Source organism: Budorcas taxicolor, chromosome 9, assembly GCF_023091745.1.
Source record: "Budorcas taxicolor isolate Tak-1 chromosome 9, Takin1.1, whole genome shotgun sequence".
NCBI classification, from domain to species: Eukaryota; Metazoa; Chordata; class Mammalia; order Artiodactyla; family Bovidae; genus Budorcas; species Budorcas taxicolor.
The window spans coordinates 66,136,339-66,280,517 of NC_068918.1; the positions used below are offsets into that span (position 1 = coordinate 66,136,339).

General features: G+C 40.1%; 2 protein-coding genes across 2 annotated transcripts; both read left to right on the top strand.

The window, feature by feature from the left end:
- The first annotated feature begins 604 nt into the window (after window positions 1–604).
- Window positions 605–76,206, top strand: PEX7 (peroxisomal biogenesis factor 7). Its single transcript, XM_052645790.1, has 10 exons — window positions 605–804; window positions 2,557–2,614; window positions 3,620–3,770; window positions 15,770–15,847; window positions 16,226–16,334; window positions 27,222–27,328; window positions 29,219–29,332; window positions 33,581–33,636; window positions 57,623–57,722; window positions 75,847–76,206. The coding sequence occupies exons 1-10, from the start codon at window positions 675–677 to the stop codon at window positions 75,913–75,915; spliced, it is 972 nt and encodes a 323-aa protein (XP_052501750.1). The 5' UTR covers window positions 605–674; the 3' UTR covers window positions 75,916–76,206.
- Window positions 76,207–83,592: 7,386 nt separating this feature from the next.
- Window positions 83,593–85,864, top strand: SLC35D3 (solute carrier family 35 member D3). Its single transcript, XM_052646103.1, has 2 exons — window positions 83,593–84,034; window positions 85,035–85,864. The coding sequence occupies exons 1-2, from the start codon at window positions 83,593–83,595 to the stop codon at window positions 85,862–85,864; spliced, it is 1,272 nt and encodes a 423-aa protein (XP_052502063.1).
- The last annotated feature ends 58,315 nt before the right edge of the window (window positions 85,865–144,179 follow it).

Here is a 144,179-nt window from a genome sequence, read left to right on the forward strand (position 1 = left end):
TTGCTAATGATGTCTCTTTCCTGAGCCTCACGTCCATGAATTTAACTACGCCTTGTTTCCCTGAGCAACAAATCATTCAGTAGCCTTTCGGACTTGTGGCATGGTTTCAGACTTTGCTGTAACTTTTCTCATTTTGTGGACTTCCCTGGTGGCTCAGACGGTAAAGCATCTGCCTACAATGCGGGAGACCCACGTTCAATCCCTGTGTCGGGAAGATCTCCTAGAGAAGGACATGGCAACCCATTCCAATACTCTTGCCTGGAAAATCCCATGGACGGAGGAACCTGGTAGGCTACAGTCCATGGGGTCATTCCCTGATGCCAGTTTTTCAAAAGATAAAGGAATTAATAAGAACCAGATAGCCCGCGGTGGAGGCTGAGATGTAAAAACAAAAGGTGTCAGAATCACCACTTAATCCTTGAAAAACGACCTTCAGGTTTAATTCGTTACAGCCGGGGCCAAGCGTTTGTTTTGCCCAAAACAAGTATGGCTTCCATCAGAGTCAATTCCCTTTCCCTTGCGAACCAATCGAAATCTAGCATTCAGGGCAACCGGTGTCCTCACTTCCGCCTTGGCTGCTAGAGTCTAGCTCTTTTAGCGAGTCCGGACGGTCCGCCTCCTATTCGGAACGGCTCCGGCGGCCAAAGCGGCGAGGGCCGGAGGCAGCGGGCGGGATGACCGCGACGCCCGGAGGAGGGGTACGGACGCTGCGGGTGCCCGGCCGCCACGGCTACGCTGCCGAGTTCTCCCCATACCTGCCGGGCCGACTAGCCTGCGCCGCCTCGCAGCACTACGGCATCGCGGGTGAGGCCGGGTCGCGCCGAGCCTCCCGGGCGGGGGCGGGTTCCAGCCAAGGTCCAGCTCCTCCCCGTGGTCGGAAATCACTTCCGACAGTAGACGGCGCGGCAAAAGAAGGCCAGGGGTAGCCAAGGAGTTGGCTGGCTTCCTGACCGCTTTTGTCCAGTGTGGGGAGTTGGTCTAGAGTAGAGTGCCTCACCTTTCCACTTACTGTGCGGAAACAGGATGTGGAAGGTGCCTAGTGCCCGTAATCCTTACTCTTAAAGAGCGCACCAACTCCTTCGCCGGCAAGACACATACCCCGCCTGGTACGAGTGGCTCTGCGGAGAGCTGGCTGAACCCGTGTGGCCCCTCCTACCGGTCCGACCGGACCCACAGCACTTGGAAGACGGTCTGCAGGATCACCCCAGTACCGGTTAATTGGACCACATTCACCACAGGCTGTGCGTCGTAAGGATGCACCCTGTTCAGTTCAGTTCAGTCACTCAGTCGTATCCGACTCTTTGCGACCCCATGGACTGCAGCACGCCAGGCCTCCCTCTCCATGACCAGCTCCAGGAGCTTGCACAAACTCATATCCATCCAGTCGGTGATGCCATCCAACCATCTCATCCTCTGTCGTCCCCTTCTCCTCCTGCCTTCAATCTTTCCCAGCATCAGGGTCTTTTCCAAGGAGTCAGTTCTTGGCATCAGCTGGCCAAAGTATTGGAGCTTCAGCATCAGTCCTTCCAATGAACAGACGCTAGGCGTTTCCCCGCAAGAACCAGCAAGAAATTCATGAAGCTCTGAGTCCTTTGTTGTCTTGGGAGGAATACAGACATATACAGGCAGTTAGAGGCTCAAGTTAATTGTCTCTGGTTGAAAGGCAGGATTCCCTTCTTGATTTTGGACTTTCTGTTAATTAATTTCCTAGCTCTCGTTTACACACTGAAATTCTATGAAACAATTCATTGCATAATATCAGATCGCGATAGTGTTTTTTTTTTTTTTGTAGAATCATACAGTTGAAAAAAAAGTGATTTCTACAGCTCAGAAGGAGAGAAATATTTGCTTTTTATGTTTTCACTATTAGCTTTTAGTGGTTGCAAATTCAGATTTGCAATACTTGCCCACCTTTAAGGTTGAAGACTCGTGAGTTTGTAATGTTTTAAATTAAATCCTTAAAAATCTCTCTAGAATGTGTTTTTTTTTAAGTCAATCATGTATAAATACAGTTTTTTTTTCTTCCAACCGTGTAACAAATCTAACTTTCTGAAATACACTGATCTTCAGTGAAATAACTCCTCTTTGATGGGTAATGGTATATTGTGTTCAGCACTTTACTGCCAAGTATGTGGTAAAATCCACCAGGTATGTGTTTTTAAATCACACACAATGTATTTTAGGTTTCTTGTGGAGGCAGTGTGATGTATTATAGTAGAAGGTGTAGTCCCTGGTGTCTATAAGCCTGAGTTTCCTCTCCTGTGAATAGGAATGATCACACATGTTTGGGAGGTTTGTGTACATGTCATCCTGGCCCTAGAGGATGCACTTAAATATCTCTCCCCTGTTCAGCTGTGTCTGGAATCCAAGTGTAGGTGAGATAGTAAATTTAGTATGTAATTACTGAAGTACAATGTAGAGAGAGAGATGGAGAGCGCAGTCCTGATCATTTTGTTTATGTGGTCTCAAGGAACTTTAGAGAGAAATTTGTGACTGTAGTATTGTTCTCAGTTCTTGATACCCCTTTGCCTTGACCTCAACTTTTTTTTCCTTTAGGCAGTGGAACTCTGCTAATATTGGATCAAAATGAATCTGGGCTTAGGCTTTTTAGAAGGTAAGATGGTTCTATTAAAATTATATGTATTCTCTGTTGCTTTTGGTTTTAAATCTTTGTAGTCAGTAAGATGTTTTAATTTGTAATATAAAAAAGCCTTCAGGATTTGCATATTGTGGAACTGATTTTTGCCATTAACTTGTGATTGTCACTTTTCTTCTAAATCTCTTGTTCAATATTCACTTATAAATGATAAAACTTAAACATACAAAAATGTAAGCTAGTTGGTATCTTGTTTGACATTCCTATCTTTGCTGTCTTCTTTTTTAAATTTATTTATTTGGCTGCATCGAGTCTTAGTTGTGGCACACAGGATATTTGTTGTGTCACATGGAATCTTTAGTTGTGGTGTGTGGCCTTAGTTGCCCAGGGCGTCTGGGATCTTAGTTCCCAGACCTGCATCCTCTGAATTGCAAGGTGGATTCTTAACCACTGGACCACTAGGAAAGTCACCTTTGTGTCTTTAGCTTTACTCATTCAGGAACTAATTATTACCTTTTTCCCTTTCTTCACTCTGTACTTTTCTTATCTATGTGACTGTTAGATTCATTAACACCTCCATCAGGGTTAGTCAAGGGTGGAGAAAGGAAAGGAAATTGCCTCAGAAAATAACTACCTGCTGATACCTCAGGTGAAAGATTTATGGGAAACACTGAAATTATTGATCTAAATTGATATTTTCAAGTGCTTGCTGATCCCTCCTTTGAACCACAGAAGACAGCGAGCACCCAAGTGTGGCAGCGTGTTCTCATGTAAACAGTGTCCTATTTCTAGTTGGAAGCCCTGTGCAGTTCTCTGGCTTCGTAACTGGGCTGTTCTTTTAAGGTTCTCTGCACTTGTTTCTGCATCTATCAAGTGCCTACTGTATGAAATCTCCCATATTTGTGAAGACATTGTGAGATACTGTGTTAAAAATATGTGATAAACTGAAAAAAAAAAAGATTGTTATTATATGTTCAGCTGCCTGTGTAACTAGATTTTTTGGTTTTAATTTTCCTGGTGTAGCTTTGACTGGAACGATGGTTTGTTTGATGTGACCTGGAGTGAGAACAATGAGCATGTGCTGGTCACCTGTAGTGGCGATGGCTCCTTACAGCTCTGGGATACCGCCAGGGCCACAGGGCCACTGCAGGTCTTCAAGGAGCACACTCAGGAGGTAGGAAGGAGGTCTTTCTGGGTTGATTATTTTTCTTTGGTTGAAATCCATTTGGGGGTGGACACATGGGGACACGAAGTTTTAGTGTTTCTTGTACATGTTAGATGTCACTGGTTATTTGATTATCCAAACATCAAGTACCTCTTGGCCTAAGGAGCTGGGAAAGAAGGAAAGGTCAGGCTTCTCATTAGTCAGTAAAAACGCCTCTGGTAGGAAGTATACTGTGGCACTGTTTCCTCCAGAGGCCCATTACTTTCTTTAGGCTTTAGAAAGGCTATGCCTCCATACACTGCCTTAAGATAGAGGTAGGCGGACTTTTCACCCAGACATTGTAAGATTGCCTTTAGGGCTTCACCAAGGATTTTCAGAATGTATTTAAGCATGAGCATGAAATCCTGAATATAAAGCAGAGCTTACCGAATAAGTTTAAAAACTAAATCTCGTTCATGTACTAGATGTTGTCTGTGTGTATGGGTAGCATAGAAAATAGTTTGGCCTTCAGTCATATTAAAATACATATATACTTTTACTGAACATGATAGTAAAAATTTTCTCCTTGGGTGTGTTTTAAAATTCTTCTCAGTAGATCCTTCAAATGAATACTTGCAAATTTACTTGCAAATTTGTGTCCAGCACAGTTCCTGGCTTCAGTAAATGCTTATTAGATGCAAGAGTGTTAGTTTTTTGTAATAACAGAGTAGTTATGTGAAGATTCTAAACATCATTTTTATAGCTCTAGCTATTAAAAATCATAATTTCTGAGATTGTGATGAAAATAATAGAAAATTTCAGTTATTCCATTTTATTGTGAAGGAGGATCTTTGAGTAGATGTAGTTGTGAATGATTGTATTTTGATAGAACCACTGAACACTAAGATAGCTTTGATAAGGGAGGAACTTTAGCTTTAGGATGTTCAGTGCAAGAATCCTCACAAAGCAGCATGTCCAGAATTCAGTCATTTTTACCATTTCCATGTATTACTTATAGTTAACTGAATGTTTTTTCTTTCTTTTTTAAAATTATTTTTCCTCTCAAAAATTTTTTCTTAAATCTTTGGGCCTTGTATTGCTTATCTGTATAAATTCTAGGGTTGTAACTAACAAATCATAAAGTAATATATCCAGTTATGTTAAATCTGAGAAACTGGTTTAATGTTTTCCTTTAAATGAACTTTACATTGTTATTTCGCATATCCTAAAATAGCATATATTCGTGAACCATGGAACTGATGGCTAACTTAGTGTGTACATTATATGTATGGTAAAATAAATACATAAGATTAAATGTAGGTACCAGTTAAAATCATGTCTTGTACAACCAGTGATGTGTGTATACTGCTACAATTCTGAAAAATACTGTTCTAGAATGTTCTTTGTGATTGCAGCTCCGTCTTTACTTCATCTCAGTGAAAGTGAATTTCACTCTCTTATATGATAACTTATTTGGCTTTGTTTTTTTTTTTTTTTTTCTTTCTTTCTTTTTTTTTCTTCCTTTATTTTAATTTACAATACTGTATTGGTTTTGCCATACATTGACATGAATCCACCACGGGTGTACATGCGTTCCCAAACATGAACCCCCCACCCACTTCCCTCCCCATAACGTCTCTCTGGGTCATCACCGTGCACCAGCCCCAAGCATGCTGTATCCTGCGTCGGACATAGACTGGCGATTCAATTCTTACATGATAGTATACATGTTACAATGCCATTCTCCCAAATCATCCCACCCTCTCCCTCTCCCTCTGAGTCCAAAAGTCCGTTATACACATTTGTGTCTTTTTTGCTGTCTTACATACAGGGTCGTCATTGCCATCTTTCTAAATTCCATATATATGTGTTAGTATACTGTATTGGTGTTTTTCTTTCTGGCTTACTTCACTCTGTATAATCGGCTCCAGTTTCATCCATCTCATCAGAACTGATTCAAATGTATTCTTTTTAACGGCTGAGTAATACTCCAGTGTATATGTACCACAGCTTTCTTATCCATTCATCTGCTGATGGACATCTAGGTTGTTTCCATGTCCTGGCTATTATAAACAGTGCTGCGATGAACATTGGGGTACATGTGTCTCTTTCAATTCTTGGCTTTGTGTTTTAAGATTTGCCTGTTTGTTTTTTGGCTGTGGCGGCTGCACACAGGCTTTCTCTAGTTGAAGCAGGCAGGGTTTGCTCTTTGCGATGTGCAAGCTTCTCATTGCAGTGACTTCTCCAGAGCATGGGCTCTCAGCCGTGGACTCCAGGAGCTGCAGTGCATGGACTCAGTAGTTGCGGCAGATGGGCTTAGTTGCTCTGTGGCATGAGGGATCTTCCCCAACCAGGTATCAAACTCATATTGCCTGCGTGGCAAATTGGAGTCTTAACCACTGAACCACTGGGGAAGCCCCTATTTGGCTTTTTGATTGCTCTATTGGTTAGACAGTTGCTTTCTTAAAACCAAATCTATCTTCAGTATCAACCCACTGTTGCTTCTAATGCCTTTCTCTGACATGATGAAACCAAGTCCTGTCCCCACTTCCAAGGAGAACCCTTGGAAGTAGCCATCATGCCCTCTCTAAGTCTTCTTTCTTCCAGACTGTGCGTTTGTATTAATAATTCCATTGGCCTGTCCTCAGGTTATACAGTCTCTTCATCTTTCACCCTCCTGGTAAACTCCTTTGGGTAATCTCCTGTTGTACAGTGTTGCTTTAAACATTGTAAACCTAATTTATTCCAGAAATATGATTATTTGTGTTGAGCTTTTTATGACTTTGCCACCATGATCTTAAGCCTCTAGTTGTAATACGTCTCCCTGGTGGCTCATACTATAAAGCGTCTGCCTTCAATGTGGGAGACCTGGGTTCTATCCCGGGTGGGGAAGATCCCCTGGAGAAGGAAATAAATGGCAACCCACTTCAGTACTCTTGCCTGGAAAATTCCATGGACAGAGGAGGCTTGTAGGCTACAGTCCATGGGGTCGCAAAGAGTCGGACATGACTGAGCGACTTCACTTCTTGACTTCTAATAATATTATTTAACATGGTTGTAATATTTTCCTGAGCCAAGTTGTAGTGCTGGGTTACTTTTAGTCAACTTGTAAAAAGTACCTCAATCTTTGTTATTTGAGTTACTGTTAAACTAGTAGTTTATAAGTTTTTTCTATAGTTATATAACTAATTTTTTTAACTGAAGACATGTTATTGCTTGTTTTTTCAGACTTTTATTCTAGGTTGTCCTTCTTCATTTTTGTTTCAAATGCAATTTTTGATAAACATTTGTATCAGATGCCTAGGCCATTAGAATAAGAGAAAACCTGAGTAAAAGTGCATTCAACAATCAGAGTGTGTTATTTCACATAACCAGGCATATGAAGGTGGGATGGGTCCAGGTTTGGTTAATTTAGGCTTGACAGTATCATCCAATACCCAGGTTTCTCCCACCTTTCCACTCTGCTCTCCTCAGTGGATTTCTTTATTCTTACACTCCCTATGGTTCCGGTTATTAGCTTGCTGCAAACGTAATTGTGGTTTTGGACCATGAATCTTAAGTCATTATAACTAGGCTCTAAAAGAAAACTTTATTATCAAAATAAGAAGCATTATAATCAACGCATTTTTGCCATGAGAAATAACTTTATTCCCGTAACATAAAAATCCATGCTTTGGTGGGATGTAATGAACTCTTGGAAAGCATTTTCTGCTCCTGCTGTTTGTGGAAGTGTTTTCCATGCAAAAAGTTAGGATGCTTGAAGAAGTGGTAGTTGGTGAGTCAGAGGTCTGGTGAATATGGTGGGTGAGGTAAAACTTCGTAGTCCGATTTGTTCAACTTTTGAAGCGCTGGTTGTGCAATGTGCAGTTGGGCATTGTCATAGAGAAGAATTGGGCTCTTGCTGTTGACCAACAGCAGCGGCAGGTCTTGCAGTTTTTGGCAGGTCTCACCCATTTGCTGAGCATACTTCTCAGCTGTAATGGAATTCAGGAATCTGTACTGCATCAGACCAACAGCAGACCACTAAGCAGAGACCATGACCTTTTTTGGGTGCAAGTTTGGCTTTGGAAAGTGCTTTGGAGCTTCTCAGTCCAGCCACTGAGCTGGTCAAGGCTCGTTGTCCTATAGAATCCACTTTTTGTTGCACATCACAATCCGATCAAGAAATGGTTTATTGTTGTTGCATAGAACAAGAGAAGGTGAAACTTCAAAAGACAGTTTCTTTTGATTTGTGGTCAGCTCATGAGGCACCCACTTACTGAGTTTGTTCACTTTTCCAGTTTGCTTCAAATGCTGAACAACCATTGTCGACATTGAGCTCTTTGGCAGCTTCTTGTGTAGTTGTAAGAGGATCAGCTTCAGTGATCGCTCTCAGTTGGTGGTTGTCAACTTCTGATGGCTGGCCAATGTGCTCCTCATCTTCAAAGCTCTTGTCTCCTTTGCAAAACTTCCTGAACCACCACTGCACTGTCCGTTTGGTAGCAGTTCCTGGGCCAAATGCATTGTTGATATTGCAAGTTGTCTCCGCTGCTTTATGACCCATTTTGAACTTGAATAAGAAAATTGCTTGACTTTGCTTTTTGTCTAACATCATTTCCATGGTCTAAAATACATATGAACAGCAAGTAATAAGTCATTAGCAAAAAAACATAGAGCAAGAAACGTGCATTTAAATGATGTGTAACATAACCACATTTATTTAAGAATGGATTTCAATGTCAAATGGCACATTTCAACAGTGCAAAAAGCTCAATTACTTTTGCACCAGCCTAGTATCATCTCCGGAGAAGGCAATGGCACCCCACTCCAGTACTCTTGCCTGGAAAATCCCATGGGCGGAGGAGCCTGGTAGGCTGCAGTCCATGGGGTTGCAAAGAGTCGGACACGACTGAGCAACTTCCCTTTCACTTTTCACTTTCATGCATTAGAGAAGGAAATGGCAACCCACTCCAGTGTTCTTGCCTGGAGAATCCCAGGGACAGGGGAGCCTGGTGGGCTGCCGCCTGTGGGGTCGCACAGGGTTGGCCACGACTGAAGCGACTTAGCAGCAGCAGCAGTATCATCTCACTATATGCCCAGTCTCAACTCTGTCACTTGTGAGGGAAACAAGCCACCACCCGTGTGCTTTCACCTGAGTAAGTTCACCCCTGGGATGAGCGAGGAAGGGACAGAGCTTTCCCTAAAGGACAGAGCTGTGATTCAGGTGAGCAAGGAGAAAGGGAGATTGGTGGTTGGGAAGGTACCCGTCAGCGCGTGCTGCAATATTACTTCTTGTCTTTCTCATGATGGTTAGTAAAAGTCAAACCACACCAAGCAGGATGATGAGTGGAGGACTGTCAGGCCCTCAGAAAGGTCATCCTCCATGAGATTAAGAGAATTTCTGGTAATCGGCCTAAAAGCTCAGTATTAAGATACCAAGTATCTGGCATTTTTCATTAGAGAGAAATACAGCATTTATTTAAAGTTTGTCTCTTACACCAAGTATGCAGAAACAAAAGGGCTGATTTAAAATCAAACAGTTTTGAGGGGCTACTAAATATTCGTTGAATATTCAGCAAACAGTGTTGAATAAATTAAGTTCAGCCATTAGTTTTCTGATTGTCAGATGAATAGTCACTGAAGCAAAAAGGAGACATCCAAGACCTAGATGTATTTTAGGCCCAAAGGAATGAAAGTGACATGAAAAGAAAAAAACGCATGGACATTTTCCCTTTGCATGGCTTCTAAACTTAGCATCAAAGCAGAAGTTGATTTTTCTCTGTATTGTTTAACTGTAGAGGCCATTATGTCTTTTGAGCCCCATAGAATGCCTTTAGCTTAGCCTGCTGTTGAATATATAATGGGAATGAAGAATGAGAAAACTTTAAAAGATTCAGCAAGGAGAAAAAAGAGTGAATTGAGACTTCTGTTTCTGACTTCATGGCTTATAGCATAGTGCTGTTGAGAGTGAGTTAAAAGTGACTTTAAAGATGACAGATTCAGTTTAATACTTCGACATCTGATGCTCAGTGTGCTTATTACAGTTTTTAGAAATAGTTAAAGTTTGTCTTCATTGTGAAATAGTGAGGCGTATCAGTTTGCTGAAAAACTTTAAGAGATATTTGATCCACTTAAAGTCTTTGATCATGAATTGATAAATAAAGAATCAAGGCATTTATCCTGCTTTTCCTGTATGAATTTCATTGTGGGGTAATCAAATAGTTGGTATGGAAAATTTCTTGTATTAGAATCTTCCTAATACAATAGGAAGCTTAAAAAAAAAAAGACTGAACTGAATGGAATCAAGCCTCTAGATCTAAATTCCAATTTAAATAAAATAAGAAGGGTAGAGGAAAAAGTTGATCACTACCATGAGGAAACAAGTCAAATTCAGAATGTAGAACATTCCGTAGGACCAATAATTTTGTTTCTTCAGCAAATAAATGTCATTGGTGGGGTAAGGCGGCAGGAAAACCAAGGTGGGGAGCGAATTTTCTTAGATTAGAAAAGATTTAAGAGGCATAACAGCTGAGTATAAAATGGGAACTTTGGATCCTTGTTTAGATCTGCATGTGCATGCTCCATTGTGACCGACTCATTGCGACCCCATGGACTGTAGCCCACCAGGCTCCTCCTCCATCCATGGAATTTTCTAGGCAAGAATACTGGAGTGGGTTGCCGTTTCCTCCTCCAGGGGATATTTGTGACCCAGGGATCTAACCCACATCTGTTGCATCTCCTGCATTGGAGGTGGGCTTTTTTTTTTTTTTAACCAACTGTGCCTCCTGGTAAACCAACTAGAAAAGATGTTTTTGATGCAGTTAGGGAAATAGGAATATGGACTAAGTATTAGGTGATGTTAAGGAGCTGTTGTTAATCTAAGGTGCGAAAATGGCCTTGTGCTCATGTAAAAGGTGAAAACATTCTTACTTCTGAAGTATTTGTGAATGAAATAGTCCAATGGATTAAAATACTCCAACAGTCGTTCAGTCAGTAACGGAACAAATGAAATAGGATGGGTAAAATGTAGATAATTACGGAAGGTGTGTGATGGGTACCTTATTTGTTATGCTGTTTTCTCTACTCTTATGTGCATTTTAAAATATCTATAATGGAAAATACTTTTAAATTTGTTTCATATTAAAAAAATGTAGCCCTTTCTAATCACTCAGTAATTAAAATTCAGTGTCCCTTTCCTTTGTATTGATATAGATAAGTATGAACATTCTGGATACAGTTTTTATTTGATGATTTTTAATTAAATAGACCAACTTGAAAAAGGGCAATACTGTGCGGTCGATTAAAACTGAGCTCTATGGGAATTGGATTCGGTAATAGCATTTGTCCTCCTCAAACTGTGGTTTTGATGAGATTCAGGTTTCATAAAGCCCCACAAAGTATTGTTCAGTGGTTTTTTTTTTTGTTTCTTTCTGCAATTTCCCAATTAATTTTCTTCACCACTACCAAGAGTAATTTCATAAGATAGGCCTTCGGAGGACCCTGTTTTTAAAGTATAGCTGCATATCACTCTTCTTTTTATATTTAACTTAACCATTTGCCATGTCTGCTCTTTGAATGGGAGTGGAGCCGGGAATTGGGACTGGGGAAAAGATAGAAGGGTAGACTAATGTGAGATGTGCTTTCCACCCAGATTGTCTCTCTGTTCCTCATTCAGTCCAGAAACTTTGATTAACTCTCTGTCTGCAAGGAACTGTATAAGGCCTAACAGGGAAGATGAACAAGTCAGGCAAGGTCCTTTCCCTCTCGGGGAAAGAAAGGCTTAAGCTGCTGGGTTAGTTAATTTGGAATGTAATACATGCTGTGAATGTACAGAGTGCTATGAGAGGGGAGGATCTGGCCTGGGGGAAGGGACGGGGGTGGGTGTGTGTGGGGGGGACATCCTTGAGTCTGAGGAGACAGTTGGAATGAACTATTCAGGTGGAGATGTCAGAGGACAGGGTTCAAGGCAAAAGAAACTGCTTGCTTGCAAGGGAAGGGCTGAGTCTGTGTGCCTGGAGCAGTTAGCATTTTGGCTGTTATGCGAAGATCAGTAGAAGAATACTGCAGATTTAAAAATTTTCCTATGATACACTTCGTGCATATAAAATATATGTGAGTTGTAAAAATATATAGTGAGCACTTACATATTCATCATTTAGGTTAAGAAAGAAAACATTACCTGTACCATTGGAGCCCCTGGTTGCTGCTTCTGTCCTTCCTGTAGCTTCTTTTTTCTGAGTCAGTCCTTCATCCTCCTTTTTTCCCAAGAACAACCATTATCCTGAATTTTCTATTTATATCTTCTTTATTTTTCCTTTTAGTTTTATGCGTACACATGCACAGTTTTGCATGATTTTGACCTTTGGCTGAAAAGCAACAGCATGAGTGAATCTCAGTGTTGAGTGAAGATGGTAAGCTGTAGGAGCCATGTAGTAACCATGTGGAAACCAAGTAGGCAGCAGAGGATGAGACGGTTAGATAGCATCACCAACTCAATGGATGTGGATTTCAGCAAACGCTGGGAGATAGTGGAGGTCAGAGGAGCCTGGCATGCTGCAGCCCATGGGGTCCCAGAGTGAGATCCCACTTCCCAGCTGACCAACAGCAAATGGGTAATGGATTGGAGGTGAACAAGAATGGAGGAGGGAGCAGTTAGAAGCGTCCTGTGAGGTAGGCGGTCGCTTATGGTTGATGGTTGTAGCCTCTTCAGAGAAACTATATACAAACTCATGGCCCTTTGGAGTCTTATCGCTCTGAGCCGTTTGACCTTGCTGGTCTTAAGGTGTGATGAGCTTGTTTCCTTCTAGGCTTGCTCTTTGCTTTGGAAACCTTTCCTCTCAAATCTGCAGGGTTCTGTCTCACTGCACTCAGGTCTCTGTTCAGAGACATCTTCACTGACCGCTTTGCTGAGCAGTGACCTGCCCCCTCCCCACCCTTGTTGTTATTTTCTAGTCTTCTTACTCTGCATTATTTTTCTGAATAGTTCTTTTTGATCGCAACCTGAAATTATATACTTATAGCACATCTTCCGTTGCTAAAGTATAAGATCCACGAAGGCTGGTACTTTATCTGTTTTGCCTAACACTATACTCTTCGTCCCTTGTTCGCAGTAAACATTTATTGAATAGATTTGACTTGAGATTGGGATAATGGAATCCAGTCATTCCTTTTTGGCTGTCTCCCAAACATCTCTCATGCTGTAAATTTTTTTCAGGGCTTGAGGTTAATGCCCAAACCCTGTCCTTCCTAGACATTTCCACTTGACTATCAGGCTGTCACCTCAAACTCACCATGTCTAAAATTACACATTATCACTCTTCCTCCAGTCTTCCAGTGTTGTTAATGCCACCATTGCTGACAGTCCCCAGGCACAAAACCTTGGTGTTATCTTGCGGCGTTCACTAGTTCCCATCCCTAGGGAGCTTATGTCCCCATTTGTGTCTTTGAGGGAGTTTCTGGTCGCTGTTTTCACCTCTGCCTTCTGCTGTTGACATTTTAGCCAGCCTGCAGGGCTTTGCGAAGATTCTTTTCTTCTGGGCATCAAGCTGAATTTTTCCGTCCTACCAGCTTTTGTATTCATGGTCTACAGTTTTTGTGTTTTAAACACAATATCCTGGCTTACACTGTTATGTTTCCATGTCCTAGTATTTTTAAACACAGTAAGGCAAACAAAAAGTATTTGTTGATTGAATCACCTTTATCTCCTTCTTTTTTATCCCATTTTAAACCTCACCACGTGTGTTCTATGCTCGGTCTTGTTGTCCTAGACCTTGATGCTTGCCACTTTGTCCTGTGTCACATGGCAGAGCTGGCAGCAGCATAGTTTTCATACCTCCTGTCTTTTGTTATCTTTGGGGCTGGGTTTTCTCTGAGCCCGTGGAGGCTCTTGAAGTTTTAAAAATGAGAAGTCATAAGGTTTCAAGTCCTGTGTCACACTGGAACTGTGTAGAGGCAGAGGAGTCTGAGCTAATGATGTTAGCAGTAGGTCTTTATAATTACTTAGCAACGATGCAGGTTGTGGAGATAAATTTGGTTTTTTAAATCATTATATTGCAGTGAGCACAGACTCTTTAGGTCTCAAGATCTTCTCTGATTGCCTCCAGGCTTATCTTTTTCCATCCGTAACTGACAGATGACTGCAGCACCTCTTTGGATCTTGCTGACTCTACTGTGTACTTTATGAGCTATTCTGTTGCTGGGTTGCGATTTCTTTAGTGTTCCGACTGCTCTTCTCTCTTTTGTAAGAATACAGGCTGCAGCTGGGCCAGAACTAGAGTGGTGAAGTGCTTACTTTGGATATATAATTTAAGTGAAGTGAAAGTGAAGTTGCTCAGTCGTGTCTGACTCTTTGCGACCCCATGGAATGTAGCCCACCAGGTTCCTTCGTCCATGGGATTTTCCAGGCAGGAGTACTGGAGTGGGTTGCCATTTCCTTCTCGGGAGATCTTCCCAACCTAGGGGTTGAACCTGGGTCTCCCGCATTGCAGGCAGATGCTTTACTGTCTGAGCCACCCCAAAAAACCTCCCAGGTGGCACTGGTGCGAAAGAACTCGTCTGCCAAAGTGGGAGACACGAGACACGGGTTTGATCCCTGGTCAGGAAGATCCCCTGGAGGAGAAAATGGCAACCCACTCCAGTATTTCTGCCTGGAAAATTCCACGGAGAGAGGAACCTGGCAGGCTACAGTCCATAGGGTTGCAAAGAGTCCGACAGGTCTGAGTGACTGTACACAAAAAGCTCAGTAGTCAGGATAAATAATCTCTTGTGTTCATGCTAAGTCGCTTCAGTTGTGTGTCCGACTCTTTGTGACGCTGTGGACTATAGCCAGTCAGGCTGCTCTGTCCATGGGATTCTCCAGGCAAGAGTATTGGAGTGGGTGCCTCCTCCAGTGGATCTTTCTGACCCAGGGCTTGAACGTGTGTGCCTTGAGTCTCTTACATCTCCTGGATGGGCAGGCGTGTTCTTTACCACTAGCGCCACCTGGGAAGCCCTAAACAATCTCTTAATGCAGTATTTTTGAAATCAAAATTAATGTAAATCTACAATGAGCCAGATATCAAAGTTTTAAGTAAAGGCAGAATCAGTGTTACTAATTTTTTTGGTTTTAAACTCAGGTTCCAATATGGCTAGGCATAGCATTAGGCAGCAGAGAACAGGGAACCCATACTTTAGCTGCCACAAACCCCAGACAGTCATACTTCCTACGTAAATACGGTAGAGTTTTTAGATTCAAAATAAACCTGCTGGCTGTTCACACTTAATGGCATATTCTTGGGTCTGGGGCAGAACTGCTTTTGTGAAGTTTCATTATGCACATAATTTAGTTGAACTTAGCTTCCAGTAGTGATCTGTATATGACCTATTTTATCTGATAACAGGATTAAAACTGTTTCCATAAGTTTTCAAATAATTCACTTAAAGTGATTTACTGAGAGCAGCATTAGATAACTGAAGCTGTTTACCAATAGATCTGAAAGGAAAACCTGGTTCCTGTATGCTTTTATCAAGAAAGACTAAAAAAGGGATATTAATTGAATTTTACTACTTTCTGATAAACATTGGCCTGGCAAGTGTTTTTAGATGACTAACTTTCTAATCTTCTCTGATGTTTCTTCAGGGTGCTGCAGACAGTGATTTATTGGGAGGTTTAAACATATGTATAATTTGTTTTAGTGGAGAAGATCTTAGAAATACTCTGTAGGATTCTCAACTCTGTAGAGTGGAGTCTTACCTGTTAGGGGTAAGTCTAGGGGCATAGACACAATGACCTTTGTCTGACACTATGGGGAGGTTTATAGAGCTTTGATGTTTTAACCAAGTGAATTAGTTGTTCTAACTGACTGTTCGGTTATAAACAGATAAGATGTAATGTTGAACTTGATGCTCTTTCCTTTTTTTAAAATTAAATTAATTTATTTATTTTAATTGGAGGATAATTACAATATTGTGATGGTTTCTGCTGTACATCAACATGAATCGGTCATAGGTATACATGTGTCTACCCTGCCCCAGCTCTTTCACTTTATAAATGACACTTTTAAATGTTTCAGGTGTACAGTGTTGACTGGAGCCAAACCAGAGGTGAACAGCTTGTGGTGTCTGGCTCATGGGATCAAACTGTCAGACTGGTATGTCAGCATTACTGTATGTAAAACCAGATATTCCCTTCCCCAGAGTGTCCACTCAAGTTTTTTATTTTCTAGAACATACTTCTCTTGCTTTTCAGTTAGACAGCTAATTTTCTTTTCAAAAAACATTATATTAAAGCATTTATTAGAATTTAAAATTTTCTAATCTTTGAGCTATAAAATAATAATTAGCTCAGCATTGATGATTTTGGCCTCTTAAATACTATACTGCTTTATATAAAAATATACTTTGCATAAATCCTTGAGATATATGTGTATATTGTGTGTGTATATATATGATGTGTCATATATAGTATATATAAAGCATAAATTTTAATTTACTCCTGTTAAGTGATTGATCTGTTCCTTTATTTGTAGTGGGATCCAACTGTTGGAAAGTCTCTGTGCACTTTTAGAGGCCATGAAAGTGTCATTTATAGCACGATCTGGTCTCCCCACATTCCTGGCTGCTTTGCTTCATCCTCAGGTAAATAATAAATTTACCAAAAACCTTATTTGTGGTGAATGGCGACCTCACTTTCCCCAGAAGGTGGCGCTGTGTACCTTAGGTTTGGAGAAGTAAGCATTCCTGCTTGAACTCTTGAGACTATTTCATTCTTTCTTAGTCTCTAGACAAGAATTAGCCAACGTGCTTCTAACCTTTTGCCTTAACATGTATTCTTTTGGTGAGATGAGAGGTCAGGGACAAAGTGAGGACTCTGACATTGAACTTGATTGAATTTGGAAACTCCTTTCAGTGGTCAGTTATGGGACCTCAGGGTGATGTGATGACTTTTCTCATCAGTAAAATGGGGCTTGTGGAGTTGTTCACAGGATGAAATAAGGAAACACAAAATGTCTCACACATAGTTAACCTCCTTTGCTTGGTATTTACCCCTCTGTTAGGGATTAAGTCATTGCCACTAAGCCATAGCAAGACTGTATTTGGTATGATCATTTTTCCTGTTTGCTTTTAATGTATATCTTCAATTCTAAGATTAAGTAGATACATACATTTATATATCTCTATATTTTTTAATGGACAGAAGTCATTTTATAAACGTTTAAAAATTAGATTTTGTACTGTTTGCATGAGGGTTTACAAATTTGGTTCTTTAGGCCGATTCATAAATCATATATAATCTGAACAATATACATAATTTGTAGAGAAACATCGCACAGCTTGTCTGCAGTCCATTTAAAACAACATGGGCCACCTGCCAAATGGTCGTTGAAATAGCGGCCCGCACCGTCACTCACCCCTGACTGCTCTAGAGCACCTCTCCCCTGGCTGTTTGCCTTTCTCTCACACGCTGCAGCCCTGCCCTCACAGCTCTTGTACTTTCATTCTTTTACCTTTTTCCCCACCAGCCTAGCCTGTCATACTTCTGTGGTCCTGGCTTTACATGAACAAGTTCAGTGGCAGGGTCCTCCCAGAGGATGATGGGGAGAACAGGCTGAGACAGCAAGAACAATTTTCCTTTCTGTCCCTGGTTAGAAGGTAGAGTCATTCCCAGTGGGGAAACAGTACATTGGAAGTCAGAGTTATATTCATGTGGTTTAGAATGGAATATTAATTTTTAGTAATATCATAATATCTGTCACACCATGACTTTTTGTAATGTAAATTTGTCAAGCACAACTATTAATGAACAAATATGGTTTAAATAATGATTAATTCATGATTAACGGTCTGTCTTAGGTAGATCCTAACCAGTTATGAATCTTCCCAAGTTGGAAACCAGTCTAGCTCCTTTTATTAGCTACTGAGCTGCTTTGGCTTAGATGGCTTTATCTTTGGTTTGTTGATCAGAGTAAGGTTGCTAAGTCTGAGTAACAGTTACAATAATGTATAACGTGTTAATTAATCATAAATGTTTGTGGTGATTGACAAGATAATATCAGCACTCTTTATTTCTTGTTTCTTGTATAACTATCAAAAAGTAAATTTATGAAGAGAAAACAGAAATGGTAACCCTGAAAATTTCTATTTGAGCATATACATAGTAAAGAAATTCAGACACCACAGAGACATGCCAAATAAAAAGTAACTGCTCATTCCCCCTCTCCTATAGAACTGCTGTTAGTAACATTTTCCTGTATTCCTCCATAAAAAGTCTATGTCCATTCCAAATATATTAAAGTTTTTTATCTTCTAGAACATACTTCTCTTTCTTTTCAGTTAGACAGCTAATTTTCTTTTCAAAAAACATTATACTAAAGCGTTTATTAGAATTTAAAATTTTCTAATCTTTAAAATAAATTAGTAATTAGCTCAAAAGGAGGGTTTGTGGCATATAAAAGTTGGGGTAAGCTCTAAAACTCTCACTGTGCCTTTGCCATTTCAAGAGAGACAAGAAAATTTGCTTCCCAAGTTGTGTACTTGCAGTGCACTTCTTTGTGTGTTTTCTTTGCTTGAATTGTTTTCATGTATTTCCAATAGGGCATGTGTCATCTTCAACATAGCTGAGTGCCTTATACAAGCAAACACTACAGTTTTTTGATTACTATTATATAAGCTATGGAAATAACTGTATTATCAAAATTTTTAAAACATATTTAAGGTTAATTTTGATTGTCAAAAGGGATATTATTGGTGAATCATTCAGGTCTTTAGTGAATGTCTGCTGTTGTCTGGGCACTGAAGATACACTGAGCATGTAGTCCAGTGGGAAAGAGAGATGCTAAGAAAAAAAACCTAGGGACAGCAATGATGAGGAGCGTGAGGTTCTTTGAGAAAGAGGTCACAGCACAGTGGTTATGGACACAGACTCTGGAGCTGGACTTGCTGTGATCAGATTCTCCTTTCACTGCTCTTACATGGCTTCCGTCATGCTGCTTAACCTCTGTCTCTTCATTCCTCATTTAAAAAATAAGAGTGATAATAATAACCTGTGTTGTGGAGTTTTGATGAGGATTAAGTGAATTAATTAAGATACAAGCTTGAAGGCTTAGGTCCGTGCCTGGCACAGAGTAAGGGCGCTCTGAGTGGTGCCTCGTGTCATTAACATGTGTGCTCAGGATTCGTGGGAACACAGCAAAGGATTCTTGAGCTTGTCAAAACTGGCTGGTCAGAGCAACTTACCTAAGGAAATAGTGCTTCAGCTGCTACCTTATGAACAGGCCGATGAGGAGGTGAGAAGTGGGAAGTAAAGGACGAATGTGGAGAGTATAGGGCATGTTGGAGGAAGATTTGCATGGTCTTTGCATGCGTTATGTGCGGTAAGGATTGAGAGTCAGTGCTTACCTGGGAACTAAAACTCTGGGAACCGAGTTTCAGGTAACTTGCTCCAGGTGGAATCTGAAATGTCTGCTTGTATAATAACATACTTGTCCAGTGATCCTGAAACCTGGCCCACCATCGCAGTCCATTGCTGTTGTTTAGTCGCTAAATCGAGTTTGGCTTTTTTTGCGACCCCATGGACTGTAGCCCACCAGACTTCTCTGTCCATGGGGTTTTCCTGACAAGAATACTGGAGTGGATTGCCCTTTCCTTCTGCAGGGGGTCTTCCTGACCCAGGGATCAAACCCGCGTCTCCTGCACTGGCAGGTGGATTCTTTACCCCGAGCTACCAAGGAAGAAAGTGAAAGTGAAAGTGAAGTCGCTCAGTCGTAAAAAACAACAGAATTCTAGCCTTCATCTTAGTCCTACTGAATCAGATGCCTCTGAGAGGTGTATTTTTTAATCACCCAAGCTGAGTCTAGTGATGAGCCTGATTTGGGAAACACTGTACTAGTCTGTGATGTTGCTCTGTTTGAGATGTCTAATGAATAGCTTATTTCTGTTGATGTAATGGAAATTTCATGTTTATTTTTAACAGAAATATACTTATCTTTTAAAAACTCTATAGAATGGTTTCAGTGCTGAATTCAAAGAAGTGGTTTCCTAAGATTGAGAACTTAGTTTTTTTCCTGAGTTTTGCCAGTTATAGTTTGAGTTATATTATAGTCTTTTATCCATTAATTCTCTTTGTTTTCTTGCTTATGGACAAGAGTTTGCTATGAAACATACTATAATATTTGCATAAAAATCATCTCAGCTGTAAAATTCATGGTTGAGGAACAAAAAGTTGTAAAATATTTGTCTTCACAAATATTAAAAATGATAAGCAGCTTATATAATTGGCAGTCAAGACATAGTTTTATGTCTAATCCTGTGGCACACATATAGCTAATTATATCATTCAACTCCTTATAACAGTTTATATTTTAAGATAGTGTGTAATAATATGGCTTCCCTGGTGGCTCAGATGGTAAAGAATCCACCTGCAGTGCAGGAGATCCGAATTCATTCCCTGGGTTGGAAAGATCCCCCGGAGAAAGGAATGGCTACCCACTCCAGTATTCTTGCCTGGCGGGCTACAGTCCATGGGGTTGCAAGGTGTCGGACACGACTGAGCAGCTAACACTTTCACTTTCATGAGAATATAATATTTAAGTTTTTCCAAGAATTTGATCCCCTTCAAAGTTGTAGTACTAAATTTATCATTAGCTAAGTTAAGACAAACCAAAAGGAAATAGGATTTAGACATTTAGATCTTCCTTAGCAGAGTTCTCTAAGGGCTCTGTTGGTTTTGTTTCATTCGTTAAAGTTTTATTCTTACCTAATTCACATTTCCAAATTGTATGAGATGGAAGGGAAGAATATTTAAGCTTATTACATGAGGAGGATTAATATGAAGTAAACTTTCTTTTGAACCAAGAAAACTAAATTACTGCTATTACTGACTCCATATAATTGCATAAATCATAGCCATGCCTCAATGTGTGGAGTCCAGCAGTTTGAAAAAAACATCATTCTACTCAAAGAAAAAAGTCATCTGATAGACATCTGGCATTTCAAATAAATTAAATTATTTGGGCCCAATATGCATCTTTTGCTGTTCATTTCACTTCCTGGTTTCAGATTCACCGTTTACACTCATTCTCCTTACCCAGCTTCTTCTTAATGCCGCAACTTGAATTAGACATGGTAGTAGCCAGCGCTTCCTGTACCATATCGTGCACTTAAATTCACTGGTTTTGTTGCCAGTGGCAAGTCTGCAACTGATAAGAGAAGCTGGTAATTCAGGTGGGTCTGTGGCACTGCCGCAGGGCCCTGGTAAACGTCTGGCTGACAGTGAAAGGCCAGTTGTCTGGAAAATGCAATTAAACAAGCAATATAAATATAGATGTCCTGGTGGCTAAACGAGTTGAATGAGTCATGGTACCAGTTGGCCAGAAGGTCTCTCTCCTACCTGGCAAATGAAATGAGGAGGAGGAAGTGCCGAATGTGCGGAAGTGGGATTCTCAGCTCCTTCAGAGCGCTTCTCACTCTTTCTGTGCTCTTTAAGTTAACTGCCAGAGGGGACAACCTAAACTGTAGTCTTTAAAAAAAAAAAAAAACTTTGCCTGACTATGCTGGTGAAGAACCAGAATATTGTTCCAGAGAAATTTGATAGAGGCATCCACCCAGCCTTTGTGGTTGTTATTTGTTTAATCTATTGTTGAAGTATATAATACACACACAGAACAGTGCCTATTTATAGCACGATGGATTTTCACAATGAACACACCTGTGTACTGGGGCTTCCCAGGTGGCACTAGTGGTAAAGAATCTGCCTGCCCATGCAGGAGACTCTGGAGACCTGGGCTCTTGGGACCCGGGTCAAGAAACAGGATGTTCTCAGAGGCCCCTCTTACATTCTTCCAGTCATTACCCACCCCTGTCCATTCGAGGGTGACCTCTGAACTGCCTCCTAATAGCATCGATTGATGTTACCTGTTTTTATGTTGTGCTGTCTTGGTTTCTTTTGCTCAGCATTATGTTTTGTGAGATTCATCCATATTGTTGCTAAAATTACTAGTTACTTCTTAACTCCTAGTCCACGTTTATTGTAATGTTTTGACACTGTAAAGCATTCGCATACACCCATAGAATGTAATTATTAGGATGAACATGAGCTCACTGAACTTTAAACAATGCTTTGAAGTGAAGTGAAGTCGCTCAGTCGTGTCTGACTCTTTGCGACCTATGGACTGTAGCCTGCCAGGCTCCTCTTCCCATGGAATTTTCCAGGCAAGAATACTGGAGTGGGTTGCCATGTCCTACTCCAGGGGATCTTTCTGACGTAGGAATCGAACCCATGTCTCCTACATCTTCTGCGTTGCAGGTGGATTCTTTACCATCTGAGCCACCAAGGGAGCCTTTCAGACCTGATTGGTTCGGTTCAGTTCAGTCGCTCAGTCGCGTCCGACTCTGTGACCCTATGGACTGCAGCACGCCAGGCCTCCCTGTCCATCACCAACTCCTGAAGTTTACTGAGACTCATGTCCATTTGAGTCACTGATGCCATCCAACCATCTTATCCTCTGTTGTCCCCTTCTCCTCTCGCCTTCAATCTTTCCAGCATCAGGCTCTTTTCAAATGAGTCAGCTCTTTGCATCAGGTAGCCAAAGTATTGGAGTTTCAGCTGCAACATCCGTCCTTCCAATGAACATTCAGGACTGATTTCCTTTAGGATGGACTGGTTGGATCTCCTTGCAGTCCAAGGGACTCTCAAGAGTCTTCTCCAACAGTACGGTTCAAAAGCATCAGTTCTTTGGCTCTCAGCTTTCTTTATAGTCCAACTCTCACATCCATACAGTATGACTACTGGAGAAACCATAGCCTTGACTAGATGGACCTTTGTTGGCAAAGAAATGTCTCTGCTTTTTAATATACTGTCTAGGTTGGTCATAACTTTTCTTCCAAGGAGTAAGCATCCTTTTATTTCATGGGTGCAGTCACCATCTTTAGTGATTTTGGAGCCCAGAAAAATAAAGTCTGACACCGTTTCCATTGTTTCTCCATCTATTTGCCATGAAGTGATGGGACTGGATGCCATGATCTTAGTTTTCTGAATGTTGAGCTTTAAGCCAACTTTTTCACTCTACTTTTTCACTTTCCTCAACAGGCTCTTTGGTTCTTCTTCACTTTCTGCCATAAGGGTAGTGTCATCTGCATATCTGAGGTTATCTTCTGATATTTCTCCCAGCAATCTTGATTCCAACATGCGCTTCATCCAGTCCAGTGTTTCTCATGATGTACTTTGCATAGAAGTTAAATAAACAGGGTGACAATATATAGCCTTAACGTAGTCCTTTTCCTATTTGGAAACAGTCTGTTGTTCCATGTCCAGTTCTAACAGTTGCTTCCTGACCTGCATACAGATTTCTCAAGAGGCAGGTCAGGTGGTCTGGTATTCCCTCTCTTGAAGAATTTTCCACAGTTTATTGTGATCCACACAGTCAAAGGCTTTGGCATAGTCAATAAAAAAGAAATAGATGTTTTTTTCTGGAACTCTCTTGCTTTTTCAGTGATCCAGCAGATGTTGGCAATTTGATTTGTGGTTCCTCTGCCTTTTCTAAAACCAGCTTGAATATCTGGAAGCTCATAGTTCACGTGTTGCTGAAGCCTGGCTTGGAGAATTTTGAGTATTACTTTGCTAGCCTGTGAGATGAGTGCAATTGTGCGGTAGTTTGAGCATTCTTTGACATTGCCTTCCTTTGGGATTGGAATTAAAACTGACCTTTTCCAGTCCTGTGGCCGTTGCCGAGTTTTCTAAATTTGCTGACATATTGAGTGCAGCACTTTCACAGCATCATCTTTTAGGATTTGAAGTAGCACAATTGGAATTTCATCACCTCCACTAGGTTTGTTCGTAGTGAGGCTTTCTAAGACCCACTTTGACTTCACATTCCAGGATATCTGGCTCTAGGTGAGTGATCACACCATCGTGATTATCTGGGTCGTGAAGATCTTTTTTGTATAGTTCTTCTGTGTATTCTTGCCACCTCTTCTTAATTATCTTGTGCTTCTATTAAGTCCATACCATTTCTGTCCTGTATTGTGCCCATCTTTGCATGAATTGTTCCTTTGGTATCTCTAATTTTCTTGAAGAGATCTCTAGTCTTTCCCATTCTGTTGTTTTTCTCTGTTTCTTTGCACTGATCACTGAGGAAGGCTTTCTTATCTCTCCATGCTGTTCTTTGGAACTCTGCATTCAAATGGGTACATCTTTCCTTTTCTCCTTTGCTTTTCACTTTTCTTCTTTTCAGAGCTATTTGTAAGGCCTCCTCAGACAACCATTTTGCTTTTTTGCATTTCTTTTTCTTGGAGATGGTTTTGCTGCCGTCTCCTGTACAATGTCTCAAACCTCAGTCCATAGTTCATCAGGCACTCTATCTATCAGATCTAGTCCCTTAAATCTATTTCTCACTTCCACTGTATAGTCATAAGGGATTTGATTTAGGTCATACCTGAATGGTCTAGTGGTTTTCCCTACTTTCTTCAATTTAAGTCTGAATTTGGCAGTAAGTTCATGATCTGAGCCACAGTCAGCTCCTGGTCTTGTTTTTGCTGACTGTATAGAGCCTCTCCATCTTTGACTTCAAAGAATATAATCAGTCTGATTTTGGTGTTGACCATCTGGTGATGTCCATGTGTAGAGTCTTCTCTTGTGTTGTTGGAAGAGGGTGTTTGCTATGACCAGTGTATTTTCTTGGCAGAACTCTATTAACATTTACCCTGCTTCATTCTGTACTCCAAGGCCAAATTTGCCTGTTATTCCAGGTGTTTCTTGACTTCCTACTTTTGCATTCCAGTCCCCTATAATGAAAAGGACATCTTTTTTGGGTATTAATTCTAGAAGGTCTTGTAGGTCTTCATAGAACCATTCAGCTTCAGCTTCTTTAGCATTACTGGACAGGGCATAGACTTGGATTACTGTGATATTGAATGGTTTGCCTTGGAAACCAACAGAGATCATTCTGTTGTTTTTGAGATTGCATCTAAGCACTGCATTTTGGACCCTTTTGTTGACTGTGATGGCTACTCCCTTGCCCTCAGTAGTAGATATAATGGTCATCTGAGTTAAATTCACCCATTCCAGTCCATCTTAGTTCGCTGATTCCTAGAATGTCAATGTTAATTCTTGCCATCTCCTGTTTGATCACTTCCAATTTGCCTTGATTCATGGACCTGACATACCAGGTTCCTATGCAATATTGCTCTTTACAGCATCTGACCTTGCTTCCATCACCAGTCACATCCACAACTGGGTATTGTTTTTACTTTGGCTGCTTTTCTTCATTCTTTCTGGAGTTATTTCTCCACTGATCTCCAGTAGCATATTGGGCGCCCACTGACCTGCAAAGTTCATCTTTCAGGGTCCTATCTTTTTGCCTTTTCATACTGTTCATGGGATTCTCAAGGCAGGAATACTGAAGTGGTTTGCCATTCCCTTCTCCAGTGGACCACTTTTTGTCAGAACTCTCCACCATGACCCGTGTTATATGTTATATCAGGCTTAATATAACATATAAACTTTTGAAATCTCGTGTACATCATTTAAACATTTCCTATGTTTTTACTGGAAGCCCTGTGCTGAGTTTAATCTTTTTCTCTGGAGCTAGGCTTTGAGAGTCTGAAGCTTCAGGTGAATTCCATTCACAGCTGCCACAATGATAAGGAATCTCCTCTGCCTGCAGGTGGTAATAGGAGAGCTTGAGCAACTGTAGGTCTTTGTAGAATTGATTGGAAAGCAACCCCCGAAGGGGAAGGGATGCTTAAACAACCTCAGGACACATTCTCTGTCTCTAATCTGGGCTTTTCTCTGCTGGCTGACTTGACTGTGCAGGTCAACTTTCTCCATACAGTGAAACACATGGCCAACCAACAATTCCTCAGTTTTGTAACCTGTAAATTCTCCTGTGTGAGGGGGACTGGCATTATTTTTTCAATCACAGCTCAGAGAAATCCCAAATATCTCCTTTAGGCCAGCCTAGCTGTGCCAGGGGCAGCTTTGTAAGGCAGATATGTTTTTGTGTCTTTTGAAGTATAGTTGGTTTACAAAGTTATGTAAGTTGCAGTTATACAAAATAGTGATTCACAATTTTTAAAGGTTATACACCATTTATAGCTATTATAAAATATTAGCTATATTCCGTTTGTTGTTCAATATATCTTTGTATCTTATTTTATACATGATAGTTTGTACTTCTTAGTCTCCTACCCCTGTATTTTCCTCCTGTCCTTCTCTCACCAAGCTGGTGACCACTGATTTGTTCCCTGTGTCTGTGGGTCTGTATGAGGCAGATATTTTATCGTAGGTAAGGAAAATGACAATTCAAGATGTTAAGTAACTTGGCTGAATGTCAACAACTACAAAATGTTTGAGCTGGACTAGAGCTAAGCTCTGAAGCTCCAAAGCCCCTATTCTTAAACTCTACATTTCATTACCACAAGCAGTTTAATTCTTATCTTTCTTAACTTGCAAAGAAATCAGAAAAAAAATTGTCTGAAATTATTGGACTTAGCTAAATGACAAATAATTTAGAATTGGGATGATAGGAAATTATATGTAGGTAACTAAAGGAAACGTTTAAAAGTTAATGTTTTTATATACCACTTATTAGCGTATCCGCTATATGCTAGAGACCATGCTAACACTTTACAGAAACTTTATTATACTAAATGTTTTTGTGCCATCCTCCATCCAGGCATTCTGAGGAACTAGTCTCAGAAATATTATACAGCTTGTGCAGGTCACACAACTACTAAATGGAATCAAGACCATTACTGCCATCACAGCATTATTTTTTTTTTTTACATTAACCTGAACTGGCTTTCTCAGAGGATCAGTTATTGTGTGTAATTTACTTTTAATGGAGATGTACATATATTCAGAATTTTTCATCTGGTCATTTTGTTGTTTCCTCATATTCTACAAAATTGAAGGCGAACAGCATCTAAAACAGCTAATCAGGGTTGACTCTGTGCAGCTAGGTGGTATAAGTCATTTTTGTAGTAATTCAGAGTATAATCCTTACATTTTCTCCACTTGTTTCTTTCAAGGTGAAATCCATACCTTTGGATGGCCCTTTAAAATGTAATAAATGTAAAAGCTAAGATTTGAAATTATCCATTCTGACTTGGTAGACTTTGCACACATTTTACAGTAAAACTGTGAACCATTTTGCTTCCTGTAGAATATACTGGTATAGGGTGCTAACTTTACTTACAAGAAACGAGGATTTTCAGAGCCTTTTCCTTTCCTGAAGAAAAATGCACTGGGCGTGTGCTTAGTCACTGCTCTGCTTGTGTCCGTGTGAGACTCAGATTTTCCTGCTTTGAGTAGATCTAAAAACTTAATATGGTGCCTTGTTTTTTGTAGCTGTCACTTTTAGTAGTTCTTATATGTTATTATAGTGTAAAACAATGTATATGTGTGTATGACATACAGATGGCAGTGTCCTGATAATGGAAGTGGTGTGTTTTCCCCGACTTGTCATCATGGGTACCAAGCATCCAAGTGGTGTGCTAAAGAGTGATCGAGTCTTCCTCTTTCACCAGGCGATCAGACTTTGAGAATCTGGGACGTGAAGACAACAGGAGTCAGAATTGTGGTTCCCGCACATCAGGCGGAAATTTTGAGCTGTGACTGGTGTAAATACAATGAGGTACCCTATCTGGTTCTATCCTTAGCTACTGAGCCCTTCCTAAGGTTGAAATGTTCTAGATTTTATCTTTGTTTATGTGGACTTGGATAGTGTTTATGGGCCATTAAGTTAGATTCAGTCCCTTTCCTTTCTAATTGATGATTGTGAGTGACCTGCATTAGCATTAATTGGATTTAAGTGCACATAAAACAGGCTGAATAAGAAACAGAAATTCTCAAAAGTTCAATAGTGCAGCCTTACTTGTTTGTTTGGGGAACTGCTTTACAATTTATGTAATTTTTTACTTTATTGCTCTTAACCCTGCCAATTTGTATCATCTTTTGCCTTCATTTCTTTTGCACTTTGCTAGTAAGGCTGCTGAACTATTTGTAACTTGATTTTTAATTTGACAGTCCATCGGTTTTAGGAATTTTCTGTTTCATTTTCCCTTACAAGCCTAACTAAGCTTCATGTTTCTGGAAGATAGCAGTGTCCATTTACAACCTTTTGCAACCTTCAGCTAACCATATGGGCATATGAATTAGAAATAGAAATGGATTAAATATGTGTTGATATGCCATTTAATTATATTTATGTACCTGAAGTGATCTGTTGACTGTGACAGTTAAGTATAAGATAACTTTGTTTTTTTCCCAGTTTTAGTCAATTAAAACTAAGGGAACATTGTATTGGCTGAGTTCTTTAATTAGAAAGAAATAAAAGACAATATAGAACATATTTAAAATAATACTTGATTTTAATAAAATTTTCAGTGCTGATGACTACAGTTCAAATCTCACTCATGAATTTTCCAAATAAGAAAATGAAATTGTGGACTATATGTTATACTTTCGGGAATTCTAAAAAAGATGCTGATATGCACTTGCTGCTCCTGCTGCTGCTGCTAAGTCGCTTCAGTCGTGTCCAACTCTGTGCGACCCCATAGATGGCAGCCCACCAGGCTCCCCCGTCCCTGGGATTCTCCAGGCAGGAACACTGGAGTGGGTTGCCATTTCCTTCTCCAGTGCATGAAACTGAAAAGTGAAAGTGCAGTCGCTCAGTCGTATCCGACTCTTAGCAACCCCATGGACTGCAGCCTACCAGGCTCCTCCATCCATGGGATTTTCCAGGCAAGAGTACTGGAGTGGGATGCCATTGCCTTCTTGCCTTCTCCAGATATACACTTGAGAGTACTTTAAAAATTTTTTAAAAACAATCGCTGAAGCTTTTTAAAAATGAGCTTCTATTGACGTTCAGACAATGGATTACTGCCCTGGTCGATGTGGAATGGGGCTGAGTGTGGACCGAGCTCTTGGCCTATTCAGCCGTGAACTCTGGGTTCACCTAGCGTTCTAGATAGGAGACTACCCACTATTTGCAAAAATTCTCAGATACAGTTAGCTGTTACATTATGACATGGTCCATGAGAGTTAGGAGCAATGATTGATTTAGAATTAGGAAAACAACATTTAATTTATACCTTTGCCCTTTCAAATATTTGTGAATTAGCAGTCTCTTGCCTTTTAACACCTGGTAGAAACCTCCGAGGACACTGAAGAGACAGGTGGGCTCTTCTGTCAGGTGTAATTTTTAGTAATTTGTGTTCTTATTAGTATCCCTAAAAGTAAGTGGGAGAAGCTACAAGGTTGTGTGAGACTATGCCTTTTTCTCTTGTGTGCTGTGTTCCTTCATATACCCAAGGCATATTGAGTTCCTTTTCTTGCAAGTCATACTAAGTTTTGCTTTTGATGTATATTTTAACTCCTTTCTATAATGTTATGTAACTTTTTAAGAATGACTTCTGGGTTCAGATTAAATAAGTACCAGAAAATAGATACTATTTCCAGTAGGAAAGCTTGGCTACTGCGTACTTGTAAAGAGTCACACTTAACCTTGCTTTATTGTTTTCAGAATTTGGTGGTGACAGGGGCGGTTGATTGTAGTTTGAGAGGCTGGGACTTGAGGAATGTACGACAACCTGTGTTTGAACTTCTCGGTCACACTTATGCTATTAGGAGAGTGAAAGTAAGTTTTTATCTTTTCTTTTTCTACACAGAACAAAAAGATAAATACAGTCAATGAAGTACATTTAAAAGGTGTTTAAGGGATGGGGTTATTGATTCATTTTTTTTTTTCATGTTTTGTTACCCAGTGAATGGTAATAAACATTGAAAGCTAAAATTAGGTAAAATACTGGAATGATTATTGAGTGACTTATAACAATATAGTCAGGTGGTACTCAGGAGTGAATAAAAATGTTTTTCTCATTCTATCATCCCCATGCTGCTATTTCTTTTAAAACTTTATTTATTTATTTATTTTATAATTAGTATATCTTTATTTTTTTGTTGTTGATTATTCTTTTTTTTTTTTTTAATTTTAAAATCTTTAATTCTTACATGTGTTCCCAAACATGAACCCCCCTCCCACCTCCCTCCCCATAACATCTCTGTGGGTCATCCCCATGCACCAGCCCCAAGCATGCTGTGTCCTGCGTCAGACATAGACTGGCGATTCAATTCTTACATGATAGTATACATGATAGAATGCCATTCTCCCAAATCATCCCACCCTCTCCCTCTCCCTCTGAGTCCAAAAGTCCATTATACACAGCTGTGTCTTTTTTCCTGTCTTGCATACACGGTCGTCATTGCCATCTTTCTAAATTCCATATATATGTGTTAGTATACTGTATTGGTGTTTTTCTTTCTGGCTTACTTCACTCTGTATAATCGGCTCCAGTTTCATCCATCTCATCAGAACTGATTCAAATGTATTCTTTTTAATAGCTGAGTAATACTCCAGTGTATATGTACCACAGCTTTCTTATCCATTCATCTGCTGATGGACATCTAGGTTGTTTCCATGTCCTGGCTATTATAAACAGTGCTGCGATGAACATTGGGGTACATGTGTCTCTTTCAATTCTGGTTTCCTCGGTGTGTATGCCCAGCAGTGGGATTGCTGGGTCATAAGGTAGTTCTATTTGCAATTTTTTAAGGAATCTCCACACTGTTCTCCATAGTGGCTGTACTAGTTTGCATTCCCACCAACAGTGTAGGAAGGTTCCCTTTTCTCCACACCCTCTCCAGCATTTATTGCTTGCAGATTTTTGGATCGCAGCCATTCTGACTGGTGTGAAGTGGTACCTCATTGTGGTTTTGATTTGCATTTCTCTGATAATGAGTGATGTTGAGCATCTTTTCATGTGTTTGTTAGCCATCCGTATGTCTTCTTTGGAGAAATGTCTATTTAGTTCTTTGGCCCATTTTTTGATTGGGTCGTTTATTTTTCTGGAATTGAACTGCAAAAGTTGCTTGTATATTTTTGAGATTAGTTGTTTGTCAGTTGCTTCATTTGCTATTATTTTCTCCCATTCAGAAGGCTGTCTTTTCACCTTGCTGATATTTTCCTTTGTTGTGCAGAAGCTTTTAATTTTAATTAGATCCCATTTGTTTATTTTTGCTTTTATTTCTAGAATTCTGGGAGGTGGATCATAGAGGATCCTGCTGTGATTTATGTCTGAGAGTGTTTTGCCTATGTTCTCCTCTAGGAGTTTTATAGTTTCTGGTCTTACATTTAGATCTTTCATCCATTTTGAGTTTATTTTTGTGTGGGGTGTTAGAAAGTGATCTAGTTTCATTCTTTTACAAGTGGTTGACCAGTTTTCCCAGCACCACTTGTTAAAGAGATTGTCTTTACTCCATTGTATATTCTTGCCTCCTTTGTCAAAGATAAGGTGTCCATATGTGTGTGGATTTATCTCTGGGCTTTCTGTTTTGTTCCATTGATCTATATGTCTGTCTTTGTGCCAGTACCATACTGTTTTGATGACTGTGGCTTTGTAGTAGAGCCTGAAGTCAGGCAAGTTGATTCCTCCAGTTCCATTCTTCTTTCTCAAGATTGCTTTGGCAATTCGAGGTTTTTTGTATTTCCATACAAATCTTGAAATTATTTGTTCTAGTTCTGCGAAAAATATGGCTGGTAGCTTGATAGGGATTGCATTGGGTCAAGCGGGGCTGAGACACTTCTTTTAAAACTTTATAGTAATTTAGTTTTAGTGTTAGAGTCTTTATAATTTTTCATTCAGTAGAAAAGTTTATTTTGTTGAAACTTGTACAGAGAGGTGGTTAATTCTTTCTTTTCCCTAACATGATTATATATATGAATGTTCACAAAAGTTATAGAGTATAGAAAAATTCCCACTTTGTAAATAGTAGAGATAACTTTTTTCTTCTGCCTCTCCTGAATTTGTCAGGTTATAAAGTGACTAACGTTAGTTTTCCAGCTTTTTTTTTGGTGTGTAGGGTCTTTGTTACTCCACGGGGGCCTTCTCTAGTTATGGCAGGCGGGGATGTCCAGCTGGGGTGTGTGTGTGTGGGTGTGTGTCTGTCTGTGTGTAGGGTCTTTGTTACCCCACGGGGGCCTTCTCTAGTTATGGCAGGCGGGGATGTCCAGCTGGGTGTGTGTCTGTGTGTCTGTGTGTGTGTGTGTCTGTGTGTGTGTGTGTCTGTGTGTCTGTGTCTGTGTGTCTGTGTGTGTGTAGGGTCTTTGTTACCCCACGGGGGCCTTCTCTAGTTACGGCAGGCGGGGATATCCAGCTGGGTGTGTGTGTGTGTGTGTGTGTGTGTGTGTGTGTGTATGTGTAGGGTCTTTGTTACCGCACGGGGGCCTTCTCTAGTTACGGCAGGCGGGGATGTCCAGCTGGGGGGGTGTGTGTGTGTGTGTGTGTCTGTGTCTGTGTCTGTGTGTGTCTGTGTTTCTGTGTGTGTGTGTCTGTGTGTGTGTGTGTGTAGGGTCTTTGTTACCCCACGGTGTGTGTGTGTGTGTGTAGGATCTTTGTTACCCCACAGGGGCCTTCTCTAGTTACGGCAGGCGGGGATGTCTTGTTGTGGTGGCTCCTCTTCTTAAGGACCAATGTGCTCTAGAGTACAGGCTCGGTAGTTGTGTGTGGGCTTCGTTGCCTGTGGGTAGCCTCCTGGACCAGGGTTCAAACATGTTTCCTGGGTTGGCAAGTGGATTCTTAACCACTGAACCACCAGGGAAGTCCTTCCCAGCTTTTATTTAGGTAAATTTTGCTAAAAATTTACAAACATCTTATTTGTGGAAAACATCTTATTAAGGGACATCTCCCAATTTCATTTTTGTTTTTTTACATTACAGATAAGTACCTTTTTGATCTTTTAATTAAGATAGTTCTGTTATCCCTATTTTAAAAATTTTAAGTTGCAGTTAATATTTAAAATTTTTCTGGTTATAACTCAAAATATGAGACCCAGTGCCCAGATTTTTTTTTAAATGGCACACAAGTTTTGGTAGTTAAAAAATGTTTTCTATATATACTTCATAGTTCTTCTGAGAATGAAATAGGGTGAAATAGTGAAAGTGTTTTGCAAACTGTGAAGAACATTCAAATGTAAGTATATATGTGTATATAAACATTTAAAGTACTGGTAAGAAAAACACTGAGGAAATAAAATTACAGTGGACAGCCAGTTAAAAGATGCATATTAATACTTGTATATTACCTGTCCTTAAAATTTGCAGTTTTTGACCTTGATGTCATTTTCATTAGATGCGATATACAAATAGCATAAAAATTGTTTTAAAACTTTTAACATTTAAATGTTTGATGCTTGTGCCCAATAGCAGTCATAAAATATATTTACAAGATTGGTTCATTATATAATTGTATGTGTGAATCATCATACACTTATGTCCTTTAGATTTGTAGAAGTTAATTTTGGATAGCCAATATGAAATTGTGCTTAATTTTTCCAGAATAGCAACATTTAGGGAATATTTAATTTTAAATAAGATTTAAAAAGCTTGAGAAATGACTTTCTTTGAAGAATGTAAAAACAACCATTTTTCCTGTAGGTGGATACTTAGAAGACTAAAAGATTATTGCCTTGAATTAAACCATAAAAAGGTTTGGAAAAACATACTTTAAAAATTTTTTTTATTGGAATATAGTTGAGTTACAGTGTTGTGTTAGTTTCACGTGTACAACAAAGTGAATCAGTTATACATATACATATATCCATTCTTTTTTTAGATTCTCTTCCCATATATGCCATTACAGAGTATTGAGTAGAGTTCTCTGTGCTATATAGTAGGTCCTTATTAGTTATCTATTTGACATATAATAGTGTCTGTATTTCTGACAGTCCTGTCTAGACATTGTAATAAAGTTCATGGGAATGATCTTATGAAGTACCATGTTACAATTACAGTTAACCTCAAAATTGACTTTTTTGTTTTCTTTTGTAGTTTTCACCATTTCATGCTTCTGTGCTGGCCTCTTGTTCCTATGATTTTACTGTAAGGTACAGTGGTTTTTGATATGTTTCATTGTAAAATACCAAGTACCATTTGCATCTTTATAACTTTTATTAAGGACATGTTTATTTTGCTAATGTAAAAATAATCTGAGCTGGAGACATGAGGATATTTTCTACTGAAATTAATATTATATTTTCCTGTTTTTATGATCTAGTCACATGGATGAATGAATTCTTTATTATTTAAAGATTTGCTTGATCTTTCTATTTAAGTCTTTTTTCCTGACTGTTCTTCCTAAAGTAATATCTTCCTGTGCCATAGACTGACTAGCTAGTACCTTTTTAAATTTAGAATTCAAAAGTTGTGAAATCTTATTTGCTTAAGTCTAATTATATAAATCTTACGGCTAAAATTGATATAAAAAACCAACATGACTGTATGTATGTTTGTGGATGACTGTATGTATGTGTGTATACATGTGTATCTATGTATGAATATGTATATATGTATCTCTAATCATAGCCCCAGTTCTGATCCCACACCACACAGGGTTCATTCTACTTTTTTTCCTTTTCCAGATTTATAACTCCTGATTTTTATTATTTACAACATTTTTACTTACTTGCTATTCTAGAATTCTAGGAAAGTAGTTTGGAAATCACTTTGTATCAGTTCATAAAGATCTTTTTCATTCTGCATAATAACTCCTTTATGTACATATACTATATTTTATTCAGTTATTCTCCTATATATGGATATTTAACTTGTTTCAAGTATTTTATAAATAATAGTGCCACAATGAATAATAACCTTGTATGTGAGTATGTTCACATCACTAGAGAATTAGCTTCAGAATATATTCCCAGAAGTGGGATTGCTAAATTAAAAGGTAATGATATAAATATGTATCTTCTGTTTTGTTATATATTTGTTATATATTCCTACCCATGAGGAATATTCCAGTTTCCATTCCAAGCAATAGTGTTTGAGAGTGCCTGTTTCTCTACCATCTAAGGATCATTGATTCTTTAGAAGTTTCCAAGTTCATGATCATAACATCTATAAATATAGTTTTACATCCTTGACAGATGCCTCTATTACAGTGTTAAATAGTGTTATAGTGAAGTGAAATTCAGACATAAATTGAAGAAAATAGGGAAAACCACTAGACCATTCAGGTCGGACCTAAATTAAATCCCTTATGATTATACAGTGGAAGTGACAAAAGGATTCAAGGGAGTAGATCTGATAGAGTGCCTGATGAACTATGGACGGAGGTTCATGACATTGTATAGGAGGCAGGGATCAAGACCATCCCCAAGGAAAAGAAATACAAAAAGGCAAAATGGTTGTCTGAGGTGGGCTTAGAAATAGCTGTGAATAGAAGAGAAGCGAAAAGCAAAGGAGAAAAGGAAAGATATACCTTAAATGCAGAGTTCCAACAAATAGCAAGGAGAGATAAGAAAGCCTTCCTCACTGATCAGTGCCAAGAAATAGGGGAAAACAAAAAATGGGAAAGACTAGAGATCTCTTCAAGAAAATTAAAGATACCAAAGGAACAATTCATGCAAAGATGGGCACAATAAAGGACAGAAATGGTATGGACTTAACAGAAGCAGAAGATACTAAGAAGAGGTGGCAAGAATACATAGAAGAACTATATAAAAAAGATCTTCATGACTCAGATAATCACGATGGTGTGATCACTCACCTAGAGCCAGACATCCTGGAATGTGAAGTCAAGTGGGCCTTAGAAAGCATCACTATGAACAAAGCTGGTGGAGGTGATGGAATTCCAGTTGTGCTGCTTCAAATCCTAAAGGATGATGCTGTGAAAGTGCTGCACTCAATATGCCAGCAAATTTGGAAAACTCAGCAATGGTCACAGGACTAGAAAGGGTCAGTTTTCATTCCAATCCCAAAGAAAGGCAATGAAAAAGAATGTTCAAACTACTGCACAATTGCACTCATCTCACACGCTAGCAAAGTAATGCTCAAAATTTTCCAAGCCAGGCTTCAGCAATATGTGAACCGTGAACTTCCAGATGTTCAAGCTGGTTTTAGAAGAGGCAGAGGAACCACAGATCAAATTGCCAACATTTGTTGGATCATCGAAAAAGCAAGAGAGTTCCAGAGAAACATCTACTTATGCTTTATTGACTATGCCAAAGCCTTTGAGTGTGTGGATCACAACAAACTGTGGAAAATTCTTCAAGAGATGGGAATACCAGACCACTTGACCTGCCTCTTGAGAAATCTGTATGCAGGTCAGGAAGCAACAGTTAGAACTGGACATGGAACAACAGACTGGTTCCAAATAGGAAAAGGAGTATGTCAAGGCTATATATTGTCACTGTGCCTATTTAACTTAAGTGCAGAGTACATCATGAAAAACGCTCATGATGAAGCATTTGGATGGATGAAGCACATGCTGGAATCAAGATTGCTGGGAGAAATATCAGTAACCTCAGATATGCAGATGACACCACCCTTATGGCAGAAAGTGAAGAACTAAAGAGCCTCTTGATGAAAGTGAAAGAGTAGAGTGAAGAAGTTGGTTTAAAGCTCAACATTCAGAAAACTAAGATCATGACATCCAGTCCCATCACTTAATGGCAAATAGATGGGGAAATAGTGGAAACAGTGTCAGACTATTTTTTTTGGGCTCCAAAATCACTGCAGATGGTGACTGCAGCCATGAAACTGAAAGACGCTTATTCCTTGGAAGAAAAGTTACGACCAACCTAGACAGTATATTAAAAAGCAGAGACATTACTTTGCCAACAAAGGTCCATCTAGTCAAAGCTCTGGTTTTTCCAGTAATCATGTATGGACGTGAGAATTGGACTGTAAAGAAAGCTGAGCACTGAAGAATTGATGCTTTTGAATTGTGGTGTTGGAGAAGACTCTTTGAGAGTCCCTTGGACTGCAGTGAGGTACAACCAGTCCATCCTAAAGGAAATCAGGTCCTGAATATTCATTGGAAGGACTGATGTTGAAGCTGAAACTCCAATACTTGAGCCACCTGATGAGAAGAACTGACTCATTAGAAAAGACTCTGATGCTGGGAAAGATTGAATGCGGGAGGAGAAGGGGACGACAGAAAATGAGATGGTTGGGTGGCATCACCAACTCAATGGACATGAGTTTGGGTAAACTCCAGGAGTTAGTGATGGACAGAGAGGCCTGGCGTGCTGCAGTTCATGGAGTCACAAAGAGTCGGACCCGACTGAGCGACTGAAGTGAAGTGAAAGTGAAAGTTGCTCAGTCGTGTCTGACTCTTTGCAATCCATGGACTATACCATGAAATTCTCCAAGCTGGAATACTGGAGTGGGTAGCTGTTCCCTTCTCCAGGATATCTTCCCAACCCAGGGATCGAACCCAGGTCTCCCACATTGCAGGTGGATTCTTTACTAGCTGAGCCACAAAGGAAGCCCAAGAATACTGGAGTGGGTAGCCTATCCCTTCTCCAGCGGATCTTCCCCACCCAGGAATTGAATCTGGGTCTCCTGCATTGCAGGCAGATTCTTTACCAACTGAGCTATCAGGGAGGACAAATGTTACAGAGAATGTCTTAATTCATGTGTTTAGTAAAAATGCCTCTAATGTTTCCCTGTTTAAAGAAGGATGCTGACTTTAAAACAAAGTGTATATCATGCTAAGAAAGTATTTATCGATGCTTGTTTTGTTGAGTGTTTTTTTTTTAGAATCAGGAATGGGTCTTAAGATTTCTTGAAGGCTTTTTCAGCATCTATGGAGATGATCATGATTTTTCTTTTTTGAGCTATTCATATGATTTGTTTTATTAACGGATCAAATCAGTCTTGCATTCTTAGACTAAATCGCTCCTATTCTTTGTATATCATTATCTTACACATAGAACAAGATATTTTGTTGGATTTTGTCTGCTAATACTTTATTTAGAGCTTTTACATCAATATTTAGAGGTGATTTTGGCCTATATGTGTCTCTAACATATGGATATCTCTCATCATAACCCTAATTCTGGACCCACACCACCCAGGGTTTATGTAGGGATTTATGTTTTTCTACATCTTCTGAACAATTTTTGCAATATAGAGGATATTTGGTTTTTGCAGCTTTGATAGACTTTCTTTGTGAAACCATCTGGGCATGGGTCTTTTTGTGGAATACTTCTTGATAACTTTATTTCTTCTATGGGAATTTTTCTCTTTAAACTTTCTGCCTCTAATGTGATTGATCAGTTTAGGAAATTATCCTCTGCTTATGGGTTTTCACATTTATTTATACAGATGTCTATAGTGTCATGACTTTTTAATTATTCTGATTCAGTGGTATTTCTCTCTTATTATTTTTGATTTTGTATATATTTGTGATTTCTACTTTAACTTATCTAATGGTATGTTTATTTTGTTAGTTTTTTCTTAAGCATACTAAATTTTGATTTGTTAATGAGAACTAATGTTTTTCTATTCAGTACCTCATTAATTATTGCCTTTATTTCCTTCTTGGTACTTTCTTTTGGCTTATTTTGTCCTTTTTCCACATTTTGAACTGGGAATTTACTTATTTTTATTCTTTCATCTTGTTAATAAAGTGTTTAAGACTATGAATTTTCTTCTAGTTTTTATTTCATTTGTAACCCATGAATTCTGATACATAATATTTTCATTATTGTTAAAAAATATGTCACTTCTATTTGTGTTTGATGTTTCTTCCAAGAGTTGTTTAGAAGGAAGTTATGTAATTTCCATATGAGAATACCTTTTAACTTTTGAAAATTTATGAGTAATTTCTAGTTTTATTGCATTGTGATCAGAGAATACTGTTTTTTAGTCATTCTGTTTTATGGGGGAGAACCTAATAAAAGGTCAAATTTTTGAATGTTACATATGCATTTGAGAAGGTTTAATCTCTGCTTCCACTTTGTAAAGTTAAATATATAACTATGCATATGGGCGTGCTAAGTTGCTTCAGTTGTGTCCGACTCTTTGTGACCTTAACGACTGTGGCCCGCCAGGCTCCTCTGTCCATGGGATTTTCTGGGCAAGAATACTGGAGTGGGTTGCCATGCCCTCCTCCAGGGCATCTTCCTGACCCAGGGATTGATACCAGGTCTCTTATATCTCCTGCATTGGCAAGCGGGTTCTTTACCACTAGTGCCACCTTATAACCATAAGCTCTACTAAGTAATTATGTTATTTGGATCATCTGTATCCTTTCTTATTCTTAGTTCACTTAATCTGTTTTGTACCAAGAGTGGAATATTAAAAAATCCTATTATCAGTGGGCCTCTATCTATGTCTCCCTGAATCTATTCTAGTTTTGATTTCATAAAGGCATATGCTGTATATTTGGTGCATAAATCTTTATAATATACATTTAGTGAACTGAAACTTTTAACATAAAAGAGAGTCTAACTTTGACACAGTTAATTGCTTTTAGTTTTAATTACACTTTATCTCTTATTGATATCATTGCTCCTGCTTTCATGTTGTTTCCATCTTCCAGATACCTTTTTCTATACTTTTAATTTTTTTTTGATCCATGTTGTTTTTGGTATGGCTCTCGTATAGAGCATATATTTGGGTTTTGCTCAGTGAAGTAAATAAAAAATCTTTTTATTGTAATATGCAAGTTTAGTTTTTTGCTTACTCATGTCCAGCTCTTTGTGACCCCATGGACTCTAGCCTGCCAGGCTCCTCTGTCCATGGTATTTTCCAGGCAAGAATACTGGAGTTGGTTGCCATTTCCTTCCTTCTCCAGGAGATCTTCCCCACCCAGGAATCAAATGTGTCTCCTGCACTGCAGGCAGATTCTTTACCAACTGATCCACCAGGGAAGCTTTAACTTATTCTTATTTCTTGATAAAAATACATTTGGTAGCAAGTCTGTTGTATTTTATGATGATTATTATGTCTTATGTTCTGTTTATTGTTCCTATATGTGATATATTTTATGTTGTATTTTGATTTTTTGCTCTTTTATTTAAAAATTATATTTAGATAAGTTTTTTTTGCTTTGTTTTAGTGGTTGCCTTTGGTTTTATAAGTTTTGTAGTGCTTTTATTCCCTTTATTTTATTTACATTTGAAGGGAAAAAAAAACAAAACTGTTCATTCAATTCTCATATCTCCTGCCTCTGGCAACCACTAATCTCTATTCTCTGTGTCTGTAAGCTTGTTTTGTTTTTGTTTATCTATATGGTTGCAGTTGGCATAATTTCATTCTTCTCTTATGGCTGAATAATATTCCATTGTATTCATATGTCACAATTTCTTTATCCTTTCATCTGTTGATGGACACTTTGGTTGTTTCCATATTTTGACTATTGTAAATAACGCTGAGAGGAACATGGGGATACATATATCTTTTCATGTTAATGTTTTTGTTTCCTTCAGATAAAAATCCAGAACTGAAATTGTTCGATCATATGGTATTCTATTTTAAAATTTTTGAGGAATCTCTCTACTGTTTTCCATAGTGGCTACACCAATTTGCATTCCCATCAGTGATGCACTGTGGTTCCCATCCTTGCCAATACTTTTAACAGTAAGCTCATCAAAGCTTGTTCAATAGATTTATAGAACTTTATTTCCAGCCCTTCCTCTTCTCTGGCTATTCAGTGGATGCGGCTGAAAATCCCATCCCTTTAGTCACATGAGACTATGTAAGGACTCCATCTTAAGTCACCTTATTAGCATAATCTCAGGTGTACTCCAGAGGGAGTCCTTAAAAATAACAAATACATTCCTTTGTTTGAGCTTCCCTGGTGGCTCAGAGGTTAAAGCATCTGCCCGCAATGCGGAAGACCTGGGTTCCATCCCTGGGTTAGGAAGATCCGCTGGAGAAGGAAATGGCAGCCCATTCCAGTACTTTTACCTGGAAAATGCCATGGATGGAGGAGCCTGGTAGGCTACAGTCAATGGGATCGCAGAGTTGTACACTACTGAGCAACTTCACTTCACTTCCTTTATTCAGGAATTTCCAGGGGTTTTAGGAGCTCTGTGCCAGGAACTACAGGTAAAGATCAAATATAACTCTTATTGTGATATACTGATCTAGGTCAAGTTTTTCTTTGTGTCTCCAAATGCTTGTTTGGAGATATTAATTCATTTAGAATGTTATGTTAGTTTTCTTACACTTTGCTATTTATTTTTTTGAGGTGATCTTTTCTCAGGTGAATTGTTTGAGTTTATGACATCAATTAAAAATTTTTTTTTTTTTACAATAGAGTAAGACTTTGTATGTTCCTGCATATCTGTGTACAGGATTGATGCTTTAGGACTGGTAGCTTTCTTTCCTTTTAGTCTTCTTTTCCCTTTAAACTATTACCTTGTGTCCTGTGCTCTTTAAAATCTGTACTGTGTTCTATGCTAAGCTTTGTCTCATAGAATGGGCTTTCTCTTTGTGGTAGTAGCTTTAAATCAGTTTTTGACCTGATCCTAGCTCTTCTCTGTTCTCTTCAGTTTTTCCTAAATTCCCCTTGCTGTTCAATAAAGCTTAGTTAGATCTAGAACATGGGAGAATGCACACTAAGATTCTGTTTTTATTTTTTTTACATGTAATTACAAGTTGGGATTTGTTAAAGACCTGAGTTTTATTTGTTCTTTTTGCTGTTCTGTGTTGGTTTTTGTGAGGATACACTAAGAGGTTTGGATTTACATGGCCTCATTACTTCAACTACCCAGTATTCCTTTCTCCTTTACTTCTAAGTCAGTATTTGATATGGCAGAAGCTATGTAACTTTGTTTGTGTGGAATGTAATTCTAATAGAATAAATTACAACAATGCCTGGGGAGGAATTACATGGCCTAACTCAGTTTTTTTGGACTGATCCAATACAAGCAGGCAGACACACTGGGAAGTATAATCACACTAAATCTTCCATCTCTCAATTAAAAGGGTACTATGACCAATTTTTTAATGTAATATTCTGTATAAAATAGTATGGAGTGATTTTAGAATTTTTAGCATGGGAGCCAAAAAATGGCAACATGGCAGACAGGAGGAAAACCTATCAGTTGTTCACCACCCGCCCCAAGCTCTTCCAGACTGTATCTGTGGAGCTAGGTCATTGACTAGAGGTGAGGGCTGTAAGTATGGATTTGAAGGCCATTAACTTAGATAGTTTAGTCCAGAAGAATGCATCAATCAAAGGGAGATAAGTTTAGAGAAAGAAGGACAAACCAAACAATCTCTAGGAGGGAATTAATGTTGGAAGGAAGAACGGAATAGGTTACCCAAAACAAGAAGAGACCTCAGAGCATGTAGTATGTCAGAGAAACTGCAGGCGAGGATGTCAACCACACGTGGATGGCCTACGTAATGTGAGATCTTCCAGGTAGGCTAAACAAGACAAAGAGTGAGCTTGGAATCTTCTCTCTTACATAGTGTCACTTGTAGGCTCAGAAGAGATTTCTAAATATAGAATCCAGTTCTTGGATTTCAGAATCTCTTCTGGAGTTTGAAGCTGATTGCCAAAGCCTTGAAAACTGAAGTGGGGGCATTAATCTTTGGACATCTTAAATCCATTTCACTGACCTTTTCTAATTAAAGGGGAAAATCTAGTGACTACCTGTTCTTGCTTTTCAGAATTGTCATTAGGATCTTAATTTTACTGACCACTCCCTGTTTTATGTATATGCTTAAGTATCCCTAAACACACAGTTGGGAGATGCCTCACTTTTGTTGATGTAGGTTTATCTCAGGAATATTTGTCCAGACTGGGCTTTTGAGTGCAAACTGCAGTACTCCAAAATCTTGTAGGTACCTAACTATGCTCAGAAATCATTGCAGTTTTGTGGCACAGAGTCTTCCCTCCACTTTTTAATTGAAGTATAGTTGATTTATAATATTGTATTAGCTTCAGGTGTATTTCATAGTGCTTCACTATTTTTATAGATTCTTTTTTCTCTCCACTTTTAAGAATTAGGCTTTGCTTTTTTTCTGAATCCTGAGCAGGACTAGAGATTGGGGAATAGATGTTCAGTGCTTCTGGGGAGAGAGGGATGGCTAGGTCTTGGTTCTGTGACATACTGCAAGATCAAAAACATCACTGGTAAACATTTGGCAAGATTGTGATCATAATTAGGTAATGTGAGATCTTTAACATAGTTGAAAAAGACTTAAAATAGGCAATTTTGTCTATATAACTAGAGTTTAGGTTTCTTTACTGTGAAAATGGAATGTCCTCACAAGCTTGCAAAGTTATTGAAGAATTGCATAGAAGGACATACTTGAAAATACTGTGCTAATTCTTTATCTGGGTTTCCAATCTTTACTTCTGTTCTTAAGTTACCTCCTCTGCCCTATTCCCTGCACTTTCAGCAAACCACCTTATCTCTTTCTTTAAAAAAAAAAAACTAATTGTAGGGCTCAAACACAAATTATCTGAATTTTTTCTGTGCTGTGCTCAGTCATTCAGTCGACTGTTTGTGACCCCATGTGTCCGACTCTTTGTGACCCCATGGACTGTAGCCCGCCAGGCTCTTCTGTCCGTGGGGATTCTTCAGGCAAGAATTCTGGAGTGGGTTGCCATGCCCTCCTCCAGGGGATCTTCCCAACCCAGGGATCGAACCCATGTCTCTCATGTCTCCTGTATTGGCAGGCGGGTTCTTTGCCATCTGAGTCACCAGGGAAGCCCTAATTTTCACTGCAAACCTGTAAATTTATCTAAATCTGTACCTATCCATTTCTTCTGTGCTAATCAGAACCTGTGCACATGAGCGGTTTTAATCCCATGCACTTCTATGTCCTTCAGCACTTTTTTCCATTAAATGCCTTCTTTGTGTTGTATCATCAGTCTGCAACTCTCTACTGACTTTCTCCTCAGCCTGTAACTTCTTCCAGTATCCTGTATTTTCCTTTAAGTTCTCTTTCCTTCTTAGCCAAGCTTTGTTGTTGTTTATAGTTGCTAAAGTTGTGTCCAACTTTTTGCAACTCCATGGACTGTAGCCCTGCCGACTCCTTTGTCTCTGGGATTTCCCAGGCAAAAATACTAGCGTTGCCATTTCTTTCTCCAGGGGATCTTCCCAAATCAGGGATTGAACCCGTGTCTCCTGTGTTGGCAGGCAGATTTTTTTTTTTTTTTTTTTTTACCACTGAGCCACCTGGGAAGCCCTAGCCAAGCTTTAGAGTCCCCTGAGGCTCCAGTCACCAAGGCCACAAAAGCTCTGCAGTCCTAGGGTGCTCTGCTTGGAGGTCTTACTTACCCTATCTCATTTGAATCTATAAAATGGATCCACATCACTGATTCAACAGGGCTAATTATCTTGAAAGATTTTTATGCTTTGGCTTTTGAAGTCATCTTGCAATAAGTAGCTTACTTGTGATGGATTATGATTTCTTGGCCATCATTATGCTTACTTAGGAACTTTTGTGAAATAAAAAAAATCCAACATAAAAATTGTTTTTAAATGGAATGAAATGTTTAAATACAACACTTAACAATTAATAATGTTAAATTTATATGTACTTAATTAAAAATTGATTTTAATTGTCAGCTCTCAGACATTCTTGTAGATCCTTGAAAGCTTATAGTCCTACGCAGTTAGGGCAATGAGTCCGTTTACTCCTAAGCCTAAAGCTGGCTTAGCCCCACTTCTTTACTGAAATTGCTCTGGCAGAAGCATCAGTGACCTCAATAATACCATATCCAGTCCACTCGTCAGCACTTGTCGTACTGGACCTTGTTGCTGTATTTCAAATTGTAGATCAGGCTTTCCTTCTTAAAACTCCTTACCTTAGGGATTCCATGTTCTTTTTTGTTTTTATTTTCTCATCCTCCCCAGCCCTTCCTTTCTGTACTTCGTCATGGAGTCTCTTTCTCTCCCCCTTTAAACTTGGTGAACTCTGGCTCAGTATACTTTTGCATATGCATTCTAGCTGATACTGCCCACCCGCCTTGCCCAGCTCTGACCTCTTGCCCGGCTCAGGCCCGCTTCTTCAGCACCCTGCTGGATGCAGGCACCGGAGTGTCCACGCAGGCATCTCGTTCTTTATTTCTTCACTTCCTTCACTCTGCAAGGTGTGCATATTCCTCTACGTTGTTTGTCTCAGTTATTGAGAACAGTAGCCCTAGTCAGGTCTAAACCCTGGAGTTCTCCTTTTTTTCTGTAAAATTGAGAAACACTTTCCCAGTCTGAAGTGGAGTAAAGAAAAACATTTAAACCCAGTTTCTTCACTGGCAGTATATAGAGACAAAATCACTTTTCTTCCAGAAATAGGATTTTCATTTTAACATATAATTTTAGAAGATCTGGCATCCCATCCCAATATTCTTGCCTGGACAGAGGCACCTGGCAGTCCATAGGATCGCAGAGTCAGACCATGACTGAAGCAACTTAGCCTGCTTGCATAGCTACTACCATTCCATCTTCATACAAGATGTAACTGGAGGCTACTAATCATATATTCCAATATAGGGTTATCAAAGACTTTCTTCTGCAAAGGAAAATGAATAGAAAAAAAATAAAATCATTTGAAAAACTTTTCATTTTTGAATGTATGTATATATGTATGCACATTTGTAACTCTCAACACATGTTGAAAATATGACTTTTAATTGTACTAATTCATTGTTTGACTTTTGTCTCTCATTACTTGTGAGTGGTGACCACTCATTGGAAAGGTCAGGAAGGTGCATTTTGGGTAGATTTTTACTCCATGTGCTATAGGTTAAATTTATCCTCTGAAGAATTTTAAATCTCATTGGATTGATAATATTTTTAGTGACAGAAAAATTATTTTAAAACAACAACAAAAAAAGATATAAGATGAGCAGTCACCTGTTTAGTTTTCAGCACTGGCAATTTTACAGAGAGCACTGTAGATTCTGTGTGGCTAGTTTCTCTAACATAGACTTTTCAAATATATATTTTCATTTACTTGTAAATTTATATTTTGTTCAGTTTTTAAGCTTTTAAAACAGTTTATATGGTGGGCATTATATCAAAACCGATGCTATGGCAGATATTTTAGTTTTATAAAATTCAAGTTCTATATTTTTTATGTGGGTAGATTATCATATCTAACTGGGAAAAGTTTTAAGTCCTTTCTTTACCTGTAGAGTAGCTCATTATGTTTCATCAATTATCTAATAAAGATCTAAAAAAGTAATGTATAACATAGATTTGAAATTATTTAACATAGTTTAGGTTAAATAAAAGCTCCAATCTTTTGGAAAAAATATCAGAACTCCCTTCAGCTGATAGGCAATATATGCTATAGAAATGCACATTGGTTCTTTCTAAACTTCACTCAGAATAGTACTTAATTTTAAAATATATTTAATAGTGAATTATTTACATTCTTTTATGAATGTTATCATCATCGATGTTAGTCTGTTATCTTTCTTCTGATATACTCTCCATTAGGTGACTGCTTTTTCTGCCCAGACATGTTTGCTGTACCAGCCACACATAAGTATGGTTTGAGTTCTAAATGCTAGTATTTGGTTTTATACCTATAGATCATTTCATAAACACAGGCAGAAATCAACAAAGTAGATACGTATTAATCCAAGCAAAAGTAAAAGCTGCTATAATTATGTTTCTTCATTAGGAAGGACGTTTTGTCTCTTGCATGTATATAACAGATACTTCTCAGATAAAGATATAACTTTCATAAATTGATGAAACTAAAATTGTTAGTCTCAAACAGAGTAACACTTTTCTGTTTCAGGATAGTTTTATAAATATTCTAACTTTTAAAACATTGTAAAATCAGTGCACTTTGATAACAATAAAACAAACAGCAGGGGGGGTGTCTTAGACTTTTTTGGATTTAGATTCTTTTTGCAAGAAAAATTTGAAGTGAATTTTAATTCCAGTGTTTTCAAACTGTACTTATCCACAGCTTATATGAAACTGTTTGCCCGTACCAGCAATTTTAATGTTTCCAACTGAACTGTTAAGCTCCTTTTTGGATATAAAATGGTACAGCTGTGCTTTTAAAATTTAGGCATATTTTACAGAATGGCTGTTATCTGCCAGCTATTGTAATAAATAGTTTGGGCTATCTTGCTGAGGAAATGATAAAAGCAAAGCCTTAAAGAGAAATAGAAGCACACAAAGGAACCTGAAGCATGTCAGTTGTGTTGGCATAGTGGGAGATAACGTAGTCACAAAAACAGATGTGGGGTAGTGAAAGATATATTTGAATAGACTAACTATACATTGAATAGACTAACTGCAGGTTGGCACGTTCCCAGGTAACACAGGAGTTAGGACCACGGACTAACTCCTATGTGGTTAGCCAGATTGCTCTTTAATTCCTGTGTAAGTGTGAACATCTATAAACTGGAGATTGTGATAGTACCTACAACGTTAAGATTGTTGTGAGGATTAGATGAGTTGATACACACAAATGCTGGCACATAGCAGACACTATATAAGTTTTTGCTACTATAGTCATTACTAGTATTGAATGGATGGTGACAGAAGAGCATCTGTATGGGGCTGGGGCCAATTCCAGGTCTAGTCTTCAAGGGTAAGGTAATAGTCTTTGTTTTATGGCTACACAGTCAGGCTCAACCTGGCCTTTGGTGGTCCTCTGCATCCCTGGAGTTCGGTTTCCAGTGAAACAGTGTGAAACTTGTCAGTGTGTTCTCTGGTACATAACTTTTAAATTCAGAGTTCTAGCCTTGAGTTCTAAATATATATGTACAAGGTAATAGTATTTTTAATCTGTGCTTCTCTTTTGTGTAGACCTGGTAATGACAGCATTTGAGTTTATTAACAATTTATTATTCAGCATAGAACACAGGGAGGGCTGACCAGTGGTGTGGTGATAGATGTTTAACAGCCAGCTCTCTAGGTGAGCAGGGGAGCCTGATTTCTAGGGTTTGAAGTAGAAGTTCAGTGGTGTAAGTACACCCCACTGGCAGGGTCAAGCTACCAGTATGATATGATGTCGGTAAACTTGGGGTCAAGAAGAGACATGCACACCAGCTCTCACAAGCCAGTACACTCCACTGGGGCTGGCCCTAGACCTCCATGATTGCTGTCTTAATAATTGTTGACTTTTTAAAACTTCTGTAATTACCGGGTTGGCCAACCCAATGTATATACCTTTTCATTGAAAAATACCTGAAAAGGAAGGGTATACACCAGATTAACTTTTACTCAAGCATTCTCTACCTCCTTTCCTTTCAGTGGCTTTCTGCCCCCTGGGCAGAATATTTTGCAGTGGTTCTTAGATTTCTAGAACTTTCATATTGTCTCCCTGGGCTTTCAGAAGAACATTCTTACCCTCCCATGGAGGTAATAGGGCCTGAGGGTTACTGTGCATGTTTTCCTAGTTATATTTACACTCTGCAGTTACACCTTTATTAATTCTTAGTGGGGACATAATTGATTTTGTGGCAGTGGTGGGCGACACTACCGGCGTTTGGTTGGCAGTAACCATGCGAAAGGTCCTACAGTGGTCATGATAGTCCTTACAGTTAGGAGTTGCCTCCCCTTCTTCCAGTGTCAAAAGTGCTCCGATTTTTGAGTGGGGTAGGGCCAAGAGTAGCTAAGTCTTTAAATGCCAGAAATCCTTCCACATCTGTATCTGTTCTTACATTTTAAGTATTTTCACACAACACTACTGTGAGGGTATGCCCATTTATCCAGAAGACAGTTGACTCAGATGGGAAGACTGACTGATGTCGCATAGGTGGCAAGTAATAGACCCAAACTTGAACCTAGACCTTCTATTTCCAGTCTTTTTATATTACTTGATACCTGAAAATTTCTTGTAAGTCTAGGGTTCTTTTATTTCTGATCAAAATTGTTAAAAACTAGCAGAATCACAGAAACACTCAAATCCTGATGTCTGTGAAAGTTGCTCAGTCGTGTCCATCTCTTTGTGACCCCATGGACTATACAGTCCCTGGAATTCTCCAGGCCAGAATACTGGGGTGGGTAGCCTATCCCTTCTTCAGTGGATCTTTCTGACCCAGGAATTGATCCAGGGTCTCCTACATTGCAGGCAGATTCTTTACCAACTGAGCTATCAGGGAAGCCCTCATGATGTCTGTAGTTTATTTTTAGATAGTTCAGCAGAGATATTATTTTATATGCATATATGCAGAGGGAGAAAAAGCAAATGTGGCAAAATCTTAACTGGTGAATCTCGATGAACAGTATATGGATATTCAATATATATTATTTGACTTTTTCTGTGGGTTGGTAATTCAAAATAAAAACATTTGAGAGAAAAATAAGCAGTGTTTGATCATGTAAAATAAAATTCTGAAAATGTTTCTTATCAATACCTTCTAATAAATGTGATAATTATAATGTTTAATTGTAAAATAAGATAAATAGCTTTATTATGTTGCATAAGCGTGAAAATGGCCTTTAGGTGAATTGTAGTAAATTTAAAAGCCTAACAAAGCAGCAGATGCAGAAATACTTTTTATCTTTGTCACATTGACTCGCTGGGGATTTGCCTTTATACAGTAAGTGTCTTAACTTTGGTGTGCATGACAGCCTTCTTTTTTGATCCTTATGATTATTAGCACAGAGATTTCCACGAGCAGATACTTCTCGTTCTTCCCCTTCCCCATAAAAAAAAGGTCAGCCAAAGCAAACAGATAGTATAGCTGAATATGTACTCTGTCTCACAAACCTTTCATTTCAACTTTACCCAGTCCCCCTTACTCACAAAAAAAAAAAGGTCAGTCAAAGTAAATAGATGAGAAATGTGAGGAGCTGAACGTGAACGCCTGTGCAGCTTCACATGATCATTTTACTTCATCTTTTTCAGACAGTTGCTTTTAGTTCCTCTACATTTGTTACTCCAACCACAAGAACTGGTGTGGCTAACCATCGGATGCTAAGTGTTGGTTTGTCGGAACAGATTCGTAAAATGATCAGAGTTGTTGAGTGTTCCATGCCTTTCAGAGATCTTAGGTGTAAATATGCTTGTAACTCTCATCATTCATCACATTTTTTGCTTTGTGACAAAGGTTCACTAAACTTCATCCCTGGTGTTAAGAAAGCATCTTAATGTAGTCGTCTCTGGTTTGCTTTTTTAATAATGAGAATATTTGCATTCACATGTTTCTTTAATTCTTGCAAGGATATTTTAGTACTGAATATATTTTGTGTTAGTAAAGCATGTTGTCTGATTACAGGGTAGGACTCATCTCTTTCTTCATTTTGTCCCTGGCATCTGGGGCGTGGATATACTAACATAATTGTTTATAAATACAAGCGAATTTAAATTATATGAAAATTTATGATATCCTTTGGTCACTCTGACCTTAAGAGCCTGCAAGCAGTTGTATATAAATTAGGTTTTCACTTTGTGTTTTAAGTAGTAATTCATAAACTGAATTTAAAATAGAAAGTCATACTGTGATAAAAAAATGATATTTATCAAGGAGAAAACTTGCTGTTCTCTTGTGTTTAACATGTGTGTATGCTTAGTCACTAATGACTTGATTGCAAAATTTTACTATTGAACAAATTTGGAATCTTTTATTGGTATCCTGATTCTTAACTGAAGTTACAGAAATATATTTTTGTCTTTTTCTACAGTTAATTGTAATATGCACTTTACTGTTATTTCTCTTTAAGCTTTATATACCTAATGGTTAAGATATTTGTAGGTATAAACCAGTAACTCTCGAGCTTGTTAGTATGTTCCCAAAGATTTTTTCCATTTGACTTGTTTAAGTTAGAAAATTCTTAAGGTAATTATTGTCATACTGGAAAGATCTTTTGATGAAGTGAAGCATAAATTTGCTAGTTAAATGCTGGGTGAAAAGATGAAAATAATTTCCTGTAAAATGAAACAACATATTAGAAAAAAAAACTTGTAAGACTTCGGATTTTAAGTACTTTGATTCATAACTGCAGAACATTTTTCAGAATTATTTATTACTAACATTTTTCTGTAAGAATCACCAAATCCATGTCTAATTCATAACCTAATGCAAGTGCATGAAGAAGTAGATCTAAAAGGAGTGAGGAATGTTAAGCCTTAGCTTAATACAGTAGAAGTCACCGCTTTGAACTTTGAATTGTGCTGATTAGTTCCAACAGAAAATTTATGGATTTTTGTCAGTTAATTTGCATTATAATTTAAAAATTCTGTTGTGCAGTGTCAGAAAGGCAACTGACTGGATTTTGTTGTGTATATTTATACAACATCTAATGTAGATGTTGCTTTGCCTCATCTTCCATAGTAGGAAGTCAAAAGATAAAAATATAAAAATGAAAATAATCAGTGATTTCTGTGTATGTATTATTTAGAAATATGGAATAAAATATCAGAAGAAACAGCTAAAAGAATTTAAAGTGATTGCCCCTGAAGTGAAGGGTTGAGGAGGTGCATCGGGAAGCATCTGCTCTTTGTCATGAACCTTGCAGAAGTAATGGACTCTAATCTGTGCAATTGTCATTTTTAAGAAAAGGGTTATAGAGCAGAGAACCTCAGTGTTTTCTTCTGTTAGTTATTTGCATGCGTATCAAGTCTTTATTTTGAACAATGGGGTACTTGCTACCTGTCAGCTGTTAGTAGTTTACTCTGTTCCCTGAGGACTCAGGGATAAATAATTCACCCTTGAGATCTGTCCTGAAACCCTAGTCTAGAATGTGGCAGCACTAAGTGTTCTAAAATTGAATTCTTAGAGATTTGACCTAACAGATTGAACTATATAGAGAATGCAAAGAAATAGAGGAAGACAATACAGAGAATAAAACAAAATTCAGTAGCATCCCTTTTCTTTCTCCGCTGTTAGATCCTGTGTTTGTGTGTGTGTGTGCACGTGCTTGCATGAGTGTGTGAAACAGAAACCATCTTGAGCTAGCTTCAATATAAAGGGAATATTTCTCAAAATAACGGTTCTCATGAGGTTCTCAACCTGTACTGTGCGTTATAATCACCTGGAGAATGTTTGCACCTTCCAGTGCCTGAGGTGCACCTCGGATGAATTAAGTTTCTCAATTGATTCCAGTAGTCAGGGTTGAGAACCACTGCCCTATTAGCCTCCCTTTCTGCCCAAGATCGCTGCTGTTTCTAATGGGAATTTGTCACATTGGTATCTTGAAATAAGTTAAGCTTAAGAGTACTGCTTTGGATGGTGATTCCCAAACCTAGTTGGTTGAGCATCAGCATTTCCTGGGGAAAGATTTCTGGGTTCATTTCTGATCTACTCAGAATTTTCAGGAAAAAATTCCTCAACAAAGCTGGGAAGTGTGTATTTTTTGAATGTCTGGTTTAAGGAGTTTTTGATCCATCACTTGGGAACCAGGTCTAAAGGTGATTTAAACGTTACCTTATTTGTGAGGTTGGCCTTTGTTATTTCTCTATCTTGTCCTTTATATCCTCACTTAATTTTTTTACTCATCCATTCATGAAACATTCTTCGGGTGTTCTTGTGTGAGACAGACATTTTTATACATGTAAGAGATACAAATAGGATACTGTCCCTGAATTCAAGGAGGCTACTAGAGGAAAATGTGCTGTGCTTAGTCACATCTGACTCTTTGTGACTCCATGGATTGTAGCCCGCCAGGCTCCTCTGTCCATGGGGATTCTCCAGACAAGAATACTGGAGTGGGTTGCCATGCCCTCTTCCAAGGGATCTTCCCAACCCAGGGATCAAACTGAGGTCTCCCGCATTGCAGGCAGATTCTTGACCATCTGAGCTACCAGGGAAGCCCAAGAACACTGGAGTTGGCCTGTCCCTTCTCCAGGGGATCTTCCCGACCCAGGAATCGAACTGGGGTCTCCTGCATTGTAGACGGATTCTTTACCAGCTGAGGTACCAAGGAATCCCCACTAGAGGACAATAGGTCTGTAAATAAATGTATAGTGGAAGCATTGTAAGTATTATGCTGGAAGCCAGAAACATGGGAGTCAGTCTTGATTTCTTCTGTCCTATTAATTTCGCCTAAATTTATTTCCATCCTACCAGCCTTTTTTCATCATCACTGCTAGCACCTTAAATCCAAGCTGCTTTTTCTGCTTTCCACCTGGCTATCTCCTCAACCTTCAGATTTCTGCTCAGGGTCACTTTACTCGTGAGTTCATTCTTACATCCTTCTTCATTGTCTTTTGGGGGTACTTGTCAATTGCAATTACATTTGTGTTTTTGTGACTTTTTTTTAATGTCAGTCTATCCCATTGGACAATGAGCTGCGGGAAGTCTGAGGTCAGCTCTCTTGCTTCTTGTGCTCGTACCTGGCATATTCTAGGACTTACAAATTGTTGAATAAATAAGTAATTGAATAATGAGGAAAGAAGCTGTTGTGACATTTTTGCTCATCACTCTAGAGTCTGCTAGTCCCAACAGTGCAAACAGAGGGACTTATAATGGTGCAGTTTGCTTAAAATTTTAAAAACATGAGAAGACCATGAGTGGTCCTCTGATCCCTGAAAAATTAAATTATGAGCAGTTCGAAAACAAAAGCCTCATAATTAACTAATTACTAATTAATTAAAACTAATGTACATATAAGACACTGAAAAGTTGCCAAAGCATTTCCCCATCTTTTTCTTGAAGTTAGGAAAGACAAAGAGTTAATAACTCCAAAGTTGAAAACAGAAAAGGAAAAGAAAGAACTTTGAAAAATATTTTAAACCTGCTGAACTCACCTGTAGGCTAAATTTCAAAAGCATTAGTATAGAGATTTCACATTACATTTAAATAAAGTAAAAAGTAATTTTGGCTTAATTTTTGAAATAATTCTGATGATTTGTTTAGACACAGTATTACATGTTTGCTGTGTTCATGAACTGTAGAGTCAGAGGCTAAAAGAAACTCAACCCAGACATTGTACTATGATGAATTTTTCTTTTTCCATCTCCAGTTTAAATGAAAAATGTTCCTACAGTTCTGTAATATTTTTAATCGTTGGAGGCCTTTCAAGTGTATTTACTTCCCATGAGTCAGTGATTTCATCAGCAAAGAGACAAAAAGGCACCAAGTAGTATATGTGCTAGACCAAAACAAACATTTCACTTAAAAATAATATGTCTTACTTGACCACTTAATGATACATGTGGCCTGACTTCTCCCAATTAGAAGGAGCCAATTTTACTGGCATGATAGGCATATGAAAGTCCTGAGATGTATAGAGCTTCTGGAGCCCTAGAGTCCAGAGGAAGACTGCAGGAAGAGAACTTGTCCACTCCCTCCATTGCAATTGAAGAAAACCTGGAGAAAAGCTCACCTCCTCCTTACAGGCAACCCCTTCCTGTTGCAACATGAATGGAGACAGAATTCTGGCAGTATATACATATCAAACTGTTAACAGTGGTTGCCATTGGCGGGTGGGAATGAAGAAAAATACATTTCTTTCTGTTGTTTATTGAAAGAGCCATTTGCAAGTAAGAAACAAATTATAGTGTATAGTCACATTGTTCCGCTTTTGGTTTTCTCAACCGATTTAGCTTATGCAGTTTACTGTATTCAACTTGATGTTTTTGTTAAGACATTTTAATTAGGTGAAAATCATTAATATTAATTAAATCTGAAGCTTGGGTTCTCTCTATTTAGCAGATCCTCTCAAGGCAAAAACTGGCTTCATTGTTCCACATCCATTTCTGGGTTTCACTGTTCACATGGTTTTTACCTGAGTGTTCCTTGCTGATGCTTTTATAAAGTTTTTCTGGTGTTTGTTTGTTTTCCTGTATTATGTAGGATTTGGGATTTTATTCAGTAGGAATATTGGTCTAGGCACCTAGTCAGCCATTCTGCTAGGAATGACTGTCTCATTGTTTTTGTACCATAATATACACTTTATATGTTACATAATTTCATAATTACATTGGAGCTGTGAAATGGTGTAATAGTCAATAATGCTATCATGACATTCACTAGACTAGCCGACCTTTCACCAAATAGTAACCTTAGACTGTTAGCATGCATTTTGTTTCATGAGGGTTTTGCAAAATGCACAGTAATACTTGATAGTTTCTCCTATGTTAAAATTAGGATGGTATGAATCTGTGGTGTGAAACTGGGTGGGGCCATGACCGCCCATTAAACTGTGTATTAGAGCAAATTCAAACTGACTTTTTGAGTAGAATTTCAGCCTCCTGAATGTGTGACTTTCTCTGTCACACTTGTTCAAGCTAAAGTTGGATGGTTTCACACACATGCCCTTATTAGTAACCAAATTTTCTTAAGGCCACCTGTCTTGTCCTTAGTGCTGCCTTATCCTTTAACTGGCTTAAAATAACAAAAGAACAATAAAAACTGTTTTCCAGAAACTTCTTAGGAGGGTATAAACAAATCCATGTTCAGCTCAATCGCTCAGTCGTGTCTGACTATTTGCAACCCCAAGAACTGCAGCACGCCAGGCCTCCCTGTCCATCAGCAACTCCTGGAGTTCACCCAAACCCATGTCCATTGAGTCAGTGATGCCATCCAACCATCTCATCCTCTGTTGTCCCCTTCTCCTCCTGCCCTCAATCTTTCCCAGCATCAGGGTCTTCTCTAATGAGTCAGCTCTTCACATGAGGTGGCCAAAGTGCTGGAGTTGCAGCTTCAACATCAGCCCTTCCAGTGAACACCCAGGACTGATCTCCTTTAGGATGGACTGGTTGGATCTCCTTGCAGTCCAAGGGACTCTCAAGCATCTTCTCCAACAACACAGTTCAAAAGCATCAATTCTTCGCTGCTCAGCTTTCTTTACAGTCCAACTCGCATATCCATACATGACTACTGGAAAAACCATAGCCTTGACTAGACAGACCTTTGTTGACAAAGTAATGTCTCTGCTTTTGGATATGCTGTCTAGGTTGGTCATAACTTTTCTTCCAAGGAGTAAGCGTCTTTTAATTTCATGGCTGCAGTCACCATCTGCAGTGATTTTGGAGCCCCCCAAAAAAGTAAAGTCAGCCACTGTTTCCACTGTTTCCGCATCTGTTTCCCATGAAGTGATGGGACCAGATGCCATGATCTTAGTTTTCTACATGTTGAGCGTAAAGCCAACTTTTTCACTCTCTTCTTTCACTTTCATCAGGAGGCTCTTTAGTTCTTCACTTTCTGCCATAAGGGTGGTGTTATCTTCATATCTGAGGTTATTGATACTTCTCCCGGCAATCTTGATTCCAGCTTGTGCTTCCTCCAGCCCAGTGTTTCTCATGATGTACTCTGCATATAAGTTAAATAAGCACGGTGACAATATACAGCCTTGACGTACTCCTTTTCTGATTATCTTTAAAAACAATTCTAAAACCATTTTTTATGGTTTGTATTTAATTCATTCTACTGAAAAAAAATCTAAATCTCAAATGAAGTCAGAGAGCTGATACCTGGATTAAATGACCTTCCCATAGAGGGATTCTGCTCAACCACCGTTTGGTGTGATGCTATTGACTCATGAGGAAGAACCCATGAAACATCTCTGTGTTTCCTTAAGGAATGTTGAGGATGCTCTTCAGGTAATGTGAATTCCCAAGGATGAATTTCCTTCTGAAATTTCCAAGAGCAATTTGGATGTAGACACTATGAATTCAGGGCCTGGTCATGTCTCCTGTTCTGCTTTGACTGCTGAAAGGCTTAGCATCTCAAGGTCCTTCCTGTCGAGTATATACAATTTCATGAATATATGTTTTTGTTTACTAGTCTCATTACAGGTTTGAATTGACTTTCATACCCTTACTTTTCCTTTAACTTATATATTTTTTGCCATATTAAGTGCATATTTTAAAAACCATTTTAATATTTTTGGAACAAAGTGGGTATGTACAAAATCATTTGATTATTGACTCAATGCAAATCAGTGAATAACTGTTTCAGGAATGAAATTATGCAATTATATATTTACTTTTGCTTATAAACATTATCAAGATCTGGAAAATTAGATTTTAGTACAATTCTGTCTCTAGATCCAAATGAACAAATATGCAAAAACATCAGAGACCACTATTATAATTTCTGAGAAAGACTGCAGCCTGTACCCTCATTTGTTTGGACAAGATATTTTTCAAAAGTAAAATCACTCTCATTAAATATTGTGTAGATTTCAGTGATCTGATAAATGGGCTGTTTATTCATTGTCTCTGTGGTACCCCACAGTGGATTATCCATAGCAACAGTCCTTTTCAAACTTAATAAGACCAACTCTGTATTTATTAGGGAAATAATACCACCGGGTTAAACAAACTGACTGTTGGTTCTGTGTATTTACTCTCTTTCAAAGAGATCTGCTAAACCTTCAGTGTGTCCCATGTTGTAGATGATTAGGCAAGCTGAATTGGTATGACTCTGTGATTCTGAATATGCCATTTTTGTGGTGTGTGTAGAGTCAAATAATAAAGATGATGAGCAAATAAAGCTTCAGACATAAAGTACTATTTTGTGCATTGAGAACAGGACAAAATTCTTCTCTGTATAGTAGAAATCAGAGATATATTATGATAAACATTACTACTCCCAGTCTATAGAGGATAAATAGAATATTTAATTTTGGCCAAGGAAAACGTATTTCAGTTTTTCTTGCCTCTGGAAATTACATTGATGTGGAATCTATAAGAAAGGCCCTGCCTCAGAAAAAAGAGATAATTTCAGAATTAACAGACATTTTCATAAGAGAACAGATTCTTTTTAAAGACTTTGAATTGCTGTTGAAATGTAAATTAAACCTATGATCTGTTCAGGTCACTTGTTGAGAAATGAAGTAGTATTTAAAAACACAAAATGTTAAGAGTTCATGTACTCTAATATCCTTATTTTACAGCCATGAATGCTTTTAGAATTGCTAAAAAAGCCTAGTGTCTCTCATCTCAAATGTCCTTGGACAATATTTAAAAAAAAATTAACTATAACTTATGGCCTATAAAGTATACTAATGGGAATACAATAAACTTCTACAGGAGTGCATTGATTAATAATTCCATTTGATTTTTGTCTTTTTATATACAGAAGAAAACACTTTTTTTTTTAATTAGATTTTTACATAGATTAGTAATGGGGCTCTGCATTTATGTTTGGTTGAGCCTGTTTTGATAAAATCTTTGCTATGTTTAATATCTTTTTTCTTAAAGTTTTTTTGTAGTTTTAATATTTAAATTATTTATTTTTCTTTGTATTCACAGATTCTGGAACTTTTCAAAGCCTGACCCTCTTCTTGAAACAGTGGAACATCATACAGAATTTACTTGTGGTTTAGATTTAAGTCTTCAGAGTCCTACTCAGGTAATGGATCAATCTCCTCATATTTTTTCCTACCCATACAGTTTACAAATAGCTCTACGTGTGGCATGCATTGCTTTTATGAACAAAATTCTTGCCTTTAGGGCAAGGTAAAGTACATTTACTTAAGAAACCTGACCTTTTTCACTGTGTAAACTTGAGCATTTGAAATACTAGGGAAGAAGAGGTATCCAGAAACTTGACATACTTTTCTCCTCTTGAAGGGTTAACTTTGCTGAGAGGAAAAGGACACTTCTCCCGAATTATTGTGCGTAGCTTGTAGACCTCTGCCAATGGAAAGGGTGACAGGGGGAGAATGGAGTGAGAAAGAATCGGCCCCAGAGGCTGATGGAGGTCAAGCGTGTGCGCTCCTGGATTCAGCTGCCCGCTGAGCAGTTGAGATTGTGGGCCGGCCCTCTCCCTCTCAGGCCTGTCACCTTCATCTCCTCAGGCCAGGTCAGAGGAGAGGCTCCGCGTGCGGGACAAAGTAGAGGAGAGTGGCTACTCTTCTAGTTACCAAACTTCGTCTTTTCCCCTTTTTGTTCTCTTGAGGACTTTTTAAAATATTCTTCAGGTTTTTAATAAAGCAGCTTCAGTTTTGGAAATTGTAAACTCAGATCAGAAACACTTGACTACGTTGAGTGATAGGATACTTTAATAATGCAGGCTATGTGAAAATACCATCCTATACCTGAAACAAAATAATATGTGGAAATTCTACTGTATGACTACGTAGTTATGCATTTATGATAACTTTTAGAAGTTGAACACAAAGCAAATTCTGTTTCTCATTACTGTGTTCTTAAATTTAAATGAATACATGGGTTTCTTTTATTTTAGAAATTCAAGACATAATTCTGAGTTTAAAATATTCTCATTGTATGTTAAAATATTCTCATTAGCATTAGAATAACTGTTTGAAAATGACTTAGTGGCATCTAAGAAGAGAAGAAATTGAAATAGTGATAAGTGAAATGGTATGATCCTTAATGTAAATACAGTGTGCCTTAAATACACTAGTTCCTTTTCTGAGAAAAACATTTATCATAGAAGCTGTTTTTAATAAAATAATCATTGCTATCCCAGTTTATAAAAATGTTGTAATGTGCCTATGGAAGCATGACAGTACCCAAAAAGGGACCCTAAATTAGATATTTTCCTTCTCGGATATTTCTGTTGACCCATCTCTACAGTCCCCAGCCCGTGGCCTGGGGCAGTACATGTGCATCCGTGATGCATGGCGAGTCCTCATCCAGGTCTTGGAGAGTGCCAAATGTCAAATTGGTGTTTTCACTTTCTTCAGATAGATACCGAGAAGTGTAATTCCTGCATCATATAATAGTTCTGTTTTTAATTTTTTGAGGACTCATTTTTTTCCCTATCGTGGCTATACCAGTTTGCATTCCCACCAACAGTATATAAAGATTCACTTTTCTCCACATCCTCGCCAACACTTATTATTTCTTGTCTTTTTGTTAAGAGCCATTCTCACAGGTGTGAGGTGATACTCATTGTGGTTTTGATTTGCATTTCCCTGATAGTAACGTTGAGCACCATTTCATGTGTTATACCTGTATGGCTTCTTTGGAAAAATGTCTATTCACTTCTGCCTATTTTTTAATCAGATTATTTGTTTTTGGTGCTAAGTTATACGAGTTCTTTACATATTTTGGATAGTAACCTCTTATCAAATATATGTCTTGCAAACATAGTCTCCCACTCAGTAGGTTATCTTCTTTTTTGATGATTTCCTTCACTGGGCAAAATCTTTAGTCTGATGTAGTCCCACTTGATTTTTTTTTTTTTGCTTTTATTGCCTCTGGTTTTGGAGTTAGAGCCAAAAAATTATTACTAGGACCAGTGTCAAGGAGCTTACTGCCTATGTTTTCTTCTAGGAGTTATACAGATTCACGTCTTACATTCAAATCTTTAATCCATTTTCATTTTTGTTTATGGTGTAAGATAGTGGTCCAGTTTCATTCTTACTGCCTTTGGCTGTCCAGTGATTTGTGTTTTCAAAGATCGTTCTGGCTGTAGTGGGAGAACAAACCATAGGTATGACGAGAGATGGAAAGATGGAAAGATTCAGAATAAATTGTTAGATGTTTCATATGATTTAACATTTTCAGTGATTAGTTTATACTTTTCTTCTTCTTGTAAATTTATCTTTTTCCCTTTATTTTATTTATATTCTGTCTTAGACTTTAAACTTTCCTTTCAAACTAAGTTTTTTTAAAACCAACATTTTTTTTAAAAGAGCATATCTAAAATCCCATTTTAATGCAAGCATTTGTTTTATTTATATTATTAATGTATAGTTTTACCAAGTAACATTAAACTCCTTTCTAGGGGAAATAAGCATCAAGTTCTTAGTTCACTTCCCTGTCTTTCTCTCACTTATCTCAGTTATCTTTTGCTATATAACAAACTTCCTTACAACCTAGTAGTTCAAAGAACAATTTTCTTTGCTTACAATTAATTCTGTGATTCAACAGTTTACACCAGACTCAGCCAAGTAGTTCCTTTATTGATCTCACCTGGGGTCACTCAGATGACTCCAGTCATCTAGTGACTTAACCAGGGCTACGTAAGATGGCTTCACATAAATACATAGAGGATAGCACTGGTTTTCTTCTGAGCCATGTGTTTCCAGATGAGTCCAGGCTTCTTAACCTAGCAGTTGTAGATTTCCAGGAGGGTGATAGCAAGGTGTCTTCAGGACTGGACTTCAAAGTCATACAATATTCCTTCTGTTGCAAAGCAAGTTACAAGGCCAGGTCAGATTCAGAGTGACAGAGAGACTCCACCTCTTGTTGGGAGTAGCTGCAAAGAATTTGTAACCATTTTAAATCTACCACATTAACCTTTTGTTGGTAGTTTAAGTTATTTTTAACATATATTTATCCTTTATTCTCATATATATGTATTCGAGATTACTGATTGCATGTTAATTTAATTTCACTCTTTGTTCATAATTTATTCTCTTAGAAAGTATTTTTTTCCCACCTCTTAGAGAGTACCTTTCAATCTTTCGAAAACTTGTTATCTCTTGTGTTGATTCTAACAGCTATAAGACTTTGCTGACGTACTTTTGGGCTTCCATGCTTTAATATATTCCCTGTCTTAAAAGAGATTTTTCTTGTATTTATAATTTTCCTTTTAGCTTCTCCCTTCTTAGAGATCTGAAAAATGAGATCCAAAGACATTCTTGTATTATAACCTCCTTTCTTTTTGACTGAGTATAATAAGGTCTTGTCTTTAAAAGTTTAAAACTTGGCAAATAAGTCATTCTTTAAGGATAATTGCTAGGAAATACTCCATGGCCTCTTGTTAACCAGGCTGAAATCATCTTTCACTTCAGAACATTTTTCTTTGAATTCTTTCCCTCTGATCTTGATTTGTATAGTCCTGGCATTTTCTCTTTTTTCTCTTACCCTTATTATTTCTAAATTGGAAACTTTTTTTTCTGTTTTTAGGCTAATGATTCTAGACCTGTAATATACGTCCATTGGTATAATTGGAATTTTCTGTATTAATGTATTTTTAGAATCCCTGACTTTGTCTCTTCAGTATCGATTCTGCTCATTGATACTTAGTTTAGTATTTATAAGCTGGGTATTTATGCATTTGGAAGATAGTTATTTCTCTTTTAAAAAGCAGACATTACTAGTTCATTCCAAGATACCTCATTTATGTGTTTAATGAATATATTGTTTTTCCTTTGATGAAATTGAGAAGTTATATTTAGAAGAAAGGATAAAGATTATCCATGGTTTTGCCACTCTAGAAAGAATCTGTATTATACCATATTAACTTAGTTCTTTTCAGCCTTTTTCCAGGAATTTTTATTTGAAGTGTAATACATACATTGGGAAACACACATATTTTAAGTGTGTAATTCAGTAAGTTGCCAAGAAGTAACTACACTTGTGTAACAACCATTTAGGTTAAGTATGGAACACACTACCAGCATCCCAAAAAGCCTAGTCATGCTTCCTTCCAAATCTCACTCCACCTCTCCTTCCCAAAGGTAAATACTCTTCCGGTCACTTTGTGTACATGTTTTTCATTGTTGTGATTTTATCACATGTATGCATTTATCTTCTGGGACTCCAAAATATCAATACTTAGTAATCATAATCTTTAATGAGTGAATTTCCTAGTCTATCCATGATAGGAACATTTAGGTACTTTATATAGAGTGTGAAAGTGAAAGTGTTAGTTGCTCAGGTGTGTCCAGCTCTTTGCTACCCCAGGGACTGTAGCCCACCAGGCTCCGTCTATGGGATTGCAGGCAGATTCTTTACCGTCTGAACCACCAGGGAAGCAAGATTTTTCCTTAAAATAAAGCAGAAGAAATTTTGTGTATTTTCATTTGGGGTTGGTGAAAGATGCTTAGATTTGGTTCTCTGTGTGTATGTGTATATATATGTATAAGATATATATATATATATATATATATATATATATATATAATCATTATGCTGTATACCTGCAACTGATGTTAACATGTCAGTTCTATCTCAGTTAAAATAAAATAATAAGAAAACAACAGAAATATTAGGCTATCATTAAAACATTCAGCTCATGTTTTGATTGAGATCCCTATTCCTACAATCAAAGATACCAAGTTTAAACGTTGACAGTAGATAAAATATTTTAAAATTCTCAGTATGAGATTGGAAAATCAGATTTTAGAAGACAACTAGCATTGCTGGTAGATGGGATGTACATGTCCTGTTCAGCTTTAGTCTGAGGTGGTATTTTGTGCTTTTGTCATAGACTGGCTTTAGAGTTGAAAAGAACAGGTGCCAGAAGCACCCAGTGTTCTCAGGCATTAGGCTCTGTTGTTGCCTCTTTGAGGCTTTCATAATTGTGTACCATTTAACTTAAAATTGTATAACAACTGCTTGTTTTCCCCCAGCCACAAAACCTTCCCCTGGCCCAGCTCTGCGGGATCTTGCTGTAATCGTGTTTCTGTTGCCCCCTGCACTCCATGAACACCCCTTGCAATGAGAGGTTCTGAATTGTTCCCACCTTAGCCTCTGCTGTTTCTGGGTTCCCTTCCTGAATCAGTCATTCACTCTCTTACTCATTTCTCTTTCTCTAGACTATGGTGCATTGCTTCTTAAAAAACAAGCAAAAATGGTGACAGCACACAGCAAATTACTGTTTCAGAAAAACTTCATTTAGGCTCTTGGTCCTACTCAACTTGCCTCTGAAGTCTTTTTGATTTTCCAGCCCATTCTCCACAATATCTTCCCTCAGCCTTCTGTGACATCATTAACACTCTGAACATTGTCCTTACCTCCTACCTTATTGTATAAATAGACAAGAATGAATGTCTTCTTTCAGTTCTGTGACCTCAAAATATTTATGTTCAGCTCTGTTTTTTTCCCCTTTCCATTAGGTTCCTAATTTTCTCACTGGCTTTTTCATTTAGATCTTTGCTTCCTCAATGATCCACTGTGGGATTTTGTTTTTGTTGTAGATTTCCAGTCAGTTCTTTTCTCTATTTTCAAAACTCTCTTGACCCCACTGTCTTACCTCCCTACCAGTAAATTTAGTTTCTCTTCTATTATTAGACATCAAGAATTAGTAGCTTAACTGTTGCTTTTACTTCTCAAAGTCAACACTCTCTTTTTAGCCCCTGTACCCGTCTCCCTTTCATCATTCAATTGAAGTTAAGCCCCAAAAGGTCACCAGTAAAAGCTTCTGAAAACCAAGTTAGCCTTTTCTCGGACTTTTCTTTTTTTAGCTATATAATTTTTATAAAAGAAAAATCTTCCCCTCCTGTTGCTTTCATGTAAACCATGCTAACCAGTTGTTCCTTACTTCTTTGCTAAATATCTCCATCTCCTATGCCAGTTTCTTCCTTACCATCCTTCCAAAAGCAGGTGTTCTCCAATATACAAGTGTTAGTTCTCTTACTTTTACACACCTTCTTCTTTAAGCTGGACTTTAATTATATGTCAGTGATGCTTGACCTATTTATCCAATTGCTTTTGCTGTGTGATCTCAACAGATGTTTCATTACTTTTCTTTCAATATTCCTAATGTTGCATCTTGGAGCCAGACTCAAGACCTGGGAAACCATCCTAGTTTTCTTGTTTCTCTTTGCACTCCTAAAATTCAGTGGGCATCAAGCTTATGGATTTTTCCTTAGCAATATTTCTGAAATGTGGGCCATACTCTTCCAGCTCTGCTGCCTTAGATAAGCATTTATTAGTATCTCTGCCATGTATAATCATAAGGGATTTGATTTAGGTCATACCTGAATGATCTAGTGGTTTTCCCTACTTTCTTCAATTTCAGTCTGAATTTGGCAATAAGGAATTCATGATCTGAGCCACAGTCAGCTCCTGGTCTTGTTTATGCTGACTATATAGAGCTTCTCCATCTTTGGCTGCAAAGAATATAATCAGTCTGATTTCTGTGTTGACCATCTGGTGATGTCCATGTGTAGAGTCTTCTCTTGTGTTGTTGGAAGAGGGTGTTTGCTATGACCAGTGCATTTTCTTGGCAAAACTCTATTACTTTGCCCTGCTTCATTCCGTATTCCAAGGCCAAATTTTCCTGTTACTCTAGGTATTTCTTGACTTCCTACTTTTGCATCCAGTCCCCTATAATGAAAAGGACATCTTCCCATCACTTCACGGGAAATAGATGGGGAAACAGTGGAAACAGTGTCAGACTTTAATTTGAGGGGCTCCAAAATCACTGCAGATGGTGACTGCAGCCATGAAATTAAAAGATCCTTACTCCTTGGAAGAAAAGTTATGACCAACCTAGACAGTATATTCAAAAGCAGAGACATTACTTTGCCAGCAAGGGTCCGTCTAGTCAAGGCTATCGTTTTTCCAGTGGTCATGTATGGATGTGAGAGTTGGACTGTGAAGAGGGTGAGTGCTGAAGAATTGATGCTTTTGAACTGTGGTGTTGGAGAGGACTCTTGAGAGTCCCTTGGACTGCAAGGAGATCCAACCAGTCCATTCTGAAAGAGATCAGCCCTGGGATTTCTTCGGAAGGAATGATGCTGAAGCTGAAACTCCAATACTTTGGCCATCTCATGCGAAGAGTTGACTCATTGGAAAAGACTCTGCTGCTGGGAGGGATTGGGGGCAGGAGGAGAAGGGGACGACAGAGGATGAGATGGCTGGATGGTATCACTGACTCGATGGACATGAGTCTGAGTGTACTGCGGGAGTTGCTGATGGACAGGGAGGCCTGGCGTGCTGCAATTCGTGGGGTCACAAAGAGTCGGACACGACTGAGCGACTGAACTGAACTGAACTGCCATGGATGACTGCATCTCCTAACTGGTCTCTAAGCTCTTTCCATCATTCCATTGATTTCTCAGTGCTGCTTATTGGCAGAGCTCTGCGTTATGCAAATCTGATTTTTCTTAATCCTTGACCTTAAATATATCAATGGCCCCATTGAAGGCAAGAACAAGATGAGATTTGCCACCATTATTACTGTTAGTCAACATGGTTCTAAAATTGTCACCAGTTAGTAATAGGAGAAAACAAAACAGAATATAAAAGGTAGAAAAATTTTAAACGGTAGAAAATTTTATCTTTGTACTTCGTACAGTTGTCAAGTATTATAATCTAAGAACCTCAATTTTAAACCCATTAAAAATAATGAGTTCAATAAAAAGCCATAAAATATATAAAAAGAATGCCATGTGGATATGCATAATCATCACTTAAAGAGTAAAATAGGAAAATTACTTTTACATGGCAACAACTGTGTATGTGGTATGTATGATACATAGAAGAATAAAAGGTTTTAAATGTGCAGGACTCTAGATAAAGAAAATTATATACCTTTACTAAGGGACCTTAAAAAATGACTGGAATAAATGAACAGACACATCATCTTCTTGCAGCAGAATACTCTCTTTGTGGCGGGGGTGGGGGGTGGGGTGGGCGGGCGGCTATCTTCCTCATCTTATAAAAGATACTGCATTTGCCTCCTAATAGATCTTTCTTGTCTGGAACACATGGTCAGCCATTCCTGTGACTGCTCTTTAAGGACTCTGACCATTAACTGTCTGCCATACTAGTTACGTACTAGTTTTAATTTACAAATCAACGTAGTTAAATTGTCCTCTTCATCACGTCCTCTCAGAAACCTTTCAAGAGGCAGCCTGTTACCTCCAGAATAGTCTGAGCTATTAATCTTACTTTCAAGATTGCTGTCTTATTTAACTTCTCATTATCCTATGTAATCTCCCATTTTATAGCAATTATAATTTATTACTTGTTATCTCCATGTGTTTGCCACTGTTTCCCTCTCTGTCCTCCACTTCTGCTTGTGCAAAGTATCTCTGCCTTTCCAAGTCCTGGCCAAAGTCTTCTCTCCTTTCTCTCCTTTCCCTTTTTTTGCTTCAGTAGATATTTGAGTGCCAGCCCCTTGCCGGAAGTTACATAAACTCCTTGATATGTAGGTAATGAATAAATGTTGAATGAATGAATGAGTGGATGCATGAAAAGACCCTTTTTTTAGTATACTAGTCAATACTTTTCTTACCTTTACTTAAACCCCATACTGATTAACATAATAAACCACATTCTTCTCTGCAGTCACTTCCTTTGGGAAGCTGGTTGAGTAAATAAGACATGTTTTCTTTAGTCTGTAGTTAAATACATTGCAACATACTGTCTGCACTGCTTTTTAAAATTTAGAGTTGACTCTCCGTGATTTCTATCATTTTCTTTACATTCCTCTGCTTATTTCTCTTGTCCGTTTTTGCTAAAGATATACAAGTATCTGTATATGTCATACAGATAATTACAGTAGATTAAACAAGTTTCCCCAGAGAAGGAAATGGCACCCCACTCCAGTACTCTTGCCTGGAAAATCCCGTGGATGGAGGAGCCTGGTAGACTGCAGTCCATGAGGTCGCTAAGAGTCGGAGACGACTGAACGACTTCACTTTCACTTTTCACTTTCATGCATTGGAGAAGGAAATGGCAACCCACTCCAGTGTTCTTGCCTGGAGAATCCCAGGGACAGGGGAGCCTGGTGGGCTGCCATCTATGGGGTCGCACAGAGTTGGACATGACTGAAGCGACTTAGAAGCAGCAGCAAACAGATTTCCCAAGGGCAAAAACAATTGTGCACAAAATTGAGAGGAAAGAGTATAATGATAAATAAGAAATGGAAAACTTGTCAGCAAAGTAAACCTTTTAATGGGTCTATAGGATGTCTTTGTTATATTAACAGCCGTATTAAACCAGTTGAAATACATTACCTTATCAATGGCATGTGTAGAACATTTTAGTAAAATGGAGAACATTGATAAACTAGGAATATAAATCATTTCTAAATTACACATGTATATAAAGTCTGATGTTTTTATTATAATGTTTTCCAAAATTTGCATTTATAGGATCATTATTATTGATGATGCTTTATAACAAGTCTTACTTGATCCACCAAATTTTTATTATAAACTCCTTATTGACTGAATTTGTTTTTAATATCCTTGGGTCTACTGTGGAACTTAGCCCAGTATTTTACACATAGAAAATGGTAAATATTTAATACAGTTGCTCTCAAGCATTCCATGTATGATGTCATGATGTATATGCTATAGCTGAATTCAGAAATTAATAGACTTTTTCGATAGATAATAAGTTTCTATTCTGTTTTTCAAGAATGCTTCCTTACTTGTTTTAAAGAAATTGACATGCTAGGATAATATCAAGAAATTCATATTTCTAATTAATGTGCTTACTCTTAAAATTACAAATATCAAATGCGCTGTTCAAAGTAAAATTGAACTAACAAAAAACAGACGTTCGTATGGGCTCTTATCTTACTGGTTATTTTTCACTACCCTAGAAGATAGGAGCTTTTGAAAATAATAATGAAAAAGATTAATCTTTTCTGCCAATTTTACATTAAACAAATATAAAATATTCTAACAAGCCATTTTTCCTATTATGTTGATAATTCTGGGTTTTATTGAAAAGGTTGGTGTTTTGATCTCAGATTAAAGGAAGTTTAGAGGACATAGGGATGAAATGTACAACAGTGGGAGCTTGCAAGGTAAGAAATAGTTCTCCACTTGAATATCCTCGGGCAGAAAATGCAGAGCCTGGAGGCTCAGCCTATGCTACTGTGTCAACCTGCACACTCACCTTCAGAGGAGAGGGTCAGACAAGGTAGGCCTTGGCAGCCAGCCTTCAGAAACCCTAGATGGGAGTCAGGAGTCAGAAAAAGCCTCTCTTAAAAGATTAAGGGTGGGAGGGGGGTTCATGTTTGGGAGCTCATGTACACCCGTGGCGGATTCATGTCAATGTATGCCAAAACCAATACAGTATTGTAAAGTAAAATAAAGTAAAAATAAAAAATTTAAAAAAAAAAGATTGAGGGTTTTATCAGAGGACTTACAATGTATTTAGTTGCCTTTAAGCTAGAACTTTTTAGTTCTTCATCTGTTCTTTCTTTGTTGCTGATGTATAGCTGATTTACAACGTTGTGTTAGTTTCAGGTATATAGCATAGTGGTTCAGTATTTTTGCAGATTATATCCTATTATAGGTTATTATAAGATAGTGGGTATAATTCCCAGATTTTGCCAAGACACATAATCAATGACTCTAAAAAAAAATCCTGTTTAGGTGTACTTGTACAAAAGTGTTTCCATCATTATGTGAATGTTGTTAGAAAACAGAAGCTATATTACCCAGAATACTTTCCTTTTCTCCATAGTTATTGTAAAGCAAAGAGCCCAATTTATTATGCAGGTGTCATAATATGATTAGCTTTGACACCTGAAAGATTTTGCTCCATTTGTTCCCTTTAGAACAGATATTTTAAAATCTGTATTTACTTTATTTGGCTCTGTGGGTTTATCTATAAACTGTTCTAACCCATTTAGAACTCACCAGGGTACAAATCTAAAATAAAATAAGTAATATAAAAATAGTTATTCACCATAGTTTAAATGAGTAATAGAATTTTCTAATGTGTTCAAGTAGAAATTTTGCATTCTTGCTTATGGAGAATAGGTCTGGAAGCTACATAAACTTTTGGTTAAGAATGCTTCAGGTGTAAGCCTAGTGATTTTCTTTAAAGATAGTTCAATGTGTCTTCTTTCTTAGTCCTCCTCACAACTCACTGTCTTCCCATCACATATCAACCTACCAGATTTGAAACTTAGATTCTAAATAGAAATGTAAAAATATGGCACAAGGTGTTTTCCATTTTATTAGTGGCAAATCAACCTCTTCTTTTTCCTCAAGATCGGAAGAGAAATCTTCCTTTAAAAGATTTTTTCAATGATGCTAAATTTCCTTTTAGTCGATAACCAAAAATTCTTGCATATAAAGGACTTCCTCAGAAGTCCAGGTTAGTGCACAGGACAGAAGCCTAGTTAATTGATATAGAGTAAACCTTCTGTACCATGGGTCCCTCATCCACAGATTTTCAGTTCAGTTCAGTCATTTAGTTGTGTCTGACTCTATGCGACCCCATGGACTGTAGCCTGCCAGGCTTCTGTGTCTATGGGATTTTCCGGGAAGAATACTGGAGTGAGTTGCTGTTTCCTACTCCAGGGGATCTTCCTGACCCAGGGATTGAATCCATGTTTCTTGCATCTCTTGCACTGGCAGGCAGATTCTTTACCTGGGAAGCTATTCTAATGTACGCCAAAGCTTGAGACCACTGCACAGTAGAAATGCCTCTAGGAAACTAAAGTTTAACAGTGTACTTTTGTCTTATTTGAGGATTGAGATGTTTATTTTTTAAACAGCCATATGAAGAATGACTTTTTATTTCTTTTAAATCTACTCTTTTGGCATTATATTGCTTTTTGTAACAGGGGTCTGTTATATATTTCTCTTATCGTCAAGTTCTACAAAAAAACTATCTCCCCTGATGAACTGGTAAATTCACTATATTTGTATATCTTATATTATTGTTTGCCTTTTTCACCTTTGCTGCCAGAATGTGTAGATAGAGTCAATTTCATACCCCATTTTAGCAATTATTCTTAGCCTCCTTTTTCTAGGTGATTATCAGCCCCGTATTCCCATTTCATGTTTGTTCTTTTAATGAAATGGTTTTTTCTGTGGCCATATTCAAGGATAATTTTCAATATGGCCGTCATGGTTCTCATACAAGTATAATATGAACATGTGTCAAAGACCTTTTGTAACTTGTGAAGGATTTTACAGCTAGCTCAAAGGAACCAAAGAACAAACACATATAGACAGCTGATAAATGTGAGAATGGATTTACTGATAGATGCAGAACTAGTCAGTATCCATGGGCAGTAACACAGTGATTAGAATCATCTCTTAGGAGACAGGACAAGGCATCGATTGTGTCTCTATAGGACAGCCTTCATTTGCAGTTTTAATGGCTGAGAATCATTTGATTACTGTCAGTTTTCTATAACTTTAGAGTTGTAAAATAATCCAGTCAGAGCCAGTGGAAGACATATGACCCCTATAGATTGCAGTAATCCTGTGAGACTCTAGAACAATGCCAGCATTCCACTGAAAGAACACGTAGCAGTCTATCTGCTCACTGCAATCTTTCACAGTTTTTCCTGACAGCAAGGTAACGGGCAAAGAAATGAGTCCTCATATAGGAGCCTGAAACGGAGAAAGAGGATCTTCGGTAGATGAGAAAGGAGATATCCTGTTACTGTCTTCTCATTCTCTGTCATGAGTCGTCTGGCCTTGAAGGAGTCTCCATGTCCAGGAGTGAATTCCTGGGGATGGGAGGGAAAGATGGCTTTGCCATGGAGAAGCGGGACGGGGGCTGGGAAAGATTTCTTGATGTATTTGACAAGCTACTGCAGAGGGTGGATCTCATCCAGTAAAACAAGAGTATTTATTACCATGTCATCTGATTTACTTCCTTATTTTTTGGTCTTTCTGTTAACCCTAATTTTTAGCAAAGTCTTTTAGGCTGGCTTCAGGTAGGTAGCATGGGACTTTAAGAAAAAGCCCTGTTTACCCTAATTTATAGAACTACGTGGGAAGCAGGCCCTTCAAGGCCATTGGGGTTGTGATGGTAATTAATGAGCACCCCACTGCGGACCCCCAGTGACCTCATGGTCACTTTTCTTTATCAGGAAGTCTCATCTCTACATTGCCTCTCTTAGAGAATCTGGAGCCTTGTTGTTAGCTTAGTAAAGTGCTTTTCTTTCTTACCTTATTATTTTTTTTACTTGTTAGCTTTTTAAAATTCACAGTACTCCATGTTGTTTATTTAGTCGCTCAGTTGTATCTGACTCTTTTGTGACCCCATGGACTGTAGCCCACCAGACTTCTTTGTCCCATGGATTTTCCAGGGAAGAATACTGGGATGAGTTGCCATTTTCCTCTGCAGGGGATCCTCCAGACCCAGGGATTGAACTTGCATCTCCTGCATTAGCAAGGAGGAGGATTCTTTTCCACTGAGCCACTGGAGAAGCCCAGCACTAGATGGGGTTTAATGAAATAGTTAATTAATTTTAATTAATTAGTTAATGAGTAAGGAGTGTTTGCATTAATTTGAATCAGTCTATTCATGTGTGGTCAGTCACGTCCAACTCTTTGCAACCCCTTGGACTGTAGCCCTCCAGGCCCCTCTGTCCGTGGATTTTTCCAGGCAGGAATACTGGCTGTGCGTGCATGCTCAGTCACATCCAACTCTTGGCAACCCCATATACTGTAGTCCACCAGGCCCTCTGTCCATGGGATTTTCTAGGCAAGGAGACTGGAATGTGTTGCCATTTCCTTCTCCAGAGGATCTTCCCGACCCAGGGCTCAAACCCATGTCTCATACATCTCCTGCATTAGGAAGTGGATTCTTTACCACTCACGCCACCTGGGAAGCGGTGAGTGATGAATAAGGATTCAGAAACATAAGTTACAGATACCTTATATTAGAAGCTTAAGTCTCATTTCTCAGATTCCCTTTTCTATAATAGTTGACACAACATACAGAAAGGCCCAGCACTTGAAAAACTATATACATAAATGAGACGAATAAATTTGTGTACTAATCTTTGTGTTTTGGGGTATAAAAATTTACTGTTGCAGGATTAGGCAGATGATGAGTATTGATCAGCCTTTTGTGAGGCCATGGTTTTCAGTGAACAGACTCAGCAGTGTTAGGTTCTGGTTCCACCTCTGCTGCTGTAGTGTGAATGTGAGAAACAGTTAAGCTCTGCAGTCTTAATCTATAAAATTCATTCTTTGAGCTAATCTTTACTGAATCATTGTTAAGTTATAGCACAACATGGTCCATGCCCTCAAAGAGCTAGAAACACTTGTTAATAAATAAGCACAGCTGATATATTATAGGTGCAGTGAATGACTTCACAGAGGAGGTAATGCTTAAATGGATTCTTCTGCAAAGAGGTGTCATCTCCAGGCAAAGCAAGATAAGGGCCAGAGAGGAAGGGAGGGAGAAAGGTTAGTCAGGGGAGGGGATCAGTGAGAGTACATGAGCGCAGAGGCATGAGCAAGATGCCAGGATTTGAGTGTGTGAGCCTGGTGCACTGAGAAACAGAAGTAGGTAGCAACCAAATCTTGAAGAGTCTGGTTTTTAATCCTTCAATTAAAAAAGTTTGACTAAAAGGTCTCTAATGCTTTCTCTAGCTTGGATTCTGAGCTGAGATATTGTTAGTTAATGATAAGGAGTTGATATGTTCTGATTGGGCTTACCTTGTGACTCAGCTGGTAAAGAATCCGCCTGCAATGCAGGAGACCTATGTTCAATCCCTGAGTTGGGAAGATCCCCTGGAGAAGGGAAAGGCTACCCAGTCCAGCATTCTGGCCTGGAGAATTCCATGGACTGTATAGTCCGTTCGGATTCCAAAGAGTCGGACACAACTGAGCAACTTTCACTTTACTTCAAGTTCTGATTAATCTGCAGTTCCTGTATTCTATAGTGACAGCCAGGTAATTTGGTTGACCGAGACTTTGAGTTCCCTTTTGTAACTTTGCAACCATTAAAGGATGGGAAATATAGTGCAAATAACTTTGGTCACATCCCTCTCTTGTTGCTTCATCCTAATGTTACTGTCTACATTTTTTCATTTCCTTCTCTTCTGGAAAATTTCAAATGTATAGAAAGTAAACAATAGGATAATACAATTCCATTATCCAGATTTGACAATTACCAACATTCTTGTTTTGTTTATTCTTCTACTCATGTCCTCGTTCAGTTTTTATTGTCATTATTATTCTTACTGTTTCTAGGTGTCATTTTTGTACATTGAAATGTACAAATCTTATATGTAGGTTTTTGACAAACAGATACACTTGTGTAATCCACATCTCATCTCAATACAAAACAATTGCATCTTCCTTTCAAATTTCCTTGTTCTCCTTTCCAGACTCTCCCTAGCCCCATACCTCCCTCCAGTTGAAAAGACAAAACAACTGTTTCCTTAATTTTTTATTTTGCCTTAGATTAGTTTTGCCTGTTTTAGAACTTACATGATGGCATCTCCTATAGGTACTCTTTTGTTCCTGTCTTGTTTCACTCACTTACGTCTGTGAGATTCATCCACGTTGCTCCCTCCACCACCAACAAGTAGTTCCCTCCGTTGTGTTGCTTAGCATCATTCTATTGTTTGAATTTACTAGTTTGTCAGCCATTCTTTTGTATGTATTACGCTTGTTTCCAATCGTGTGCTATTGTGAATGAGGTTGCTAAGGACATCCTTATATACACTGTTTTGTAAAAATGTTTTCAGTTCTGTTGGAAGCCCCTCTAGGAGTGAAATCACTCGGTGTATGTTTAACTTTATAAGAAACAGCCAGTTTTCCACAGTGGTTATACCAACACAGGCTTTCCAGGTGGCGCTAGAGGTAGAGAACAACCAGTGTACCAGTGCAGGAGACATAAGAGACACAGGTTCCATCCCTGGGTCGGGAAGATCCCTGGAGGAGGGCATGGCAATCTACTCCAGTACTCTTGCCTGGAGAATCCCATGGACAGAGGAGCCTGGTGGGCTACAGTCCATGGGGTCACCAAGAGTCGGACACAATTGAAGCAACTTAACACACATAACACACTTGAGAGTGACACCTCCTCTGCATCCCTTCTGGCATTTGATGTTGTCTAATTCGGGGGCTTCTCTGGTAGCTCAGCTGGTAAAGAATCTGCGTGCAATGCAGGAGACCCCAGTTTGATTCCTGGGTCGGGAGAAGATTGTAGGCTACCCACTCCAGTATTCTTGGGCTTCCGTGGTGTCTCAGATGGTAAAGAATCCATCTGCAGTGTGGGAGACTTGGGTTCAATCCTTGGGTTGGGAAGATCCCCTGGAGGAGGACATAGCAACCCACTCCAGTATTCTTGCCTGGAGAATCTCCATGGACAGAGGAGCCTGGCAGGCTACAGTCCATGCATGGGGCCACAAAGAGTCAGACACCACTGAATAACTAAGCACAGCGCAGCACATCTTTAATTTTAGCCATTCTTGTGCATATGTAGTGGTATCTCATTGTGGTTTTTATTTGCATTTCCATGATGCCTAATGATATTGAATGTTTTTATGTGCTTATTGATCATTTATATATTTTTTATCTGTTAACAGTCTATTATTCATTTTTAATTGGGTTGTCTTTATTACTGAGTTATAGTAATTCTTTATATATTCTGGATACAAATTCTTTGCCAGGGGTCTGTTTTGTGAATAGTTTCTCCCGCTCTGTGTTTTGCTTATTCAGTTTCTTAGCAGTGTCTTTGGATGATCAAAAGTTTTATTTGATTGAGTCTATTATCTAATCTTTATGGTTATTACTTCCTATTTAAGAAATCTTTGCTTGCCCTCAGATTGAGACTATATGTCTTCTGTCTTTTCTTCTAAAAGCTTTATACCATTAGCTTTTATATTTCAGTCTGTGATCCATCCATCTTAAATGAACGTTTGTTTTATGGTGTGAAGTTGGGCTTTAATTCTTATTTTTTCCATATGGCCATCCAGTTCTAGCATCATTTGTGGAAGAGAGTTTTCTTTTCCTATTGGATTGTTTTGGAACATTTGTTAAAAAGCAGCTGACCAAGTGTTGGGTCTGTTCCAGAGCCGTGTTCTCTTCCTTTGATCTGTTTGTATATCCTTATCCCAGTATTGCGCTGTCTAGATTGCTTTTGTTTTATGATCAGTCTCGACTCCAGTAGTGTAAACAGTACAGTTCTGTTGCTCTTTTTTAAAATTTTCGTGCCTAGTCTAGATCCTCTGTCTTTCTACATAAACTAAAAGTCATCTTCTATATTTTTATTAAAAAGCTTGCTGGGATTATGAATTTTTTATAAATCATTTAGGGGAAAAAATAACTTTTTAATAAATCTTGAACCCATGAACGTGGTATCTTTTCCATTTATTTGGGCCATCTTTAATTTCTCTCAGCTGCATTTTAGGGTGGATGTTTTGCATACCTTTTGTTAAATGTGTTTCTAAGTATTTTGTTATTTCGTGCTATTCTAAGTGAATTTTTTATTTACAGTTTAAAATTTTTCTCTTGGTGGTATACAGAAATACAATTGATTTTATACCCTAAGATATTGCTATACTTACCAATTTTTTAACACACATTTTTGAGCACCCTGAACTATCTTCCCTTCATGTTTTTGTGACTTTTTAGACTTGAATGTCTATGTCTACCCTGTATCTGCCCCTAAAGAGGGCCAGTGTGAATGCAGTGGCATTTGTGAAATCTTCTGACACTTTCCCAGCTAGACTCAAAGAATTGCTTCCCTGAGAGTCTATTAGAGCACTTTCCACTTTTGGTTTTGAATGAGCCATTCTTTGAAGGCAAGCACTATGCTTTTCCTTCTTTTTTATCCCCATAATAGCTGGTATGGTGTCTTGGTTCACAGTTTAGGAATGTACCTTTTCAACATTTATCTCAGGACCCATAGGGAATTATGTAGCTCTGGTGGGAAACCCTTACAGGCAACTTCAGTCAGTTGGAAACAAGCCCCAAAGTGTATCTTAAAAAGGGAAAACAGACTTTTTTCCAGAAACGCGTTCCTGTGTTCCTCCTATTTAAAGATCTGTTCAGTGGTGGATGATCTACTTACACTCCAAGCAACTTTGGCTTTTTTCTCCCAGTTTTGAACATTTGTGGATTGTTTCTTCTCACTTCCTTTTTGTTTTCCAGGTGGCTGACTGTGCTTGGGATGAAACAATAAAGATATATGATCCTGTTTGTCTTACCATGCTGGCTTGAGACAAACTTCTCCATTCAGAAACACAGGAGACTGACTGAAGAACTGCTCAGCAGGAAATAAATTATTGATACTATAGATTTCATGTTTTTATATACTATTCATATTTCAAAGTTTAAAAATTCATTTTGGAATCAATTTTGAGGCAGCTGATAAAGACTTTGGCTCACTATTTAAAGCCTGGTACATAAGCCATATTTCTTAAAATCTTAATAATAATTGAAGTTATGGTGTATGGTGTATCTTGTAGTATCTATTAAAATAGAACCTATTATAAAATGGATTAAAATATGGGAGCTCTGTAGATTATATTGATAGTGATATATTTCACTTTTAATTTGTCATTTTTGATTTAAAATATAATGACTGCTATTGATAAAAATCAAATAAATGGTATCTCTTGATCATTTATGATTTTATGACACCCCTACCAAGGTTACTTTTTCTAATACAGTATATATATATAACACTATATAATATAGATACATCTATGGTTATAGTAACAGGGCTCTAATAACTGCAGATTTATTCAGCGATTATTTATTGAGCATCTACTACATGCTTGACACACAGGATGAATGAGATTCTCTCAAGGACTGGTGTCCGTCATACATGAGAACATGGGAGCTTTCCTGGTGGCTCAGTGGTAAAGAATCCACCTGCCAATGCTGGAGACTCGGGTTCAGTCCCTGGTCCAGGAAGATCCCACATGCTGCAGAGCAACTAATCCACGTGCCACCACTTTTGAGCCTGTGCTCTAGAGCCTGGGAGCCACAGCTGCTGAGCCCACATGCCTAGAGCCTGTACTCTGCAACAAGAGAAGCCACCACAATTAAAAAACCTGCACACAACTAGAGAGTACCCCCACTCACTACAACTTCAGAGAAAAGCCTGCACAGCAACAAGGATCCAGCAAGCCAAAAATAAATAAATAAAATTATTGGAAAAAAAAAGATGCTGAGAGTTAAGAGCTTACCTGTGTTTTACTTTTATTCAAATATTTTTAGATATTATACCCATGACCCTATATTTCTCTCTTCCTATTTCTCTATAATCAGATTTTTGAAAAACGTCACTGGGCAAAAAGTCTTAGGTCCTACCAAGGTTTCAGGAAATTACCTTAAAACTAAATAATGAAATACTTAGTTAATTCATAACTAATAATGAAATATCCTAATTAATGCCATAAACCCTCCTTACTAACTCCTTAGGTCTTGAAAAACCTTGAGGTGTGATGATCCATAAAAAATTAGGTTGAAAGAGGAAAAGTAGTAGAATAGACAACTTTGTTCAGGAAGGAGGGGATATATGTATACCTATGACTGATTCCCTTGCGACTCAGCTGGTGAAGAATCCATCTGCAATGTGAGAGAGCTAGGTTTCATCCCTGGGTTGGGAAGATCCCCTGGAGAAGGGAAGGGCTACCCATTCCAGTATTCTGGCCTGGAGAATTCCATGGACTGTATAGTCCATGGGATCCCAAACAGTCAGACATGACTGGGCAACTTTCACTTTCACATTGCTGATTCATGTTGCAGTTTGACAGAAAACAATAAAATTCTGTAAAGCAATTTCCTTCAATTAAAAAATGAAGAAATTTTTAAAAATGTTACAAATGGCAAAAACTCGTTAAATTTTTAACAAGTTTTTGAGAATTTTTAAAGAGAAAAATACACTTGTAGTTATCAGAACAAAAATAAAATATATGTATATTGTCTAATTTACATATTTCCCAGTTTCTGCAGAAAAAGGACACCTTACAAGATACAAAGATTTTAAAAAAAGGAAACATAAAAGTGGAGCAAAGCGTGAGCTTGAAAATATATTTTCTAAGATTAAGTTTTAGAAAGTTGCTACTGGAAGGATAAATGGGAAGTCCGGTTCAGTACAGGATGCAGTGGCTAAGGCCTGAGGGCAAGGACCTCATTCTGGCTTGGCCCTAGCACCATGCCTGGCACATAGAAAGTGTTCAGTGAATATCTGTCGAATGAATGAATGGTCTTACAGAAAGTATTAACTCTTTTTGGTTCTTAGAACAATCAGTGCTGTTTTTGAGAGGCCCCCATAGAGAGGACACTGCTTCGCATGACTGTTTTGTAAGATGCTCAAGCGCATCCTTAGAGCTGGCATGATGATGAGGTCACTTCATAAACTGCTTTTGTGTTGCTTCCCTCCGTAAGAAAGACAAACTGTTGAACCAAGTGTATGCAGCTCAGTAAAAGCAGGTTCACAGTTGGTATTCTCTGTATGGACAGAATTTATAATAGACCTAAAATACCTAACCCAGATCATGTTTGTTTACAATGAAAGGAAATGACTTATTTTCCTTTTAGAATGCAAGAGATTTTATTAAAATAATTTATCATGTATCATTTGAAACAGACACTGGTAATTAAAAAACTAATATCCCTCTCGATTCCCACGCCCCCCACCCCCACCCCCCTCTGTTTTGGGGATGTTAGAGCTGTTTAGAACACTACTTCATAATACTTAACCTCAGGTGCTTGAGGTCTATTAATCTGAAAGAGGGTGGAGGAACATTTATTCAGTGAGTTCCTTGAGCTAGGATTGTCAAGCTAGAGGGAAAGGAGCTGGATTCTATCCTGAAAGAGAATGCACAAGATTTTAAAATTCTTACTAATTCACGAACCAAGCAGCCTCTGGACTTTGAGAGGATATCCAGTCCTTCCCTCTAGGTCGGGAAGATCAGAGTTTATCTCCTGGCGGCTGAGTTCTTGAGTTTCATCCCCATCTGCCTCTCCCAAGTTTCTCCTGTACCTGCAGTGAGAGCTCAGCACTGAGGAGTGACTGCAGGAAAGGGGAACTCAGGTCACTGGGTATCTTCTGTGACCTGGGCATCACATGAGATGCTTTCTGTATCTTATTCCCTTTAATCTTTATGACATCCCTGCAAGGAAGCCCTCCCATTTTCCAGACACAGAAACGAAGGCTCTCAGGGGCCATAATTGCCAGGAAGTATGGAGCTGGAATTTGAAATCAGCTATGACTGGATCTGGTCCTGCCACGTGGCTGTTTTCTTAGAAATAACAGAAACTGGCCCACTGAGAAATAGGAAGTTGTGTGCTCTCTGGTAACTAGATCCTCATCATTCCTAAGAGAATTGTTTCCAAGTCTAAACTGACAAGATTGTGTTTCCAAGTTTAAAGAGCTAAGAAACACCATGGTCCTGGGGTGGCCCTCCTAAAGCATCTCTCATCTGGGAAGACTCAGGCTGAGGGTCAGCTGTCCCTTCTGCTTTTGGCAGTGAGCACTCTCTGTGTATCTTAGCTATAATTTGGCTCTTCCAGAAATGAACTCATTTATTTCTTACTTAATAGGCCTCTTTTTTGAAAGAGATAATCTACTTATATGTTCTTGACTTCCATACTGACTACTCCCGAATCTCCTGCCTTCCCCACCTGGCTCTCCCAACTGAACCAAATTCATCTTGCTTACTACATGGGCTCCTCCTGCACATGCATTTTTCATTTGTTGTCAGTACAGTCCACCCAGGAGCTCAAGCTAAACTAATGCCATCCTTGCTCCTTTGCTTATTCCCACCTCTCCACTCCAAGACATATCAAATCAGTCACTAAGTCCCATCCCTTTTACCCCCTAAATACTTGTCCACTCTGTCTCTTCTCCTCAATCCAAACACCACTGCCCTAGTTCAAGCCCTCATTAGCTTTTCTCTGGATAGTCGCTGCAGTTTCCTAAATGATGTGTCTGTTTCGAGTTCTGTGCCCTCAGAACCATCCTACTCAACACAGCTGCCGGAGGCTGATCTAAAATGCAATCTGATTACATCAATTTCAGTGTAAAACCTTTCTCTGCTTATAGGATTGCCTACAGGAAAAAGTTCAAGCTCACTAACCAGGCAGCCGAGGTCCTCTGGGGCTAGCTCTTGCCTCTATCTGCAGCGTTGCTTCTCTCCATAGTCACAACTTTGTGCCCCAGGACCACCAGCGTGCTCACAAACTCCCCGTGTAATGCTCCAAAGTCACTCAGGTGATTGTTAGCCGGCCTCAGATACTCACCGTGTAGAACCCTCCACTGGCTGAGTGTCCCTGAAACATGGCATCTAGCTTTCCCTGAGACTGACTGATATGAGAAAGGGAAAAGTCAACATGGAAGCCTCGGTCTTTTACACACTCATCTCCGGAGTGAAGCCATCACCTCTGCTGCCTCCTGTCAGTCGCGGCCACTCAGACCAACTCTGCTAGAGCGTGGGAGGGGCTCACAGGGCCTAAAGATGCGGAAGCCAGCAATCTATGGGGACTCTCTTAGAGGCTGGTTACCACAATGTGCTTTTATAGACAGGTGTGTATGATATGGAGAAGGCAATGGCACCCCACTCCAGTGTTCTTGCCTGGAGAATCCCGGGGACAGGGGAGCCTGGTAGGCTGCCGACTATGGGGTCGCACAGAGTCGGACACGACTGAAGCAACTTAGCAGCAGCAGTATGATATCCTAAGTTTATTTTTTTTGAAGGAAGGCTTATGTATGCATCCATATAAGCACAAAAAAAACTGAAATGTTCATGTCAAACTCTTAACAGTAGCCAGCTCTCTGTAGTGGGGCTGGGGGTGGGAAATATTGAAGACAGCAAGTTCTCTTCTTTATAAATTCTGTTTTCCTCTTACATAGTATAATGAGCATGCCTTATTTTTGCAATTAAAATAATGAAATAAGACCTTATTTCCTTCTCCAGGAAGCCTTCTCTGATGCACTTCTCAGGCTGATGTTGCTGCCCTCCTTGGCACTCCCCTGTTTCTGGCACAAGCCCCCACTGTTGTATAAGTGTCATTGTGTTACCTCATCTCTTCCTGTGAATCCCTTAAGGACTAAGAATCCTCTGTGGCTAAGAGACGGCCTGGTACAAAACACTAGCTGGATATATTCACCAAATAAATGAACTAAAGGATTTATCTAATGCTGTAAAAATTAATTGTGTGGCTCCAAAGAAAATGGACCCTAGATACCAGTAGGTCAAATAAGTTTTTTGACCTTCAGATTGACATTCATGTTCAATTAACCTTGCTAAAAATGGTATTCTTATTCCCACCCCCCACCCCCCATTTTTCTTCAGGAGATTTCTCATTTTTTCTTTTAGGAGCTTATCTAGTAACTGGTGTGGGAGATGATATTAACTTTTTAAAAAATGAAAGCCCTAATAGAAAAGAATTATCTGCAGTAAAGTGGAGAAAATGTACTCTTCCATGCCAATGCAGGTTTCAAATTAAGCTAAATATTCTTGCCTAAATGAGAAGAGTAAGATAGCTGAATCAGCCTCAAATCTTTTACTTAATGTTAGCATCACAAATGGAAGCAATTATAATTGTTGGCAGAAATGAATCATTCTAAAACTAGGTCTGTGCAGACAATTCTTTATATTCACTTAATATGGCTTAAAACCACCATTCTTTGATTGGAACAACCCCCAGAAGTAGAACAGTGGTATTTGCTGATGCTGTCTTTAAAAAATTAATTTTCAAAGTTTTTATGAGTGTACTTTAAATATAGGCTTATACCACATACATAATTTCAACTGTTGCTTCAAACCTCATTTTTTAAAGAAATAACATCAACAGTTGAAGAACAGAGTCCCTGAAATAGCCAATGGTGTGTAACCATAGATTGTAGCTACAAAAAAAAAAAACAAACCAACCCACCCAGAAACCCAGGAATTCCCCAGGGAACCGGAAGCACGCCTGTAAGTATAATACTATCCAGTGTTGTTCCTGGAAAGTTGGCACAGGGTCCATTCTGAAAACATTTTTTTGAATACTCACCTGTGGGGGGGGGGGGGTAGGGAGGGGGCCATACTAGACCCTGGGCATCCCAGCTAGAGACAGGTCTCTCTCCCACCCACGTGAGCTCCCAGCACACACAAAGCTGGCTAAGATGAAAGATCGCTATGATGGTACCTATCCCCGATGTAAACTGTTCTTTTCTTTCTGGCCCCAGTAATTAATAATCGCGGCTTCAACATCTGGACTGGAAATGATGCGGTGGAAGTGTGGAGGAGAGAAAAAGAATTGCTGGGGAAATGTATCGTGTGTATTAGGTCGTTGCCGTAGTTAGAAGATTGGGATTCTGGTGGGTAACAGAAGTGAAGGGAACGGAGAGGTAGGGCGCCGCGATCTCCAGCCCTCTTCCTTGCTCCCAAGCCCTGGTCAAGCCTCTCATGTTTAAGTAGCACGAAAACTAAACTGCTCACTCTTAGCGGTGACCTCGGCTGGGCGAACCCCTCCGATGCTGAATTTACTGGTCCGGACGTTACTTTACAGAAAACGAAATTCAGAGTAATGGAACACACAAGTTTTGCACCTGCAGAAATTAAGAATTTCATTATTTTTACTCTGAGTCAAATAAGAAGTAAACAGTCCACCAGTCCTGTGGGAGGCGGACATTTCCTGGGCCGGGGAGCCAGGAGGTAGGGGTTGTCCTGCTTCCCAAAGCGGCCGGCTGTCGGTTGCGCGGATCCAGAGAAAGCTGTATCAAGTCTCATCCCGGGTTCCCGCCCCTGGGACTGTGCCCTCCCCAGCCTCCACGCCCGCACCCCCCAGAGCCTCCAGTTGCTCCCGGCTCACCGCTGGGAACCGGCGCCCCGGCGATCCTCCGGAACCATTAGACGCTACTTGGACTCAGAGTCTGCTTTTTGGCTTATTTCACATCTTTGCCTCGCTTGCAATAGATGTCCATGCCCCCCGTGCCCAGGCTTTGCAACCCCGCGAGGCCACGGCACCCCCGGAACATCCCTGCGCTCCTAGCCGCGAGCGTAACCCCGGGTCCCTCCGTGGAAGGCGCGGGACTGGAGAGCGCGTCGCCTGAGACTGGAAGGGACCGGTTCGCGCCCTAAGTGAAGCACGCCCCGGTGGCGTCCTTAGGGGGCTCTGGGTTCCTTCAAAGTTGGGGGGTTGGCACCCGAGCATCCGGGAGCCCCGCAACCCGCGGGCAACGAAGTTTCTCTCTTCCCTGGCCGGCAACTGAACAGGGTCCCGCGGCTGCGCCGGGAGAAACTGTGGGTGGAAAAGCCGCTGCATCTCGCGGGGAAGGGGGCTGAGGGCGCTGTCACTTGTTGAGGCTAATAAACGCGGCGCGACCCCGGAACGCTGTTGTTTCTAAAATCTTTAGCTGTGCCCGCTATCCCCCAGCCCGGATCCGGGAAGGAGGGACGAGCGCGAGCGGCTGGCAATGCAGAAGAGGGGCCCGCGCCCCGACAGCCGACCCGGGTGGGTGCTGGGGCTCCCGAGGGGAGCAGGTCCGGTCCCCCTCGCGGCAGCTGCCGAGGTTTCCAGGCGCAGAGCGTCCTCCCTGCCGGTGAAACCGCGTGGGACACAACCCATCGCCGCTCGTCACCTACTTACAAGTCGCTGTCGCTAGGATTCCCGCCACTCCTCTCAGACCAGCCCCCCACCTCTGCCACTTTTCGGAGTCCCCCGCCCCCGTTCCTGCCTCCCCGGAGCTGCGGGGCAGTCGGACGCGGAACCGCCGAGCCGCGAGGACGCCTGCCTGGAGCTGCCTTCTCCGCAGCCGAGCCGGCGCCCCCTGCCCTTCGCCGCGGTGTTGGGCGGGCGCCCCTGCCGCCCTCGCTCCGCTCATCCCGGCCTTCTTCCGCGCTCTCCTCCCGCCGGTCCCGGAGCTTCGCCACCGCCGGGTGCGGCGGGGCAGGCGCGATGCGGCAGCTGTGCCGCCGGGGCCGCGTGCTGGGCATCGCGGTGGCCATCGCGCACGGGGTCTTCTCCGGCTCCCTCAACATCCTGCTTAAGTTCCTCATCAGCCGCTACCAGTTCTCCTTCTTGACCCTGGTGCAGTGCCTGACCAGCTCCACCGCGGCGCTGAGCCTGGAGCTGCTGCGGCGCCTGGGGTTCATCGCGGTGCCCCCCTTCGGCCTGAACCTGGCTCGCTCCTTCGCGGGGGTCGCCGTGCTCTCCACGCTGCAGTCCAGCCTCACGCTTTGGTCCCTGCGCGGCCTCAGCCTACCCATGTACGTGGTCTTCAAGCGTTGCCTGCCCCTGGTCACCATGCTCATCGGCGTCCTGGTGCTCAAGAACGGAGCGCCCTCGCCGGGGGTGCTCGCGGCCGTGCTCATCACCACCTGCGGCGCAGCTCTGGCAGGTGAGCTGGACCCGCGCGGACCCCCGGCCCACCCCGGCCCACCAGCCAGTGACCTCGGGGATCACTCAGTGCAAAGCCCTCACTTCCAGATGGGGAGACTGAGGCAGAGAGCTTTGAACGCAGTGGCTCCGCTAGCAGATGGGACCCCTGAGACCCAGCCGAGTCTTCCTCTGCGCTCCGGCCTCCTTCTTTAGAGTCCCCACTCCCACTACTAGTCCGGGTTTCCGACCCCCGCCCCTGTCTCGCTCCGTAACGCCCTTCCCTCCTCGCCCTCCTCCTTCCGTCTTCCCCCTTTATTTCTTCCTTCCTCCGGGAGGGGGTGGGCGAGCCGCCCTAGCCTGGGAGCTATAGCCCCCAGACCGAGACGGAAGGAGGGGGCCGAGAACTTCTCTGGGTCACGCGGGGCTGGAGTGGGCAGGGACGATGCGAGCTAAGCTTAAGCCCCGAGGCTAGCTTGGGATCTCCGGCGCCACGCGGGGGGCTGCAGACGCTAGGCAAAGGTGGGCGGATTGAGACTCTGGCAGGTTGGGCGTGGAGGACTGAGCGAGGTGGGCGCCAGCGGAGCGAGCAACCTTCTTTCAAGGGTCTCCCCATGCCCAGCCTGCCCGGGGAATAGCCACGAGCCGGGACCCCCCCTCTCTCTTCTGTGCCCCACGGAGGCGGCAGTCGTACCACGTGCCCAGGCGACACCCATGCCAGCTAGGGGAAGCCACAGCGCCTACCCCGAGGGTATCGGTGCTGTCCGGAGCCTCTGTCTTGGAGAGAGGTAGACGGGACGCCCCCCGAGGATAAGAAAGGGAGGGCGCGCCTCTCCTGCCTCTAACTGGGCAATTGACTGTACTTGGCTTTTCCTTTCGATACGCGTGGGTAGAGCTAGGGCGCACACCCTACTTTCCAACCTACGCCGTTGCCCCCAGTGGATACCAGCTCCCGCCAACCCAGTGTCTTCTCTGTTTCCTTCCTGCCCTACGTTCCTCGGACCTCTCTCGATGCGCTCCAGGAGCCGGTGACCTGACCGGCGACCCCATCGGGTACGTCACCGGCGTGCTGGCGGTGCTGGTGCACGCCGCCTATTTGGTGCTCATTCAGAAGGCGAGCGCAGACACGGAGCACGGGCCGCTCACCGCGCAATACGTCATCGCCGTGTCCGCCACCCCGCTGCTGGTCGTCTTATCCTTCGCCAGCACCGACTCGATCCACGCCTGGACCTTCCCCGGCTGGAAGGACCCGGCCATGGTGACCATCTTCGTGGCGTGCATCCTGATCGGCTGTGCCATGAACTTCACCACGCTGCACTGCACCTACATCAACTCGGCGGTGACCACCAGCTTTGTGGGGGTGGTGAAGAGCATCGCTACCATCACTGTGGGTATGGTGGCCTTCAGCGATGTGGAGCCCACCTCTCTATTCATTGCTGGCGTCGTGGTGAACACCCTGGGCTCCATCATTTACTGTGCGGCCAAATTTTTGGAAACTAGAAAGCAGAGCAACTACGAGGACCTGGAAACGCAGCCGGGGGGAGAGGAGGAGCAGCCAAGTGGAGATCAGCTGCCGTTTGTCATGGAGGAGCTGCCCGCAGAGGGTGGAAATGGCGGGTCAGAAGGTGGGAAGGCAGCAGGTGGCTCCACTCAACCGGGTGGGCAAGAGGCTAGGGGCAGCCCCAGAGGGGTCTCGCTGATGGCTAGGAGCTCGCAGATCTCAGACAGCCCTGAAGAAGTGGGCAGGAGTTCATTAAAGGATGCTTACCTCGAAGTGTGGAGGTTAGTTAGGGGAGCCAAGTATGTAAAGAAGGATTATTTGATAGAAAATGAGGAGTTACCCAGTCCTTGAAAAGGAAATGCACGTATGTATATATGTACATACACTTATTTTATATGTGAAAGATGACATATTTTAATGAGGAGCCGCCCAGTTTCGTGCTTGGAGTGGGGAAGGGGAGCAAAGAAAGAAGCTGAAATGTCTGACTGCAACACAATTAGTACCCGTGTGAATTATTTAGCCTGAGAGTACCAAAGGCATCACAGAGGCAAAAGAATGTGAAGGTGACTAGCAAACTAAGGCAGGGTTTCAGCTGCAGATTCTTAGCACATTTTTGGTCATTATGACTACAACCAAATATCTGCATGTATGGAGAGTCTTTCAACCACCCCCTCCAAAGATGGAGCATAGAGATGATGGCAGCACTTAATTTAGTTCAAAGATTACATGCAGGGGCACCTTTTTGACAATAGTTCGAACTATAGTTTTTATGGCCACTTTGGAAGAATATACTATTGAAATAACATATTTAAATACACTGAATTAATGTTTACTGTTTAAAGTCACCTGAAATATGTTTACTCTAATTTTCTTCTGTTTTAAAATATATGTAAGTGCTCTACTCTATTGGTAGAAAATGTTACAACTATTTTGAAACTGAATTCTTAGCTTTAATCATGAAGTTTTAAGTTGGCTTTTAGTAATTAAAAATATTTGAAAGGTTGTTTTAGTTCATTGCTCTGTAATATTTGTTATCGAATGCCATAACCTTTTTAAAAAACAGTTTTACTGTGTCCAGTATTCTTTCAAGCAAATGCAATGGCTGATGTATAATTCAGTGTTAACTGAAACCCAAACAGAAATGAGACCGTTCAGTTAAGCTAGGCCTTTCAAGTCGCGCTGCACATTCTAAACCGTGTTACAAAAAGAGCAACTGCTATATTCACTTTATGATATTTTTCTATCTTAAATTTGTCAAAATAAAGTATGAGTCTCTGCTAAAAGGTATATTGTTAGAAATTTGTCTTCAACACATCTGTGTTCTGTTGTTGCTCTGTGGCTTGTGTTTGCCCCCTATGAGTGGTGTTTAGTATCTGGGGTGCAGGGCTCACCCCCCATCAGGAACTTCCTAAATTAGCATGGCAGTTTGGTTTCAAACAACAACATTAAAAACACTCTCATTTTCCAGTCAAGGAAAAGTAAGGTAAAATAAAGTCCTGCCTCATGCTGCCTTGTGAGAGTCATCCACAACTGACTTCAGTTAAGCTGGAGTTTGAAATGTAATAAAAGCGGGAAGCCAGGGGAAGTCTTCCTGTCAGCCACCTCCCAGAGTGTACTTGGAAGGTGAAGACAATCATCATTTGCCAGCATGTTTCTGAGACTTTATTTTTCTTCATTTTCCAAAGATCAAAACCAAGCAAAAAGCAGAGGCATCAGTTTTTCTCTACAAGCTGGTAAGTGTCATTATGATGGTTTGTGATTGGTTCTGGCTTGCTTGTTTTCATCAGCAATTGATGTTTCCATAGGTACCTCTAGAAGCCATTTAAGTGGTAGGAGCTGTCATATGGCTGCAGTTAGAAATGGTTGACTAGAGTTATAATGACTTCTTTCAAAATAAGCATTAAAGGTAATGCCAGCATGCCAGAAGGCAACATTCTGTAGCTACTCTATGAAGCTGAGAATTTGTGAAAAGCAGCAAAACTGAACAAAGTATATATTTTTTAAGTCCACTGTCAGACAAATCAATAAAATGATTGTTTTTCACTGAAAAAAATTCCCTTTTGGTTAAAACTGTGGGTTCGCATTTATTACAAAAAGATTAACTCTTTCCTGTCAATAGACTTGTAGAAACATTTGTAGAGACACTCCAACCAATCCAATGGAAGCATTTCCTTTACTTGGATGGATGAACTCCATTCATTCAAGGATGGTCATGGGACCTGTCAGAGCCAAGGAGGTGCAAAGGTACTTTTGGTAAGACTTAAGTTTCCTAATTTTCTTTTCTGGGCTTGCCTGGTGGCTCAGCAGTAAAGAATCTGCCTGCCAGTCCAGGAGATGCGAGTTTGATCCCTAGGTTGGGAAGATCCCCTGGAGAAGGAAATGACAACACACTCCAGCATTTTTGCCTGGGAAATCCCATGACTAGAGGAGACTGGTGGGCTACAGTCCATGGGGTCATAAAGAGTCAGATGCAACTGAGCGACTAAACAACAACATCATTTATCCTTTCACTGGACTTGAACCTAGGAGGATGGGGTGGGGGTGGGGCAAACATACTGTTGTCATCTTACCACCAGAGAAAGATACAACAGGAAAAAATCAACACAGAGAGGTGGACCAGGGTGGTAGAGAGAGAGAGAGAAACTGAGTCCTGAGTCCTGATTTCACAGGGCCCTGGCATTCTGATGGCTTTCCTGTAAGTTAGCACTAGACCTCAGATTGTCAGATATAAAACAAGGTCTGTTTTTTTAATTGTTTTTATTTGCTTTAGTCATTGAGATTTCTGCCACTTTCAATAACAAAGAATCCCAAGTGACACAAATATAAATGCCTGGTTTTTAGCAACAAGGTGGGGTAAAAGGACCAAAAGAGGTTTTTGTTTGTTTGTTTTTTGCTTGTTTTGTTTGTTTTTCATTTTTCACCAACACAAGCTTTTACCCCTACCCTTGCCTAGGGATTAGATATGCCACTCTGGTCTCAAAAATTACCATCTACTCTGTATCACCATGGTCTTAAACAACCCATGGTTTTACCTATCATCCTTGTCTTCAGTTTACAATTCAGTGAATCCTACATTCATGCTTCTCAAATTCACTGGATGTTGGAGCAATGTTTTGTATTGCACACTATTATAAATAATGTCTGAGGTTTATTATTATAGTCCTTGCTAGGTGCTAGGTGCAGTTCTCAGGGTTTTACATGGACTAATTCATGTAATTCTTACAATATTTCTACATGTTGGCATTAATATTATCCCAATAATACAAGGAGTAAACTGAGGTGTGGAGGGCTAAGGAAGTTTCCCTGACCTCTTAGCTGGTAACCTGTAGATGTGGGAGCTGATTTGAACCCAGGCAGTCTGACTCCAGTGCCCATCTGTCTCACCATTATCCTATCCTGCCTCTTGGTGAGATACATTCAACCTGACATCATAAAGCTGGAGAATGTGGGAGTGCTGGTGGGTAGTTCCAGTGCTTGTTCATTACAACTCAGTTAGGACCATAGAGTCTGCTGTCCTCAGAAAGAAAAAGGATACAACCTATATGTGTGTGTTTATGAACAGTTTCCTGTTTGTGAGCACTAAGGGACCCAGATAGCAGTTGAGGTACCAAGAACACAGAATCAAGAAAGGGGTTCTATTGCTATTATAACCAAGTCCCCAAGATCTCCAGACTTTCCAGTCCATCACTCGTTTAATATTCAAACAAGTCAACTTAATCCTTCACCTTAAATAACCCTGAGAGGTACAGACCTTCAGACTAGTGTTTCTGAGGATTCACTGAGCATGCTCAGTGTTGCTGATTGCTTGCTGTTCCCTGCTGCTGTGTTGATCATTTTGAAAAAAGACTTTATTGAAATATAATTTACGTACCATAAAATTTGCTCATTTTAAGTGCACGATAGTCATTAGCATGTTTATAGAACGGTACAACTATTACCACTGTCTAATTCCAGAACATTTTCATTGTCCCAAAAAGAAATCCTGTACCTGATAGAAGTCACTATCCATATTCCCTTAATCTTCCCAGCCTCCGGCATCGCTAACCAACTTTCAGCTTCTGTGGGTTTGCTTCTTGTGGTTAAATGCTTTCTGCTGTCTTGAAATTGCTCTTTCAAGCTGTTCTTCCTAACCTGCTCCTGTGCTCCATTTTTTTTTTTGACACCAGGTACTGCTATTAATAATAAAAAGTTAATGTTGGGATACAGTTGATAAGATTTACTGAATGCTTACAACTACTTATCCTGAGGACATTTCAGTGCAGGAAAGGAAAACTTAAAAGTCAGTATTGGAAGTCTCTGCTCTTGGGGTCTGAGTGGTTCTCTGTCACCTGGGCCCTGCCTGCTGCTCTGTGGGGCCCACTCCTGCCCAGGACAGTGCCTTCCCCACAGTCACACTTACCCTAGGCTTAAGCCCCCAATATGCTTATTTTCCTATTATTTTTCTGAAGAAGTACCTGGGAAGAGCTGTGACACTAAAACAAAAGAGAAATCATTTGACAATATAATTCTTCTCTTCCAAGAATGTGGAAAAACCATAGTTATCAAAAAAATATCATCCCTGGGACTTCCCTGGTAGTCCAGTGGTTAAGACTCTACTTCCACTGCAGGGGACAGAGGTTCCATCCTTGATAGCAGGGAAGATCCTACATGCCATGCAGTGTGGCCAAAAAAATAAACAGGCTTTAAAAATTTTTTACACAAAACATACACATGTACACATATAGGAGGTTTAGATAGACAGAGAAAGTTATTCTGGAAAAGTTTGTAACTAATGCAAAGTTGGCTATCTGCCCACCTGTTGGCTCCCAGCCCCTCCCACATTCTTCCTTGCACACAGAACTCTAAACTTGTTCAAGTACAAGCAGCAATGTGCTCAGGGAAGGTGGGTCAACCCCCTGTTGGATTAATCATCATTTTTCTAAAGCCTTCATGGAGGACTCATAGCTCTTTGCCAATGATTGGCTTAGCAGAGGGCCTGTGATGCAGCTAGAGTAGGAGATGAATGAGTAAATTTGCTAGGAAAGGGGTTCTGGGCCAGTTCTCTATGATAAGAAGATGCTCTTAACCCTTTATCCTGCCTTTGTATGCAGTTGGTAGGGATGTGATTTCTGAAGCTATGGCAGTTATTTTGCAGCCTCAAGTGGACAACCCTAAGTGTGAACAGTGATATGTTCAGGGCAAACAAGAAAATGAGGGAAATAGCCTGTTTCTTGGTGCCTTCATTGTACTGCTCATTTGGCAGCACTGGAACTGCCTACTTCAGGCATCTTGTCACAGGAGAGGATAAATTCCTATTCTAAAGTCACTTGTAGCTGGGCGTTCTTTTCCTTTAAGCCAAATCTTCCCAACTGATATTAAATTTGAATTTGATATTTAATTTTGCATCAGAAAGAAAATACAGTTGAAAAGCAAAATGTTTTTTCATTTCAACATCAATTTTAATCCATCCACCCATAATTTATTCCTTGATTCAACAAACACTTTATAAGTAAATATTATATACCAACTTCTGAACAGTTTATTTCCTTTTTAAAACTATTTCTTTATAGTCAATGTAATTGGTGATTTCTTTATACGTGAAGGATTACTTCCAAAAGGGCTAATTTGAGGATGAAGACTAACCAAACATTCTTTGAAAGGGCAATAAAAACTCTAAGGTTTATCTTCTAAAGTTTATCTGAAAGACATAACTGGACAATGTTTCCCATAGTCACCAAGAGTTAAAAAAAAATGATCCAGAAATGTGATGAAAAAGGGGCAAAAGGTGTCAATAAAAAGTGTTTAGTGAAGGAGATCAGATTGCTCTTATACAATGAAAGGATCCTTGTGTGTTTAATCACTCAGTGATGTCTATCTTTTTGCTACCCAGTGGACTGAGTAGCCGGCCAGACTCCCTGTCCATGGGATTTTCCAGGCAAGAATACTGGAGTGGGTTGCCATTTTCTCCTCCAGAGGATCTTTCTGACCCTGGGATTGAACCCCCATCTCCTGTGTCTCCTGCACTGCAGGTGGATTCTTTACCCATTGAGCCATCAGAGAACTCCAACCTCATTTAAATAGGAAAAAAGCAAATTAACCCACAGTGAAAATATGTGTGTCAGTGAGGCTGCTGGAACGGAAGTCTGTTCGTGAGCAAGCACATTAGTATCACCTCTGCAGAAAAGAAAACAGATAATAAGCAATGCACATTATTATGGGCTGAATGTTAATGTCTCCCTTCTTCACCCCGAATTCATATGTTGAAATCCTAACCCTCAAGGCATTGGTATTAGAAGATGGGGCCTTTGAAGAGGTTAAGTTATGAGGGTGTGGCTCTTTTACCTGGGATTGGTGCCCTTATAAGAAAACACAGGGGAACGTGCCTCCTGTCTCTGCTCTTTGCCCGGTGAGCATAAAGAGGAGCTGGCCATGTGCAATCCAGGTATCAGGCCCTCACCAGACACTGGATCTCCCAATGCCTTCATCTCATATGTTCCCAGACTCCAGAATTGTGAGAAATAAATGTTGATTGTTTAAGCCACCCAGTCTATAGTATCCTGTTATAGCGTCTTTAGAAGAGAACTGAGAAACTGAATATTCCTGTGAGTGAGGGTTTCTACCATTACAACCCCATCCCTACTTTCAGACTATTATGAGCGAGAAATGCACTTTTGTTGAGCTTTTGTATTCAGGCTCCTTTTTAGTTCAGCAGTTTAGCCAGTATTCTCACCAAAACACTGTCATCTCACTTGTCACAGTGAGAAAGAATGATTTTGAAAAAAAGAGGCAGGGAATGAGGGCCTCCTCCTACTCTTTTTCTTCTACTCCTTCTCACTGTCCTCCTGACCAACACCCCATGTGTAATGGCCCAGGACTCCAGACTTCCTATACCCGCTGCATCATTTTAATTTGCAGAACTATTGAAGGCGCAGTATGTATATAAGAGTGTGGCTGGTTTAGTCACAGAGTCGTGTCTGACTCTTGGGACCCTATGGACTGTAGCCCACCAGGCTCCTCTGTCCATGGGATTCTCCAGGCAAGAATACTGGAGTGGGTTGCCATTTCCTTCTCCAGGGGATCTTCCTGACCCAGGCATAGAACTTGGGGCTACTGTATTGCAGGCAGTCTCTTGCATTACAAGTGGATTCTTTACTGACTGAGCCACAGGGATGGCCGTATATATATATATATATATGTTACTACTATCCATTTTCCCCGTTGACTTTATTAACAGTGGATAGAATTCAATGAATACAATACTCTTTGCATGTTTAGTCATGTCCAGTTCGTTGCAACACTTTGGACTGTAGTCAGCCAAGCCCCTCTGTCCATGGGATTTTCCAGGTAAGAGTATTGGAGTGGGTTGCCATGCCCTCCTCCAGGGGATCTTCCTGAACCAGGGATTGAACCTATGTCTTCTGAGTCTCCTGCATTGCAGGTGGATTCTTCACCGCTGAGCCATCAGAGAAGCACAATATTCTTTAGTAGAACTTAAGGGAGGCCTGGCGTGCTGCGATTCATGGTGTCGCAAAGAGTTGGACACGAGTGAGCGACTGAACTGAACTGAAATAAGAATTAGTTCATGGTTTATACCAACAGAACCGATTGAATATATCAAGTGCATTCAAATGAGCAAAATCATTTTTTCCTTAGCTATCTGAGTAATGTCTATTTGTCATTTCTTTCTCTGATTTCACTATAGAAAAGATTTTGAAACTCAAAAGCAAATGAGTAGAACCATCACTTTTCTGAAATCCGTCCTTTATGGCAAACTAATTTGATAGATCTTCAGAACTTGCCAGAAAGTAACAATGGATTAACTTCAGTGATATATTCTGAAAATAATCGATAAAATAAACTTGATGCAACAGAAGGAACAATTACTTATTATCAAGGGCAAGCATTTGATTTTATCTCTTCACATGCTGTAATATGTTTGGTTCCTTTCTGCCTCTGGATCAGCCTTTTCCTGTGGTGTGATGGGAAAGAGAAAATTTGATTTTAATTATTTGATGCCAAAATGCCAAAACACTTGTTGAAAAATTGAAAAACCTGATAATCTTGATGTTTTTCTATCTTGATGCAGAAGACCTAATTCAGAGAGGTCCAGACAGTGGACCAAATTTCTTGCTTTTTCCTTGGCTATTTGGCATCATGCATACCATATGTGTGTATGTGTCCTTGCATCAAATGTCTCTCAATGGGTGAGAGATGCTATTGGTCTTGGACTGGCTCTCTGTATAATTATGATGAATCTAGAGTGCTAATCTATGGTGTGATTGAATAAAATAATACTAGTTATAAATCTCTGCTGTATAGCATCCCTGCCTTGGATTATTGGGAGTTAACACAGGTCATGTCTGAATTTCAAAGTCTTGACTGTATGTGGAGTGCTTTCACACTGATTGCCCAGTTCTCTGGAGGGCTACCATTCTTTCTCATCAATAATTGCTGTGTGCAGTTACCCTTAAAGAAGCCCATTGCAAGCAGCCCAGTTCAAAAGACGAGTTTCCTGTTTTTCTTTGAAGAGGAATGTTCAGTTTTCAAATGAATTGGATAGGCAAATAGGGAAAAGTTTTACATTTTGCAATTTGCCTAGTGGCTGTCTTCCAAAATCTGCAATATATTTTGTAAACATTATTACTGACTTGGTAAGCGGCCATTTCTGTAGCCACTTACTGTCTTTGTGATGGTATAAAGGGCAATTCACTTTACCTAATACTCCTTAAGCCTTCCAGAGCACTGTTGCAATCATAGGATGGCACTACCTCTTCCATGTGATAAATGTGAATGGCTTTGTAAGTAAACACCGTCCCCTTTAATTCCATCACCATATGGAGAGATGATTGTGGAAAGGGGGCCAGTAGGCCAGACAGTTCACCGCACAAAGGCAGGTATTCCACTGTCTTATCTGCCCTCCTCTTTCCTACTGCCCAGCACCCTGCCTAGAACACAGTCTAGCACTCAATTAATATTTGTTGACTGACTGACAAAAGAAAGCCAAGTCAGGAAAAGTTAAAGCACAACTTTAGTTTTCTCATTCAGTTATAAGCTCTTTTAAGATGGCCCAATTGGTAAGCCTGATTTCCCTAAAGTGCCATTCTTGGAAAATAAAATGCTGTAAATTGAATCTGCTGGATAAGGAATTGGCTGTATAGTCTCTGCATAAAGGCAGAGGCAGGAAGGTTTGGTGCACTGTTTGGAGGTCTGCTCTGCAAAGAAGGAGCTCTTGCCCAGCACTTTTGGCGCCCCGGGGCTCCATGCAGTCAGGTTTTAGGAGACTTGTTGTGGCTCAATCCAATAAAAAATGTTCATAAAGAAACTTTTTTTTTGGCTAGGATGCTTGTCTTGAAAAATAATATAGAACATTGTTAACAATTCAGCCAGGGAAGATAGAAATAGGTCACACAAAAAAATGAAGAGTGAAGTCGTCCTGGCCTTTCTTTAATCTTTTGAACAGTGTTTGAAAGAGCTCTTGGCTGATGAACAAATGTGTTCTGTACTGTGGAGTTAATATCTGTGCCAGGGTTTCTGTCATCCCTCTGGGGGTGGTGATCAATATAACTAATAAAGAGGAAATGACTAGACTGAGCCCATTGGAGGCCAGTAATCTCCCTAATGGGACCGCAGAAGGAGACATCCTGAGATACCAGTCACGCTGAGTTTGGAGAAGTGTGGGTCTTAACAGAACAGTTAGTGGCTACTCAGTTAGCACTGTTGTCTTAAGGAAGCCAGGTTGCATCCAAGGATAACACTAAAAAAGAGCAAGAAAATGAGCTTAGCGGGCTTTCCTGGTGCTCCAGTGGCTAAGACTCCAAGCTCCCAATGCAGGGGGCCTGGGTTTGATTCCGATCCCAGAACTAGATCCCTCATACTGCAACTAAGACCCAGTGCAGCCAAATATTAATAAATAAATATATAAATATATATATATTTTTAAGTAAGAGAGAAAATGCACCTAGTGAGTAAGGGAAGAAGGAACCACGGAAGAGAATGAACAAGCAGAAAACAAAAAAGCCTTTTTGCAAAACTGCTATTTTCTTAGAGTATTTTTAGGTTCACAGTGAAACTGAAAGCACAGAGGTTTCCCACTTATCCTCTGCTCCACACAGGCATGGCCTCTCCCATTGTCAACATCCTTCCCCACAGAGCAATACATTTGCTATAATTAATTAATCAGATTGACACATCATTATCAAGTCTATAGTTTACGTTACAGTTCACTCTTGGTATTGTATATTCTGTGGGTCTCAACAAATGTATAATGACATGCATCCATCATTATAATATCATAGAGTATTTTCTAGCCCTAAAAATCTTCTGTGGTTTGCCTATTCATTCCTCTCACACACTCCCATTCCCTGGCAAACACTGATCCTTTGGTTGTTTCCAATGTTATATCGTTGGAATGCTATAATAACTTAGCCTTTTCAGACTGATTTCTTTCACTTAATAATATGTGTTTTAGTTTCCATGTCCTTTTTGTGCTTAATATTCATATTTTTTAGTGCTGAATAATATTCCATTTTTGGATAGACCATAGTTTACTTACCCACTTACCTACTGAAAGATATTTTGGTTGCTTCAAAATTTGAGTAATTATGAATAAAGCTGCAAAAACACCCGTGTGCAGGTTTTTGTGTGGACTCAAGTTTTCAACTGCTTGGGTAAATACCAAGGAATATGATTACTGGATAGTATGGTAAGGATATGTTTCATTTTGAAAGAAACTGTCAAACTGTCTTCCAAAGTGGCCATATCATTTTGTATTCCAGCAGAAATGGATGAGAGTTCCTGCTGCTCCATATCTTCACTAGCATTTGGTGTTCAGTGTTCCAGGTCCTGGCCATTGTAATACCTGTATAGTGGTATCTTACTATTGTTTTAACTTGTTATTTCCCTGATGATATGTGATATGGGATTTCTTTCCATATGCTTATTTGCCAGCTGTATACCTTCTTTGATTAAGGTCTTTGATCCCATTTTCTTAATGGGATTGTTCTCTTGGTATTGACAAAGGATCCTTTTTAAAGGACAACAGAAGAGTTTGCTGATATTTGGTGTAAACCAGTGACTCCAAAGGTGTCTCAGATATATATACATATACACATATATATACACACACATATATATACATATATATATACATACACCTGGGCTTCCCAGGTGGTGCTAGTGGTAAAAAATTTGCTTGCTAATGCAGGAGACACAAGAGATGTGGGTTTGATCTCTGGGCCAGAAAGATCCCCTGGAGTAGGAAATGGCGACCCACTCCAGTATGCTTGCCTGGAGAATTCAATGGACAGGGGAACCTGACAGGCTACAGTCCATGGGGCCACAAAAGCTTGGACATGACTGAGCATACATAGGTATTATAACCAGTGCTAACACAATCTAAGTCACATCCAAGAGAACCTTTGATTAAAACACAATGATAACTAGAGAAATATGTAGTCACCAACTCAAGTGCAAGGAAGAAGATGCATAATTGTTAGAGGTATTGTTTCAGAATCTAATAGAAATTCTGGTTTCAGTAGAATTTTAAGGTTTAATAGTTCAATAAGTAAAGTTAAGGAGGTCTTTCCCTTTAGAAGACAACTGACTAATTCCTGAAATAGAAATCACATCTAGTTACCAAGTCTTCATTAAACATTAGGAAGAAGTTAAAGAGGTGTGTGAAGAATTAACTGCAAGGCAGGAGCCCATGCTTTATACCAGGTTCCCATTACTACCCAGGGTGGCCTCAGATTTCCTCTTTGAAAACTGGGATAATCAAAGAGATTCAGTAATAAGTTTTATGTTTCTTTGCTTTTGTTGTTTTAAGAGCTATGTAGACACCTTGGTTATTTTTAAGGGCTTAATATGTCAAAATCTGATTAAAAATGAAATCAATGATTTGCTTTATAGATTCTAAAATGGTTTGTTTAGATTAGAAAGTTACCACATTGGGAACTTCCCTGGTGATCCAGTGGCTAAGATTTTTTGCTCCCAACACAGCGGGCTGGGTTTGATCCCATGTTAGCCACAACTAAGAGCTAGCATGCCACAACTAAAAAATCCACATGCTGCAACTAAGACCCAGCACAGTCAAATCAATAAATTTTTTTAAAAAAATAAAATTACCACATCTACACTGGAAGAACCTATTCAACTTCCTCAAGCCTCCCCTAGTAAGATCCATATCAACACCTGTTAGAGGACTCTCCCCTCGCATCTTCCACCAGTTATGTTCTTACTTATGTTTTTGTATTTGTGTCTCCAGTATTCTGAACTTCCATAGAACAGGGTTTGGGTTTGTTCATTTTGTATTTCTAGGGACCATGTTCTTTCTAGCACTTGGTATGTATTTAGTAAGTGCTTGCTCAATGCATGAATTCCTTCTGTGTTGAAAATGTGTTTCAGTCAAAGAAACACTTGTAATAGAGTTACCGGTCTTTCAAAGGCAGACATTGAAAAACAGTGATGCAATGAAAATCCTCCTTCAATTTCCTGCTATGGCATTGTTGTCACAATATTATAAACCAAATTATGCCACAGACATTTAGTTAATTATTCTTCCTTTTTTACTAATTTGGCCATGCATTTCTTACTTGCAAATTATGTTGTCTTCAAATCTGTGCAAGTCATTGTTACTCAAACTGGACATTCACAGACAAAGAATTGGTTTTTGTAGTTTTGTTTGCAGGTTCAAAATGGAAAAAGATCCTCTGGGAAACTAGGAAAGCAGGATGAGTAGGAAGAGTCCAGCTATGGAAAGATAGAAAAGGTGGCTTTCTAAATGTGGCTTAATCAATGGAACTAAGGCTGAGGATATATTCAAATGCCTGCCAAAGCCTATTAGTTCTGGATGAACAATGCAAGCTCTAATTTTTGTTGGCTTAATTTTGAGGATTTTTCCAAAACTGGAGGTACTCTGATTAAATCTCCAAATTTGTTAATTAACAAACATTCTTACGCAGGCTAGAATTTCTCCTGATTGAACACTTTTAATATACAACACAGAAGCACAGGGCACCTCAGTAGATAATTATTTAAATGAGGTGCCAAATACTTGTGTTAAACAGACATCTTAATTAGCAAAACAGATATATTCATATTTTTGCATATGAAATACTTAATAATATCACTATTCAAGATTTATAAAGACTGTCTTCTCTGAGAAGGTCAATGAAGTCCCTACATTGTTCATTTCCATTCATTCCAAAGAGCCTTTCTTACTTCTTGCTATTCATGTCATTCTCATGGAGTTGCTTAAGAGGTGTTTCATGTGGCTGAGAGAATAATTTTCATTGCCAGATATGTAAAATAATGTTTTCCTGAGACTGTACACATTGGCAAAGCTGAGAATAAGAATATGACCTAAAATATTTTGTGGAGCAGCATTTAGCTTGTTTGTGATGCTTTTGTTGGCTGCTTATGGGAGAAAAGACTTATCTTTTCTGAGATGGATTATGATGGATCCCTGGTGGCTCAGATGGTAAAGAATCTGCCTGCAGTGTGGAAGACCCAGGTTTGGTCCCTGGGTTGGGAAGATCCTCTGGAGAAGGGAATGGCTACCCACTCCAGAATTCTTGCCTGGAGAATTCCATGGACAGAGGAGCTTGGTGGGCTACAGTTCATGGGGTCACAAAGAGTCGGACATGACTGAGCGACTCTCACTTTCATCTGAAGTTAATTATTAAAAATATTAAAGGAAAGGTATTAATCTCTCTGAGTGATATTCAACCTTACTGGATGGTTGAATTGTTTAATGTCTGCAACAGTAGTTTAATTTTGAAAAAGACTGGATTTATACAACTGCTATGACAGATCAAAATTAGAGAGTATATTTATAAATTTAAAAAATATGAATATGATCTCTCAGGCTTTTTCTTTGACCAATCATCCAGTTAACAAATATTTCTTAGGCACTATGTTGAGTAAGACACTTTGGGCACACAAAAAAATGTAAGTAAGACTTAGTTCCTGCTCTCAAGGAGCTAACATTCTCCTTGGAAAGATAAGACATATGTACATGGCGAGTGACCTAACAGTCCAAAATAGAACATAGATCAGTACCAAAAGCAAAGCAAAGCAACAGACTATTCACTTGCCAACGATAGATGTTTACTCCAAGGCAGAATAAACTTTGTAACTACCAAAGATGGATTAAATTTTACTCTCTTGTTAAGTCTGATCTTCAGTGGCCTCAGCCTGCAAGTCTTGAAGTAAGGCTTGGACTCCCAGAGATAGGGGCTGGGGCACAGCATGAAAACACCAAATCCTAGCTACTAGACCAGTGGTCAGTGACAAGGGCCCTGGACCTTCGGTTTGCAGAAAAGAATTTCCACAAAGACAGAAAGTATTGATGCAAATAAGTATTTGTTAAGAGGAAAAATAATACAGTACATATGGATAGACACATGGGCAGACTCAGAGTGATAGTCCCTGAGTTGCCCCCTCGTGGCAGTTTAAATCACTGATATGGGGCATGCCTTCTGGATTTCCTTTGGCCAATAATTTTGATTTGCCTAATTCACAAGTCCACATCTGGTATATCTCAGTAACTTCCTATGTGTGTGCATGCATCTCTTAGCCAAGATGGATTCTACCGCTAAGGCCTATGGGTATCCTGGCATTCGTTAGCATCACTCCACTTTGACCTCTAAGGAGCCTTTCTGTGCTTGTGTGGTCAGGGAGGTCTCCTGACTTAAAGAATGAGAAATATGTGGTCTGGGCAGGGCCCAGCCTCTTTCCTTAATTGTCCTGCTATTCCTGTCTTGAAGTTTCAATCCTTAGGGTATGAATCTTCAATCACCTTATCCTGATGATCTCTTTATACCAGGTTTCTTAATATACATATATTTTAAAATGTTGACTTGTCATTAATATGTACTATACATTCACAATAGTGCACACACCTGAAGTATGCAGCTTTATCAATTTTCACAAGATGAACATATCCTTGAAGCCAGCACCCAAATGGCTGCCTCATTTTGAAAATTATTTATTCTTTGTTTCCACAGTTATAAATCTTCCTTGGTAGTTCAACTCTCTACCTCACAGTGAATTTAGAAGGGCTAGCTAATTATAGCTTTAACTGTAAAAGATTAGAGGTGTACGGACTGGCAATGAGAACTATTGGTCTATAGATAGTTCAAGTTTAGATTGTGAGCTGGATCTTTCAGACAGACTGGCAAGTGGAAGAAAAACAAATTTATTAGCGGTAATGTGAAATGACTAGATTTATCAGAACAACTAATGGAAAGGAGACCAATCATTCTAGCAATTCCCAGTCAGGCTGGAATGATTGGACACCAAACATCAGTAAATAGAAATAATGTTAAGGAGACTCCATCTTATATGCCACAGAAAGCATTTTTCTTCCTCCATTCATATCACTGTGGAATAACCACAATAGCTGGTGCACTGTTTATCGAATTTCTGGGACCAAAGTCTTGTGCAGCTAAATTATCCTTTCTTCTTGCTGCTCACTCTGAAATTATCTAGATTTTACTGTCACAGTCTTTGTCACATAGGGGGTTCTCCCTCCCCCATTCCCCTTGAGAAGGTAGAAGCATCATCCTCAAAAGAGACCAGATGCTTTTCTGCTCACTTGTCCCACATTGAGATGAGTCCTCCTGACTGGTTTCAAACCATGCCCCTCCAGATTATAAATGACCTAGAATTCCTCTGGTGGCTCAGATGGTAAAGAATCTGCCTGCAGTGTGGGAGACCTGGGTTTGATACCTGGGTGGGGAAGATGCCCTGGAGGAAGGCATGGCCAACCACTCCAGTATTCTTGCCTGGAGAATCCCCATGGACAGAGGAGACTGGTGGGCTACCGTCCATGGGGGTCGCAAAGATACCGTCCATGGGATCCCGAAGAATCAAACACGACTGGATGACTAAGCACAGCACAGCACAAATTGAGATCAGACTCTGAAAGGTGGCCCATGCCTGGAGAAGGCTAAAATCTGAATGTGGCTTTGCACAAAATATTATTAACGATGCCTGAAAACCAATAGTTGAAGCCAAGGACCGGTGATAACCAACCATATGACCAACTTGTAATACATGAAGGTTTTGGGAAATCATTATTACTTTCAAACACAAGATTTCCCTTAGCTACAGAAAAAGGAATGTAGACAGTTATGAGAAGGGAAGGAGATTGACTCAAAACTCAAACTGGAATATTTCAGGTTACTAGCTGCCTCACAATAGTTTAAAAAATGCGCAAGTCCCCATGAAAATGAATTTCAAACATCTCTTTTGTGATCTGTTAATGAGGACAGTTTGACATTTTCCCAGGTGAAATAATTTAAGTAGAAGCCATGTGACATTATAATCAATTTAAGCAGCTCTCTAGCTACTTCAAGTTTGTCAAAGTGTTTTACAGTTAAAGCTATAATTAGCTAGCCCTTCTAAATTCACTGTGAGGTAGAGAGTTGAATTACCAAGGAAGCTTTATAACTGTGGAAATGAATAAATAATTTTCAAAAAGTGGCAGCCATTTGGGTGCTGGTTTCAAGGATATGTTCATCTTCTGAAAATTGATAAAGCTGCATACTTTGGGTATGTACATCTTTGTGAATGTATAGTGCATATCAATGACAAGTCAACATTTAAAAATATATTTATATTAAGAAATCTGGTATAAAGAGAAAGAACAAAGATCTCCTTCCAGAGTAACTTTTCTGAAACTACCCAGGAAAAGTTTTTGTGTTTAGTGTAGTGGGCCTTCCTCTTGCTGAGCCAGCCACTTAGGTTGCAGCGAACTCAATTCCTCCTAGACTCAAATTGGTATTTGAAATGAATAGAATTGTGTGTAGATGGGAGTTAAAGTGGCAAGAAGATAAATAGATGGATTTTCACATCGTTTGCTTACTGAGCCGTTTGCTTCTTGGACAGAACTCTTGGGTCTTGACTGCCTAGTGCACCAGAAGCAAGACATGATTGTGACCTCCTGGTCCAAAGCTTTCCTTTCACAGAGAAGGAACCAGGCTTCTAGAGGTGAAATTGCTAGAGAAGGACTGACCCTCTCACTCCCAGGGCCTTGGCACTTTAGATTCACACAGAAATGGAACCAAATTCCAGCTCAATTGTTTACATACCCTGGGCTGTGGGCAAACCAGGGGACCTTGCTGATTCAGTTCCCTGAGAAACTTAAGGAGAGAATATAATAATGCCCATGCTGTAGAACTGCTGGGATGATAAAGGGGAGAAAACACACAAAGCTCTGATGGCAGCGAGTGTTCTATAAATTCCTGCTCCACATATACGATTCTTTTTTCATTTAAAACCTGAGTATTGGATTAGATTAGTCCCAGAGTTCTCAGTGGGCAGGGAATAAAAGGTGACAGTGCCTTCTTAAAGCAAAACTCACCACTCTCTCCCTCCCTACCCTGCTACACACACACACACACACACACACACACACACACACACACACACACACACTCTCACACACACGCTTCTCCTGGACCTGAGTCTTTTGTTTTCTGTCCCTTCTTTCCACTAGCTTTCTGTACTAAGCCTCCTGAAATCTGGGTCTGCTTTGTCATTTCTGCTTTCCCTTGTCCCATTTTGTCTCCAGTCTTTGAGGTCTAGATTCTAGCCTGACCACTGCACCACAACTGCTCTGCAGAGATCCTCAAAGATGTTGTGCTTACAAAAGCCAAGTTCCTTCTTTAGCCTGATCTTCATTACTTTTCTGTGGCATCTGTCCCTGTCCATCACTCTGCCTCTGAAACATGTTCCTTCCTTGGCTTTTACATGGTTCTTGTATTTTCGTTCTGTCCATCTGCCTTCTCCGTCTCAGTCTCTTTTTTAGGGTTCCTGAAATGCAGGTGATCTCTGGGCTCTCTGTTCCTCCTTGGCCTTCTCCTACCTGCCACGTGGCACCCAATTGTGCCTTTCTATCCTGCCCTGTCTCCTCAGCTCTATATCTCTGTATCAGTCGCCCGTGGGATGTTTCATTGAGTAAAATCATCTCAACTGTATCCACTCTCTTCGCTTCTTCCTCCTCTATGATTTTCCATATTCCTGAGCCCTGAATTGTACCACCAATTATGCTGTCGTTTTACCTTTCTCTCTCTACCAGCAGCCAATCCATCTACAGCTTTGGTACCTCTCTTTCCTATAAATCCTCTTGAAACATACATCGTTTCTTGGTCCTCTCACTCACTGCTCTAGCCCTGCCTTTTATCCTAGTTAGTTTGCCTGATTGGTGTCATTTAGAGAGGAGGTGACAGGCTAAGCACTGCACTGATTCTGTGACCGCTAATCAGGGTAATCCTTTCTTAAAAATACTAGTCATCGCTTCCCATCAACTTTGGAATGAAGTTCAAACTCGTAGTGTAGCCTTCAAGATCCGCTATGATTGCCCCAGTTTCTGTTTCCAAATTTAACTTTTTCAGTTCATATCCTACATCCTGGTATTGTACAACTGGGATTGCTAGCAACATCTCTCATTTTTCTTGAACAACACCTATCCATCTTTCAAAACAGTCAACTCCAGAAAGAATTCCCTCTCCTTCCCCTTCTGCACTCCATCCCCAGCTGGGTTGGATGCCTGGCGCATCACGTCCATCTCATTAGAGGAGACTTCCTTCTCTGTATTGTGGTAATCTGGCTCCTTGTCTGACTTTCCCATTAGAGGCAGGAAATGTGTTCTTTCATCTGTTTTGCCAGGGCATAACATGATACCCACAGGTACCAGTCCCTCCATAAATGCAATTTGAGTGAGTGATGAGTTGGCTACAGTAAGTCTGTGGGAAACTTTGGTGAGGCTGTGGAGGAGAGGGGAGGTGTGAGTGTGTATGAATCGGTTAGCTTATCGACTCCTCCACAGTCTAGAACTAGCTCAAAAGTAATTTAAATACAAAATGAGAAGTTCATTTCCCCCCCATCCACCCACATTATCATTTCAATGCTACCTGAAGACTAAAAACCATATAACTTTCTATTGCTTGCATGACCGTGTCAAGCGATCTGAAACATGTCATTCGTGAGCAGTGTCTCTGGCGGGGCTGACGCCCACAGGAGCAGAATCTTCCCAATCTTTGCTTTTCCCCTCCTTCTTCTGAAACACATCATATAGTCCTGTGAGCTTTTCATCCTGGAACAATCCTCCTCTGATGAAAACATCCTCTTCATCTTGTTCCAACCTCCTTCTCCCGTCGAAAACCTCCATGGATAGAACAAAGGTGATGGCTCATTAAAAATTTTAATGAGGCATCCAGAGGGGTGGCATAGAAGGAGATTTTAATATTATACTTAAAAGATAAAACAGACAATTTGTCTGAATCTTCTTTCAGGAATGTATCAAAGGGAAATACTTGGAATTCAAGTGTAAATTATAAAACAGAAAACAGAGTGTCCATTAGAATGAAATTGATGCTGATCAGGGGCCCAATAATCAATCCCACAGAAACAAAGATGTTTGTTCCCTTGAAGTTAAATAAATGCTAATTATACTGTTTTTGACCTCATCCATTTTTCCTTAGGAATGCTAGTATAGAAGATAAAAATCCAAAGGCGAATGATTAAACTCAATCTTATCTTTATTAATAAGTATCTTTATTGTTATTTTACTTCAAAGTCTATATCATCTTAATTCATAAGGAAAAGAATCTTTATTCCATAACCCTGTGATTAAGGAAAATTGTTGAGTTTAAAAAATTATTGGGCAGACAGACAATGCAATATTGAGGAAATTTGTCATCTTTTGTGGACATCAGTATCTGTAAATAGCTGCCTTACAGTTATAAAAATTCATTCTGCTTAGGCGAGAGACTTAGAATTATTATTTAGTTGCAGACTTCTTCCATTTTTTGTAGGTGTTTACTTATAAAATGGGAATGTAAGAGTGACTGAGCAGTGTGTTTTATGGCTGATGGCTGAGCCTATTTTTCTCTACAGAGTTACCATCTCTTCAAATTCCCTCTCAATCGCTCTCTTCCTCTCTATTTTGTTTGTTTTGAGTAAACACAGCCGTTAATGCCTCAGCTACTCTGACCAAGCCCCCTGCCCCTCACTACCTGTTGCTGTATCTGCTGCTCTGGAGATAATTTCGTAAGATTTAGTCACTAAGTCATGTCTGACTCTTTTGCAATTCCGTGGACTGTAGCTCACCAGGCTCCTCTGTCCACGGGATTTCCCAGGCAAGAATACTGGAGTGGGTTGCCACTTCCTTCTCCAGGAGATCTTCCCGACCCAGGCATCAAACCCGCATCTCTTGCACTGGCAGGTGGATTCTTTGCCACTGTGCCACGGGGGAAGCCTTTATATAACTTACCAGGGAGGAAGTAATGTAGAGGAGAGGCTGGGAGGGGGCAACATGCAGCAGAGGGACTGTTAGTAGCACGCATCTTCCTTGTCTGGTCTTACCCTTCATTCATCCAAATTCCATCCCTCCAGAGGTCTTTCTTGCCTCTCCCTCCAGTTCTTCTGGTTCCATACCCTTCGGCAACTACATTCCTATCTATGCTTATTTACAGACTTTTCTCATGTCCTTTTCAGATTATTGGCCATCAGTAGGTTTGATTACATCCAGTAATTTATATATTCTCTAGGAGATCTGGTCTCTTAAGTTGGGAATTAAGAAATAGAGCCATCTCTTTACTGACCCTCATTGGGATATCGAATTTACCGTGAGTTTTTAGACTGTTGGTTTTGTTATCTAAACAACACCCTTGCCTGAAGGATGAGGTCTCTGACTAGGTCAGTCATTTGAGGAAGATTTGCAGCACTTAGATGCTTCTGGAAATTGGGGGGATCTATTGGGGTTTTGACCATTGGGTCTCAAGAGGTCTGGGAATTAGCTCCCAAATGTTGGGTCATAAGGTGGCAATGTCCACCAAGGACTAGGCTGGGAGTAGAAGAGGCCAGGAGTCTGCAGCTTGCAGTTTGCCTTTGGGGCTGGATTAGTTGGCAGAGACTAGACGTGCTATGCTGAGTCAACTGGCAGGGTCAGATACTAAAGTCCAGTGTCAGAATATTGGTTGCTTATTTTATTCTCTGTATTCCTTTCTATTTTATTTTCTGAAAATAGTTAGTGAAATCCCTTTGAAAGTTTGAGCATTTTTTTTCCCAGATACGTTAAGGGGAACTAAGGGAAAAGACATAGACTGGGGTTACACTCTAGACCAGGAGTTGGCCTTTTTTCCCTAAAGGATCAGATAGTAAATATTTTAGGTTTTGTGGGCCAATGGTGACTGTCACAACTACTCAGCTCTGCTATTATAGTGTGAAAGCAGCCATAGGCAACACATAAATAAATGAGCGTGACTGGGTTCCAATAAAACTTTATTTACAAAAAAATAGGCAGCAAGCTGTCATTGGCCCACTGACCTTAGTATGCTGTGGATAAGAAAAGGGGGTGTGACCCATCCCCGAGGGCCAGAGGAATGGTGGCAGAAGGAGCCAAGCAAGAGACGCAGAAGGCACAGGTGGCCCAGGAGACAGGCTGAGATCTCCCTGGCTGCCAAAGCCTTGAGTGTTCGGGTTCTAATTTACTAAGAGAGATACTTCCCTACTTCATGCCTCTCAAAAGAGTCTTGAGGGCAGGGATTTTTTCTATTTTGTTTCTGCTGCATCTTCTGCACCTACACAGTTGCCTGGCACTCCAAAACACTTGTTAATGAGTACATATTTGAGTGAATAAAATTATCTTACATAAAAGGGCTGAACGAACATTTTGTATCTCTTTGACTCTGGGCATGACTCAACATATTAACAAACAAGCATAAATACTAGTTTTGATATTGTGAGGCTAGAGTTGCAAAGAAAGGAAATCAAATATACCCTTTCACTTTAAATCTAACTGAAGGTGTGTTGTGTCTACTCATCTCTGTATCCAGCACAGAACTGTACCCTCTGTAATCCATACTTAGTATTGGTAAGGAGATGCTTATAGGTAGAACTAAGTCTTACAAGCAGACTCAAAGCGTATGAGTGTTTCTGTTCCCTTCCTTCTCCCTCCCCCCCACCCCCTGGGATTTATGTTGATTCATGTTGAAGCCTAATGCCCAATATGATGGTATTAGGAGATGGGGGCTCTAGGTCATGACGTTGGAGCCCTCATGAATGGGATTAGTGCCCTTAGGAAAGAGACCCCAGAGAGCTTCCTTGACCCCTCCACTGTGCAAATGGACAGTGAGAAGATGCTGTCTATGAACCAGGAAGCAGGCCCTCAGTTCAGGTCAGTTCAGTCGCTCAGTCGTGTCCGACTCTTTGCGACCCCACCAATCGCAGCACCCAGGCCTCCCTGTCCATGACCAACTCCCAGAGTCTACTGAAACTCATTTTCATTGAGTTGGTGATGCCATCCAACCATCTTATTTTCTATTGTCCCCTTCTCCTCCTGCCTTCAATCTTTTCCAGCATCAGGGTCTTTTCAAATGAGTCAGTTCTTTGTATCAGGTGGCCAGAATATTGGAGTTTCAGCTTTAGCATCAGTCCTTCCAATGAACACTCAGGACTGATCTCCTTTAGGATGGACTGGTTGGATCTCCTTGCAGTCCAAGAGACTCTCAAGAGTCTTCTCCAACAACACAGTTCAAAAGCATCAATTCTTCAGTGCTCAGCTTTCTTTACAGTCCAACTCTCACATCCATACATGACTACTGGAAAAACCATAGCCTTGACTAGACAGAACTTTGTTGGCAAAGTAATGTCTCTGCTTTTGAATATGTTATCTAAGTTGGTCATAACTTTCCTTCCAAGGAGTAAGCGTCTTTTAATTTCATGGCTGCGATCATCATCTGCAGTGATTTTGGAGCCCCCCAAAATAAAGTCTGACACTGTTTCCTCATCTATTTCCCATGAAGTGATGGGACCAGATGTCATGATCTTAATTTTCTGAATGTTGAGCTTTAAGCTAACTTTTTCACTCTCCTCTTTCACTTTCATCAAGAAGCTCTTTAGTTCTTCACTTTCTGCCATAAGGGTGGTGTCATCTGCATATCTGAGGTTATTGATATTTTTCCTGGCTTGTGCTTCATCCAGCCCAGCATTTCTCATGATGTACTCTGCATATAAGTTAAATAAGCAGGGTGACAATATATAGCCTTGACGTACTCTTTTTCCTATCTGGAACCAGTCTGTTGTTCCATATCTAGTTCTAACTGTTGCTTCCTGACCTGCATACAGATTTCACCAGACATCAAATCTGCTGATAACTCCCATTCTCCAGGACTGCGAGAAATAAATTTCTATTGTTTATAAACCACCCAGTCAGTGGTGTTTTTGTTGTTGCAGCCTGAATAGACTAAGACAACCAGGAGAGGAAAGGAAGACTTTTCCAGTCTTCACCAGGCTTCTTACAGAATTCTCCATTGTACCCATGTGGAAACCATCCTACCTGAAAATTTTAGTATTTTCACTAATAATACCTTTTTGAAGACCATGTAATTAGGTTATATTATATTCTATTTAAAGTATTTTGTGGATTAAGTGCTTATATCTATGCGCAAAAGGAAGGTAAGTTCCCTCTTTTTCGGGTTTCTTTTAAAAGACAGGGGACTTTGCTGGTGGTCCAGTGGCTAAGACTCCCAATGTGGGGGCCAGGGTTTGATCCCTGGTCAGGGAACTTTGAGTGCTGAAGAACTGATGCTTTCAAAATGTGGTGCTAGTGAAGACTCTTGAGATTCCCTTTGGAAACAAGGAGATCAAACCAATAAATCCTAAAGGAAATCAACCCTGAATATTCATGGGAAAGACTAGTGCTGAAGCTGAAGCTCCAATACTTTGGCCACCTGATCTGAGAAGCCTACTCATTGGAAAAGACTCTGATTCTGGGAAAGATTTAGGGCAAGAGGAGAAGGGGACAACAGAGGTTGAGATGGTTGGATGGCATCACCAACTCAATGGACATGAGTTTGAGCAAACTAACGGAGATAGTGAAGAGCAGGGAAGCCTGGTGTGCTGCATTTCATGGGGTCAAGAGTTGGACATGACTTAGTAACTGAACTACAGTGGAACTAGATTCTACATGCCACGACTAAGAGTTCAAATGAAACAATTAAAAATAGATTCTGCACGCTGCAACTAAAAGATCTCACATGCTGCAACTAAGACCAGGAGCAGTCAAATAAATAAATGAATTCATCTCAGTTCAGTTCAGTCACTCAGTTGTGTCTGACTCTTTGCGACCCCATGAATCACAGCACGCCAGGCCTCTCTGTCCATCACCAATTCCCTGAGTCCACTCAAACCCATGTCAGTTGAGTCGGTGATGCCATCCAACCATCTCATCCTCTTTTGTCCCCTTCTCCTCCTGCCCCCAAGACCTCCCAGCATCAGAGTCTTTTCCAATGAGTCAGTACTTTGCATCAGGTGGCCAAAGTATTGGAGTTTCAGCTTCAACATCAGTCCTTCCAATGAACACCCAGGACTGATCTCCTTTTGGATGGACTGGTTGGATCTCCTTGCAGTCCAACAGACGCTCAAGAGTCTTCTCCAACACCACAGTTCAAAAGCATCAATTCTTCAGCACTCAGCTTTCTTCACAGTCCAAATCTCACATCCATATGTGACTACTGGAAAAACCATAGCCTTGACTAGATAGACGTTTGTTGGCAAAGTAATGTCTCTGCTTTTGAATATGCTATCTAGGTTGGTCATAACTTTTCTTCCAAGGAGTAAGTGTCTTTTAATTTCATGGCTGCAGTCACCATCTGCAGTGATTTTTGGAGCCCAGAAAAATAAAGTCTGACACTGTTTCCCCATCTATTTGCCATAAAGTGTTGGGACTAGATGCCATGATCTTCGTTTTCTGAATGTTGAGCTTCAGTCCAATTTTTTCACTCTCCTCTTTCACTTTTATCAAGAGGCTCTTTAGTTCTTCTTCACTTTCTTGCCATAAAGCTTGTGTCATCTGCATATCTGAGGTTATTGATATTTCTCCTTGAAATCTTGACTCTGGCTTGTGCTTCATCCAGCCCGGCATTTTACATGATGTATTCTGCATAGAAGTTAAATAAGCAGGGTGACAATATACAGCCTAGATGTACCCCTTTCCCAATTTGGAACAAGACTGTTGTTCCATGTCCAGTTCTAACTGTTGCTTCCTGACCTGCATACAGATTTTTCAAGAGGCAAGTCAGGTGGTCTGGTATTCCCATCTCTTTCAGAATTTTCCACAGTTTATTGTGATCCACACATCAAAGGCTTTGGCATAGTCAATAACGCAGAAATAGATGTTCTTCTGGAACTCTGTTGCTTTTTCGATGATCCAGCGGATGTTGGCAATTTGATCTCTAGTTCCTCTGCCTTTTCTAATACCAGCTTGAACATCAGGAAGTTCATGGTTCACGTATTGCTGAAGCCTGGCTTGGAGAATTTTGAGCATTACTTTACTAGCGTGTGAGATGAGTGCAGTTGTGCAGTAGTTTGAGCATTCTTTGGCATTGCCTTGCTTTCGGATTGGAATGAAAACTGACCTTTTCCAGTCCTGTGGCCACTGCTGAGTTTTCCAAATTTGCTGGCATATTGAGTGCAGCACTTTCACAGCATCATCTTTCAGGATTTCAAATAGCTCAACTGGAATTCCATCACCTCCACCAGCTTTGTGCATAGTGATGCTTCCTAAGGCCCACTTGACTTCACATTCCAGGATGTCTGGCTCTAGGTGAGTGATCACACCATCATGATTATCTTGGTCGTGAAGCTCTTTTTTGTACAGTTCTTCTGTTTATTCATTTCACCTCTTCTTAATATCTTCTGCTTCTGTTAGGTCCATACCATTTCTGTCCTTTATTGAGCCCATTTTTGCATGAAATGTTCCCTCGGTATCTCTAATTTTCTTGATCTAATCTCTAATCTATCTAATCTCTAGTCTTTCCCATTCTATTGTTTTCCTCAATTTCTTTGCACTGATCACTGAGGAAGGCTTTCTTATCTCTCCTTGCTATTCTTTGGAACTCTGCATTCGAATGGGTATATCTCTCCTTTTCTCTTTTGCTTTCTGCTTCCCTTCTTTTCACAGCTATTTGTAAGGCCTCCTCAGACAGCCAGTTTGCTTTTTGCATTTCTTTTTCTTGGGGATGGTCTTGATCTCTGTCTCCTGTAGAATGTCACGAATCTCTGTCCATGGTTCATCAGGCATTCTGTCTATCAGATCTAGTCCCTTAAATCTATTTCTCACTTCCACTGTATAGTCATAAGGGATTTGATTTAGGTCATACCTGAATGGTCTAGTGGTTTTCTCCACTTTCTTAAATTTCAGTCTGAATTTGGCAATAAGGAGTTCATGATCTGAGCCACAGTCAGCTCTTGGTCTTGTTTTTGTTGACTGTATAGAGCTTCTCCATCTTTGGCTGCAAAGAATATAATCAGTCTGATTTCAGTGTTGACCATCTGGTGATGTCCATGTGTGGAAGCTTCTCTTGTGTTGTTGGAAGAGGATGTTTTCTATGACTAGTGCATTCTCTTGGCAGAACTGTATTAGCCTTTGCCCTCCTTCATTCTGTACTCCAATGCCAAATTTGCCTGTTATTCCAGCTGTTTCTTGACTTCCTACTTTTGCATTCCAGTCCCCTATAATGAAAAGGACATCTTTTTTGGCTGTTAGTTTTAGAAGGTCTTGTAGGTCTTCATAGAACTGTTCAACTTCAGCTTCTTCAGTGTTATTGGTTGGGGCATAGGCTTGGATTACCATGATATTGAATGGTTTGTCTTGGAAATGAACAGAGATCATTCTGTTGTTTTTGAGACTGCATCCAAGTACTGTATTTCGGACTCTTTTGTTGACTATAATGGCTACTCCATTTCTTCTAAGGGATTCCTGCCCACAGTGGTAGATATAATGGTCATCTGAGTTAAATTCACCCATTCCAGTCCATCTAGGTTCGCTGATTCCTAGAATGTCAATGTTCATTCTTGCCATCTCCTGTTTGATCACTTCCAATTTGCCTTGATTCATGGACCTAACATTTCAGGTTCCTATGCAATATTGCTCTTTACAGCATTGGACCTTGCTTCTATCACCAGTCACATCCACAACTGGTTATTGTTTTTGCTTTGGCTCCATCCCTTCATTCTTTCTGGAGTTATTTCTCCACTGATCTCCAGTAGCATACTGGGCACCTACTGACCTGGGGAATTCATCTTTCATTGTCCTATCTTTTTGCCTTTTCATACTGTTCATGGGGTTCTCAAAGCAAGAATGAATAAATAAATATTATTTTTTAAAAGTAAATGACAGGGCCAATCCTGAGCAGGGATTTTAAGCACAGTGTAACAGAGGTCAGAGGGCAGTGGGGGAGGACAGACAGAGGACAGGGGGAAACCTCTACCTGTGAGCCACCTGGTTCTCTGTGTGCATATGTGTGTGTCTGCAACTGTGCACATATGCACAAGTGTGAAAATACTGCCTTTACATGAGCCTTCTAGAATCAAACCTTCTGAGAATAATAATCCTTTAAATCTTTGAGTGATTATTGCCTCGTTATGAATTGTTTTATAAGATACTCTTCTTGGAGACAGAATGTAGCTGCGGCTTATTGATTAGTGACCATAGGCACTTTGCTAAATACTCTGCATGTTCCCTACTTTAACCCTCTATGGTGTAGTAGTCCGGAGTATACACAAAGCATACTGGATGGTAATGCTAGGGAGGGAGAGGTATAGATTAGAATAAGTCTCAAAAGCTATGCCTTCTTTGCATCTGTTTAAGTTGATATCTAGAAGTTTTCAAATTTATGTAGTTGCAAAGGATTTAATTTCCACTTTCATTTTAAAATAAAATTGAGGGACTTGCCTGGTGGTCCAGTGGTTAAGACTCTGAGCGGGCACAGGTTCGATCACTGGTTGGGGGACTAAGATCCTGCATGCCTGTCAGCATGGCCAATAAAAAAAATAAATAAAATTGATATGTAATTTTTAATGAAGTCAACACAAAGCTTAAATCTCATAATGATAAGAAAGATATGGGCATAGACAAGGGGAAACTTGATATTCTCTTTTTGCTTCAACCTTTTGAAATGGTATTTGTATTCTACTTTCTAACAGAAATGTTATCCTAGTGTCTTCTGTGTTTGAAAGTCTCAAATATTTTTCTTAAACAAAAGTATGTGTGCAATTGAAACTAACTTTTTGACCAACAGGATCCTAACTGTAAGGATTGTCTTCTAGGATTGAGTTATCAACATGATTACTATCAGGACTCAGTGGGTTCTCAACAGAAATTTATTATAAACATTGACAGTTGCTAATTATAAAAATAAAATTCTATTAGAGCTCCATCTCTTAATGAGATAAATGGGGTGTTAAAAAGTTATTTCATGAATTTATGATTGAATGCTACTTATGGTCAGAAAAAGACAGGGCTCAGCTTTAATTTTCATTATGCCATTTTTATAGGTGTGTTGAGGAGTTTTGTTCACTGAATAAGTGGGTGGTAATGGAAAGAGTTCTGTTGTTAGGAAAGCCACTCACTTCTCCAAGATATATCCTGACAAAATCACATAGTGATCTATTGTGGAAAATTATTTCTAATGATTTATTAGCTCATTTTTCAAAAGAATAGGAAAGTACTTGACTTGCAAAAGGATTTGTTAGCCAGTCATTAGAGTCACAACACCAAGGCTACTACCTTTTTTTTCTCAAATTGAAATACAGTGGATTTACAATGTTTCAGGTGTGCAGCAAGATGATTCAATTATAACACTTTTTTAGATTCCACATATAAGTGGAATATTAAGTGACTATCATCTATTTGCCTTTCTCTGACTTACTTCACTTAGTATGATAATCTCCAGACCCATCCATGTTGCTGCAAATGGCATTATTTCATTCTTCCTTTGGCTGAGTAATATGCCATTGTATACATGTACCACAGCTGCCTTATCCATTCATCTGTCGATGGACATATAAGTTGCTTCTTGGTTACTGTACATAGTACTGCTATAAACATTGGGGTGCATGGATCTTTTTGAATTAGAGTTTTCATCTTTTTCAGACATATGCCCAGGGGTAGGATTGCCAGATCACATGGTAACTTGATTTTTAGTTTTTTAAGAGAGTTCCAGAAAAACTTCTATTTCTGCTTTATTGACTATGCCAAAGCCTTTGACTGTGTGGATCACAATAAACTGTAGAAAATTCTGAAAGAGATGGGAACACCAGACCACCTGACCTGCCTCTTGAGAAACCTGTATGCAGGTCAGGAAGCAACAGTTAGAGCTGGACATGGAACAACAGACTGGTTCCAAATAGGAAAAGGAGTACGTCAAGGCTGTATACTGTCACTCTGCTTATTTAACTTATATGCAGAGTACATCATGAGAAACATTGGGCTGGATGAAGCACACGCTGGAATCAAGATTGCTGGGAGAAATATCAATAACCTCAGATATGCAGATGACACCACTCTTATGGCAGAAATTGAAGAGGAACTAAAAAGCCTCTTGATGAAAATGAAAGAGAAGAGTGAAAAAATTGGATTGAAGCTCAACATTCAGAAAACAATCATGGCATCTGGCCCAATCACTTCATGGCAAATAGATGAGGAAACAGTGGAAACAGTGTCAGACTTTATTTTTTTGGGCTGCAAAATCACTGCAGATGGTGACTGCAGCCATGAAATTAAAAGATGCTTACTCCTTGGAAGGAAAGTTATGACCAACCTAGATAGCATATTAAAAAGCAGAGACATTACTTTGCCAACCAAGGTCTGTCTAGTCAAGGCTATGGTTTTTCCAGTGGTCATGTATGGATGTGAGAGTTGGACTGTGAAGAAAGCTGAGCGCCAAAGAATTAATGCTTTTGAACTGTGGTGTTGGAGAAGACTCTTGAGCGTCTGTTGGACTGCAAGGAGATCCAACCAGTCCATTCTGAAGGAGATCAGCCCTGGGATTTCTTTGGAAGGAATGATGCTAAAGCTGAAACTCCAGTACTTGGGCACCTCATGTCAAGAGTTGACTCATTGGAAAAGACTCTGATGCTGGGAGGGATTGGGGGAAGGAGGAAAAGGGGAAGACAGAGGATGAGATGGCTGGATGGCATAACTGACTCAATGGACGTGAGTTTGAGTGAACTCTGGGAGTTGGTGATGAACAGGGAGGCCTGGCGTGCTGCGACTCGTGGGGTCACAAAGAGTCAGACATGACTGAGTCAGTGAACTGAACTGAACTGAAGGACCTTCCAAACTGTTTTCCATCCAACAGTACTATTTTAAGTTGATTTTATTTTTAAGTGCCTCAGAGAGTTTTAAGCTTTCTGGTAATGCACTGAATTGAGTCCTGATAGATGAGAGGTATACCTTCTTCATCGTTTTTTTTTTTTTTTTTTTTAGGTGAGGAAAGGGTGCCTATGAAAGAGGCGACAGGAACAGAGAACCAGAAGGACACTTTGATCACAGGCTGTTTCTTAGGGAGAATGGTTTTAATAAGTTTGTATGGATACTAAGGATCTCAGAATTGATTCCTGTAATACAACCTGTGCCCGTCTTGAGGACCACTGGGATAGAGCATGATGCACATTCATGAATGAGTTGATAAGAACTAGTTTGAAAGATAGGATGACAAGTGTACAGAGGGCAGTGGGGAAGAGGAAGGCAGTACCAGCCCAGCAGGAAAATGGGGGAGAACTGAAAGCGTAGAAAAGGGCTAATCCCCCTTTGCCTGTCACTGACCCCTGTGTCACATATTGGGCATTGACTCACCCTAGCCAACACAAGATTTAGAACCTGGTATTTTTGTCTTGTGTGTGTTGGATGAGCTGAATTTTATTCACAGTTTCAATCAAGAAAGGAATTGATATTAGAATAAATGGTTTACAAAATGGGTCAAGATTAGAAGATAGAAAGGGTACAATTGGGAAAAAGGAGAGAGGACTTAAGATAAAGACTGGGCAGGCTGATTGTGTGTCCCTGGTTTGTGTCATTAGCACTGTTAGCAGCAGATGTTGCTTACTCTTCTCAAATTAAATTTTAATGTCCGTAGAGCTGGAATAATGCAGATGAGTGATCTTTCAACCAGAGTATACCATCTCTCGGTACTTTCAAAACTGCTAAGTGTCTTTATTTGTGTGTAAACTTTATTTTGTGTGTAATATACACGAATGTTGTTGAGCATCATTCAGAAACAGGCCATTCTCTTTGACAGGTCGGCATCAATTCTGGGAAATGTTTGCTATCAGGTTTGCATTGTTAATCCAAAATCACCTATGTTAAGATTATGCTCTTTAAGCGGAGAACTTATTAAGCTAAGTTTTTAAAACTATTTTTGAATGAACAGATGAAAAGAAATAAGATTAATTTTTAAAATTTTTGCTTGAATTCAAAGTTCATGAGACTCTTTTGTGAACTTATATTTGAGAACAAGGTTAAAATTGAAGAAAATATTTGAAAATGTTTCAAATTATTTTTTAGCTGAAATTGTAAAACTTACCTGTTTATTTGTAGAAATTGTACTTTCTAAATATGACTCAAGTATATGTATTTGTTTCATTGTTAAAACATATCTTTACAAGATAAAAGCAAATGTTACAGTCACACAGGTATAAAAATATCCTGTGTATATAATTTCTGTTTTAATAAGTCAAAAAAGACTTTTGAGACAGAACTTTCCTTATTAAATGTTTTATATAACACTCTTCTGCCTAATGCCAACTAGATCATATTTCCAACTGATGATCCAGCTGTTAATTCACAAAATAAAGTAGATGAGAAGGTCTCTATTTCACCTTTAACTTTCATTATTTTAACATTTTTTTTCTTTCTCTCTTCAAATATTGAACACAACTCATTAACAAATGGCACCTAACTGGTACTTCCTTTATGACTCTGCAGCTGTCATTGTTATCCTTTCAGTAGGCCTAAAGGGCTGCTCTTCTGTGTATTTCTGGAAAGCTATTCCACTGTTTAAGCTAAACAAACGGAGCTGTTTAAGCTGTTAAAATACAGTACTACAGGGTTTTTTTTCTTTTCTTTTTTTGCATCTTTAAGTTGCATCTAAATGAAAGGTCTGATTAATTGGTTCTAGGAATAGTATCAAAAGCAGTCCTAGAGAATTTCTCCTGGTAACTAAGTGGAATGCATTTCCGGTGTTCTCCCAGACCTCGCACAGAAAGAAGGGCGTCCTGGTTTCCCCCGGTTGTGCTTATCGCAACCAGCTTAGTGGTGGTGGGCTGGGGTAGTGGGGACAGGAGGAAAAATGATAAATGTGGCACACTACAGGCAGACCCGTGCTCCGGAAGGAAGGCAGTGCTCCCAGCCAGAAAGGAGCTGGGGCAGGGTTGTCCACGTGGGCGAACGACCAGTGCGGTCACTTAGGGTCTCGCTCCCAGAAGCCCCCATCCCCGACCCTCACTCCCAATTTCTGCTATTGCTATTTTGCCATTCTGGTTTGTTTTTTAATTTGTGCTCTGAAGTGGAGACGACAGAGGAGAAGGGGACGACAGAGGACGAGATGGGTGAATGGCATCACTGACTCAATGGACAGGAGTTTGAGCAAGCTCTGGGAGATAGTGAAGGACAGGGCACCTGGCGTGCTGCAGTCAATGGGGCTGCAGAGTCGGACACGACTGAGGGACTGAACGACAAAAAGAAGTGAAGTCCCCTGGGACGATGAAGTTTGGACCGGAAACCCTGAAACCTCCCTCCTCCCCTTCTCCCGTGCCGGGCTGGGCAAGGGCTGAGGAGGGCGGGGGCGTGCGTGCGTGGAGTCTCTGCTGTAAAATGAAAGGAAGGCACTAAGGTGAAATATGGACCATGAAGGGATCAACTTCTTCCACACCCAATGCCCTCTCCTCTTGAAGGCTGCTTGAAAGATTTATTAGTGGTTCCTCGTTCTGTTTCCCAAAGGGTTGGAGCAGTGCCCTGAGGGCTTGTCACGTAGGCTTTCACCCTTCTAATCAGCCAGATGGCAGCTGCAGGAAGCGGCTGGGAGAGCCACAATCACCGGGCAGTGTTGACAGGCAGGTCTTCAGCTGAATGGGGAGCAGGAGGGAGCATCTGCGCCTCGGATGGTAGTGTTCGCTTGATTCTGTTCATTTACTGAGGCAAGATACAGAAGTGCTTTTAAAAAAGTCCTTCTAGATTAAAATTTCATCCCAGAAACATTGATAATTTGTCACTGGTCTTCTTTTTCATTCAAGTATTGAAAACATCTTTTAATTGTAGGCAACCATGTTAACTGATAAATATGAACAAGGTAAATTACATGCTTATAAACTTATTTGGAGTACAATGAAAAGAAGACGTTTCTCCAAATAGAGATTTTCTAACACATTTCTACTATATAATGTATTGTAGATTACTTCATATTGATCAGGTAAATACATGTACTTTCTGACAAGTTGCTTTATAAGTTTATCTTTGATTCTTGATTCTGTTTAACTCTTGACTTTCAAGGTGTAGAAATAAAAACATTCCCTTATTGTGGTAATTTATTTACAGATTTGTCCTCTTTATAAATGCATATATCCTGAAACATGGTTTCAAAACAAGCTATTGTAGTTGGGAAATTGACTTGATTATTATTAAGTGCATCACTGCTCTTAATCTAAAAATTCTCCTAACTTTGGAAGTGGTTCAAGGTGTGTGGTGTTTTTATATTTAGTTTTAAGTTTTAAATGAGAAATGGTATAAGAAAAAAGTCACTCTAACTCTTTACTTCAGTTCAGTTCAGTTCAGTCGCTCAGTCGGGTCCGACTCTTTGCGACCCCATGAATCGCAGCACGCCAGGCCTCCCTGTCCATCACCAACTCCTGGAGTTCACTCAGACTCACGTCCACCGAGTCCGTGATGCCATCCAGCCATCTCATCCTCTGTCGTCCCTTTAGCAACCTGTAAATCTCATAATTCTTAAGGGAAAGGACCAGAAAAAGGGAGCTAGGAGGAGAGATGTTGCCTGCTTTTGCAGACCTAGTGTAGTCATTTGCTTCTCTCAGCAAGGGCAACAAAGTGTGCAGATGTGTAATAGAAAGAAAGTGGACAGTCTAATGAAAATGCCAGTAAGCTCTTTGGGAAGCTGACAAACAGAGTGTGTGACTGACATGACACAAGCTCCCTTCATAGACCTATTCTTAGAATAGGGACAGTGTCTGGCGCCCTGAACTGTAGAAGGACATACACCTGCCATTTAATTGCCTCAATATCACTAGTGACTTATACCTAATCTTAGACTGCAAGATCATTTGTTCATTCAATTATCTGTGTTTCTCCATCAACTCAACCATCCATCCAAATGACTGAAGGTGGTCATTTAAACTTGTGCACAATAGGCTTCTTCTGTAGGTACCAATGGTCCCTCTTGGAAACCATAAAGTGTCATGATTTATGGTTAAATGGATGATATTTTCCTGTCAAAATGGCATTATAATGGAGAGCTTGCTTCTGTTCAAATACCAAAAAAAAAAAAAAAGTAAACAGGACTCAAACTATTTGGCAAAAGCACCTATAAAAGTAAAATTGCACAAACCTCTATTATCTGCAATATAGTAGAAGCACATTCCAAGATGCAGACCCTTAGGGATGGCAGACACTATGATAATCTTTTATTTTACAAGGGAGCAAACCAAAGCTGTGAGAGACGGAAGGACGTCCTTGATCCACTTAACTCAAAAAAGTTAAGCTGAAATAGATAATATATACTGAAATAGTTACAGGTTGTTATTCAACTAAAACTTTAAGTCAACTATACTTCAATTAAAAAATAAAGGATGTTTGCTGTGTTAAGAGCTACTAAAATATGGCAGGAATGCGGCCATATTTTATATTATTTTATTTTATTTTCTCTTAATAAAACTGCTCAGGAACATCTAAGCCAGTAACTCAGTTGTTTCCCCAACCAGGCTCCACCCGATTCTTCTTCTTTCCCTACAAACCCCAGTTGTATTTAAATTCCTGCCACTTCTCTGCCCCTTTGTGCCTCGGTAGACCAGACCAGACCTCGGTGCCTCAGCTCCAGAGCTTGTCCCTGCAGGTTTAAGAAGGGGTCCACACCCTCCTTGTCGTTGATTGGTTTGGGGAAAGTCATGTGACAGTCAAATGGGACCCGAGGGGAAGACTGTTGGAGGCTCTGGGCAAATTTTCAGAAGATGCTCTCTGTCTAAGATTATTTTATCAGGACTGAGATTTGCAGCAGCATCTCACTACCTACCCAGGAGCTAACAACAAAGCGAGCCAGTGGTGTATAGTTCAAGTCCATTGTTTGTAGCCCAGGAGGCCTCCCTCTACTTCCCCTCCCTCCCTCACCCTCCTTTCCCCTCTAGTATATTGTTATTAACCTCTGATATCCACAGGTGTCCTCCTCAACGTGGAGGATGAATGTGAATTCAGAATCCCAGCCCCCAGAGTGCTGAGAGTAGGCTTCACAACTTTTTTCCATTATCATGCCCCTAAGGAGCCTTTTATAGATACACTTTCCAAATATCCTATGTGTGTGTGTAATACCTATCTGTCTCTGAGCTTTATACATTAAAACAAGTCTTTTTTTGTCGTCGCCTCCCCCCATATTCCCGAGAAGCAGTTTTTGCCTCCTTGGGAGTGATAGAATGGTTCAGAGGCCGAGATGGAAGCAGGCAGTCATGCTGAGGACTGTTAGGATGAGAACATTGTCAGGATGGGAGCACCCATGCACTCACAGAAAGCAGGGAAACAGCAAATTCTTTCACAAAATACTCATTGTAACACACACATTTTTAACAATATGACCATGGACTGTCAGTTCAGTTCAGTCGCTCAGTCGTGTCTGACTCTTCGCGACCCCACAGCATGCCAGGCCTCCCTGTCCATCACCAACTGCCAGAGTCCACCCAAACCCATGTCCATTGAGTCGGTGATGCCATCCAACCATCTCATCCTCTGTCATTCCCTTCTCCTCCTGCCCTCAATCTTTCCCAGCATCAGGGTCTTTTCCAATGAGTCAGCTCTTCACTTCAGGTAGCCAAAGTATTGGAGTTTCAGCTTCAGCGTAAGTCCTTCCAATGAACACCCAGGACTGATCTCCTTTAGGATGGACTGGTTGGATCTCCTTGCAGTCCAAGGTACTCTCAAGCGTATTCTCCAACAACACAGTTCAAAAGCATCAATTCTTTAGCCCTCAGCTTTCTTCACAGTCCAACTCTCACATCCATACATGACTACTGGAAAAACCGTAGCCTTGACTGGACGGACCTTTGTTGGCAACGTAATGTCTCTGCTTTAGAATATGCTCTCTAGGTTGGTCATAACTTTCCTTCCAAGGAGTAAGCATCTTTTAATTTCATGGCTGCAATCACCATCTGCAGTGATTTTGGAGCCCCCCTAAAATAAAGTCAGCCACTGTTTCCACTGCTTCCCCATCTATTTGCCATGAACTGATGGGACTGAATGCCATGATCTTAGTTTTCTGAATGTTGAGCTCTAAGCCAACTTTTTCACTCCCCTCTTTCACGTTCATCAAGAGGCTCTTTAGTTCCTCTTCACTTTCTGCCATAAGGGTGGTGTCATCTACATATCTGAGGTTATTGATATTTCTCCCAGCAATCTTGATTCCAGCTGTGCTTCCTCCAGCCCAGCATTTCTCATGATGTACTCTGCATATAAGTTAAATAAGCAGGGGGACAATATACAGCCTTGATGTACTCCTTTTCCTATTTGGAACCAGTCTGTTGTCCCATGTCCACTTCTAACTGTTGCTTCCTGACCTGCATATAGGTTTCTCAAGAGGCAGGTCAGGTGGTCTGGTATTCCCATCTCTTTCAGAATTCTCCATAGTTTATTGTGATCCACATAGTCAAAGGCTTTGGCATAGTCAATAAAGCAGAAACAGATGCTTTCCTGGAACTCTCTTGGACTGTATTGCATCTTAAATTCATCCTGTTCCTTTTTTTCTCTCTCTATTTCCGCTTCATATTCTCCCTCCACAGCCACCTTCTGGCCTGAATAAAGAAAAGCAGAACCAAAGGACAGCCCGGGATGGGGAGCGGGTATAGGAAATAGGCTTTGAGTCAGAAATGTCAGTTTTGTTAGCAGATCATCTTCTTTTCTGCCGTGTTTCTGAAATCTCTCTCTCATTTTTGTCTTCTGTTTTGTTTTCTTTGCCACTGTCCTCATAAGCCTGTGTTATCTCTGGTCTGGGCAATCATCTCTCTTTTTAAAGATTATTTACTTAGGACCAATTGTATTTTAAATACTTCCTATTTCAGTCTCAAGCAACACAACAACTTTGCAGATTACGTATTAATGCCTCCATTTTACAGACCAGGAAACTAAGGCTCAAGTGTTTCAGTGACTGGCCCAAAGTGAGACACCAGTTAGATATAGATAGAGCTGACACTTAAACCCAGTTTGCCACCCATGTTCATGCTCCTTTGACTGGATTTTGTAATATATTTTAATGTATTTTTAAAATTATACATATGATAAACCAGTTCCTTCTATTTGCAAAAAAATAAAAAAGATATTACAACTTAAAATTCCTACTAATCCTCTTTATTCCTATTCTTTTTGTCCTGACCCCGACATGTAACTGCAGTCACAGTTTGGCGTGGATCTTTCCAGGTCTTCTTCTAAGTGTTTCATAGGTGTGGTGACTGTTTGTTCACCACTGCCCTGGAGGGACCAACACAGTGCCCTCAGCCGTGGGCCCCGTTGCCTGGATGACCTCCTGTGACACAAATCAGCATCTTGTTTGTAGCTAAGCAGCTCCACTTGGTAACTGGCTGGTTTGCAAATCCTCATAAATTGCAGGTTGCCAATGTGCAGGAGGTTCTCTGCAGTGAATATTTGGTTTATGTTTCCACCCCTTCCCCTCTTTACACCATTTCTCTTCATCCCTTTTTAACCAGATCACTTGGGTCCCTTTCTCTCTTTATGGTAGCAACGGTTCTTTTTGTCGCTGCCTGGGAAAAGTACTTAGGTAAATATCAGCATGTGCTGTAAAATAAGCTTAAGACAGCAGTTTTCTACTACAGATTTATTGACTGCCTTCTCCCTTTTTGCACCTTTTTCATCACTAATAGAACTTGTGAGCTAGTGATGGAGAAAATAAGTTATTTTAAGGTTGACACTCTCTCTGAAGTCAGCTCGGGGGATTATTAGTAGGCTAGATATGCACTGTCATCCCGCTCCATGTCCATTGGTTCTGCCACCCCTTCATGGCCCAGAAGTAGCACATTTGGGAGGAAAGGGGGACATATTTGTTGCGGGAGAAGCTGGTGGTGTTGACTGTAATGGAGACAGGCACGTGGGGACTTGGAATCTGGAGGAACCAAACTTGGCATCTGTGCCAGTGTCCCCAACCAGCCTGGCTGTGTGCCTCAGACTCACCTGCTCAGGCATGCAGATCGCTAGGTGGAAGATGGAGATCATGCACCTATCATATGGCCATGATACTAAAAGGGGGAGGAGGCTCATCTTCCCTAGGGAATTCCCTGTGGCTCAGCAGGAAATAATCCACCTGCAATGCAGGAAATGCAGGAAACATGGGTTCGATCCTTGGGTTGCAAAGATCCCACGGAGGAGGGCTTAGCAACCTACTTCAGTATTCTTGCCTGAGAAATCCCATGGACAGAGGAGCCTGCCAGTTCATAAGTTTGCAAAGAATCAGACATGACTGAAGCAACTGGGCATGGACTCACTCATCTTCCCTGCAGAGACTGCAGAGACTCAGGGCCACACTTAACGAACTGTGGACATTTGCTCCTCATTGGTATTATTTGAGGCACCAGTCAGGGGGTTAAGCAAGCTGGGAGGAATGTGGAGAATGCTGAAGGAATCAGCTATTGCCTGTATCACTTTTAGGCAGGGGCAAGGAGATGAGAGAGGGCCAGCCACTGTGGTCCAGAAACTGCCCAGCCACTGGGAGTCCCAGGTGGGCAGCCACAGATATGCTGTCCTCCACCTAGTGGACACCGTGCTGCAGGGGTCTTGTCAAAGCTCATTGGTTATTGATGGAGGAGGGATGGAAGGAAGCCGATTGGTCTGAAAGATGAAAAGAATGGAGAGAGGGGCAGGAATCTGGGTGATTCATCTCTATCCATCTTCTCTGTCTCAGGATTCCTAATATGAAAGCCAGTGGACATGCATGTTGCTCAGTTATTCGTCCCTAAATCCTGCTGATGGACAGAGACGCAACGTAATAACTGCTGCCACAAGGTGGCAGCAGCATCTTCTTGGCTGTGCTCTACTAGCCTAGTGGGCACATTCTCTAACTGCAGAAGAAATGGCTGTCTCTCTGCTTGTACTTTCAGAAACAAATTGCTCTTTGAGAACCCAAGGAGCTTCATTTGTACTTATCACAAGGAGTTTTCTGAATGTTTCTCTTTTCTTAAATTAATGTCTTGGAAAAAAATGAGGTTATGCATTAGCAGATGACTCTTCCATCTTTTCCTAACAGCCAGTATTTAAAATCTAACTTCTTGTATTAATGAAGCCAGTGGGTTTGCAATGGGATTAGGGGGACAAGCGAAGGTGACCAGATGTTCTAATTGAGGCAGACAGCCTTGGTTCTGGCAATGAGCAGGTGCTCTGGAAGAAGTCCCAGGCAGGCTCTGCTGTGCCCCTTATCTGAACCGAGCTGATGAGCTGGCCCCCTTCCAGAGGAGGATGACCAGAGCAGAGAGGGATCCAGAGACCAGGAGTGACAGGGACGCATGGAGGGGAAAGGGAATATTTGCTGAGGAGGAGATGACATGGATGCTGCAGTTAGATATTTGAAGGGCTGTCATGGGGAAGAGAGGTGATTGGAATCAGATCAGTCAAATGATAGTTATGGAAGGGACCTTAGAAATCCCATCAGACATACTCCCTAGTTTACAAAGGAGGAAAACAAGGCGAGAGGGTGACACTTTTCCACTGTCACACAACTGGCCAGTAATAGAGCCAGGACAGGACAAGAACACTGACCTTGAACTATACCCAAATAAGGCCATCCAGCAGGTTGTAAAGCTGTACTGGTTGTGGGAGGGGAGGGCGGGTGGTAGCCTCTGTGTAGGGTTGAAGCAGAAACTAAATGTCTGTAGACAGAGATCCTGAATTGCACAAAGGGCTGGCCACAGCACAGCCACTAGAAAACCTCTGCGTTTACTTCTAAGATCCTCTGCTTCTGTGTGGTTGCTGTGGGACTCTTTCAATAATTGGCAGGTAATTCATGGTGCTGGAAAGTTTGTGTATAGTTGGGTGAAGTGAGAGTTGGAAAGGCAGGCCCCAGGAAAGGTCTGGCTTTTAGAAAAGACCAGTTTTATGTGCTTCTCCATAATAGGAGGCTAGGGAGGTCTCCAGCCTGGGATCCCCTCACTCGAGACCCTCCTTGCCTTTGTAGAGTCCCCAGGCTTTGGCTCGGAGGGTGGGTGGGAACAATGGAGCCAGGAGAAAGGGAGCATTGCAGGGTTCTCTACGCAGCAGCCAGGCCTTTGAAAAGGGAGTGGGACTACTTGTGGTCTGAACTTGAAGCTCCCATTGCCAGCTTCACAGGACCCTACTCTTGTCTTTAACCCTGGAAAGTCCTTCTAAAGCACTATATGATATGAATGTTCTATCAGCTTTCCATGTATTGGTTTATTCTTTGTCAAGGTGCCGGCCTGACCTGGGCAAGTGGTTTCATCACACCTTGGGTGCCTTTTGTTCTTTTTTAAAATTGAAGTATAGTTGATTTACAATAATGTGTTCAAGTGTTCAGCAAAGTAATTGTAGATATAATATTCTTTCTCAGATTCTTTGTCCTTATAGGTTATTACAAGATATTATATATAGTTCTCCGTGTTATACATTAGATCCTTATTGTTTATTAAATACACAGTAGTGTGTATATGTTAACCCCAGACCCCTAATTTATCCCTCCCCTCTTTGCTTTAACCATAAGTTTGTTTTCTTGTTTGTGAGTCTGTATGTTTTGTTAATAAGTTCATGTGTGTTGTTTTTTAGGTTTTTTGGTTTCTGCATATAAACAGTATCCTGTGATACTTGTCTTTCTCTGTCTGGCTTACTTCACTTAGTGTGATAATCTCTAGGTTCATCCATGTTGCTGCAAATGACATTATTTCATTCTTTTTATGGCTGAGTAATATTCCATTGTGGGCTTCCCTAAGGCTCAGCTGGTAAAGAATCCTCCTGCAATGTGGGAGAGCTGGGTTCGATCCCTGGGTTGGGAAGATCCCCTGGAGAAGGGAACGGCTACCCATTCTAGTATTCTGGCCTAGAGAATTCCATGGACAGAGGAGCCTGGCAGGCTATAGTCCATGGGTTGCCAAGAATTGGACATGACTGAGCAACTTTCACTAATATTCCATTGTATATATACCACATCTAAAAGACAACATACAAAATAGTAGAAAATATTTACGAACAATGCAACTGACAAGGGCTTGATTTCCAAAACAGGCAAATAGCTCATACAGCTTAACATAAACACACACACACACACACACACACACACACACACACACTAATTAATAACAAAAAAATGAGCAGAAGACCTAAATAGACATTTTTCCAAAGAAGACATGAAGACCAACAGACACATGAAAAGATGCTCAATATCACTAATTATTAAAGAAATACAAATCAAAACTACGAGATATTACCTCACACCAATCAGAATGGCCATCTTCAGATGTCTTCAAATAATAAGTGCTAGAGAGGACGTGGAGAAAGAAGAACCCTCCTACACTGTTGGTGGGAATAGAAATTGGTGAAGCCACTATGGAGAAAAGCATGAAGGTTTCTTAAAAAAAACTACAAAGAGAGCTATCACATGATCCAGCAATCCCACTCCTGGGCATACATCTGGAGAAAACTCGATTTAAAAAGATATATGCATCCCAATGTTCATAGCAGCAATATTTACAGTAGCCAAGACATGAAAGCAGCCTTAATATCCTTCAACAGAGGACTGGATCAAGAAGGTCTGATACACACACATGCCTTTGATGATCATCTGGATGATGGAGAAATGAGTGCAGACCATTCCTTAGACCTGAGACACTGCAGGAACTAAGCACTTGATGACTATTTTCTGAAGATGGATAGTAATGACAACATTATACAGAGGAAAATGATATCCTTCCACTGCATCTGACCAGAGAATGGGCTGGTCATGCTGGAAGAAATGAAGGCAATTATGTTTCCCAAATGTGTCCCACATACTAAAAGGATGCTGAAATGACTTAAGGGTGAAGAGGAACATTTCCAAAGGGAATTGGTGTGTACATATTTTCAAATATGCTAAAAATACATAGATGATGTTCTATACTAGATTTATTTGCTTAGAATGAGGCTAAGGAAATTACTTAAGTTAAACAAGTGGGTGGGTTAGAAAAATAACATTTGATCTAAATGTAACATGCCTCAACAAATCTTTGCTGAATGGATGGATGAAAGAATAAGTAGCACATGGTAGCTGCTGATTCAGGCAAAAATCATAGGTTGGTACGTGGATGCCTGAAGCTTAGGAAACCCTGACCTAGTTTAATGGTTTCAAAGTGTGTTCTCAGGAACCACCCTGGCATTCAGGCCACAGAGGAGCCTCCAAGGCTGCTGGGAGAAGTAGGGAAGATCAACAGACAGGTTTTCAGCCATTCTCCCAGCTCCTATCAGGGAGGCTCTTAAAAAAAAAAAAAAATCAATTATTGCCCCTTCCCCCACTTTAATTTTTGAAAGTCTTTACTGCTGCTGCAATCAAAACAAAACAAAGCAAAAATCAACCAAACGACAAATCCATATTGCAACAAAAACCTCCCACTTCCCAGTGACCCCCTTGCAATAACATCGTGATACAGAAGAAGAAACAAACAGGCCCAGAGAAGGAAAGATGAGAACAAAGCCAGAACTTGAATCCAGTCCTTCTGACCTTTTGCCCAATGCTGATCCCATCACATTGAGAAAGTGATGTATGTTTTGTTGAAGAACATCACTGTAGCACTGATGTCTGAGAGACAGCTGTAGGGGCCAACCCTGACCTACACAGAGGTGCCTTGTAGATGCTGGGCATTCCCCTCCACAAAAATGCCTTAGGTGAGGCCAGTTCTCTCAGTTTCTTACATAAGGAACAGGTAATTTAGAAGCACGAATTTAGGAGGAGTACATGGAATTAGCCAATTTGATTTTTCAAAAAGGGTTTAGTATACATGGTAACAAAATATATTGCTCAAACAAGGTGACTTAATAAATCATAGTTCAAACCCTACACATAGATAAAAGATAACATTGTTACACAATACACAGGATGTAAGATGAACTATAGACAGAAAGTGACTAGTTAAGCAATAGGAAGAAAGTGCTTCCAACTAAGCTGATTCCAAGGCTCTAAGATACTGGCAACTCCTCAGGGCGACTTGAATGATTGATAGAATCTAAGCATTCAGGATATAGGGAGGGGGAAGACTTCGGGGAAGGTGGGTAAGTATTTTAGAAAAACATTTATAATTGGAGTTGAGACATTAGGCTGGGTAAGTGTTGAACGTGGTAACATCCTTGAGGCAGAATGTCTGTTATATTGTTCACTGAACTAAATGATGGCAAAGAATTTTTAAACATTAAAATAATGTGAAAATCAAAGGCAGGCTTTATTATCAAACAATAACATTATTATTTAAAAATACAGTTTCCTTCAACTGTATGCAATGGAAGACTTTTATTCTTTAAGATCTATAATTGTTTTATGATCACATATTGGTCCAATTTTCTGGAATAAGTGTAAATTGTTAAATGTAAATCAATTTTAAAAATTGAAATCCTGTTTCAAAAAACTGGAGATTTTGTTGCTTAACGTAATCAGAGTGTGAATTTTTATTGTTGTTAAGTGATGAATCACTGTACATAAAAAATTATCAGGTTTGTATTTTGGAAGAAATAAGACTTGACACTTTCATTCTAAAAATAAAACTTACTATGAAGAATAATTTGTAAGATTAGTAACAAAGCTCAGAAAAGATGAAGTAGTGAGGGGAAAGATACAGAATATTAAATCAAAAACCTTAATAAAATAGCATTATATTCATACAGTAATAGACATAAATCAGTGGAACCCCCCCCCCCCCAAAATACTAGTTTATCAGAGGTTTATATCTGCTGAAGAGGCTGTATTCATTTCCAAGGGCTGCTGTAATGAAGCACCACAAACTGCGTGGTTTAAAACAACAGAAATTTATGGTCTAACAGTTCTGGACGCTTGAAGTTCAAGTCCAAGGTATCTGCAGAACAATGTTCCCTCTGGAGTTTCTGAGGAAGTCTCCTTGCTTGCCTCTTCCTAGCTTCTGAGACTTGGTGGCTGTGCTCGGTGCTCCTTGGCTTACGGCAACACGACTCCAGTCTCCGGTGCCACCTTTGCATGGAGTCTGCTCGTGGTCTTCACTTGGCGTTCTCTCTGCGTCTGCTCGTTTCTTCAAACTGGATGAAGCGCCCACCCTACTCCAGCATGAACTTATCCTAACTAACTAGGTTTGCAATGACATTAAAAAAAAAAAATAAGGTCGTTTTGAAATACTGAGGCTTAGGACTTTCAACATATCTTTCTGGAGGGCACATTTCAATCCATAAAAGATGGTATCATAAAACTGTAGGGAAAGAAACCATTACTCAAGAAATGACAATTTATTTAACTCTTTAAGAAAAATAATAAAGTTGGTTGGATACTGTACATCTTAGCCCCAGATAAATTTCAAATGGAGTAAAATTAAATGTAAAATATGAAAAAGTTAAATAGAAAAATAGAAGAAAAATGACTACATCCTAGGAGATCAAAGACTCTAACTATAGAAGCAGTAGTAGATGTTTGTCTAAATTTGTTCAGTTCAGTTCAGTTCAGTTCAGTTGCTCAGTCATGTCCGACTCTTTGCGACCCCATGAATCGCAGCACGCCAGGCCTCCCTGTCCATCACCAACTCCTGGAGTTCACTCAGACTCACGTCCATCGAGTCAATGATGCCATCCATCAATCTCATCCTCTGTCGTCCCTTTCTCCTCCTGCCCCTAATCCCTCCCAGCATCAGAGTCTTTTCCAATGAGTTAATTCTTTAAAATTAAAAAAAAACTAATCAAATAAATTCTAAACAGGGAAAAGACTTGCAATAAAAGTGAAAAACATATGCAGAATTGTTCAATATCAAGAAAAAAAATCACTAAAGAAACAATAGGAAAAAGGTACAAAATTCTGAACAGTTAGTGTAGTTTAATTAGATTTTAATGCCACATGTATGTTTTACACATTCAAAAATAAATTTAAATGTAAAACTTGCAAAAACAATAGGATAACTGTACATCAGTTCAGTTCAGTCGCTCAGTCGTGTCTGACTCTTTGCGACCCCATGAATTGCAGCACGCCAGGCCTCCTTGTCCATCACCAACTCCTGGAGTTCACTCAGATTCATGTCCATTGAGTCAGTGATGCCATCCAGCCATCTCATCCTCTGTCATTCCCTTCTCCTCCTGCCCGCAATCCCTCCCAGCATCAGAGTCTTTTCTGATGAGTCAACTCTGTGCATGAGGTGGCCAAAGTACTGGAGTTTCAGCTTTAGCATCATTCCTTCCAAGGAACACCCAGGACTGATCTCCTTTAGAATGGACTGGATGGATCTCCTTGCAGTCCAAGGGACTCTCAAGAGTCTTCTCCAATACCACAGTTCAAAAGCATCAGTTCTTCAGTGCTCAGCTTTCTTCACAGTCCAACTCTCACATCCATACATGACTACTGGAAAAACCATAGCCTTGACTAGACGGACTTTTGTTGGCAAAGTAATGTCTCTGCTTTTGAAAATGCTATCTAGGTTGGTCACAACTTTTCTTCCAAGGAGTAAGCATCTTTTAATTTCATGGCTGCAATCACCATCTGTAGTGATCTTGGAGCCCCCCAAAATAAAGGCAGCCAGTGTTTCCACTGGTTCCCCATCTATTTCCCATGAAGTGATGGGACTGGATGCCATGATCTTCGTTTTCTGAATGTTGAGCTTTAAGCCAACTTTTTCACTCCCCTCTTTCACTTTCATCAAGAGGCTTTTTAGTTCTTCTTCACTTTCTGCCATAAGGGTGGTATCATCTGCATATCTGAGGTTATTGATATTTCTCCCAGAAATCTTGATTCCAGCCTGTGCTTCTTCCAGCCCAGCATTTCTCGTGATGTACTCTGCATATAAGTTAAATAAGCAGGGTGACAATATACAGCCTTGATGTACTCCTTTTCTTATTTGGAACCAGTCTGTCGTTCAATGTCCAGTTCTAACTGTTGCTTCCTCACCTGCATATAGGTTTCTCAAGAGGCAGGCCAGGTGGTCTGGTATTCCCATCTCTTGGAGAATTTTCCACAGTTTATTGTGATCCACACAGCCAATGGCTTTGGCATAGTCAATAAAGCAGAAATAGATGTTTTTCTCGAACTCTCTTGCTTTTTCGATGATCCAGCGGATGTTGGCAATTTGATCTCTGGTTCCTCTGCCTTTTCTAAAACCAGCTTGAACATCTGGAAGTTCACGGTTCACGTATTGCTGAAGCCTGGCTTGGAGAATTTTGAGCATTATTTTACTAGCATGTGAGATGAGTGCAATTGTGCGGTCGTTTGAGCATTCTTTGGCATTGCCTTTCTTTGGGACCTTTTCCAGTCCTGTGGCCACTGCTGAGTTTTCCAAATTTGCTGGCATTTTGAATGCAGCACTTTCACAGCACCATCTTTCAGGATTTGAAATAGCTCAACTGGAATTCCATCACCTTCACTAGCTTTGTTCGTAGTGATGCTTTCTAAGGCCCACTTGACTTCACATTCCAGGATGTCTGGCTCTAGGTGAAATACATGAGTAGATATATGAGCAAAAAAGAGTTGAAGATAAATACTTCAAAATGTCAACATGGGTTTTCTGTTGCTGCTGTAATTACTGTTGATTTTTATTTCCTACCATTTATTTTCTGTATCTACCCAGTACACATGTGTTATTCTCACAGATAAAAAATTTGTTTTAAAGGCTACCCATTCCAATTTATTTTTTTGCAAATATAGATTGCTAAAAGTGAATTGCTTAATGTAGAATAATAGCCCTAGTATACTAAATTAGTTTTCTAAACTGATATAACATAAATCCCAAAATGACAAAATTGGCTCAAGAGACTGCTAGTATGTTGGCAATATATGTGTGTAATATTATTGGTTTTATTGCATGTCTGAATGTTCTGAATTTCTTTTTCAGAGCAAATAGTACACACCAGCCTTAGTTTTGATGCTTTAAATGGGCCCTTTAAGTGGCTTGGCTTCTCAAGAGTTCTTTGAGAATCTCAGATTGTGGGAACCAGGGTCAGGAATATGCAGACTGAGACTCCAGGCAGAATTTGGCTTTTAGATGACTTCCCCCAATTTGGGGGGCTTTTTAATACTCCAAGGTGCTCTTTTTCTCTTCTCTTCAATAAGATTCAATAATGGAATCTTATTGCCTCTTCTTGCCTCTCTAGTACATCTGGCTGGAATATAAAAGCAAAGCAATTAGTCACCTAATCACTGGTGTGTATCTCTGGTAGTATCTTAAAGAAGGCCTAAGAAATTTTTGCTTGTAAGATGCTGTGTATGTAGGTTGTATAGAGGGTGGGGAGATGATTTTTTTTTTTTCTTTTTGAGTGGAAAAATTTTCCGATAATCTTCATTGCCATTATTCTAATTTCTTACTCCTCGAAAAATGTCAATGGTTTTTTGAGTGAAATTGTCCCAATTCACTGTGCCTGCCATTTGGGAAGCGACCAAGGATAGTAAGGAAACTATTCCTGTATATTAGAGGGTACCAAATTTGGAGTAAATTGGCCACCATCCCTTTTGATCTGTAAAATAAACACTCAGGGTTTCAGTGTCTTTAATCTACTGTTTCTGGTTTGTGACTGAGTTGGGGTAGATTTGCATTTTATTTGCAGATGGTCTACTTACTATTTGTCTCAGGAGCTTCATAGTTCTTGCCTTGATGGAATGTAATTAATATAGTCAAATGGCATCACTAGGCTAGTTGACCATATATAAATTGTTAAATATAAATCTGCAAGCGGAGGCTCGTTTTTTCCCACTGGCTCTACCTGATAGCAAGGGACATAGGAATGCTAAAAGCTAAGCCTATGTTCCAAAAGCAAGTAATTATTCTGGGTGGAGAAACAGAGACAGGAGGGTAAAGCGGCAAGCCAAGTGTACCCCAGACTAATGGGGGGTATGGCATGTTAAATTGCCTTAAATTCCCTTCAGTGGTAGGTCTGGCAGGCTGAAAGCAAAAGTCAGGAAAGTACTCAGTCAAAATATATTGACTGTCTCTGTAGGACGATCTGTATACATGCCCCTAGAAGACTTGTTACTGACCAGAGTTATTGGCCTCCTTGTGTGCGTATGAGCTCAACTGTGTTCGACTCTTTGTGACCCCATGGACTGTAGCCCACCAGTCTCTGTCTATTTCATTTTCCAGGCAAGAATACTGGAGTGGGTTGTCCTGCTCCAAGGGATCCTCCTGACCCAGGGATCGAACCTGTGTCTCTTTCACATCCTGCATTGGAAACTGAGTTCTTTACCACTCTGCCACCTGGGAAACCCAGTTGGCCTCCTTAATCAATAGGAAGTGATCAGAGGCCAGACAAGAAATTCAGGCTTTACTGGGGCCCCTGCTACAGTAAGTAGGAGCGAGAACACACACAGTTCCCTTGCTTGCTCACTACTTGAGCTTGTTACTTTTATGGAGTGAGGATAGGGGTGTGTCCAGAGGTCTGGCCAGGGGGGTGACTTAGATGATCTGCCCACCCCTTTTTGCTGTTGTTGTGTCTGACTCTGCGATCCCATGGACTGTAGATCACCAGACTCCTCTGTCCATGGGATTCTCCAGTCAAGAATATTGGAGTGGATTGCCATTTCCTCCTCCAGGGGGTCTTCTTGACCCAGGGATCGAATCTGAGTCCCTCACGTAACCTGCATTGGCAGGTGGAATCTTTACCACTGTCTCCACCTGAGAAGCCCCTTAAGTAGTGTTGCATGTTGGGGTGTGTGCAGTAACCCTCCTTTTTGCTCCTGACTCTTCAGAAGTGCCAGTTGTGTTTTCTTAAAACCTGAAGGAGCATTTTGCTTCTTAGCCACTGAACTGAAAGAGTATCTGCTTCCTAAACAGTGTAAATCCAGCGATGGGTCTGTGCTTTTCTTCACGTACCCTAGACGGGGCATCTGGCAGTGACTGGTAATCAAATTATATCAAGGGACACTGAGCCATCTGCCCTGCTCTCAGCCTTAAGAACTGAGCTGTTGGAAAGTGTGTCAGCTTTTCATCTTGAGCTTGCAAGCCTCTATGGTCCAGTTTTCTCAATGAGAGTATCGATTCAGGCCTTTAAAAATAGTTCCCAGCCTTTCTGACATCAAGGGCATGACCCATGCATCAAGGTAAAAGAGAATCAGGCTGTGAATAAAGCTATTTAATTTTCTTTTACACATAAAACCAAAGTCTAAAAGGCCAACAATGGCCAACAAAGAGCAGCAAAGTTTAGGATCAAGAAAGTACAGTGTTGGGAGGTGATGAAGAGGTTAAGGGTAACAAGCTGCATTCCCCCCAGAGCCAGTGCCAGATTGGAGTGCTCTCCAAACTGCAGTGGCCCTGAGGTATGAAAGAGAGCCCTTGATCAACACTTTGACTGACGTCTATTAGTTTAATTTAATGTTATTTATTTGCCACCTGTGTGGCTTGTGGCATTTTAACTCCCTGACCAGGGATTGAACCTGGGTCCCCTGCAGTGGAAGTGCAGAGTTACAACTAATGGACCACCAGGGAAGACTCAGCTGTCATCTATTTTATATTCATCTTTTTAGTATCAAAATAGTGACATTTGCTTCTTATGAAATTGTTGTTCAATCGTTCAGTCGTGTCTGACTCTTTGCAACCCCATGGACTGCAGCACGCCAGGCTTCCCTGTCCTTCACTATCTCCTGGAGCTTGCTCAAATTCATGTTCATTGAGTCAGTGATGCCATCCAACCATCTCTTCCTCTGTCGTCCCCTTCTCCTCCTGCCTTCAATCTTTCCCAGCATCAGGGTCTATTCTAACGAGTTGGCTCTCAGGAGGCCAAAGTCTTGGAGATTCAGCTTCAGCTTCAGTATCAGTCCTTCCAATGAATATTCAAGACTGATTTCCTTAAGGATTGACTGGATTGATCTCCTTGCAGTCCAAGGGACTCTCAAGAGTCTTCTCCAACACCACAGTTCAAAAGCATCAATTCTTTGGTGCTCAACTTTCTTTATAATCCAATGCTCACATCCATACATGACTACTGGAAAACCACAGCTTTGACTAGATGGATGTTTGTCAGCAAAGTAATGTCTCTGCTTTTTAATATGCTGATGAGGATTGTCACAGCTTTCTTCCAAGGAGCAAGCATCTTTTAATTTCATGGTGACTACAGTCACCATCTGCAGTGATTTTGGAGCCCAAGAAAATAAAGTCCATCACTGTCTCCATTGTTTCCCCATCTATTTGCCATGAAGTAATGGGACTGGATGCTATGATCTTCATTCTTTGAATGTTGATGTTTTAAGCCAGTTTTTTTCACTCTCCTCTTTCACCTTCATCAAATGGTTCTTTAGTTCCTCTTTGTTTTCTGGCATAAGTGTGGTGTCATCTGCATATCTGAGGTTATTGATATTTCTTAGGAATTTCAAACTAATAAATATATGTTTATTTGGAGTATCACATTATATTTGAAGTATTTAAAAATGCCTGGGCTGCTATCAGATGGGATATGTGAAGAGGGATGGAGCTATGCATGATGTAAAGAAGGATATCTTTATTCCCGCTAAAGACTTGAATGTATAACAAACATCAAAATTGACTGGCTTTTAAATTACTTTTAAATTTGTAATTATCTTAGTTTTCTATAACAGAGTATCATAGACTAGATGACTTAAGCAAAAATGTTTAATTCTCATGTTTCTGGAGGCTAGAAGTTCCAGATCAGGGTGCTGGCACACTCTTGAAAATGAAAGTGAAAGTTGCTCAGTCGTGTCCTACTCTTTGAGACCCCATGAACTGTACAGTCCATGGAATTCTCCAGGCCAGAATACTGGAGTGGGTAGCCTTTCCATTCTCCAGGGGATCTTCCCAACCCAGGGATTGAACTCAGGTCTCCTGCATTGCAGGTGGATTCTTTACCAGCTGAGCCACAAGGGAAGCCTGACATACTCTTAGTGAGGGTTTATATGGTTATGTGAAGTGTTCCAGTCCCCTGTGATGAAAAGGACATCTTTTTTGGGTGTTAGTTCTAGAAGTTCTTGTAGGTCTTCACAGAACCATTCAACTTCAGCTTCTTCAGCATTACTGGTTGGGGCATAGACTTCGATTACTGTGATACTGAATGGCTTGCTTGGAAAGAAACAGAGATCATTTTGTCATTTGTGAGATTGCACCCAAGGACTGCATTTTGGACTCTTTTGTTCACTACAACAGCTACTCCATTTCTTCTAAGGGATTCTTGCCCACAATAGCAGATATAAAGGTCATCTGAGTTAAATTCACCCATTTCTGTCCATTTTAGTTCACTGATTCCTAAAATGTTGATGTTCACTCTTACCATCTCTTGTTTGCCCACTTCTAATTTACCTTGATTCATGGACCTAACATTCCAGGTTCCTATGCAATATTGTTCTTTATAGCATCGGACTTTACTTCCAACACCAGTCACATCCACAACTGGGTGTTGTTTTCACTTTGGCGTCATCTCTTCATTCTCCCTGGGGTTATTTCTCCACCTTTCTCCTGTAGCATGTTGGGCACCTACCAACTGAAGAGTCCACCTTTCAGTGTCCTATCTTTTTGCCTTTTCATACTGTTCATGGAATTCTAAAGGCAAGAATACCGAAGTGGCTTGCCATTCCCTTCTCCAGTGGACCATGGTTGGTCAGAACTCTTCACCAAGACCTGGTCATCTTGGGTGGTCAAAGAAAGTTCAGACTATCACAAAATTGCACTCATCTCACATGTTAGCAAAATAATGCTCAAAATTCTCCAAGCCAGGCTTCAACAGTATGTGAACCATGAACTTCCAGATGTTCAAGCTGGTTTTAGAAAAGGCAGAGGAACCAGAGATCAAATTGCCAACATCCATTAGATCACTGAAAAAACAAGAGAGTTCCAGAAAAACATCTATTTCTGCTTTATTGACTACGCCAAATCCTTTGACTGTGAGGATCACAACAAACTGTGGAAAATTCTGAAAGAGACAGGAATACCAGATCACCTTACCTGCCTTCTGAAAAATCTGTATTCAGGTCAAGAAGTAACAGTTAGAATTGGACATGGAACAACAGACTGGTTCCAAATAGGAAAAGGAGTACGTCAAGGCTGTATATTGTCACCCTGCTTATATGCAGAGTACATTATGCGAAATGCTGGGCTGGATGAAGCACAGGCTGGAATCAAGATTGCCAGGAGAAATATCAATAACCTCAGATATGCAGATGATACCACGCTTATGGCAGGAAGCAAAGAACTAAAGAGCCTCTTGATGAAGGTGAAAGAGCAGAGTGAAAAAGCTGACTTAAAACTCAGCATTCAAAAAATGAAGATCATGGCATCCGGTCCCATCACTTCATGGCAAGCAGAGGGGGAAACAATGGAAACAGTGGCTGACTCTATTTTCTTGGGCTCCAAAATCACTGCAGATGGTGACTGCAGCCATAAAATTAAAAGACACTTGCTCCTTGGAAGAAAAGCTATGAGCAACCTAGAGAGCATATTAAAAAGCGGACACATTATTTTGCCAACAAAGGTCCATCTAGTCAAAGCTATTTTTTTTCCAGCAGTCATATATGGATGTGAGCATTGGACTATAAAGAAAGTTGAGCACCAAAAAATTGATCCTTTTGAAGTGTGGTGTTGGAGAAGACTCATGAGAGTCCCTTGGACAGTAAGGAGATCAATCCAGTCAATCTTTAGGGAAATCAGTCCTGAATATTCATTGAGAGGACTGATGCTAAAGCTGAAGCTCCAATACTTTGGCCACCTGATGCGAAGAACTGACTCATTGCAAAAGACCCTGATGCTGGGAAAGATTGAAGGCAGGAGGAGAAGGGGATGACAGGGGATGAGATGGTTGGATGGCATCACTGACTCAACAGACACGAGTTTGAGAAAGCTCCAGGAGTTGGTGATAGACAGGGAAGCCTGGCATGCTGCAGTCCATGGGGCTGCAGAGTCAGACATGACTGAGTGACTGAACTGAGACTGAGATGTGGTTATGTCCCCATGTGGCCTTTTCTCAGCATGTTCGTGCATGCACACACATACACACACACACAGATTGACATCTCACATCTCTTTTTATAAGGACACTAATCCAATCATGGGGACTCCCCACTTTGGATCTAGCTACCTGTTTACCACCACCAATCAAACTGGGGATTAAGGATTTCAACAAAAGAATTTTGAGAGGACACATTCAGCCCATAGCACTTGATAGTATGTATTCTATTCAGAATCTTTGGACTGCTTCTTAGGTTCTGTTTCCCAGAAGTAGACCCTGAGATAAGGATCCATGGAAAAGTAGTTTATTAGGAAATGTCCCAGGAGAACTTGGGCATTGGGATTGTGTAAGAGTGTTCTATGAACATCTCACGGGCATAACTCTTTCTTAATCCTCCAGTAAGGTAAACCATCCAGAGTAAGGCAAAGGTTACAAATAGCACCAAGGGGATGTAAATTCCCCTGCAGTTACAGCTCTTAAAACCAACAGCCTGGGAAGACTGAGAGTAGCCTTGTAACTAAGAGCTGCAAGCAATGGTTGGTAGGAGTAAAAACACCTTGTGTACGAAAAAGATAGGCTATGGATGGTACAAAACTAGCAAGCTGCAAGAAACAAAAACCCACCCAAGCTAATATAAGCAAAAGGATATCTCAATTACGATTTCATTTGGCTGCATATAATAAAAACTAGATTCAGTGCCTAACCAGAAGAGTTTATGTTTCTAATACAACAGGACATTCAGGAGTTGACGGTTTGGGGTTCCTGTGCTCCAGTTCTACCTCCTTGCTTATTGCTTCATGATTGCACGATGGCTTTTCTGCCTCAAGCCTCAGGCATACATTCCCGGTGAGAAGAAGGGGAACAGAAAGAAGACCATGTGTGCATCAGGAAAGCAAATATTCCCAGAAATCTAGGGCAGCCTCCTGACTCCTCTTCATTGGCTCTGAGTTGCATAATTCCCTTTAGATGTAAGGAATTCCGGGAGGTGGCATGTGGCTCCCCTGAAAAGAATAACTTTCTTTTATTAAAGAAGAGAGAAAGGACAATGACTGGGCATCCTGTAGCGTCTAACAATAGGGAAGTTTTCATAAAAATACAGTGGATGTCATCTTACTGGCATCCAAGAACAAGACACAAGCACAGCCTGGATCCCTCAGGGATGGTGACAGAAGTCGCCAGTGAGGAGTTTGTGTTTCGCAAGTTAAGTCTTCATAGATAATGGAACATGCATGTGCAAAGAGGAGCTATACGAAGTGGCAGCACACAGTGTGCACACGCGTGCGTGCGTGCACACACACACACACACACACTTAGGCAGGCTGGCTTAGTCCTATGTCACAGTGAGCAGTGGTTAGTGTACATGCCAAGCAGTTAACCTGGCTGCACATGCCAAGGCTGGGACCAGATCCATATTGGTGGCAATGATGGTGACAGCAGCAGCAGCCTCAGCCCTGGGAAGCAGAGGGATCAGTGGTGGGAGGCCAGTCTGCTGATCTGGCCGTGGAGCCCCTCTCTCGGGCATTGGCGCAAATCTTAAATCTTTGGTCTGGAACCGCTGGAGCTCAGCTGGTAAAACTTGGTCAGCAAATTAATACTAAATAGAAAAATACATGTGGGCATTGCAATAAAGCCTATCAGTAAGTTATTAGAATTCTATAATGTAAAATATCTAGTTTTGAAAATTGCTGCAACATTGCAAAATAAATATCCACAAGCTTAGAAACAGAAACTAAATTTGAAGATGACCACATTTGATGGCAAAGGACACTATTGTCACGTGAAGCATCAGATGAACCAATTATTGATGGAAAAGGTAATTTTACAATTGTCTCTTTTGTACTGGAAGATACAGTGATACAAGACATAGACAGGTGTTTGAATTATATATAAATCCTGAAGTCAGATTTTTGTGTAACCTGCATAAATCATAGGAAATGTAAGAGGAAATATTAACATGCTGTTGTTCAAATTTACATTTAAAATTAGATCCAGACGTACATGAAAGGGATTTGTATGAAAGACTACATTTTTAAAGAAAAATTATTCTTCAAGAATCATCAGCTTTTGATGTGCTGATATTTGTATTTCAAAATAAATAATCAGAAAATTTCTGCAAAGTTTTCACAGCTTATAACATACTCTTAACAGCTCCAGTAACTAGAGTTACCTCAAAGTGAAAAATATTCAAAAATCACTTACAATCCTGAATTTTCCAAGAGCAACTCACATTGCTTTCAATATCATTAGAAAATAAAGTTGCTAAAAGTATAAATTTTGATGGCCTAATAATTACATTTGCAGATGTGACCCAGGAAAGTCTTACCATCAGTTAAGCTACACTAATAAAGTATTATTTGTTGTGTTATATAAGATCGCAATACCAAAAATATTATTTTGTTCATTTTGTAAGTTCAATTTGTAAATGATTCCTATATATCACTACTATTACCTTGTTAAAGTCTGAATTCGGTCCTCTGTCCCCAGTTTGTATGTTGAAATACTAACCTTCTCTGTGACTGTAGTTGGAGACAGAGCGGTTAAAGAGATTGTGTTCTTGTTCAGTTGCCATGTCTGACTCTTTTTGACCCAAGTCCTTATAAGAAGAGGAAGAGACACTAGGCATTTCTCTTTTTCTGTGTGCACAGAGGAAGGGTTATATGCAATTTAGTGATAAGATAGCTGTCTGCAAGCCCAGAAGAGAGGTCTTACCAGACACCCTAACAGCACCCTGATCTTGGGCTTCTAAACTTCAGGACTGTAAATTTCTGTTGCTTAAGCCACCCAGTTTGTGATATTTTGTTATGGCAGCCTGAGTTGACTAATACACTCCGGTACAGTTTATAAACAATCATAAATAAAAAATATATTGTAATAACTTTAGTGCCATCCCCTTCCAACAGTTGCTTTTGAATAAGGAGTTCCACATTTTCATTTTGTGCTGCACCCTGAAAATTTTACAGCTGATCATTCTCTGAATTGAGGTCACCTCTGTGTCTCTCCTAGGGCTTCAGAGTGGCTCTTCTCTCTGTTTTATTTCTCTCTAATCAGCTTTTCCTCTCTAATCAGTTGCATGTAGCCCAAGAAGGCGTTTCCATCCTGACTCTATGTGTCCTCTCAGATCAAGCGCTCAACATCAACCCATTAGTTCTGCGTCAGAGCCCTGACTTCGTATTTCTGAAAGAGAATCTAATTGGCTTGGCCCTGCCTATGGATTTGTTGGTCCAGTGTTAGGTGTCCATGAGTTCTAATGGACTGGGGCCACACATGTGGACCTGATTAACCAGGCCTGCAGCTGCAGGAGCTGAGATGGAAGGCAACTGCAAAGGTTGTGAAGTGGGCTTGTGCTCTCAACTGAGGCAATTAAGATGCATAGCTGAAGGATTACTGGCTTCAATGCCAAGCTCAACTTCTTTTCTAAGGGTGTGCACTATCTTCACTCCTAAATATAACCAACCATAGTCTAAAAAGCAAAACCCACTGCTCTATGCTAGCAAGTATTTCAAGGCTGTATTCATCAGTTCTTTGCTGGCAAAGAATCCATTAAGAATAGGATTAGGTAGGTGGAGATTTTCAACAGAAAATGCAATGTCCGTGCATTTTTAGTAGAGGGTTCTTAATTCATTTCTACAGGGATTTTTGATATCCTTCCTTATTTAACATTAAACTATATTTGAAAAAATTAAAAATGGCAAAGATATAAATAAGCAGCTACACAAATATTTTCCAGTGAGATAAGTTTTAATAACACACTTTGGTAAGATTCATATATATCATTTAAAAAGTATAGTAAAATCAGAAGTTTTGCTATACATGTTCAGAAGCAAATTTGAAAGAGTACTATTGAAATAAAAGTACAAATTAAAATGATTGATTACTGACAATTACCATATGATGTCACTTATATGTGGAATCTAAAATAAGGGCACCAATGAACTTATTTGCAAAACAGGAACAAATTCACATACATAGAAAAGAAACTTATGGTTACCAAAGGTGAAAGAAGGTGGGGGAGGCATAGATGAGGAGTTTGGGATTGGTAGATACAAACTGCTACATATAAAATAGATAAACAACAAGGTCTTACTGTATAGCACGGGAAACTATATTCAACATCCTGTAATAGACCAGAATGGAAAAGAATATCAATATTCTTTTTATATAAAAATAATATAAATTTATAAAAGAATTATAAAAATATATAAACATAACTGAATCACTTTGCTATATACCCAAAACACAACATTGTAAATCAACTCTGTATCAATTAAAAGGTCACCAATTTTCAAAAAGTTTAATACAGTCTCATCTTAGTTACCTCTAGGTAACTTTCAGAATTATTGACAACTCCTGCCGTCTGGAACACAGCAGTGGAACAAAGTTCCCTGAGGTGCTGAGACAGCTCTCACAGAATCAGTGCACTGAAGCTCATTTGCTTTAAATGTAGAAGAGGGACCTGGTCAGGGCCTGTCCACTCTTACTTTATACACTCTCTAAATAACTTTGATTTTCTGGTTTGCTAGCCCATAGCAGATTGAAACCAAAAATTAATTAGGGTAGTGGAAATAAGTGAATAAAAAGCAGAAATACTGCCAAAATTGATAAAGTGGTTATTAACAACAGAGAGGAAACTGAAGAGGAGAAACAGTAAAATCACAGTAGTGTGGAGACATTTAGTACACCCATGCATCCATTTAGCATCTCCCATGCATTTAATAAGCATAAGCTGAGTGCCTCCTATTAGCCTGTCACTGTGCTCAGTGTCCAGGACATGGAGATTGAAAGCTAATGCCTGCCCTCAAGGGCTTATAATCCAGCATAAAGACTGTCAGGTAAAAATGCTGTTATAATATGCTGCTGCTAAGTCGCTTCAGTCGTATCTGGCTCTGTGAGACCCCATAGACAGCAGACCACCAGGCTCCTCTGTCCCTGGTATTCTTCAGGCAAGAACACTGGAGTGGGTTGCCACTTCCTTCTCCATGTTATGATATAGTATGGCGAATGATTAAGTGCTGAATAAGACTGAACCCAGGGCTATGAGCCAGAATGCGTTTAAGTGGTTTCAGGTGAGATGTGAAGAAGCCCCAAGTGAGGCAGTGGAAATGAAGAAATGCGTGAGACATGAAATGTCATGGAGGCAGAATTTCCAGTTCAGGATGACTGATTGGATGGGAGAGGTGAGGAAGAAGGGAAAGTCAGGGATGGCTCTCAGGTTCCTGGCTGGTGTGGAGTCACAGGGAGAGGCTCTAATCTCCCCAGCGAGGGCATCACCTTATTACAGTTGACAATTTAAATGAAGACATGGGAGTCAGGACAGAAGGTCAGGGAAGTGTGGAATCCATTTAGTAGTGATTTTCTGTGTTGGGGAATAAAACACTTCATTGGAAGCAGATGGTACACAGCGAAGTCCTTGTAAGTTCCTTGAGGGTAGGACATGCATCATTTGTCCTGGCGTCCCCCATGCCCCAATATGGTGGATGCTTAATAATAACTTATTTATGTGAATTACAGGAAACAGAATCACTTTGACCTTTTCCAGTCATCTTCCTTTAGGGAGTAAGACAA

Coding starts and splice junctions, on each gene's coding strand:
- PEX7 (XM_052645790.1), top strand. CDS start 675: ATGACCGCGACGCCCGGAGGAGGGGTACGGACGCTGCGGGTGCCCGGC. Junction 2,615..3,619: donor GGGCTTAGGCTTTTTAGAAG/GTAAGATGGTTC, acceptor TTCCTGGTGTAG/CTTTGACTGGAACGATGGTT. Junction 33,637..57,622: donor TCCTATGATTTTACTGTAAG/GTACAGTGGTTT, acceptor TTGTATTCACAG/ATTCTGGAACTTTTCAAAGC.
- SLC35D3 (XM_052646103.1), top strand. CDS start 83,593: ATGCGGCAGCTGTGCCGCCGGGGCCGCGTGCTGGGCATCGCGGTGGCC. Junction 84,035..85,034: donor CTGCGGCGCAGCTCTGGCAG/GTGAGCTGGACC, acceptor GATGCGCTCCAG/GAGCCGGTGACCTGACCGGC.